The sequence below is a fragment of the Eubalaena glacialis genome, chromosome 5 (assembly GCF_028564815.1).
Source record: "Eubalaena glacialis isolate mEubGla1 chromosome 5, mEubGla1.1.hap2.+ XY, whole genome shotgun sequence".
Classification (NCBI taxonomy): Eukaryota; Metazoa; Chordata; class Mammalia; order Artiodactyla; family Balaenidae; genus Eubalaena; species Eubalaena glacialis.
Genome location: NC_083720.1, coordinates 95,181,384 through 95,325,562, shown reverse-complemented (window position 1 = coordinate 95,325,562; position 144,179 = coordinate 95,181,384). Strand labels below are relative to the sequence as shown.

The 144,179-nt window shown below is 42.7% G+C and overlaps 1 protein-coding gene across 2 annotated transcripts; it reads right to left on the bottom strand.

Moving 5' to 3' along the window:
- Positions 1 to 42,902: 42,902 nt before the first annotated feature.
- SHROOM3 (shroom family member 3) lies at positions 42,903 to 106,368 on the bottom strand. Of its 2 annotated transcripts, none has more exons than XM_061192383.1 (9): positions 106,238 to 106,368; positions 89,940 to 90,071; positions 80,125 to 83,281; positions 73,679 to 73,752; positions 69,088 to 69,936; positions 67,537 to 68,046; positions 64,852 to 65,002; positions 51,745 to 52,017; positions 42,903 to 47,693 (listed from the first exon to the last, which is right to left on the bottom strand). In XM_061192383.1, exons 2-9 carry the CDS (start codon positions 89,996 to 89,998, stop codon positions 47,325 to 47,327), a joined length of 5,442 nt encoding a protein of 1,813 aa, XP_061048366.1. In that variant the 5' UTR covers positions 89,999 to 90,071; positions 106,238 to 106,368; the 3' UTR covers positions 42,903 to 47,324. The 2 variants fall into 2 exon arrangements, with proteins under 2 accessions (XP_061048366.1, XP_061048367.1); XM_061192384.1 differs by having other exon boundaries at positions 67,537 to 68,043.
- Between the last annotated feature and the right edge of the window lie 37,811 nt (positions 106,369 to 144,179).

The following is a 144,179-nucleotide window of genomic DNA, read 5'->3' as shown; positions in this document are numbered from 1 at the left end:
AAGTGTGTAAACAACCCAAGTGTCCATTGATGGATGAGTGGATAAACAAAATGTGGTATATACATACATGAAATACTATGCAACCTTAAAAAGGGACGAAATTCTGATATTGATACATGCTACAACATGGCTGGATCTTGAAGGCATTATTCTTAGTGAAATAAGCCAAAAAGAAGAGGATAAATATTATATGATTCCAGTCATATGAGGTACATAGAGTAGTCAGATTCACAGAGACAGAGTGCAATGGCGGTTGCTAGGGGCTGGGGGAAGGGAGAATGGGGAGCTAGTATTTAACAGGCATGTAGGTTCAATTTGGGAAGATCGAAAAGTTCTGGAGATGGATGGTGGTGATGGTGGCACAGGTATATGAATGTATTAAGGTCACTGAACTGTACACTTAAAAAATGGCTGTAATTGCTTAGAGGCCACAGAGTAGCGGCACATGACCTGAGCAACTGTCTGCTCATCTGTCGGGTCACCGATACCTTTGTCTGTCTCCTCAGCTCCTTTTGCTTGGCTGGTCTGGAAGTATTCCTTTCTCTCGGGCCTCAGCGCTGGCCTGTGGGGACCGTTAGAGGGGCTGGGGGCAGCCTGGTAGAGTAGCTGCTTGCTGTTCGGTGCTGTAGGGACCCTGCAGCTGCGTGCAGGTTGCTGAGGTCTGGACGGGGGCAAACCGCAGGGAGTCCAGGGCCTGGTGGCTGAGGCTTGAAGCCTTTATGGCTGTCACTTAACAATCCACATAAGTGAAGATGGGCGCCTGTATCAGATGTGGGTGAGAAGAGATGGAGGGAAGTGTAGAGATTTGAGGAAGTCTGAGAGAGCTTAGTGGCTGATAGGGAGAACAGCATGAGGAGAAAGGGCGCTCAAGGAGGGCACCCAGGTTTCTGGTTTGAGTGACAGGGTGAATGGGAGCGCTGCTCCCAAGAGGTGGAATACAGGGGGACAAACGTGTTTGTTGGGGGAAATAATGATGTCTATTTCCTATTTTTGGACATCCTGAGTTTAAGGGGCTTGCAAGATATCCAGGTAGCCAGTTACCCTAAAGGAAATATCAGTTTTAATTTCATACAAAGAAGACTCAGAAGGATCCATTAGGAGAGCAAATTGAGATTAAAAAATATGTAAAGAAAAAAAGTAGTGTTCAGAAAACTTCCAAAGAGAATACAGGACCAGATGTGCATCTTATATAATTTTGGCATCTGCCAGTGCAAGTCTGATTTCTGATTTATGTTTATTTTCAGCAAGTAACCCACACTCAGTTTGCTTCTCTTGGTTCTCATTAGTGAAATCACTGATTGGGATCCAGAACCAGTTCTGTGGTCTTCCTGGTTGAAATCCAAGCCATGATTTCCAGGGCTTGAAAGGAAAGAATAAGACCCTTTAGTTTTTTGGTATTATAAAATGCAACCCCCTAATTTTATGTCATTGGGAATGGTTTCTTTGTTTCTAAGCTTGACTTGCCTTTGAAAGGATTTTCACTGGGGAGATATTTCTATTTAATATGCTTTGTTTTTAGATTATGTTTACCTCCCATTTTACATCTATTATCACTATGGCTGCAAACTTCAGACATTACTTCAGGGAACACTGATTGGCCTTGGCCTTTCCTGCCTGGCCCTGCTTTCTCTCAGCCCTCGGAGGCTTGAAGATACAACCCCATAAATCATCAAGCTCATACCTGAGGCCTTCCTCCATCTGCCTAAACTTGGGACAGTTTCTCTTCACATGTAAGCCTAGTTTTCCAGTGTGGAAAACACTGAAGACAGACTTAGGACATTTGGGTTTTGGACACTGTTCCACTGCTTGTCAGTTTGTGTGAAAACAAAAAACAAGAAATAATCTTGTTGTGTACTATGTTGCAATATACCAGGTACTTTTATGTTCATTATCGTATCATCACCTCCTGGGCCTCAATTTCTTCATCTGTGAAATGGGGATAAACATATCTACTCATCTTTCATACATCACAGCACTTGTAAAGATCATGACTGATAAGAGATACAGAGTCTGTGGGAAGCTACCAAATCTGATTTAAAAATATACACAATATTAAACTTACAGCTCATGTTTCTGAAACTCCTCAGCAGCTGCTCTCCTGGTTTTCTTTCCATCAAAAGTACCTGGCAGCTCCTTTTCCAATGCTCTTTTTACGTGAATAATATTAACTATAATAAAGCTACCATTTATCAAATTCCTACCAGGGTAGATAATAATTGCATTAAGAATCCCCATTTACTTCTCAGTCTTGAAAGCAGGTATAAATATGTCCATTTCACAGGTAAGGAAACAGAGGTTCAGCAAGGTGCAAATAGCCAACCCTATTTCACACAGTGAACACGTGGCAAAGACAGGCTTGTAAACCAGGTTTGATGTGACTCTGGACCTCTGCCCTTAACCATTACAATTTACTGACTCACTTAGGTCTCTCTTTTCAAAGCAACCTTTTCTTTCCTTCTTCCTCCTCTGCCTGCCTCTATCTCTTTCCTAAAATATCTTTACTTCCAGGCCTTGAAAATGCCTATTTTGGAAACTACAGGTAAATAAAAGAAATCTGGTTGGATGTTCTCCACAGGCTCAGGGCCAGAGGGACGTGAGGGGGTTAACTGGCCGAAGGAAAACACATTTGCTGTGTTTGCTGCACCCCATGGTCTTTACCCAGACAGGAGATGCTAGAGCCGTGCAACAGGTCTCCAGAAGAGGAGAGGATCCCCCTCTGCCTTTCAGCTGCCCAGTCCCTGGACTCTTCCCTTTTGGCAGTCATGCTTTCCACCCAAAATCTTGTATGGCTTGGGGGTTGGCCAGAGGAGGGAGGGTTTGGGGCCCAGCTGGAAAGGGGTATGGGGAGAGGAGGAAGATTAAGAAAAGAAAAGCAGCTGGAACTCATCTCCTGGGGACTGGCCAAGAAGGAGGCCCAGGCCCTGGGAAATCTGCTCGTCTGCTGTTATGCAGCCCCCAACCCCGCCAGCTTCCTCTGCAGTCTGTGTGACACCAGGACTTAGCCCCCTGGTGGCATCTCCCAACAGAAGGCGCTGCAGATGTCCCGGCAGACGTGGAGACCCCCACTGGTAGAGGAGACGTGCTTCCACGCTGCAAGGAGCCCCCTGCCAAAATGAAGAGATGTCCTTCCAAGTGTCAACGTTGCAAATCAGCAAATAAAAAAAATCTCTGGGTGTGCAGGACTCCAGCCAGCAGGGCAGTGTGGCCAGCAAATTTATGGATATTTAGTGATGGGAGGACAATAAAGGTACTCATCTTGATGGAGGGAGAATTCTAAAACTGCAGTATTTCTGCAAGACTCTGGTCTCCAGAGGAGCCCAGCAGAGGGTAGGAGCCCATACGCAAGGGAAGGAACCAGGAAATGAGTTTGATGGAATGAATGTGCGGTGAGTGAGAGAATCCTCTGTGGAGGATCTTAAAGTCATTCCAGGCTTGTTTAAATTTAGAGAAAATTAGGTCAGTCTGGAATCATCCTTGGTCTGTGCATGAGGTCAGGAGAAACTATTTTAGAAAGTAGATTATATCATGTCATTTCCCTGCTTAAAGCCACTGGGAGCTTCCATTAGAATAAAAGTAAATCCCAAACTTCCTGCTGTGGCCTGTAGACTTCATGATAGGTCTCTGCTGAACTTTCCCACTTCATTTCCCACCCAACAGGCTCCAACCCTCCTGGCCTTCTTAGGTTCTGAGAACTCCAAATTCAGGGCCTTTGCATCTGCTATTCCCTTTGCCTAGAAAAATGTTGTTCCTGGCCTCTGCTTATGATAGTACTTTTCAAACTACAGGTCATGACCTATTAGTGGGTGGTGAAATTAATTCAGTGGGTCATAACCAACTTAAAAAAATTTAAATATAGTAGAAAATGTATTCGATATATTAAATATAATAGAAAATATACCATATAATAAGGATAGGTATTGTTATATGAAATATGTATGTGGGTACATGTATTCTAGATTATGATATAAAATAAAATTCTTACTAATGAGTCTCAGTCCATAAACTTTGACAGTCCCTGGCTTAGGACTGGTGATGCATAACTCAGGCTTTTTATTTTGCTAACAGCAGGTACTTTGATTTACAAGAAGCTTTCTGATCTCTTTGTAGAGGCACTATTATGAAGGTTCAATAGAAATGAATTGAGCCTGGCTCAAAGATGAATAACCAACCTTCCCACCTTAAAAAGTTTTCATGTATACTTGGAAATTGGTTAGTGTCTTACCATCTCCATGTTGCATGCCTTTGTGGTATTAATGGGAGAATGGCTGCTTGTGGGATCCATGATTAAAAGTTCTACAGCAGACGTTGCTGTTTAGCCAACCCAACAACCTTTCCCAGACTCTTACTTGCTTAACATATTTTACTACAGAGCCTGGAAAAGCTAAGTATTCTACTCTCCAGACTCCCTTGCAGCTAAGGATGGCCATGTGACATAGATCTGGTCAATGAGATATAAATGAAAGTCTGCTCAAATATTGCTGGAAAGTTTTTTTGCTTTTCTAATAAGTGAAGCTCTAGTTGCCATTGCCTATACCTCTCCTTCCTGCTTTGAATGAAGATGTGATGCCTATAGCTGTTTTGGATCAGCAGCAGCCATATTTTGATGGTGAGGGTAAGTCCTAGAAAATCAGAGATACTGGCTCTGATAATTGGGAGTTCTGCAAGCTTTACTCATGTCACATTTGCTGATGTCCCAGTGGCTAAAGCCAAGTTCAGAGTCAATATGGCAGAGAACTACACAAGAGTGTGGATACCAGGAAACATGATTCATTGGAGCCCTTAATATAACAATCTACCATTCCCTTCCTCAAGACATTTTATTTCCATCTGTTGGAAAATTGTTATAGTATACTCATTTTATTAGAACAAGACACTTGACTGTCATCTGCTTAAAACAATTATTGTAGTAAATGTGCAAATTTGTGATGTCTAAAATGTGAATGGTACCCTTTTAGATGTGGCATCATGGTGCAGTGCACAACCTGCACAACCATACCTAATGGCCCTAATAAGTCTTATTAGCCCACTTTGTGTGTGAGGGTTAGGGTCAAGCTTTATGTGTCTTTGGTGCTTCAAACCTAATACCATTCCTGACATTTTATGAATACATGTCTTCTGTCACTTTCTCCAAATTCCATTTGCCTACCACAGAGCTGCCAGGGTTAACTTGTTAAGCAAAATAACAATAGCAACTAATATATTTTGAGCCCTTCTAATGTTCCAGGCACTGTGCTAAGTATCTCATTTAATACTCATAATAACTTCAGGAGACAAGCATCTTTATTAGTCCCATTTTATAGGTGAGAAGATTTAGACATATTATGTTACCTGCCACAAATCACACAGCTAGTACATGACAAAGTAAAACTGGAACTCAGTTCTATTTGCCTCCAAAGTACATGTTGGGCATCCTCTGAACAGTATTTCTCACAGTAAGCTCTCTGGACCACCTTCATCAAAATCATCTAAGGTACTTGTTAAAATGCAGAGTCCTGGGCCCCATGCCAGACTTACTAAAGCTTGAACTTTTTTTTAATTAAAAAATTTTATTGAAAGATAGTTGATTTACAATGCTGTGTTAGTTTCAGGTGTACAGCAAAGTGATTCAGTTAAACATATATATGTATATATACATATATAATATTCTTTTTTAGATTCTTTTCCATTATAGGTTATTACAAGATATTGAGTATAGTTCCCTGTGCTATACAGGAGGTGCTTGTTGGTTATCTATTTTATATATAGTAGTGTGTATATGTTAATCCCAAACTCCTAATTTATCCCTCCCCCCTTTCCCCTTTAGTAACCATAAGTTTGTTTTCTATGTCTGTGAGTCTATTTCTGTTTTGTAAATAAGTTAATTTGTACCAATTTTTGGATTCCACATATAAGCAACATCACACGATATTTGTCTTTCTCTGTCTGACTTACTTCACTTAGTATGATAATCTCTAGGTTCATCCATGTTGCTGCAAATAGCATTATTTCATTCTTTTTTTATGGCTGAGTAATATTCCATTGTATATATGTACCACATCTTCTTTATCCATTCATCTGTTGATGGATATTTAGGTTGCTTCCATGTCTTGGCTATTGTAAATAGTGCTGCTATGAACACTGGGGTGCATGTGTCTTTTCGAATTATAGTTTTCTCTGGATATATGCCCAGGAGTGGGATTGCTGGATCATATGGGAGCTCTAATTTTAGTTTCTTAAGGAAACTCCATACTGTTCTCCATAGTGGCTGTACCAATTTACATTCCAACCAACAGTGTAGGAGGGTTCCTTTTTCTCCACACCCTCTCTAGCATTTATTGTTTGTAGACTTTTTGATGGTGGCCATTCTGACTGGTATAAGGTGATACCTCATAGTAGTTTTGATTTGCGTTTCTCTAATATTTAGCGATGTTTAGCATCTTTACATGTGCCTGTTGGCCATCTGTATGTCTTCTTTGGAGAAATGGCTATTTAGATCTTCTGTCCAATTTTTGATTGGGTTGTTTGTTTTTTTGATATTGAGCTGTGTGAGCTGTTGGTATATTTTGAAACTTAATCCCTTTTTGGTGGTATCATTTGCAAATATTTTCTCCCATTCCACAGGTTGTCTTTTCATTTTGTTTATGGTTTCCTTTGCTATGCAAAAGCTTTTAAAGCTTGAACTTGTTTGCATGGTTTAATAGGTTCTTCATAATTTGGCCTTTGCCTTCCTATCTATTTTCATCTTGGCTTGGTCCTCTCCACTGCCCCCTAGTGCCCGCGCATGGATGCACACACTGCAGATACACACAGAAGTACTCAACATAGTTCAATATGCTGGTTTCTCACCTTGGAACTTGCACTTACACAATTCCTTCTTGGAATAACTTCACTTCCATTTCTTCCCACTTATGCAGTCTGCTGAAATTCCTTTTATCCTTTGAGGCTCAGTTTAAAAGGCAGCTTCTCTGAGAAACCTTTCCCATTGTCTCTTCCACCAAATGGATGATGCTTCTTCTGAGCTTTTCTTGGTATTTCACAGTTAGCTCTACACCACACTTATCAATAAGTCTGTTAATTTTTTTTTCTCACATCTTTATTATTATCACTTTTCTCACGTCTCACTTGCTGTGACCTCAGTGGGGCATTTAATAAGTTTTTATTTTTTCTTTTAGATATAATTGATATATAACACATTAGTTTCAGGTGTACAATATAATGATTTGATATTTGTATTCATTGTGAAAAGATCACCACAATAAGTCTAGTTAACATCTTCTCCACACAGTTACAAAAAAAAATTTTTTTTCTTGTGATAAGTACTTTTAAGATATACTCTGTTAGCAACTTTCAAATATGCAATACAGTATTATTAACTATAGTCATCATCCTGTACATTGCATCCCGTAACTTATTTTATAACCAAAAGTTTGTACCTTAGTAAGTCTTAATAAATGTTTTTCAGTAAAGTCAAATGCTTTAAAACAATAATGGTTCTAATGTAAAAATCATAACTTAGTAAGACACTAGGTCTTATATCTCAGATTATACTAAAAAAACCAAAAAAACCCAAAAAAACATACAGCCACAAAGACACAAAAAAAGACAGGAAATAGGATGGGGTAAAAAGTTGTTTTCTCAACTTATAAAGGGAAATTCAGAATAATTTATTCTAAATGCTAGTATTTAGAGTAAATATAGATTCAAGAATATTTACTTGTTTTTATTTTAATTATAGAAAATTGAAATATACACAAAACTAGAGACCAGCACACTGATTACCTATCACCCAGCTCCAACAATTACCAACATTCTGCTGTTCTTTCAGATGATGCCTATTCTAAAACACTTCTATTAATTCAAAAAGAGAGAGCTAAAAGCAATTAGGTTAATTTTAAAATACCCTTGTGTGTGATATTACAAAATCAGCCATGGTTTGAAAAGAATGACATTAACAGCTATCATCTAGTCATCAGTGGTGAACACCTAAACTCAGGAATCAACAGTTTCCCACTCTAAGCATCTGTTGGGGAGGAGTGAAGAGGGGGGGTCTCAGGCTGCCCTGGCCTGGGGGCTGGGCTGACAGCTGGGGGAATCAAACACTCTTTGCCTTTCTGCTCAAAATCATTAGTGGCTGGTTGAAAGCTAGATAAGAAGAGCGGTGATAATTGGGTTCGAAGTTTCTTTGAAGGGAAATGAATACCAAAGGTTTTGACGGGGTTTTGACAAATTCACAATGAGTCTTATGTTTAGACTCCAGATGATGTCTTTTGAAAATAGTCCAATTATATTGTTTTGTGAGTGTGTGTTAAGGATTCATTTGTTTAATGTAAACATTTAAAATATTCTACAATCTGTGGCTTTATTGGCATTTATCAAATTTTAAAAAAATATTCTGGGAGCCTCAACAAAAGGAAGAGGCCTGGGATGCTCTTGACCTCTGCAAGACTCTGGTGGTTAGAAGGATCCAGAAAACGTTGCTCTCTTCAGTGCTGCCCCAGGTTTTCTTCACAAGTGGCTCCTGTCTGAAGCTGATGGAAATAGTGCCAAAGTTAGAACTGGGTCCAAGAGTGGCAAAAAAGGAAAAAAGACCAAGAAACCATTGAGTAAGGAGGCACAAGACATTTGGTTGGAGAGACAGCAAGGAAAAAATAAGAGGAGAGATGGGGTGGACATTCTAAGACCAGACTTGTGAGGAAGAGGAGGCGTACCATGGTCTCCGGGTCCACGGCAGGAAATTTGGATTTTTCTTTAATCCAAATGTTTTTGCCTTTCTTAGAAAGGAGAAACCAGGGCACGAAAAAGCCACGGTCTTACTGAATTGTTTTTTAACTTTAAAGCAAATCCCAGGACGCCTGCCCTAGACGGATGCTGAGGGAGAGCCTGAATTCCCTTGTCTTAGGAGAAAAGGAACGCCCTGAGGCTTCCGTCTCCCCCTCCGCCCTTCAACCCCGGCAGGCAGCTCTGAACAGAGCCGTCTCAGATCCCTGCGAGCGCTGCCCAGCTTCACGGTCAGGGGAACAAGGAGAGGAATTCAGGGTTTCCTGGTAGGTGCGCTGAGCCGCGAGGGGAAGCAGCCCCTTGGCAAAGCGAGCTGTAAGAATTTCTGGTAGGTTGACCCTCCCTCCCTAGGAACGGGGGGAGGCTCTGGTGAGTTGGTGGTGTCCTGGAGATAGGCTGGCCTTTGTAAAAAGTGCAAGGTCAGCTGGATACTTGGAATACTGCTCCCACCGCCCTTTCCAGGTTCTCCTCCAGGAAGGGGGATGTACAATGGGAGGGCTCGCTCCACCAGGCAGGGAGGGCCTATTGACCTCGGCAGTGAAGGCTGTTGGGCGGAGAAAAAGAACGAGCGTCTGGGAGACCCGCCAATAGAGAAGGTCCCTGGGGCGGCTCGCTAATGAGCTCATCCATCCAGGTAGGTTAAATAACGGGCAACTGTGTCGCCCGAGAAGCAGTTCTCCCAGCTGAAGGTTAGAGAGCCAAACAACACGCAACCGTGATGGTTTCCTCTGCACGTGATTCACAGCGGAGGGTGTGCAGGGGAGGGCGGGAGGATAGACTAAAAGAGAGAGAATGCCTTTTTTGTTTTTTTTCCTTTCTTTTCCAGTAGCAAGTGTGGAGAGCAGGAGCAGTGGCAAATCAGAAATGCATTTCTCGGAAATCTAAAAATAAAGTGTCACATTTAATTCTTAATATTTCAAAACTATTTTTGACTTGCACCTAATTAATTTGATTGATTATAAACTGGGCAGGGCTCTTGGTAGTGAATGAACATATGTTCTTGGGGGTCTCCCCCCATCCCCCCAATATAGGGAGAAAACAGAATGCTAGGATTTGCAGGCTAACAAGTATATACAACAAGCTGCATCCTTTTTTATGTTTATGCATTAAGAGAAGCCACATGGATATGTGGACGAGGCATGGCATTCCAAGATTTTAATAAATACCAAACATGAAAAACTAAACTACTTGTTTGGGATGAATGATGTTCTTTGCCGACTGCCTGTTAAAGCATTTTGATTCCAGCTCAGGAAGGAGGGAAGGAAGGGAGGGAGAGAGAGAGGCAGGAAGGAAACCTCTTTAGGGGGCATGTTGTAATGCATTCCTGCTTTCCACGCCCACGGGCGGGCGTCTTTCTTCCTTAGAACTCTATTTTTATCTCTGTTCTCTTTATAGCTTCTTTCAACATTTTTCAGCTTACAGATGGGTGATGAGGCATGAAGAAGGTGAAGTATTCAGACTGGGTCCCAATATGAACCTGGTTTCAAGGAGAATTTCTTTAGCCCCGACTACCTCTGGCACAGGTTTAATTCGCACCCCCCCGCCCCAACCCCCGCAGGCTACTTCCTCGCCCATTCCTGGGCACTTGCAGGCACGGAGCCCATCTCAGGGTGGGCAAGGGGCAGAAGGACCACTTGCTTCTGGCCTCGTGGTCATCAAGGGCCTCACATATGGCCTTTTGGCATTATCTCCAGATGAGCTTACACATGCGGTCATTATATTAGTGCATGCAAGAGCATCGATTTATTAAAGGATCTTTCAAATACACCACAATTAACATTTTTGTAACTGTTCTGGCATGTTTTCATTTCAAAAAGATGTTCAACTGAAGTAACCGAGGCCTCTTTCACCCTCTGAGAAGACTTGAGTGCACTGTTACCAAACGCACACAAGCAGAGAGTAATCTTTCCTGCCTACAGGATCATCCTTGATGAAATGGAGGGTAAAAATTCTCCGCCTGATGTGGTCGCCCCACTTAGAAGCCAAGGGGAAGATGACAGAGTCTACATAGTAAGGGCACCCTTGGTCTCCAGGAAGATTTTTTTTTTTTTTTTTTTTTTTTTTTTTGCCAGTTTTCACAGCTTTCTCCGGAGCTGCCAGCGGAGTCTGTGGGTTCGGTGCGGAGGTGGCGCAGACGCAGAAAGTCGCAGCTTCTCCCGCCCTTAGCCCCACCCAGGCTGCATCCTCCCAGCGCGCAGCGCCCCTTCACGCCGGCGTGCCGTTTCCTCCCTATGCTCTCCTTCTCCAAGGAGAGCCGCACAACAGACTTTCCTTGTTAAAATCAAACGTGATTAACCACGGCTGTTTCCCCTTTGAGATAATGCCCACGCCCGGGGGGAGGTGCCCAACGTGGCTGGGGGAGTCACAGAGGGGGTTAGACGGAGACGGCGCTGGCGACCCTGACCACAGCCGCCGGGAGGAAATGCGGGCAAGTTAAAGAGGAAAACGAGGCTGGAGACCTTGATTAGCGGCTTTTCATCTTTCGGATGCCTGAGAGCAGGCCGAGGGGAGAGGGGAAGGGGTCAGGGCGGGAGCGGACGATTGGCTACTGACGGTGGTGGGGACGCCACCGGGAGACTGAAGCCTGCGGAGGGGAGGGGAGGGAGGGGCTGCCTCCTTTCCGTGTCAGTGCCGCCGCCCCAGCGTCCCTCCTGCGGTCACGGGGGGCAGTCCCGAGGGCCTGCGGGCGGCCCAGTGCTGGCACTGCTCTAGGGGCGGGGACGCAAAGGTAGGGAACGCGGGGTCTCGGTGCCCAGGGGCCCGCGGGCCTGGGAAGAGATGGGCTGTGGGAAGAGAATCGCACCAGGAGTGCTGGCTGCTAATGTAGACGTTCTAGACCTATTTACAGAGGGCAGTCAGAGCGCAGAGGAGTTTAAGTCAGTGTTGCTACAATTATTTAATGATGATGATGATGATTTTGGAAGGCTGTAAGCACCTGGAGGAGGGCAGGGGCCAACTGTGTCTGTTTTGCTCACTGCTCTATCACTCCCACCTAGAATAACTGCTGGGAAATATTAATAGAATGAGAGCGTTCATTGACTAAGTGCCTATGAGATATATAATGTACGTATGTATGATATATATGTAAAGTGTGTGTATATATACTTTACATATATGAAGTCGTCTGATCCTCAGCATAATCGTATGAGGTATTGACCCCATTTTACAAATAATCAAACTAAGGCATCGGGTAATGGAGTAGCTTGCACAAGGTCACGTAGTGAATCTGGGTTTGAACATAGGCTGTCTGGCTATAAAACCTATGTTTTAAGTCATAGTGCTGTAAATAGATGAGAAATATTTTGAAATGAGGCACTTTGAAATGAGGAATTGATTTACCGGAGAGAGTAGACCCCTCAGAGATTGGGGGGCATTTGATTCAGGACCCAGGAGAGTTTTTCTTAGGATGAAGGATCTTTGCTTTTATTTTCACATTTCTGCTCTTCAGGCAGTTGAGAGTAGGGCACCCTAAAAGTCTCCTTCATGTTTTGGATTCGCGGTTTAGCGGGAGTTGGGCCAGTTGCCTGCCTGCCTGAATTCTGGAGCAGGTGGCTTATGGTGCAGAGAGGCAGCGGGTGAATAAAAACGGGGAAACTAAGTTCTAGTATCTTTGTGCAGAACGATATTCTGGGTGAAATGAAGAGGTGAGGCCACATTCAGCTGGACAAGTGAGAACCGAGTGGAGTTTGTTTTTGCCCCCCTGAGTCGTCTACATTTCCCCGCTAGATCTTTCTAATCTCTTCCGTACCTAACTGCTTTCCTCCCCGCTGTCTAGATCTGTACTTGGAAACAGAACTGCAACTCATTCATACTAAGGTGCAAATAGCTAATAGCATTTAATCTTCAGCGAGCATTTAATGAGCCTACCCTGAAAGATAGGTAGATGGATAGATGGAATGGGTAGATTAGTGATAAAACAAGAATAGTAAAATGTTAGTAGGAGAATCCAGGTAGGGAGCATATGTGTCTTCACTGTAAAAATTCTTTATTTTTTGTTGTAACTTCAAAAACTTACAAGACCTTGACTACTATATGGGAAAGGGGAGGAGGGGATACTGGTAAGGAAAGAAATGACAGATCTTTGTCCCCAAAGAACTTTTAGTCATTAAAGGAGATAAAGCACATATACAAAAAACTGGGTTCTAACTCTTGGATAATATTTTGAGATCATAAGTCAGGTTTTTTCCCTTTCTCAATGTTCTTCCCCCCGCCCCCCCCCCCATTCCAAGGCAGGGCATGTGGCCTACTGGGGGAACTAGGAGGAGGCTGCAGCTCGTTTTGGCTTTTATGTCAAGAAGTCCAGACTCTTAGAAAAAGGAAATGCCCTAGAACAGACAGTCATCCTTAGAAGCAGAGAAAGAGTCTTACTTCCTAACCCCTCGGATTAGAAAGAGATTCTGGAAACAGAATGGTTCTGCTGGCTTGTGCTAAGAAGTAGTAAGTGCTCAGATTAGAAATTGCTGTGTCTGTTAGGAGAGAGTAACCACCCTCTTCTAGTTTCTTTATCCAATTAGGACATTTGACAGTGAAGGGGGCACTATTGATAATGACATTGGGGCAATAAGCATAAACCAGAACCGGCCCAAGTAAACTGGGATGTATCAACTGGGAACAGAGGCTGCCTCAGAAAAGAATTGAGTGTATAGGAAGGGTGGGAGGGAGGGAGACGCAAGAGGGAAGAGATATGGGGACGTATGTATATGTATAACTGATTCAATTTGTTATAAAGCAGAAACTAACATACCATTGTAAAGCAATTATACTCCAATAAAGATGTTTAAAAAAAATAATAATAAAAAGAAAAGAAGTGAGTGCCCTAAGCAGGGCAGGGAAGCATCAAGCCACTGGGTCTGAAGGGGCCTGGCAAATAGGAGTGATGCATGCAGTTCCAGTGGTCACTTGGGTGACAATTAATTGATGGTGTCCTCCCCTCCCTCTATGGCCTTTGCACTGCCTAAGCCTTCTGGAATCCTGGCACAGTTTAGGGTGATGCTGGGGGAAGGGAGTCGGCCTAGAAGTCATCAAGATAAAATGAGTATTACTCATCTATTCATTAAAAAGGGGAAGAAGAGGGAAGAAACAATTAACTAGATGGTAATACACTACAAGCCTTATAAAAGCAGTGATCATGTCTGTCTTGTTCAACACCTAGCAAAAACATTTCAAAGTAAACCTTAAAAACTATTTGCTGAATAAATGAATGAATGAGTGAATGAGGTAAGTCTGTGTCCTGGGAAGAATGGTAATGCTAATAACAGAAATACAGACAGGAAGTGAAATGGGTTTAGGAAGGAAGATAGTTTTGGTTTTGAAAAATCTTGCTTTGAGGTGGCAGCAGTATAATCCCAGCACCTAGGTGTAAATCAGCTGCCTATGTGTGGATGGAGCTTTAAGACAGAGGTCAGCGCTGGGTTTGGGAGCCAACTGCATGTTGGTAATGAGTGTCATGGAATGAATTCCATCACTTAGGAGAGAACAGAATAACACAGCTTTAGGGGTAGGGAGCATGCAGTAAACAAAGCCAAAGGAGGCAAAAAGGAACAGTCAAGCTATTTGAATTTCAGCAAGGGTCAAATTTAAGTTAAAGGAGTGACTCCCTAAGGATGGGAGTTAAACTTCATCCTTAGAGAGTCACTCCTTTAACTTAAAGGAAGGTGGGATGGAAGGGAATAGGCCACCTCAGTCAGCAAGTAAACATTAGCCACTGAGGCATGCTGTTAAATGTCTCCAATATCCATTTTTAATTTCTTTTTTAGTAATAGAGGACCTTTGCCCTCACTGAGTTTTTCCTCGCAACAATTTATTTCAAAAAATTTCAAACATACAACAAAAAGATTTTACAATGAAAACACATAGACCCACTACCTAGATTCTACCACTAACATTTTACTCTTGTTTTACTGCTAATCTATCCATGCCATCTATCTCTTACCCATCCGTCAGTCTATTTTAATTTTTGAATAATTCAAAGAAAAGGGCAGATATCCCCTAATTAAATTTTTTTTTTAAATTTTATATTGGAGTACAGTTGATTTACAATGTTGTGTTGGTTTCAGGTGTTCAGTAAAGTGATTTAATTATATCAATACATGTATCTATTCTTTTTATTTTATTTATTTTTTATACAGCAAGTTCTTATTAGTTATCCATTTTATACATATTAGTGTATATATGTCAATCCCAATCTCCCAATTCATCACACCACCACCCACCCCCCCGCCGCTTTCCCCACTTGGTGTCCATACGTTTGCTCTCTACATCTGTGTCTCAATTTCTGCCCTGCAAACTGGTTTATCTGTACCATTTTTCTAGGTTCCACATATATGCGTTAATATATGATATTTGTTTTTCTCTTTCTGACTTACTTCACTCTGTATGACAGTCTCTAGATTCATCCACTTCTCTACAAATGACCCAATTTTGTTCCTTTTTATGGCTGAGTAATATTCCATTGTATATATGAGCCATATCTTCTTTATCCATTCATCTGTTGGTGGACATTTAGGTTACTTCCATGTCTTGGCTATTGTAAATAGTGCTGCTGTGAACATTGGGGTGCATGTATCTTTTCAAATTATGGTTTTCTCCAGAAATATGCCCAAGAGTGGGATTGCTGGATCATATGGTAGCTCTATTTTTAGTTTCTTAAGGAACCTCCATACTGTTCTCCATAGTGGCTGTACCAATTTACATTCCCACCAACAGTGTAGGAGGGTTCCTTTTTCTCCAAACCCTCTCTAGTATTTATTGTTTGTAGACTTTTTGATGATGTCCATTCTGATTGATGTGAGGTGATACCTCATTGTAGATTTGATTTGCATTTCTCTCATAATGAGTGATGTTGAACATCTTTTCATGTGCTTTTTGGCCATCTGATGTCTTCTTTGGAGAAATGTCTATATAGATCTTCTGCCCAATTTTTGATTGGGTTGTTTGTTTTTTTGATACTGAGCTGCATGAGCTGCTTGTATATTTTGGAGATTAATCCCTATTCAGTCGCATTGTTTGTAGATATTTTCTCCCACTCTGTGGGTTGTCTTTTAGTTTTGTTTATGGTTTCCTTTGTGTGCAAAAGCTTTTAAGTTTAATTAGGTCCCATTTGTTTATTTTTTATTTTCATTACTCTAGGAGGTGGATCCAAAAAGATGTTGCTGCGATTTATGTCAAAGGGTGTTCTGTCTTTGTTTTCCTCTAAGAGTTTTATAGTATCCGGTCTTACATTTAGATCTTTAATCCATTTTGAGTTTATTTTTGTGTATGGTGTTAGGGAATGTTCTAATTTCATTCTTTTATTTACATGTGGCTGTTGAGTTTTCCCAGCATCACTCATTGAAGAGACTGTCTTTTCTCCATTGTATATTTTTGTCTCCTTTGTCGTAGATTAATTAACCATAGGTCCGTGGGGTTTTTTCTGGGCTTTCTAACCTGTTCCATTAATCTATAAGTCTTTGTGCCAGTACCATACTGTTTTGATGACTGTAGCTTTATAATATAGTCTGAAGTCAGGGCGCCTGATTCCTCCAGCTCTGTTTTTCTTTCTCAAGATTGCTTTGGCTATTTGGGGTCTTTTGTGTTTTCAGACATATTTTAAGATTTTTTGTTCTTAAAAAATCATCTAAGGTATAGATCTTATTTGCAAAGCAGAAAGAGACACAGACATAGAGAACAAACATATGGACACCAAGGGAGGAAAGAAGGGGGTGGGAGAAATTGGGAGATGGGGATTGACATATATATACTATTGATACTATGTATAAAGTAGATAACTAATGAGAACCTACTGTATAGCTCAGGGAACTCAGTGCTCTGTGGTGACCTAAATGGAAAGGAAATCCAAAAAAGAGGTGATATATGTATACAAATAGCTGATTCACTTTGCTGTACAGTAGAAACTAACACAACATTGTAAAGCAACTATACCCGAATAAAAATTAATTTTAGAAAAAGGTATACAAAAATAGATTTTTTGTTCTAGTTCTGTGAAAAATGACACTGGTAATTTGATAGGGGTTGCATTGAATCTGTAGATTGCCTTGGGTAGTATAGTCATTTTGACTATATTGATTCTTCCAGTCCAAGAGCATGGTATATCTTTCCATCTGCGTCATCTTTGAATTCTTTCATCAGCATCTTATAGATTTTGGAGTACAGTCTTTTGCCTCCTTAGGTAGGTTTATTCCTAGGTATTTTATTCTTTTTGGTGCAATGGTAAATGGGGTTGTTTTCTTAATTTCTCTTTCTGATCTTTCATTGTTAGTGTATAGAAATGCAAGAGATTTCTGTGTATTAATTTTGTATCCTGTAACTTTACTGAATTCATTGATGAGCTCTAGTAGTTTTCTGGTAGCATCTTTAAGATTTTCTATGTATAGTGTCAAGTCATCTGCAAACAAAGACAGTTTTACTTCTTCTTTTCCAATTTGAATTCCTTTTTTTTCTTTTCTTCTCTGATTGCCATGGCTAGGACTTCCAAAACTATGTTGAATAAAAGTGGCAAGAGTGGACATTCTTGTCTTGTTCCTGATCTTAGAGGAAATGCTTTCAGTTTTTCACTGTTGAATATGATGTTAGCTGTGGGTTTGTCATATATGGCCTTTATTATGTTGAGGTAGGTTCCCTCCATGCCCACTTTCTGGAGAGTTTTTATTATAAATGGGTGTTGAATTTTGTCAGAAGCTTTTTCTGCATCTCTGAGATGATCATATGGTTTTTAATCTTCAATTTGTTAATGTGGTGTATCACACTGATTGACTTGTGGCTATTGAAAAATCCTTGCATCGCTGGGATAAATCCCACTTGATCGTGGTGTATGATCCTTTTAATGTATTGTTGGATTCAATTGCTAGTATTTTGTTGAGGATTTTTGAGTCTAATGTTCATCAGTGATATTGACCTGTAATTTTCTTTTTTGTGTGTGTGGTATCTTTGTCTGGTTTTGGTATCAGGGTGATGGTAACCTCATAGAATGAGTTTGGGAGTGTTCTTCCTTTGCAATTTTTTGAAATAATTTAAGAAGGATGGGTGTTAACTCTTCTCTAAATGTTTGAAAGAATTTGCCTGTGAAGCCTTTTGGTCCTGGATTTTTGTTTGTTGGGAATTTTTTAATCACACTTTCAATTTCAGTACTTGTGATTGGTCTGGTCATATTTTCTTTTTCTTCCTGGTTTACTCTTGGGAGGTTGTACCATTCTAAGAATTTGTCCACTTCCTCTAGGTTGTCCATTTTATTGGCATATAGTTGTTTGTAGTAGTCTCTTATGATCCTTTGTATTTCTTGGTGTCAGTTGTAACTTCTTTTTCATTTCTAATTTTATTGATTTGAGCCCTCTCCCTTTTTTCTTGATGAGTCTGACTAAAGGATTATCAATTTTGCTTATCTTTTCAAAGAACCAGCTTTTAGATTCATTGATCTTTTCTATTATTTTCTTCGTTTCTATTTCATTTATTTCTGCTCTGATCTTTGTTTTCCTTCCTTCTACTAACTTTGGGTTCTGTTTGTTTTTCTTTCTCTAGTTGCTTTAGGTGTAAGATTAGGTTGTTTATTTGTGATTTTTCTTATTTCCTGAGGTAAGATTATATTGCTATAAACTTCCCTCTTAGAACTGCTTTTGCTGTGTCCCATAGGTTTTGGATCTTCCTGTTTTCATTTTCATTTGTCTGTAAGTATTTTTAAAAATTTATTTATTTAATTTATTTATTTTTGGCCGCTTTGGTTCTTCATTGCTGTGCACGGCTTTCTCTAGTTGCAGCGAGCGGGGGCTACTCTTCATTGCAGTGCACAGGCTTCTCATTGCGCTGGCTTCTCTTGTTGCGGAGCACGGGCACTAGGTGCGTGGGCTTCAGTATTTATGGCATGTGGGCTCAGTAGTTGTGGCTCGCGGGCTGTAGAACATAGGCTCAGTAGTTGTGGTGCATGGGCTTTGTTGCTCCATGGCATGTGGGATCTTCCCAGACCAGGGCTCGAACCCATGTCCCCTGCATTGGCAGACGGATTCTTAACCACTGTGCCACCAGGGAAGCCCTATCTATAGGTAGTTTTAAAATTTCCTCTTTGATTTCTTTAGTGATCCATTGGTTGGTTAGTAGCATATTGTTTAGCCTCCACGTGGTTGTGCTTTTTACATTTTTTTTCTTGTAGTTGATTTCTAATCTTATAGCATTGTGGTCGGAATAGATGATTGATATGATTTCAGTTTTCTTAAACTTACTGTGGCTTGCATTATGGCCCAGTATGTGATCTCTCCTGGAGAATGTTCCATGTGCACTTGAAAAGAATGTGTATTCTGCTGTTTTTGGATGGAATGCTTTATAAATATCAGTTAAGTTCATCTGGTCTAATGTGTCATTTAAGGCCTGTGTTTCCTTATTGATTTTCTGTCTGGATGTTCTGTCCAGTGATGTAAGTGGCGTGTTAAAGTCCCCCACTATTACTGTGTTACCATTGACTTCTCCTTTTATGGTTGTTAGCATTTGCATTATATATTGAGGTGCTCCTATATAGGGTGCTCCTGTATATTTACAATTGTTATATCTTCTTCTTGGATTGATGCCGTGATCCTTATGTAGTGTCCTTCTTTGTCTCTTGTAACAGTCTTTATTTTAGTCTATTTTGTCTGATATGAGCATTGCTACTCCAGCTTTCTTTTGATTTCCATTTGCATGGAATACCTTTTCCCATCCCCTCACTTTCAGTCTGTATGTGTCCCTAGGTCTGAAGTGGGTCTCTTATAGACAGCATACATACGGGTCTTATTTTTGTATCCATTCAGCCAGTCTATGTCTTTTGGTTGGAGCATTTAATCCATTTATATTTAAGGTAATTACCGATATGTACATTCTTATTGCCATTTTCTTAATTGTTTTGGATTTGTTTTTGTAAGTCATTTTTCCTCCCTTCCTCTTTTGTTCTCTTCTCTTGTGATTTGATGACTATCTTTAGTGTTGTGTTTGAATTCCTTTTTCTTTTTTGTATGTGTATCTATTATCGATTTTTGGTTTTGCGATTACCATGAGGTTTTTTTTGTTGTTGTTGTTAGTTTCTGCTTTATAACAAAGTGAATCAGTTACACATATACATATGTTCCCATAACTCTTCCCTCTTGCATCTCCCTCCCTCCCGCCCTCCCTATCCCACCCCTCTAGGTGGTCACAAAGCACAGAGCTGATCTCCCTGTGCTATGCGGTTGCTTCCCACTAGCTATCTATTTTACGTTTGGTAGTGTATATATGTCCATGCCACTCTCTCACTTTGTCACATCTTACCCTTCCCCCTCCCCATATCCTCAAGTCCATTCTCTAGTAGGTCTGTGTCTTTACTCCCGTCTTGCCCCTAGGTTCTTCATGACCTTTTTTTCCCCCTTAGATTCCATATATATGTGTTAGCATACTGTATTTGTTTTTCTCTTTCTGACTTACTTCACTCTGTATGACAGACTCTAACTCCATCCACCTCACTACAAATAACTCAATTTCGTTTCTTTTTATGGCTAAGTAATATTCCATTGTATATATGTGCCACATCTTCTTTATCCATTCATCCGATGATGGACACTTAGGTTGCTTCCATGTCCTGGCTATTGTAAATAGAGCTGCAATGAACATTTTGGTACATGACTCTTTTTGAATTATGGTTTTCTCAGGGTATATGCCCAGTAGTAGGATTGCTGGGTCGTATGGTAGTTCTACTTTTAGTTTTTTAAGGAACCTCCATACTGTTCTCCATAGTGGCTGTATCAATTTACATTCCCACCAACAGTGCAAGAGTGTTCCCTTTTCTCCACACCCTCTCCAGCATTTATTGTTTCTAGATTTTTTGATGATGGCCATTCTGACCAGTGTGAGATGATATTTCATTGTAGTTTTGATTTGCATTTCTCTAATGATTAATGATGTTGAGCATTCTTTCATGTGTCTGTTGGCAATCTGTATATCTTCTTTGGAGAAATGTCTATTTAGATCTTCTACCCATTTTTGGATTGGGTTGTTTGTTTTTTTGTTATTGAGCTGCATGAGCTGCTTGTAAATCTTGGAGATTAATCCTTTGTCAGTTGCTTCATTTGCAAATATTTTCTCCCATTCTGAGGGTTGTCTTTTGGTCTTGTTTATGGTTTCCTTTGCTGTGCAAAAGCTTTTAAGTTTCATTAGGTCCCATTTGTTTATTTTTGTTTTTATTTCCATTTCTGTAGGAGGTGGGTCAAAAAGGATCTTGCTGTGATTTATGTCATAGAGTGTTCTGCCTATGTTTTCCTCTAAGAGTTTGATAGTGTCTGGCCTTACATTTAGGTCTTTAATCCATTTTGAGTTTATTTTTGTGTATGGTGTTAGGGAGTGTTCTAATTTCATACTTTTACATGTAGCTGTCCAGTTTTCCCAGCACCACTTATTGAAGAGGCTGTCTTTTCTCCACTGTATATGCTTGCCTCCTTTATCAAAGATAAGGTGACCATATGTGTGTGGGTTTATCTCTGGGCTTTCTATCCTGTTCCATTGATCTATGTTTCTGTTTTTGTGCCAGTACCATACTGTCTTGATTACTGTAGCTTTGTAGTATAGTCTGAAGTCAGGGAGCCTGATTCCTCCAGCTCCATTTTTCATTCTCAAGATTGCTTTGGCTATTCGGGGTCTTTTGTGTTTCCATACAAATTGTGAAATTTTTTGTTCTAGTTCTGTGAAAAATGCCAGTGGTAGTTTGATAGGGATTGCATTGAATCTGTAGATTGCTTTGGGTAGTAGAGTCATTTTCACAATGTTGATTCTTCCAATCCAAGAACATGGTATATCTCTCCATCTATTTGTATCATCTTTAATTTCTTTCATCAGTGTCTTATAATTTTCTGCATACAGGTCTTTTGTCTCCTTAGGTAGGTTTATTCCTAGATATTTTATTCTTTTTGTTGCCATGGTAAATGGGATTGTTTTCTTAACTTCACTTTCAGATTTTTCATCATTAGTGTATAGGAATGCAAGAGATTTCTGTGCATTAATTTTGTATCCTGCTACTTTACCAAATTCATTGATTAGCTCTAGTAGTTTTCTGGTAGCATCTTTAGGATTCTCTATGTATAGTATCATGTCATCTGCAAACAGTGACAGCTTTACTTCTTCTTTTCCGATTTGGATTCCTTTTATTTCTTTTTCTTCTTTGATTGCTGTGGCTAAAACTTCCAAAACTATGTTGAATAATAGTGGTGAGAGTGGGCAACCTTGTTTTGTTCCTGATCTTAGTGGACATGGTTTCAGTTTTTCACCATTGAGGATGATGTTGGCTGTGGGTTTGTCAAGTATGGCCTTTATTATGTTGAGGAAAGGTCCCTCTATGCCTACTTTCTGCAGGGCTTTTATCATAAATGGGTGTTGAATTTTGTCAAAAGCTTTCTCTGCATCTATTGAGATGATCATATGGTTTTTCTCCTTCAATTTGTTAATATGGTGTATCACGTTGATTGATTTGTGTATATTGAAGAATCCTTGCATTCCTGGAATAAACCCCACTTCATCATGGTGTATGATCCTTTTAATGTGCTGTTGGATTCTGTGTGCTAGTATTTTGTTGAGGATTTTTGCATCTATGTTCATCAGTGATATTGCCTGTAGTTTTCTTTCTTTGTGACATCTTTGTCTGGTTTTGGTATCAGGATGATGGTGGCCTCGTAGAATGAGTTGGGGAGTGTTCCTCCCTCTGCAGTATTTTGGAAGAATTTGAGAAAGATAGGTGTTAGCTCTTCTCTAAATGTTTGATAGAATTCGCCTGTGAAGCCATCTGGTCTGGGGCTTTTGTGTGTTGGAAGATTTTTAATCACAGTTTCAATTTCAGTGCTTGTGATTTGTCTGTTCATATTTTCTATTTCTTCCTGGTTCAGTATCGGCAGGTTGTGCATTTCTAAGAATTTGTCCATTTCTTCCAGGTTGTCCATTTTATTGGCATAGAGTTGCTTGTAGTAATCTCTCATGATCGTTTGTATTTCTGCAGTGTCAGTGGTTACTTCTCCTTCTTCATTTCTAATTCTATTGATTTGAGTCTTCTCCCTTTTTTTCTTGATGAGTCTGGCTAATGGTTTATCAATTTTGTTTATCTTCTCAAAGAACCAGCTTTTAGTTTTATTGATCTTTGCTATTGTTTCCTTCATTTCTTTTTCATTTATTTCTGATCTGATCTTTATGATTTCTTTCCTTCTGCTAACTTTGGGGTTTTTTTGTTCTTCTTTCTGTAATTGCTTTAGGTGCAAGATTAGGTTGTTTATTTGAGATGTTTCCTGTTTCTTGAGGTAGGATTGTATTGCTATAAACTTCCCTCTTAGAACTGCTTTTGCTGTATCCCATAGGTTTTGGGTCATCGTGTCTCCATTGTCATTTGTTTCTAGGTATTTTTCGATTTCCCCTTTGATTTCTTCAGTGATCACTTCGTTATTAAGTAGTGTATTGTGTAGCCTCCATGTGTTTGTATTTTTTACAGATCTTTTCCTGTAATTGATATCTAGTCTCATAGCGTTGTGGTCGGAAAAGATACTTGGTACGATTTCAATTTTCTTAAATTTACCAAGGCTTGATTTGTGACCCAAGATATGATCTATCCTGGAGAATGTTCCATGAGCACTTGAGAAAAATGTGTATTCTGTTGTTTTTGGGTGGAATGTCCTATAAATATCAATTAAGTCCATCTTGTTTAATGTATCATTTAAAGCTTGTGTTTCCTTATTTATTTTCATTTTGGATGATCTGTCCATTGGTGAAAGTGGGGTGTTAATGTCCCCTACTATGATTGTGTTACTGTCAATTTCCCCTTTTATGGCTGTTAGTATTTGCCTTATGTATTGAGGTGCTCCTATGTTGGGTGCATAAATATTTACAATTGTTATACCTTCTTCTTGGATTGATCCCTTGATCATTATATAGTATCCTTCTTTGTCTCTTGTAATAGTCTTTATTTTAAAGTCTATTTTGTCTGATATGAGAATTGCTACTCCAGCTTTCTTTTGATTTCCATTTACATGGAATATCTTTTTCCATCCCCTCACTTTCAGTCTGTATGTGTCCCTAGGTCTGAAGTGGGTCTCTTGTAGACAGCATATGTACGTGTATGGTTTTTGTATCCATTCAGCCAGTCTGTGTCTTTTGGTGGGAGCATTTAGTCCATTTACATTTAAGGTCATTATCGATATGTATGTTCCTATTCCCATTTTCTTAAATGTTTTGGGTTTGTTATTGTAGGTGTTTTCCTTCTCTTGTGTTTCTTGCCTAGAGAAGTTCCTTTAGCATTTGTTGTAAAGCTGGTTTGGTGGTGCTGAACTTTCTCAGCTTTTGCTTGTCTGTAAAGGTTTTAATTTCTCCATCAAATCTGAATGATCCTTGGTGGGTAGAGTAATCTTGGTTGTAGGTTTTTCTCCTTCATCACTTTAAATATGTCCTGCCACTCCCTTCTGGCTTGCAGAGTTTCTGCTGAAAGATCAGCTGTTAACCTTATGGGGATTCCCTTGTGTGTTATTTGTTGTTTTTCCCTTGCTGCTTATAATATGTTTTCTTTATATTTAATTTTTGATAGTTTGATTAATATGTGTCTTGGCGTGTTTCTCCTTGGATTTATCCTGTATGGGACTCTGTGCTTCCAGGACTTGATTAACTATTTCCTTTCCCATATTAGGGAAGTTTTCAACTATAATCTCTTCAAATATTTTCTCAGTCCCTTTCTTTTTCTTTTCTTCTTCTGGGACCCGTATAATTCGAATGTTGGTGCGTTTAATGTTGTCCCAGAGGTCTCTGAGACTGTCCTCAGTTCTTTTCATTCTTTTTTCTTTATTCTGCTCTGCAGTAGTTATTTCCACTATTTTATCTTCCAGGTCACTTATCCGTTCTTCTGCCTCAGTTATTCTGCTATTGATCCCTTCTAGAGTATTTTTAATTTCATTTATTGTGTTGTTCATCATTGCTTGGTTCCTCTTTAGTTCTTCTACGTCCTTGTTAAATGTTTCTTGCACTTTGTCTATTCTAATTCCAAGATTTTGGATCATATTTACTATCATTATTCTGAATACTTTTTCAGGTAGACTGCCTGTTTCCTCTTCATTTGTTAGGTCTGGTGTGTTTTTACCTTGCTCCTTCATCTGCTGTGTGTTTTTCTGTCTTCTCATTTTGCTTATCTTACTGTGTTTGGGGTCTCCTTTTCACAGGCTGCAGGTTCGTAGTTCCTGTTGTTTTTGGTATCTGTCCCCAGTGGCTAAGGTTGGTTCAGTGGGTTGTGTAGGCTTCCTGGTGGAGGGGACTAGTGCCTGTGTTCTGGTGGATGAGGCTGGATCTTGTCTTTCTGGTGGGCTCGTCCACGTCTGGTGGTGTGTTTTGGGGTGTCTGTGGCCTTATTATGATTTTAGGCAGCCTCTCTGCTAATAGATGGGGCTGTGTTCCTGTCTTGCTAGTTGTTTGGCATAGGATGTCCAGCACTGTAGCTTGCTGGTCGTTGAGGGGAGCTGGGTCTTGGTGTTGAGATGGAGATCTCTGGGAGATTTTTGCCGTTTGGTATTATGTGGAGCTGTGAGGTCTCTTGTGGACCAGTGTCCTGAACTTGGCTCTCCCACCTCAGAGACACAGCCTTGATGCCTGGCTGGAGCACCAAGAGCCTTTCATCCACACGGCTCAGAATAAAAGGGAGAAAAAATAGAAAGAAAGAAAGAGGATAAAATAAAATAAAATAAAGTAAGATAAAATAAAATAAAGTTATTAAAATAAAAAATAAAAAATAATTATTAAGAAAAAAATATTTTTTAAGTAAAAACAAAAACAACAAAAAAACGAATGGACAGAACCCTAGGACAAATCGTGAAAACAAAGCTTTACAGACAAAATCTCACACAGAAGCATACATATACACACTCACAAAAAGAGGAAAAGGGGAAAAAATATTATATCTTGCTCCCAAAGTCCACCTCCTCAATTTGGGATGATTCGTTGTCTATTCAGGTATTCCACAGATGCAGGTACATCAAGTTGTTTGTGGAGCTTTAATCCGCTGCTTCTGAGGCTGCTGGGAGAAATTTCCCTTTCTCTTCTTTGTTCGCATAGCTCCCAGGGTTCAGCTTTGGATTTGGACCTGCCTCTGCGTGTAGGTCGCCTGAGGGCGTCTGTTCTTCGCTCAGACAGGACGGGGTTAAAGGAGCAGCTGATTCGGGGGCTCTGGCTCACTCAGGCCGGGGGGAGGGAGGGGTACGGAGGCGGGGCGAGCCTGCGGTGGCAGAGGCCGGCGTGATGTTGCAGCAGCCTGAGGAGCGCCGTGCGTTCTCCCGGGGAAGTTGTCCCTGGATCTCGGGACCCTGGCAGTGGCGGGCTGCACAGGCTCCGGGAGGGGAGGTGTGGATAGTGACCTGTGCTTGCACACAGGCTTCTTGGTGGCGGCAGCAGCAGCCTTAGCGTCTCATGCCCGTCTCTGGGGTCCGCGCTGATAGCCGCGGCTCGCGCCCGTCTCTGGAGTTCGTTTAGGCGGCGCTCTGAATCCCCTCTCCTCGCGCACCAGGAAAGACAGAGGCAAGAAAAAGTCTCTTGCCTGTTCGGCAGCTCCAGACCTTTTCCTGGACTCCCTCCCGGCTAGCTGTGGTGCACTAACCCCTTCAGGCTGTGTTCACGCCGCCAACCCCAGTCCTTTCCCTGTGATCCGACCTCCAAAGCCCGAGCCTCAGCTCCCAGCCCCCGCCCGCCCCGGCGGGTGAGCAGACAAGCCTCTCGGGCTGGTGAGGGCTGCTCGGCACCGATCCCCTGTGCAGGAGTCTCTCCGCTTTGCCCTCCGCAACCTGTGGCTGCGCTCTCCTCCGTGGCTCTGAAGCTTCCCCCCTCTGCCACCCGCAGTCTCCGCCCGCGAAGGGGCTTCCTAGTGTGTGGAAACCTTTCCTCCTTCACGGCTCTCTCCTGCTGGTGCAGGTCCCATCCCTATTCTTTTGTGTCTGTTTTTCTTTTTTCTTTTGCCCTACCCAGGTACGTGGGGAGTTTCTTGCCTTTTGGGAGGTCTGAGGTCTTCTGCCAGCGTTCAGTGGGTGTTCTGTAGGAGTTGTTCCACATGTAGATGTATTTCTGATGTATTTGTGGGGAGGAAGGTGATCTCCGCGTCTTACTCTTCCGCCATCTTCTCCTCTCTCCTACCATGAGGTTTTGATATAGCAGTCTATATATAAACAAGATTGTTCTAAGTTGCTGGTCTTTTAATTTCAAATGCATTTCCAATATCCTGCATTTGTATTCTCCTCTTCTCATGATTGCTGGTTTTGATATCATATTTGTGTGTGACTGACTTCCTACCTTTACTGTATGTTTGCCTTTACTGGTGAGCTTTTCAATTCGTAATTTTCTTGTTTCTAGTAGTGGCCTTTTCTTTTCTGCCTAGAGAAGTTCCTTTAGCATGTGTTGTAAAGCTGATTTGGTGGTGCTGAATTCTCTTAGCTTTTGCTTGTCTCTAAAGCTTTGATTTCTCTGTCAAATTTGAATGAGAGCCTTGTTAGGTAGAGTATTCTTGGTTGTAGGTTTTTCTCTTCTATCACTTTAAATATATTGTACCACTCCCTTCTGGCATGCAGAGTTTTTGCTGAAAAATCAGTTGATAACCTTATGGGTATTCCCTTGTATGTTATTTGTTGCTTTTCCTTTGTTGCTTTTAATATTTCTTGTTTTCTTTCATTTTTGTCAATTTGATTAATATGTGTCTTGGTGTGCTTCTCCTTGGGTTTATCCTGTATGGGACTCTGCACTTCCTGGACTTGGGTGACTCCTTTCCCGTGTTAGGGAAGTTTTCACCCTTTCTCTCTCTCTTCCCCTTCTGGGACCTCTGTAATGCGATTGTTGGAGCATTTAATGTTGTCCCAGAGTCTCTTAGACTGTCTTCGTTTCTTTTCATTCTTTTTTCTTAAAGTATGGTTTTTATTTAAATATTTTATGGTTTTTTTTGGCTGCGTCAGGTTTTAGTTGCGGCATGCAGGATCTTTCGTTGCATTGCCATGAGCTCTTCATTGCGGTGTGCATGCTTCTCTCTAGTTGTGGCACACGGGCTCCAGAGCACGCCGTCTCTCTAGTTGTGGTGCATGGACTCAGTAGTTGCAGCACATGGGCTTAGTTGCCCCATGGTACGTGGGATCTTAGTTCCCCCACCAGGGATCGAACCAACGTCCCCTGCATTGCAAGATGGATTCTTAACCACTGGACCACCAGGGAAGTCCCTTCATTCTTTTTTCTTTATTCTGTTCTGTGGCAGTGATTTCGACCATTCTGCCTTCCAGATCACTTACCCATTCTTCTGCCTCATTTATTCTGCTCTTGATTCCTTCTAGTGTATTTCTCATTTCAGTTATTGTGTTGTTCAACTCTGTTTGTTCTTTAAATCTTCTCGCTTTTTGTTAAACATTTCTTGTATCTTCTTGGTCTGTGCCTCCATTCCTTTTCCGAGATCTTGGATTGTCTTTACTATCATTACTCTGAATTCTTTTTTCAGGTAGATTACCTATCTCTACTTCACTTAGTTTTCTCTTGGGGTTTTATCTTGTTCCTTCATCTGGAACATATTCCTCTGCCATCTCATTTTGTCTAAATTTCTGTGTTTGTGATCTTTGTTCTGTAGGCTGCAGGATTGTAGTTCCTCTTGCTTCTGGTGTCTGCCCCCCTGGTGGGTGAAGCTGGCCTAAGAGGCTTGTGCAGGCTTCCTGGTGGGAGGGACTAGTGCCTGCGAACTGGTGGATGGAGCTGTGTCTTGTCCCTCTGGCGAGCAGGGACGTGTCAAGGGGTGTGTTTGGAGGCCACCATGGGCTCAGGCTGACTTTAGGCAGCCTGTCTGCTGATGGGTGGGACTCTGTTCCCGCCCTGCTGGTTGTTTGGCCTGAGGCGTCTCAGCACTGGAGCCTACAGGCTGTTGGGTGGGGCCAGACCTTGGTTTCAAAATGGCAGCCTCCAGGAGTGCTCACTCCAATGAGTACTCTCTGGTACCTCTGCCACCAGTGTCCTTGTCCCCACAGTGAGCCAAAGCCACCCCTGCCTCTCCAGAAGACTCCCCAAGACCAGCATGTAGGTCTGGCCCAGGCTTCTTTGAAGTCATTGCTTTTGCCCTGGGTCCCAGTGTGCACAAGACCTTGTGTGTGCCCTCCAAGAGTGGAGTTTCTGTTCCCCCCAGTCCTGTGGAGTTCCTGTTATCAAGCCATTCTGGCCTCCAAAGCCAAATGCTCTGGGGGCTCCTCCTTCTGATGCCAGACCCCCAGACTAGGGAGTGTAATGCTGGGCCCAGAACTCTCACTCCTGTAGGAGAACCTCTGAGATATAATTATTTTCCAGTTTGTGGGTTGCCAACCTGGCAGGTATGGGATTTGATTGTATCACAAATGCACCTGTTCTACTGACTTGTTGTGGCTTCTTCTTTGTCTTTGGATGTAAAATATCTTTTTTGGTAGGTTCCAGTCTTTTTTGTCAATGGTCATTCAGCAGTTAGTTGTGATTTTAGTGTTTTCGTGAGAGGAGGTGAGCTCAAGCCCTTCTACTCCGCCATCTTGTCTCCAACCCAGGAAATGTTAAAAAGCCAGTCCACTTCATTTTTGAGGCATTTCAAAAATTCTTTCTCTCCAGTACTTCAGCATGTATATCATAAATCAGAGACTGATATGTGTTTACAGTTTTCTTTCTTTTGATGAAAAATTTATACATAGCAAAATGCATAAATCTTAAATGTACATTTGCTAAATTTTAATGAACACATACGCCTGTGTATCTCAAACCCCTGTAAGGTATAGAACATTACTATCACCCCAGAAAGTTTCCGCATGCTCCTTCCCACCCAATCCCTGTCCTCAGTTGCCCCAGAAACAGTCACAGTTTTAATTTTTTCCACCATAGATTGTGATTTGCAGTATATACTATTTCGTGAAAGGCTTGTGTCACGCGGTGTAATATTTATGAGATCCTTCCTGTTGTTGCTTGTATCAGCAGTTCATGTCTCTGTATTACTGAGTAGAATTCCATTGTATGAATACACCAAATTGTTTGTGTGTTCTCTTTTTGGTGGATACCTGGGCTGTTTCCAGTTTGAGGGATTAATGAGTAAAGATGCTATGAACCTTCTTCTACAAGTCTTTTTGTGGACATATGTTTTCATTTCTCCTGGGTAAATATCTAATATTAGAATTGCTGAGTCATAAGGGTAGGTATATATTTAGTTTTAAAAGAAACTGCCAGGTATTTTTCCTAAAGTGATTGTACTATTTCCCACTCCCATCAACAGTGTATTTGAGTTCCGGTTGCTCCACATATCAACATTTGGAATTGTCAGTTTTTCTAAGTTTAGCCATTCTGATGGATGTGTAATGATAACTCATGGTGTTTTAAATTTGCATTCTCTGATGATTAGTGATGATGAGCACTTTTTCATATGATGATTGGCCATTTGTTTGTGTTCTTTTGTGAAGCATTTGTTCAAATCTTTTGCCCATTTTAAAAATTGGTTGTTTGTTTTCTTATGTTGTAAAAGTTCTTTATGTATTCTGAATATTCTTTTTTTAAACATTTTTAAAATAAATTTATTTAATTTATTTATTTATTGGCTACTTTGGGTCTTTGTTGCTGTGCGCGGGCTTTCTCTAGTTGTGGCGAGTGGAGGCTACTCTTTGTTGCGGTGTGTGGGCTTCTCATTGCGGTGGCTTCTGTTTGTTGCGGAGCACAGGCTCTAGGCACGTGGGCTGCAGTAGTTGTGGCATGCGGGCTCAGTAGTTTTGGCTCGCGGGCTCCAGAGCGCAGGCTCAGTAATTGTGGCACGTGGGCTTAGTTGCTCCATGACATGTGGGATCTTCCCGGACCAGGGCTCGAACCCATGTCCCCTACGTTGGCAGGCAGATTCTTAACCACTGCGCCACCAGGGAAGTCCCTGAATATTCTTAATATTATACATTTAGTCTTTTGTTAGATATACAATTTGTGAATATTTTCTTCCAATCTGCGGCTTCAATATTCATTATCTTCATGATTGTATGTAATGAGCAGAACTTTTAAATTTTGATGAAGTTAAATTTATGTTGGGACTTTCCTGGGGTCCAGTGGTTAAGGCTCTGCACTTCCACTGCAGAGGGCGTAGGTTCAATCCCTGGTCTGGAGCTAAGATCCCACATGCTGCATGGCCAAAAAAAACCACCAAAAGACAAAAAACAAACCCCACTATCTGCATTTAAAAAATTTTATGTTTATTGCTTTTTGTGACCAAAACTTTGCCTACCCCCAACTCAAAAATATTTTCTTAGGTTTCCTCTAAAAACTTATGATTTTAGCCTTTGCATTTAGAACAACTCATTTAAAATTAACTTTTGTGTATGGTGAAGAGGGGCTGGATTCATTTTTTTCCCATATGGACCTCTGGTTATAGCATTATTTGTTGAAAGGACTTTCCCCCTTATTTAATTGTTTTGGTGACTTTTTTCCCCCTCCAAATGACCATATAAGTGCCAGCCTATTTCTGGGCTCTATTTTGTTCTACAGATCTGTTTGTTGATCCTTAAGCCAGGACCACACTTTCTTGATTCATCTAGTTTTATAGCAAATCTTGGAGTTAAGTAATGGAAATACTTCAAATTTGTTATTTTCCAAAATGCTTTAGGTATCCTAGGTGGTTTGAATTTCCATATAAAATTTAGAGCAAGTTTGTCAATTAAAAAAATGTTTCCTGGGATTACGATTGTATTATATTGTATATATGATCAGTTTGGGGAGAGTTGACATCTTTCCGTTTATTTAAACTTCTTTAATTTCTCTCAGCAAAGTTTTATATTTATAAGTATAGAGGTCCTGCATGTCTTTGGCTAAATTTATTCCTAGTTTGTTTTTTTTTTACATAATTATAAATTAAATTTTCTAGTTCAATTTTCTTTTTTTCTTTGAGATATAATTGGCATGTAACATTGTGTAAATTTAAGGTGTACAACATGTTGATTTGATACATTTATAGACTGCATTATGATTGCTGTTGTAGCATTAGCTAACATCTCTATCATATCGCATAATTACCATATCTTTACTGTGGAGGAAACAATTAAGATCAACAAGTTTGATGTTTATAATACAGTATTGTTGTTTATAATCACTAGAGTGTGCATTAGATCTCCAGGACATTTATCCACTAGTTGTAGTTCGATTTTCAATTGTTTGCTGCTAGTTTATAAGAATACAATTGTTTTTGTATATTTACCATGTATCCTGAAACATTGTTAAATTCACTTATTAGTTCTAACAGTTGTTTGTCGATTGCTTGGGATTTTTTGTGTAAACAATTTTGTTAAATGCAAATAGAGATAATCTTATTTCTTTGCAAACTTTTGGCTTTTATTCTTTTTGCTTTGTGGCAAAGACTAGGACCTCCAGTACAGTCTAAAATAGAGGTGATTACACTGGATATCCTTGCCTCAATTCCAGTTTTAGGAGGGAACATACAATATTTTACCATTATGTATAATGTTAATTATAAGATGTTTGCATGAGTTGCATTTTTCAAGGAAATGTTCATTTCATCTATATCGAATATTTTGGCATAAAGTTGTTCATAATATTCTCTTATTATTATTTTAATATTTATAGGATCTGTAGACCTTTCTTGATATAGGTAATTTGTATTCTCACTTTTTTTTCCTGGATTGGATTACTGGGAGGTTACCAATTTTGTTGCCTTTTCCTTGGTTAGTTTTCTCAGTTGTTTGTCTGTTTTCTTTTTTTGTTGATTTCTACTTTTGCCTTTTTATTTCCTTCTCCTTACTTTTATTATACAGTTGCTCTTTCTTTAGCTTCTTAAAGTGGAAACTTAGGTATTTTAGACCATTCTTCTTTTCTAACATAAGCATTTAAAGCTACATTTCCCCTGTTCACTTCTTTCAATATGTCACACGATTTTTAAAATATATTTCATTATAATTTAGTTTAAAATATTTAAAATTTTTTCTTATGATTTCTTTTTTGACCCAGCTGTGATATAGAAGTATGTTGTTTAATTTACAAATACTTGGGGTTTTCATAACTATCTTATTAATTTCTAATTTAATTCCATTGTCAAAGAACATAATCTGTATGGTTTTAATCCTTCTAATTTTATTGAAACTTGCTTTGTGGCCATATATACATAGTCTGTCTTGGTGTATATACTACATGTAATTGAAAAGAATTGTATTCCTCTATTGTTAGGTGTGATGTTCTATAAATAGCAGTTAGGTCAAGGTGGTTGGTAGTACTTAAATTATCTATGTTCTTACTGAGTTTTTTGTCTAGTTTTTCTGTCAGTTGATGAGAGAGGGATGTTATGATGATGAATTTGTATTCTCTCATTAATTATGTCTGGTTTTGCTTTGTGCATTTTGATGTTCTAGTAGGTGCATATGTATTTATGATTATTATATCTTTCTGATGAATTGATACTTTTATTATTATGAAATGTCCCTCTTTATCTGTGGTAATACTTTTAATCTTGAAGTCTATTTTATCTGATATTAATATAGCCACTCTGGTTTTATGATTAGTCTTTACATGTTTTGTCTCTTTTCATCTATTACTTTCAAACTGTATATACTTAAATGTGTTTTGCAGAAAACATAAAGTTGGATCTTGATATTTATAATTTATTTGGACAATTTCTGCCTTTAAATTGTAGTGTTTAGGCCACTAAAATGTAATATAATTATTCCTAAATAACATACAGGACTACCATGTTATTTGTTTTCTCTTTGTCTCTTCTGTTTTTTGTTTCTTTGTTCTTTCTTTCCTGACTTCTTTTGGGTTGTTTGAATATTTTAAAAATTCCACTTTAACTTATGAACTGGCTATATAGTTATAGCTTTTTAAAAAATTGATAGTCTAGGGATTACAATTACAGATCCTGATGCTCAGTAATTTATTAAAATCCTTTATTTTTCCTGTCGTTCAAATTGGATCGTTTCTACTGATGTATTTTCAAGTTTAGTGACTCCATCATCTCTATTTTGCTTTTAAATTCTTTCAGTGTATTTTTAAATTTCAGGTACTGTGTATTTTAGTTTTATCATTTCCATTTGTTTCCTTTTTATAGTTTTTATTTATCTGATGAGATTTCCTATCTTTTTGTTCATTATGCACTTTCATTAATGAACATTTCCTTTATCTCACTGAGCATAGTTATCGTAGCTGGCATAACTTTTTTGTGTGTGCTGATTCCAACTTCTGGATCATTTCAGGACTGGTCTTTGCTGATTGTCTCTTCTCTCGAGATTGAGTCACAAATTCCTGCTTCTTCCTGTGTCAAGCAATTTTAGATTATAACTTGGATGATGTGAATATTATATCCTGAAAACTCTGCATTCTGTTATAGATTTCTCCAAAGAGTGCTGATATTTTTGTTTTGACAAGCAACTAATGTGGTTGGAATCATATTACTTATTTTTATTTACTTATTTTTGGCTGCTTTGGGTCTTTGTTGCTGCGCATGGGCTTTCTCTAGTTGTGGTGAGTGGGGGCTACTCTTCGTTGCGGTGTGCGGGCTTCTCATTGCGGTGGCTTCTCTTGTGGAGCACGGGCTCTAGGCGCACGGGCTTCAGTAGTTGCAGCACACGGGCTCAGTAGTTGTGGCACGTGGACCCCAGAGAGCGTGGGCTTCAGTAGTTGTGGCACGTGGGCTCAGTAGTTGTGGCTCACTGGCTCTAGAGCACAGGCTCAGTAGTTGTGGTGCACAGGCTTAGTTGCTCCACAGCATGTGGGGTCTTCCTGGACCAGGGCTCGAAACTGTGTCCCCTGCATTGGCAGGTGGATTCTTAACCACTGCACCACCAGGGACATCCTTATAATATAGTTGTATTAACTATAGTCACTGTGTACATTCCATCCCCAGGACTTATTTATTTTATAACTGCAAGTTTGTACCTTTTGACCACCTTCACACATTTTGCTCATCCCATTCATCCATCGATCTATTGATGGACCCTTAAGTTGTTTCCATGTCTTGAGTATTGTAAATAATGTTGCAGTGAACATGGGCTTGCTGATATTTAAGATTCTGATTTCTTTTCCTTCAGTTAAATACCCAGAAGTGGGATTGCTGGATCATATGGTGGTTCTATTTTTAATTTTTTGAGGAAACTTTATACTATTTTCCATAGTGGCTGTACCAATTTACATTCCCACCAACAGTACGTAAGTGTTTCCATTTCTCTACATTTTTGACAGCACCTGTTATTTCTTATCTTTTTGGTAATAGCCATTCTAACAGTTGTGAGGTGATAGCTCGTGGTTTTGATTTACATTTCTCTGATGATTAGTGATGTTGAACACCTTTTCATGTGTCTGTTAGGTATCACTATGTCTTTGTTGGAAAAATGTCTGTTTAGGTCCTCTGCCCATTTTTAAATTAGGTTGCTTATTTTTTTTGATGTTGAGTTGTATGAGTTCCTTGTATATTTTGGGTGTTAACCCCTTATCAGATAAGTGGTTTGCAAATATTCTTTCTCATTCTGTAGGTTGCCTTTTCATTTTGTTGATGTTTCCTTTGATGTACAGAAGATTTTTAGTTTGATGTAGTTCCACTTGTTTATTTCTGCTTTTTGGTGTCAAATCCAAAAAATCATTGTCGTGATCAATGTCAAGGAACTTACCTCTATGTTTTCTTCCAGGAGTTGTATGGTTTCAGGTCTTACCTTCAAGTCTTTAATCCCTTTTGAGTTGATTTTTCTGTGTGGTGTGAGATAGTGGTCCAGTTTCATTCTTTTTCATGTCATTGTCCAGTTTTCCCAGTACCATTTATTGAAGAGACAGTCTTTTCCCCATTGTATATTCTTGGCTTCTTTGTCATAAATTAATTCACCATATATGCATGGGTTGATTTCTTTTTTTTTTTTTTTTTTTTTATTTATTTTTGGCTGTGTTGGGTCTTCGTTGCTGCATGTGGGCTTCCCATTGCAGTGGCTTCTCTTGTTGCGGAGCATGGGCTCTAGGTGTGCGGGCTTCAGTAGTTGTGGTGCGTGGGCTCAATAGTTGTGGCACGCAGGCTCTAGAGTGCAGGCTCAGTAGTTGTGGCGCACGGGCTTAGTTGCTCTGTGGCATGTGGGATCTTCCCAGACCAGGGCTTGAACCCCTGTCCCCTACATTGGCAGGCAGATTCTTAACCACTGTGCCACCAGGGAAGCCCTCATGGGTTGATTTCTGAGCTCTCTTTTCTGTTCCACTGATCTATGTGTGTGTTTTTATGCCAGTAGCATATTGTCTTGATTACTATCTCTTTGTAATATAGTTTAAAATCAAGAAGTCTGATGCTTCCAGCTGTGTTCTTCTTTCTCAAAATTGCTTTAGCTATTTGGGGTCTTTGTGGTTCCATATAAATTTTAGGGTTGTTATTCTATTTCTGTGAAAAATGACATTGGAATTTTTTTTTTCATATACATGTATCTATTCTTTTAAAAATTCTTTTCCCAATTAGGTTGTTACAGAATATTGAGCAGAGTTCCCTGTGCTATACAGTAGGTCCTTGTTAGTTATCCATTTCAAATATAGCAGTGTGTACATGTCAATCCCAAACTCCCTAACTATCCCAACCCCCCACCCTTCCTCCCTGGTAACCATAAGTTCATTCTTTAAGTCTGTGAGTCTGTTTCTGTTTTGTAAATAAGTTCATTTGTATCACTTTTTTCAGATTCCGCATATAGGCGATATCATACGATACTCTTTGTCTGACTTACTTCACTCAGTATGACAATCTCTAGGTCCATCCATGTTGCTGCAAATGGCATTATTTCATTCTTTTTAATGGCTGAGTAATATTCCATTGTATATATGTACCACATCTTCTTTATCCATTCTTCTGTTGATGGGCATTTAGGTTGCTTCCATGTCTTGGCTATTGTAAACAGCGCTGCAATGAACATTGGGGTGCATGTATCCTTTCGGACCATGTTTTTCTCCAGGTATATGCCCAGGAGTGGGATTGCAGGATCATATGGTAGCTCTATTTTTAGTTTCTTAAGGAACCTCCATACTGTCCTCCATAGTGGCTGCACCAATTTACATTCTCAACAGTGTAGGAGGGTTCCCTTCTCTCCCTATCCTCTCCAGCATTTATTGTTTGTGGATTTTTTGATGATAGCCATTCTGACCGGTGTGAGGTGGTACCTCATTGTATTGATTTGCATTTCTCTAATAATTAGTGATGTTGAACATCTTTTCATGTGCCCCTTGGCCATCTGTATGTCTTCTTTGGAGAAGTGTCTATTTAGGTCTTCTGCCCATGTTTTGATTGGGTTGTTTTTTTGTTGTCAAGTTGTCTGAGCTCTTTGTATATTTTGGAAATTAAGCCCATGTCAGTCACATCATTTGCAAATATTTTCTCCCATTCCATAGGTGGTCTTTTTGTTTTGTTTATGGTTTCCTTTTCTGTGCAAAAGCTTGTAAGTTTGATTAGGTCTCATTTGTTTATTTTTGTTTTTATTTCTATTGTCTTGGGAGACTGACTTAAGAAAACATTGGTGCAGTTTATGTCAGAGAATGTTTTACCTATGATCTCTTCTAGGAGTTTTATGGTGTCTTGTCTTATATTTGTTTTTAAGCCATTTTCAGTTTCGTTTTTGTGCATGGTGTGAGGGTGTGTTCTAACTTCATTGATTTATATTCAGCTCTCCAACTTTCCCAGCACCACTTGCTGAAGAGACTGTCTTTTTCCCATTTTACATTCTTGTCTCCTTTGTTGAAGATTAATTGACCATAGGTGTGTGGGTTTATTTCTGGGCTCTCTATTCTGTTCCATTGATGTGTATGTCTGTTTCTGTGGCAATACCACACTGTTTTGATTACTGTAGCTTTGTAGTATTGTCTAAAGTCTGGGACAAAGTCCTGCTTTGTTTTTTTTCCTTAGGATAACTTTGGCAATTCCAGGTCTTTTATGGTTCCATATAAGTTTCAGGATTATTTGTTCTAGTTCTGTGAAAAAATGTCATGGGTAATTTGATAGGGATCATATTAAATCTGTAGATTGCTTTGGGTAGTATTGCCATTTTAACAATATTCTTCCGATGCAAGAGCGTGGGATATCTTTCCATTTCTTTGAATCATATTTAATTTCCTTTATTCATGTTTTATAGTTCTCAGCATATAAGTCTTTCACCTCCTTGGTCAGGTTTATTCCCATTTATTTATTTATTTATTTATTTGGTGTGATTTTAAAAGGTTTTTTTTTTTTTAACGTTCCCTTTCTGCTATTTCATTGTTAGCATTAAGAAATGCAACTGATTTCTGTATGTTAATTTTGTATCCTGCTACCTTGCCGAAATCATTTATCAGTTCTAGTAGTTTTTGTGTGGAGTTTTTAGGGTTTTCTATATATAGTATCATGTCATCCTTACCTATGTGATTTCTGTTTGATATTTTCTTGTATATCTCTCTCCTTTTACAAATTCTCACTTTGTTCACACATTGTTCTCTTGACCTTGGTGAGCATCTTTATGGCCATTATTTTAAAGTCTTTATCAAGTAAATCATTTATCTCCACCTCATGAAGGTCTTTTTCTGGAGTTTTATCTTTTGTTTAAAACATGTTCCTCCCTTTCTTAATTTTCCTCGACTGTGTTGGTTTCTGTGCGTTAGAAAAAACAGCCTCCCCTCCCAGTTTTAAAGGGTTGGCCTTGTATATCATTCAACCATGCCCTAGTTCTTGGTTGTCTCTCAAATGTTTGTGATTGTTCAAGCTGCTTTCTTTGTGCTTAGTAGCCACCAGCAGTTGACGGTGTGCCAAGCCCCGTCAGTGACCCAAAGGGAGGACCTCAGTCAGCACCTAGATGCAGGCTGACTGGAGCCAGACCCTCAGGCAGTAGCTTTTAAAGTATGCAGAAGTACTTCTTTCAGGGGAAGACTAGGAGACAGACATTTCTGTCTCTTCCCTCTGCACTGAGCCCTTGGGTAATAGCTGTTAAGAACTGTTTCTTGTTTGCTACCATCCTGTTGAACCCATGAACAGAAGCCCTGCTGGCCACCAGAGCCAAGCTATCATAGGATGTGTCCTCTGGGCAGCAGCCATGAAAGCCAGGATGCCAGGTGTGTGTACAAGATCCTTTTTATGGAGATACGGGCAACATGGGGCAGGGCAGAGGGAGAGCATGAAAGTGGTACCTACTGGCCTCCCTGGTCTCTGGAGAGGATTGCAGTAGCCCCCCACATATGTGGTATATTAGAAGCCTGACCCTCAGGCCACAGCTTTTAAGATCTGCAGATAGACCTCTTTCACAGAAAGACTGGGCTTTTCTGTCTGCTGCCTCTGCACGGTGCCCTGGTGAGGATAGCTACGGTGAGTCTGCGCAAGTCCCTTAAGAACTGTTTCTTGGTTCACTATAGCCTTATGAGTCTTAGGGACAGAAGCCCTGTTGGCTTTCAGAGGTAGATGTTTTGAGGGGCCATCTCTCAGGTGGAAGTCTTAAAAGTTGGGGCACCAGATGTGTAATCCAAACCCTTTACTCCTCAGGGAGAAGCTGGGAGTTACGAGTTCCTCCCCCAGTTGTTGTCAACTACACCCAGGGTGGGGTTTGGTGACATTGTGTTTCAGCCTCTCCAGCCTGTTTTTTTCTTGTTCAATGTATAGGAGTTGCTTGGCTAGTTTCTGGATTTTTTTTTCAGAGGGAATTGTTCTATGTGTAGCTGTAGATTCAGTGGGAGGAGGTAAGTTCAGGAGCCTCCTATGTTGCCATTTTGAACTGGACTCTGTTTTTTTAAAAATCTAGTTGTTACAGCAACTTGGGCTACACCCTAACCATGATAAAAAAAATCCCTGGGAGTTTCTATCATCATGGTCTCCAATAATTGTATGAAGGATAAAAACCAGTTACCTATTTAGTCAGTATCAAATATCTAATTTGCCCTAGTTTCTCACTTTTCCTCATCACTGTTTTTTAAACTGAGGTATAATTAACAATCAGTATTATGCACAGATCTTAAATGTTAAGTTGGATGAATTTTGGTGATTTCATACACCTGTGTAACCACAAATCAAAGCAAGATATAGAATATATCTGTCATCCTAGAAAGTTCTCTTTTGTTCAGTTTGAATCAATCAGCTCCCCTGCATCCCCAGGCAACCACTTTATCATTTCTACCATCACAGGTTAGTTTTGCCTGTTCTAGAACTTGATGTGAATGGAATCATACAATATATACTTTTTTTGTGTGTAATTTCTTTTGCTTAACAGTGTTTTTCATCCATGTGGTTACATGTATCAATAGTTTATTCTTTTTTAAAAAAATTCATTGATAGTATTCCATTGTACTAATGTACTGCAGTTTGGTTATCTGTTTACCTGTTGACGGAGATTTGAGTTGTTTTCAGTTTTTTTGACTATTGTGATTCAAGCTGCTATATACATCTTGTACAAGTCTTTTTTGTGGAGACATATTTTAATTTCTTTAGAGTACCTAAAAGTGGAAGTGCTAGATCATAGGGTAAATATATATATTTTGTTTTGTAAAGAACTACCAAACAGTTCTCTGAAGTGGGTTACTCGTTTAGCAGAATGCGTAGGAACTCCACTGGCCCCACATACTCACCAACACTTGAGTTTAGTCATTCTAGTGAGTGGGTAACCGAATCTCATTGTGGTTTAAATTTCTATTTCTCTGAGAATTTTAAGGTGTCCATCGCCTTTCTGTGTGCTTATCGGCCATTCATAGATCTTCCTTTGTGAAATGTCTCATTGATTATTTTGCCAAGCTTTTAAAATTGGGTTGTCTTTTTATTGCTGATTTGTATTCATGTATATGAATGGCATGTATATTTGTATTTGTGCATGATGGACAGAAGTCCTTTTGTTAGCCACTTCCCACTGATTCCTGATCAATTCGATCTGAAGAGCTGTGGTTCTACTTTTGTTAGCAGGCCTATGATACACCTTCTCAATTAGTCATGCCAATGCACATATTGAAGTACCCAGAGTAATGATGACCATGCACATTTCCTGCTGTACTTCCCGAAGATGCTTTTCTCTTATCTACCTGTGGAGGCACATTATTTAACCACAACTTGAAATTATTTCCTTAGTTACTTATTCCTAAGCACATTATTCCTTAGTTAGCTTTTAACTGACATTTGCAACAAGGCCTTATTACAATTTGTTCTTCAACCCTGTTATATCACCATCAAAATTTATTGTTCAAAACCAAGAAGTCTTCGGTAAGATTTGTAGAAAAGGTCAGGAAAAAATGGAGGAGGAAAAGGATTTGCATTCTCACTGTAAAGAATACATGTCTATTCAGGGTTTCAAACATGGATTAAAGTAATTATTCCTTGATTTGGGGGAAGTTTCCTCAGAGTATTAAATAATAATATCAAAACACATCTAGTGATGTGTTCTTAAACTGAGTTTATTATTAAACTCATTATTAAACTTTCTGAGTAAACTTGGAAAAATGTCTGTTTATATCCTAAGCTGCAATTCTTTCTGCCCACCTACCTGCACAGAACCCTAGCCCTGAAAGGGATGTCAGACTATCTTCCTGCCTTTTAACAAATCTGCTTCCAAATCGTTTCATACCAGGTAGATCTGTATTCTATTTTTTTTTTTCTTTTAATTGTCAGGAAGGAAGATTAGTGTTCTTAAGTTCTCAGTCCAGTGCCTATGAGTCCTCTTTGTTGGGTTGTTCCTTCTTATCCCCTCAATTCCTATTACTGAAAAATAAAGCCAATTCCTATACTCTGTTCTAATTAGAGAAGGGAAATAGCGCTCATTCACTCTTATACATATTTATACACATTGCAAAGTTTGCAAAGTCTTCCTTTACCTGTCTCTCTCTTTTTGAATGAGCTTGAGTGAGGTGAAAACATTTCCCTAAATTGGAAAAAAAAAAAAAAAAAGCGCATTCTTGACTTTACACTCAGCTCATCTTCCCTTCTAGCTCTTTACTTATTCCCATTATCCTTTCTAAGTCACCCCATTCCCCCCCCCCAAAAAAGAAAAAATATAACTGGAATTATTTGGGAAATGAAGGAACAGAAAGATGACAACCCTAGAGTGAGGTAGACAAAAACACACAGAGACAGAAAGGTATGCGTGTGGAGACACATCAAGAGACAGAGAGACTCACAGAGGTGTACAGAGGCAGAGCCAGACAGATCGACAGGTACAGAACTTACACATGCTCTTAAATAGGCCACATTCTAAATCTATTGCTTTAGGTAGTTTGAGGAATATGAGTGTGTGAAGCACATTTAAAGAAAACAAATGAGAAACTGCTTTCCTTTTGACACCTTCTCTTTCAAGAGATAGAAATTGTCCATTTGATATGTTTTTTTCTTTATTATCAGAGAAACAGTTCTTACAGAATCAACAACTACAAAATTCTATATGATACCAGAAGATAATGCTAGGGTAATGATCTAGAAGAATAAATCTGTGCCAGTTACCAATTTTTTGCCTCTTAGCTCCACATTCACCGTTCAGTATATGCTCTGTGACAGTGGACAGTCACTTTAATCTCCTTCACAGTGAGCGTGACGTTAAGCTTTCTCAGTAGAGGGTGCTGGAGGGCAGGAGGGAAGGAAAGGGCTACCCTGCTGTTTGGGCTGCTGCCTGGTGCAGAAGTGGCGTGGTGTGAGGATATCTGATGGAGTCCGGCCCCAACCATGGGTCACCTCAGTGACCTTGCAGCCTCGGCAGGGATAACCTTCTCCCAGCTCTGTGGACTTGAAACGACACACCTGGAAGGATTCCTGCTTGCATCCGTGCCCCAAAGGCATTCTGCCAATACCCTCTTCCCTCAGGCCCCTAGCAGATAACCTGACTCAGAGGGTTTTCACTGAGTGGCCAGCCCCTCTGCAGGCCTCCACTACCTGTGCACGTCTATGCTGTGGGTTGCCTCCTGCTTGCCCAGGGACTGCAGACCGGCTTCTGGCCTGGGCAAAGAACAAACTTCTCTGCTGTCAGTGGACTGAGTTCTCCAAGAAGCTCTGAACCCCAGCCTTTGTGAGGGGGGCCCTTTCCAAGTTTATCTTTTCTTGGGTACTCTTCCTTAGCTCAAGGGTATCATACAGAATTTCCTTATATTCTATAGATACTTGTTTATCAGAATACAATAATTTCTCCTACTAAACTTCCACTGTGTAAAGCAATAGCAATACTGATGTCTTAGCAAGAAATGCAGCTGCTTTTCCACTTACAGAAGATCTGAGAGGAATTTATAGAATGAAGCAGGACTAAGGGAACCAGTTTCTCCACAACTTTTTTCCTGCCTAATTTTGATTTTAGGCTTTTAAAATCGGGTGATGGCTCCTTTCATTTCTCAAAGGAAAGGGACACGTTTTTGTTTCATTACCTAGACTGTCAGATCCAAGCCAAGAGAAATTCTAACCCATAGGTAGCACGAGACTAGTGATGAAGCCACAGAAATCTGAGTACGGTCCCCACTGAAAAGGTCAGTCGTGATTTCAGGTGAGTACAGATATCATGGCAACACTTCAAATTACTGACGTTGTTTGATAAGCTGATTCCTTTGGGGGAGAAATAATTAGTGCACTCAGCCTGAATAAGTACTTAGTTTGTTTAAATTTAAAACAGATCTAGGAGAGAGTGAGCGGGGCGGGGGGGAACCCGTATCACAACCTTGGGGATGATTTAATCGTGGGGACAGTATTAAACTCATAATAATGTAGTTAATGAGAGTAAATGTGACAGGGCTTTGAATTTCTGGGATTATTATGATATACATTCATGCCAGTCTAATTGTGATCCTAACAATAAAAACTGTACAAACGACAGGGGTAAGAGGCTCTTGGAATTTAGAGTACATCAGAATAAACTGGGGAACTCGTTAAGATGCAGATTCCCAGCCTACTTGTTTGTGTCCCAGCAACTGGCCTTTTTATAGCAAGCACCCGTTACTCTGATGCAGATGCTACCTTGACTGTACTTTGAGAAACCATGATGGAGTTAGTGTCTGAATGAGCTCCCTTAAGAAAAGTAAGGTTTCATTTAGAAATAAGAATAAACTAGAACACTGTTCATGTGTCCCTGATACCAAAATGGCCTTTATCATTTTATTCCATGCTTCGTCCCAGAGAGTTCAGGCAGCAATGAATACCTTGTCCCCAATAATCTATTTCTGTGTAGAAAGGCCCCTTCACGTTCACCTGGCCACGTCTTGCTGGAGATGGAGACGTTATTTCTCGCTGAAGTTCTTCCTTTTCCTCCCAGCAGTAAGGTGACTAAAACTCATTTTGTTCTAAGAAAGGAAAAATAATTCCAACGTAACAGAATAAAGCCAATAATATCATAGAAAATTAAACTAAAGAGAAAAATTTGGAATCATATAAGAATAAAAAGCCAACATTTTTCAAGTTATCCAGAAAAAAAGCCCAATATCTTAATAAAAGATGCTTGAATAAAATACAAACTTCACGGTAGAACTCATGTTAGGAATGACTGTGATCTATCAAACTCAGAAGTGACTTTGGATCAGATATTAACAACGGAGTAATAGGAAAACTGGGATTTCCCAGGCTGGTTTCTGCTTTAATATCTTCTTTTTTTTTTTGCCATGCCCTGCAGCATGTGGGATCTTAGTTCCCAGACCAGGGATCGAACGCGTGCCTCCTACAGTGGAAGCACAGAGTCTTAACCACTGGACCTCCAGGGAAGTCCCTGGTTTCTGCTTTATATGCCCCAAAGAACCTCAGTTAAGCCCTCACTCCTCATTTCAACAGACTCTTGGGAGCTGACCCAAACTTGCTAATCTTCAAGTCTGAAAACCAGTTGATGGTTTTCATCATCATAAAATGATCCCCTGGAGCAAAGGAAAAAAACGTTTGGTTTTGACAGTGCCTCTGGGAGAAACTCAAGACACTTTGACTATGGACCCTCCCTGCATTCTTTGGGGTTTAGCAGCCACTATAAGAAGCAAAACAGCATGAGAAAAGGCTGAGTCAGACAACATGTAGCAACAAGCCCAGGAACTTCTCCAGGGGCACAGGAAGTTGGAAGCCTCCCAGGTATGTCGTAGGACATTGTCCTTTCTTGGAACTTTGAAGGTTTCTTGAGTATCAGCAGCAAGGCCATCCCACTCCCACCTGACTTCTCACAGGACATGGTATCTCTGAAAGGATCATATCCACGGGGACAATTATTGACTGAACAAACATTCCTGATGATGTAATGTGTGTGTCCTGAAATCCTGACCAACAACTTCTCATGGTTGCTGTGCCCATGATTTTGGCTGAGGATGCTATTTGGAGGGAAAAGGTGGCTTCTGCTGTGGATGATTTTGTTTTTAATAATTTTTTTTAATAGTAGGGAAAGAATGCAAAATAGGAAAGGGGTAAAGAATAGGCTTATTATCTAGTTAAAGTTAACAATGAAAATTAGGTTAGTGATTTCTTCTCAGAGCACAGAGGTCAAGTCCTGCTATAAATATCACATCTGCCTGAGAATTAGATTTCACAGTCGTACTTGGTACCTCACTCATCTCACATAACAGAACAACATTTCAATGGAGCAAAAGAAGGGATAACTATCCTCAGAGCATCATAGCTTTCAGGTGCTTGTGGTGCCTCAGAGTATCACCTGCTCTTCTCTGGGGGGTCACTTACTTTGACATGTATAAATTAGAAAAGTGATGAAAAAGACTGAATGTGTAAAACGTTCCCAGTCAAATCCTTAAGGATAATTTAGAAGAGTGTTGGGAATTGGGAGCCCAAGAATCCCCTGAGGAACTTCACTAAGAACTGCTGCAGACATTTGCTGGCTAGCTTCAACCTGCTCTGACCTCAGGGAACCACTCAGTATCAGCAAGACACACCGATTGGAGTTGATCTCAGGCTCCTGTGTTGGCCTGAGTCTGATGAAAAGTCAGCTGGAGGTACTGTTTTTCTTTACTTCAAAATGACCATGCAGTGTGGCTATTGAATGCTGTCCCTGGTTCTACTGATTCCCTGGGAGATGGAACCTCTAGATGTAAGAGATAAGCTTTTGAAAACATTCCTGGGAAACCAAGGTGCAGTCTTATAATGCAGTCTGACAGTGTAAAACCTCCAAAGAATGAAGCAATGGCTTTTGTTGATGGCTCACGAGAAATCTGTGGGTGGCCTATTGATTCTAAGTTCATCAAAATACATCTGTATCGGGGATCAAAACTACGTTTTTGACGTTCTTAGCCAGAAAATTTTCATTAATTAAAATGTACTAAGAAAAACGAGCATTTGATACCCTCCTAAGAATTTTACTCTCCCAGTTCTCTAGGACTGGCTGCTATAGTACTTGTAGCCCAAATCAGCACAGGTGGCCCCACCCCCCGCCGAGGATTCAACACATGTGAAAACAACAACAGAACTAAAGCACAGCCTGGGATGCACCACCTGCTTAAAGTATTGGGTTGTTGCCATCTCCGGCAGCTGACAACATAGCCTGGTCGCTGGCCCATCACCTCCTTCCATCTTCCAGTCTATATATTTTAATAAACTTACAGCTTGGGCTCTCGAGTACCCTCTCAGATGTTATTATTGAAGCAGAATAGTGCAAAATCAGTCTTCAGAGGTTAAGGAGGGAGTTTTCAGTGAAAATGTAGTTGATAAGTTTGACATTTTAGGAAAAGAAACTTTTTTGAAAAGCATTGTTAAAACAGCCTGCTAATATATCTCACCAAATAAGTTGTATTTAGCTCAAATCTCGTATAGGAGGACAGCATGAATTCAGTTTTGAATTGACTTGGGTTCCGGCCTCCTTGTCAACAGGTTGGAGAGTTGTCCTTGTTAGTAAAATTTAGCTTTCTCTCCGCCCCAGTGATAATGGTAGGAAGCACTGCAGAAGGACATGACCGCCATGCTGCATAAAGCCTTCTTCCTGGGAAGGTGTGTGCGCTCCTGAGTGTTGCAGGAGTACAGTGATGAAGACCAGCAGCAGGGGCAGCCGGGGCTCCCCCATACTCAGTTTAAAACAAGCATTGAAGGTCTACTCACTGTTGAGAGTTTAAGAAAAAAGTCTCCACACTCAATGTGACTGTCTTTGGAATTCTTCGTTTCATTAAGGTTCTCACAAAATACAAAGCTCAAACGTAACCGTCTACGTCCACCACAAAACAGAATCAAGTAAGTGGTTAGCACACAAACAATGATCTTTTTCATTTTTAAAAATATAAATAACAACGTTCAAGGTTTGACAGTTTTCTCCTGTGTGTGTTTCTCTTTAAGGCTTTATGTTGCAGACCCTTAAGTACGGGTACCTGTCGTCAGGATACACCGCCCACAAGCAGGGAAGGCCACCGTGGGTACATTCCTGAGGGTGACATGCACTTATCCATGCTGCCTCAGCCTGTAGAAAACTAAACGATCAGACACCCTCCGATCAGTTCGCACAGTTTCATTAATTTTCTTTCTACTACGAAGTAACAACAGAAAGGGGTAAGTAAGTTCCCAGCAGCATTCAAGCTCTCAGAAGATCAATCATGAAGGGTGAGAAGGAAAAGACAGGCTTTTTCCTGGATGGAATTTTTTCCTTTTATCCAGAAAAACCCCCCATAACCCATAGAGTTTAAAGGCTGGCTTGTACTGAAACATTTTTCAGATTACATAGTGTTGAGAGAAGGGGTGGTCTTTTCGTTGGGTCCTGAAGAAGAGGTTAAAGTGGAAAGGTTACTGTCGGAAAAATACCACTGACGGTCCACCCTCCCACAGCAGTCAGGTCGCCGGCGAGGCCTGGGGGCAGAGCCAGGGCCCCTGCCTTGGGCACGAAGTCCGAGGGAAGGCTCTCCAGCAGACACTTGACCTGCTCCTGGCCCAGCTTGATCTTGTCGTCCAGCTCGCGCTGCTCGATGAGGAGTGTCGACTTCATTTTCACAAAATGCTGGTAATCCTGGAGTTGCTCCTTGGAAAGGTAATGGGCCAGGATGTCCAGCACCACGCGCTGCCTCCGGTCCACGTTCTCCTTGAGCTCCCGGGCGTCCTCGTGCTGCGCAGCCAGGACCTTCCTCTTCTCGTTGAGAGAGCTCTGCCAGGGCGAAACAAGCAGATCAGCAAAGGGCCAGCGGAACGGGGAAGAGAACCGACCTGCCCGCAGAGAGACCTTTTTCAGGACGGTGCAGTGTCTAAGTTTCTATTCTGATTGTCGCTCTAAAGTAAGGAGACTCAGTTGTTTGAAAATCAGTTTATTACCCTTATGTTGCAGACATATGGTTCTCTAACTTATAGAGTCATGTGGCAGCTTTAATTTGAGAGATTATGTTAAAATTGGCTGGGGTAATGGCTTTACTTTAAGGCTTCGAGACTTAAAAGAACAATCAGGATTCCACTTATATGATGTCCTTAGAAGTCTACAGTCATAGAGACACGAAGTAGAATGGTGGTTGCTAGGCCCTGGGGGAGGGGAGAGAGGAGGGGGAGTTGTTGTTTCAGTGGGTATAGAGTTTCAGTTTCGCAAGATGAGAAAGTTCTGGAGATCCGTTGCACAACAATGTTAATATAGTTAATACTACTGAACTGTACAGCTAAAAATGGTTTCGATGGCAAATTTTATATGTTGTTTACCACAGTTAAAAAATTGAAGGGGAAAAAAGCCAGTCATCAAGGTACCCTGAGTGTTTACAAGTGTTTGCATTTTATAGTGGTTCTCAAAGTGGGCACCAGCAGCATCTCCCGGGAATTTGTTAGAAATGCAAAATTTCAGGCCCCGTTCCACCTACTGAATCAAAAGCTCTGGAGGTGTGGGGCTCAGGGGTCTGTGGTTGAAGGAGCCTTTCGGGCGATTCTTTGCAGTTAAAGTTTGAGAACCTCTGCCCCAATCTATAATCAACAATGGGAACATCATATTTACCATCTCCGAAAAAATCAGTTTCCATTTTTCAGGCCTCTGAATCTAACATGAGAGAAATTCTATTTGACAATGATGGCAATTTCATATTCTGAGAGTTTCTTATACAGACCCAACGGTAAGACAGCATATTATCTTTAGACTTTATAAAAGTCTTTAATGTGGCCTTTTACTCAACATGCTGACATATAATGTCATTAAAATTTTTAAAAAATTTTATATTTAACCAGACTCTTCAGGCTAAAGTGACTGAGAAACTTTAAAGTGGAAATTAATCAAGAAATAAGAATATTTAAATATATATCTCAACACAGATTAGCTTATGTAGGGTTATGAAAGGCTCATGGGTCTCTGCCCTAAACTCCCCTTGAACTGGCCTGTCAGATCTTACCTAATAACGCCTAGAGGAAAAGTGCAAAGTTAATAGGTTAATCTTACAAATATCTCCATTTTCATAGGCTTCCTTCCCCTAATCAGAAAAACACACCTAAAAAAGGAACCCTTAGGGACTGAAGTTGCAATGAAGACATGTTTCAAAATACTGGGAAATAAGTTAAAAAGTGAGAACCTCTTCTTCACCTTTAAAAAATTATGAAATATTTTAAACATCAGTATTGTATAGAGAATGGTATAATATCTGTGTACCCATCATTAACCGTACCAAATCTTAGCTTGAACATTTTTCATATTTGCTTCAGTTTAAAAACAAAATATTCAGTTGAAGCGTTATATATAGTTCTCCCGATCCCCATCTTCCCCCTCCTCCCCTCACTGGTAACTACAATCCTGAATCTGGCATTTATTGAACCATTTATTCTTCCTTTCCTTATTCCTATTTACACTTTTATTTAACAAAGACTAATAATTATAAAAACTAATACAGATGTATCTTGCAGGTGAGCAAGCACTTATCTGTACTTGCGAGTGTGTACGTGCATTTAAGTGTTGAGTTGTTCCAGAACTGAATTCAACTTCTCTTCCCGTAAGAATTGCTGCAGTATTGCTTATCTCAGATACCTGTGGCATCCACCCAAGCGACCTAACAAGGAAACTTGGAATTACCTTCTGTTCCATCCTTCCCCTCATCTAACACGCCCTGCTAATTCAAACTCATTCTCTAAGTCACTCCCTAGTCTCTATCTCCATGAGAATGGCCCAAATTAACAGCCTAAACCCATCTTGCTAGACCATTACAATAAACCTCCCAACTGTAACGTCATTCTCACCCCTCCCCAGGCTGATTATGTCATGAAATTAGTTCATGGCTCTCCAGGCCTACAGGCTAAAGTCTAAAGTACGACCCGTAGGTCTTTGTGATTATTTTCTGCACCGGATACTGTTTACCCCTTCAGATCCACTCTCCTCTGCCCTGCTCTATGTCCAGGGAAGCTGCACCCTGCTGGCTGCTGGTTTTGGCCAGTGGCAGTTACGGGCAGGAGACTGGAAGCTGGGAGGGAGAAGAAATTGAGGCCTTTATCCCTGGCTCCCTCCTTGCCAGGGGGTGGTGGCTACCACCTCTCACCCAGGTCTCAGTGCTGCCGGTCAGCTACAGCTAGAGTTCTGATAAGGGCCCCTTCCTCCTCCTGCTCCAGGTCCAGAGGTAGTGATGGCTTCCCCACTGATGCTAGCCCTGCGGGGACAGTGGCTTCATTATCCCTTGTTGGTCTCCCTTAAAAACAAGTAAATCAAGGAAGCACTCTGCTCTAGACATACCAACCACATGTAAATCAATTCTTAAACACGCCATGGTCTGTCTGGACTTCGTCCATGACATTCCTTCTAAATGGTAAAGCCCTTCCCCTCTTAGTCCACCTGGAATTAAGAAAGTCCCCTAGACTCCATTCAAGCGGCACTTGTGTGAAGTCCTCCCTGACCACACCATACCGCATGAGAGGTGCTCTCACGGCTCTGAGTTTATCGCTGTGCTGCAGCATACTAAATACAATCGCCGCTTCTATGCTGTTTACACTGGTTTTCCTCTCTAACTGCTGAGTTCCTTGAAGGCAGGCCTGTTTTTAGGCAGTGTTCAGCCCTAGCACGCGGGGCACCTGGCATTTGGCAGGTTCTTGTTAGCTGCTTGCTGGATGAAAGGAAGGTGGAAAGGACAACACTTTTGAGGCAAACACAGTCAGACAGTTTCTAGGTGGGGAAGCGAAGGCCCAGAACATTTACACGAGGAGGGCACTCGCCGGGAGAGGGGCTGCAGAAAGTTCCTGGATGCTGAGTCACATTCCTAAATGCTTACCGCCTAGACTTCTTTCAATCCTTTAAAAATCTATTTGACAAGAGACATCTTTCCTTTTAATGCAGTGCATTCGGAGAAATAATTGGGAAATCCCTGACAGCACTGAAAGAGAGCTGTAGATAGAAGGAGCCAGAAAGCAAAGGAACCTCTTGATGGCTGGAGCACTCATCACCTCGGCATATATACGAAAAATAGCTGCGTTTATCACCTGACCTCCCTTGGTAAGTTTGTTCCATGAGGGTGGGGATCTGACTGCTTTGTTCACAGAGTATCCTAAGTGCCTAGATCAGAAAGTGGCAGGTACCGGATACTCAGTAAATATTTGCTGTACAGATGAGCAGATGAAGAATGCTCTGTAGCTCTGGAATTAAGTTCAGGGAGGTGAATAGCACTTGGGGGCTGCAGCAGGGCTCCTCCTGTCCTGGCTCTGTTGCCTACTGGCCTGTTGTGAGGATTCTATGAGACTGCACCTACAGTGTGTAAGCCCACAGCGCCTGACCCGGAGGGAGGACTTAGATTCTATCTGGTATCACCACCGCTGTCACTACCAGTTATTCCAGTAAGGGGTGCCATGGACACAGTGGGTGCATCCTCACCAAGTGCCCGTGGCCCCTCGCCTGCAGATTTCTGGGAGCCCGAGCTCACGTTCCTGTGCCCTCTCCTCATCCCCAACAGTTTGGTCGTCCCTCTCCCTTTTTTTAATGTCCACCCCCATCATGCTTTTACCTTTCCTTTTTCTGGGATAAAAAGGAAGGAAAGAAACTCTGGCACCCACATTTTTAACTTTCCTAAGTATCCCTGAGGCTGAGGGGTCAGCATGACATCTTGGCGTGGGAGATCCTTCTCCTCTGTTCCCTGTACGTTGGAGTCTCTCCCTGCCCCAGAGAGATGGTAATCATCTCTAGAAAGGCTCCTGTCTAATCATACTTCTCTGGGTACATGGGCTCAGGCAGGAAAATTGTTGAGCGGAATTGCTAGGCGGCCTACCCTTTCCTCGTTACTGGCGTCTTCACCAAGGCCACTGAGGACGTTCTCCACGCGGGCCAGGCGCCCCGAGAGGGACAGCAGCAGGTTCACCACCTTGTCCAAGTCCCCGATGAACATCTTGTACTTGTCGATCTCATTGGGCTTGCAGAGCTCACTGATCCAGGCCTCTACCTCTTCCCCCAGGGCGTTATTGAGCTTGATGTCCATCAGCAGGCTCCCCTTGGCTTCCTGGAGGGTCTCAAGCTTGTGGGTGAGGCTTCCAATCAACTCCGCCTGGAACGAGAGAGGAGACACACAGCAAAACTTAGCCAGCTGAGTGGTCAGTGGGGGCAGGATCCACTTCTCCCAGCTGCCTCCTTCCTGTCTTGTCTTCGAGACTCAGCTGGAGGCCCCCCTCCACTCTGCACGGACTGCCCCCAACGTAAGGCCACAATCTTCCTTCCTTTCCCTGAATGTCTACAACTGCCTTCTCTGAACCTGTTCAGTCCTCACAGGCCAATGCGTGATTACACATTGCCTCGGAATGTTTTCCAGTTGTGTCGTGCTGTGTACAGCGCTCTCTTTCCAACTGGTTTGTTAACTACTCACTTTTAAAAGTCTTTTCAATATGTGTTCTCATTTGATCCTCACAACAATACCGTAGGCAGGCAGGGTAAATATTCTTGTTAAACAAGTGGAGTAGCCTACAGTCAAAGGAAGTAGGGAATTGTCTAAGATCACAGAGCTGAGTTGAGTATTAATCACAGATACCATTCGTGGAGGAATTACCATGAGCCAAACACTGCGAGAAAGTCCATGGATTATCTCACCTGGTCTTCCCAACTGTCTTGTAGTAGATACTACTTTAGCTGCATAGTGCGCTAGCTGAGGGAACTTCGACTTAGGGAGGTGAAGCGAGGCTAAGACACCTACACTGGCGGGTGGGGCTGCCGTGAACTCAAGGCAGCCTGACTTCGGGGCCACCCTTGTACAACCATTGTAAATATTCATGAGACCTTTATTCAGAATTCAGTCCCTTGTTCTGTCCTGCACCCACTGTCTCCAGTGAGCAGGGCTATGTAATCTGCCACCTTACTTACAAATTTCCATACTATGAAACAGGATTACACAAATACCCAGTATGCTTAACTGAAGGAATGAAGTAAAGGTCTTAATGGTTTCAACTTTGACTTCATTTATATGAAGTGTCTACTCTTACTTTGTTGCAAGAGAAGTTAGACTCCATGGCTCTTTAGTCATTTTTCTGTTCGCCTGAGGTAGCCATATGGAAAAAGAACATCTTCTTTTTTTGGTTAAAACCTACTTCTGTACCACTAACAAGGTTCCAGCTCAAAATTTATATGTATGTATATATATGTGTGTGTGTGTGTGTGTGTATGTATACATAAACCCAAGCTGTGTGAATTCAGTTGGAAGAAAACAAAGGATCACAATTTCTACATTAGAGTAAATCTTCATTTTAAAGGAAGAAAAAAAGGGAAAAAAATATTTTTGAATAACCAAATTGAAGGGTACTGACAACTTTGTGTACTGTTTCTTCAACATGAGCACCAGAGAATACAATAATCACAATGATAAGGAAAATATTTATTTCTCCACCATCTGCCCATCTTGGAGCTGGACTACCAGAGGTACTTCAACTAAGTAAGGTTCACAATGTCCTTGAAATGTTCAAGTTCTGGTTTTAATGGTGACATCTTACTGTCTTCTCAACTCGCCTAATCCCAGAGACTGAAGGGGGCTTAAAACATTCCCATCTGCTGCACCGACTTATTATGGGTTATAATCTTTGGCTTTCTACAAGCAGTTAAGACAAAGTGGATACAAAAGACAATTTTAGTAGTGGGAAAAAAACAATGTACAGTGTATATTATTCCTTAACTGAAGAGTCTGAGCTCAGAAAAATGCAGGTGGGAGAGAATATTGTTTAATTTTCCTTATACTCCCCTGGAAAACTCATCATTTTCTAAAAAACAATTCTGGCTGGCAGCTATGGTATTTGCCTGCAAGATAACCTGCTAGATACCTCCAGGAAAACGCCCAGCGGGGGTGACGATCTTGCACTGTGCTCTCTGTTCCTATGAAGAGAATGGCAGGGATACTGGAATGGAGAGAAGGAGGGAAAATAAATACTACCTGCTGTTACATCTCCCAATATCCCTGCTGGACAGGGTTCCACAAGTCAAATGTCACCATTCCTGTCTTTCAGATAGACGATGAGAGAGACTGACATCTACATGAAGTCAGCCCAGGAGTTTTTAAGCCTCGTAGCTTGCATTTCCTAGGCTTGCCACTCTGAATGTTACCGGAGGGTACTTTCTTATAGAAAACCAGGTTATGCCAAATCCAAGAGCTAGTTAACTAAGCAACAACATTCTTATCACTTCAACCTCAGGAAAAGGCCTTCTGCTTATTCCAACGTTTTGGGATCCATTTCAACCTCACATCTTGAGAAGTATACTTTCTACAAAAGGCTTTTAAAAAAACCAAAGAGTAGAAAGAAAAGAAGGGAACAGCTTCATGTTTTCCATTATTCCTATAAATATGACTTCTTTTGAAACTAATATTGTCTCATTTCTGGAAGGAACTCCATTCTAAAAATCCTCATTATGCCTCTCAGTAGCTGGCATTTTAAGGAATAGATGTGATAATTTTTAATTTGCAAATGAGCATAAACCAGTAAGGATAAGTCTGTCCTCACATGGGGTGAGTGGTGAAGAGAGGGGAGAACTCTTCCTCTGAGTTTCCACTGAACTCGGTACACTAATTTTCTCAGGCTCCTTCAATCTAAGTAGGGTTCATAATGTCCTTGACATGTCCAAGTCCTGGCTTTAGTTAAAGGTTATGGGTCAGCAGTGCTAGAAGGGCAGCCACCAAGTGAGCAGGGTTTGATGGGTAAGGACGGGTCAAAGAATTTGACACAGCTGAACAGCCATCAGGTTCAGAGTCTAGCCCATTCAGTCTTTCCTCTGCAGACCCTGTTTTTGGTTTTTTTTTGTTTTAATTTTATTGGAGTATAGTGGATTTACAGTGGTGTGTTAGTTTCAGGTATACAGCAAAGTATTTCAGTTATACATATATTCATTCTTTTTTAGATTCTTTTCTCATATAGTTTATCACAGAATATTGAGATTTCCCTGTGCTATACCAGTAGGTCCTTGTTGCTTATCTATTTTATATATAGTACTGTGTATATGTTAATCCCAAGTTCCTGATTTATCCCTCCCCCCCCCCTTTTCCCCTTTGGTCACCATAAGTTTGTTTTCAGTATCTGTCAGTTTGTTTCTGTTCTGTAAATAAGTTCATTTGTCTCATTTTTTAAAAATTAGATTCCACATATGAGTGATATCATATGATATTTGTCCTTCTCTGTCTGACTTACTTCACTTAGTATGATAATCTCTAGGTCCATCCATGTTGCTGCAAATGGCATTATTTCGTTCCAGTCTATGTCTTTTGGTTGGAACATCTAATCCATTTACATTTAAGGTAATTATCGACATGTATGTTCTTATTGCCATTTTGTTAATTGTTTTGGATTTGTTTTTGAAGATCTTTTTTCTTCCCTTCCTCTTTTGTTCTCTCCTCTTGTGATTTGATATCTATCTTTAGTGTTGTGTTTGGATTGCTTTTCTTTTCTGTGTGCGTATCTACTGTAGATTTTTGGTTTGTGGTTCCCATGAGGTTTTGATATAGCAGTTTATATATGTGCAAGATTGTTTTAAGTTGCTGGTCTTTTAATTTGAAATGCATTTCCGATATCCTGCATTTGTACTCTCCTCACGATTGCTGGTTTTGATATCATATTTGTGTGTGGATGATTTCCTACCCTGATGTTTGCCTTTACATACAGTGAGCTTTCCCATTCATAATTTTCTTGATTCTAGTTGTGGTCTTTTCTTTACTGCCTAGAGAAGTTCCTTTAGGATTTGTTGTAAAGCTGGTTTGGTGGTACCAAATTCTCTAAGAATTCTCTTAGCTTTTGCTTGTCTGTAAAGCTTTTGACTTCTCCATCAAATCTGAATGAGAGCCTTGCTGGGTCAAGTATTTTTGGTTGTAGGTTATTCCCTTTCGTCACTTTAAATACATCATGCCACTCCTTTCTGGCCTGCAGTTTCTGCTGAAAAATCAGCTGATAATGTTATGGGGAGTACCCTGTATGTTATTTGCTGCTTTTAATATTTTTTCCTTTGTCTTTAATTTTTGTCAGTTTGATTAATATGTGTCTCAGCATGTCCCTCTTTGCATTTATCTTGTATGGGACTCTCTGCTCTTCCTGGATTTGAGTGTTTCCTTTCTCATGTTAGGGAAGTTTTCAGCTATAATCTCTTCAAATATTTTCTTAGGCCCTTTCTCTCTTCTCCTCCTGGGACCCAAATAATGCAAATGTTGGTTTGTTTAATGTTGTCCCAGATGTCTCTGAGGCTGTCCTCATTTCTTTTCTTTTTTCTCTTCAGCCGCAGTGATTTCCACCATTCTGTTTTTCAGCACACTTATTCATTCTTCTGCCTCAATTATTCTGCTATTGATTCTATTTGGTGTATTCTTCATTCCAGTTATTGTATTGTTCATCTCTGTTTCTTTGTTCTTTAAATCTTCTAGCTCTTTGTTAAACATCTCTTGTATCGTCTTGATCTGTGCCTCCATTCTTTTTCTGAAATCTTGAATCATCTTTGATATCATTACTCTAAATTCTTTTTCAGGTAGGTTGCCTATCACCACTTTATTTAGTTGTTCTTGTGGGTTTTTATCTTGTTCCCTTGTCTGGAATATTTCTCTGCCATCTCATTTTGTCTAATTTTCTGTATTTGTGGTCTCCTTCCTGCTGGCTGCAGGATCATAACTCCTCTTGCTTCTGGTGTCTGCTCTCTAGTGGATGAGGTTGGTCCTGGGGCTTGTGCAGGCTTCCTGGTGGGAGGGACTGGTGCCTGCCCACTGGTGGGTGGAGCTGGGTCTTGTTCCCCTGGTGGTCAGGGCCATGTCAAGGGGTGTGTAGAGGTGGCTGTGAGCTCAGTACACCTTTAGGCAGCCTGTCTGCTGGTGGATGGGGCTGTGTTCCTATCCTGCTGCTTGTTTGGCCTGAGGCGTTCCAGCACTGGAGGCTGTAGACTGTAGACTGTTGGGTAGCACCAGGTCTTGATGCCAAAATGGCAACCTCCCAGAGAGCTCAGGCTGATCAATGTTCTCTGGGACCTCTGCCACCAGTGTCCTTGCTGCCCCCAGTGAGCCACAGCTGACCCCTGCCGCCCAGGAGACCCTCTAAGACTCGTAGGTAGGTCCAGCCCAGGCTCCTATGGAGTTACTGCTTTGTTTTGTGTCCCAGTGTACGTGAAACCTTATGTGCACCCTCCAAGTGTGGAGTCTCTGTTTCCCCCAGTCTTGTGGAGCTCCTGCACACGAGCCCTGCTGGCCTTCAAAGCCAAATGCTCTGGGGGTTCCTCCTCCCGAGGCCAGACCCTCAGGCTGGGGAGCCTGACGTGGGGCTCAGGACTCTCACTCTTATGGGAGAACCTCTGCAATATAATTATTTTCCAGTTTGTGGGTCCCCCACCTGGTGGGTATACGATTTGATTATGTCACGAAAGCGCCCCTCCTACCATCTTGTTGTGGCTTCTTCTTTGTCTTTGAATGTAAAATATCTTTTTTTGTAGGTTCCAGTCTTCTTCGTCGATGGCTGTTCAGCAGTTAGCTGTGATTTTGGTGTTTTCGTGAGAGGAGGTGAGCTCATCCTTCTACTCTGCCATCTTTTTCAGAAATGAGGAGCCGCTTTTAGTTTGGATGCTTACTGTCTCTTTCCTCAGCATGTGCTAGCCGTTATCCCCTTCATACGAGGTGTGCAGGTGCAGTGGTCCCTGTGCGCTCCCAGGACAGTGGGGTCAGCGCTTGGCGCCTGCTCTGTTTTGGTTTTCAAAGACATCAACAGTGGCAGAAGAACCAGAAGCCTGTCTGTACAGGAGCTGATGTGTACTCTGGGCTTCAGGGGACAAGGAAAGACAGAATAAGATGAAAATGTCTAGGGGTGATACAGGGAGGCTTCTGTGGGAAGAACCAATATACATTTTGCAGCATTCTGACTTCCGAAAGCTGTTGGCTGGGCTGTAAATGTCATACATCACAGCTCGGCATTATCTGCTTATACCAGTATCACTGAGCAGTCACACCAGTCACTCCTGGCTCAAAGGTTGTACATTTGGATGGTATTTGAATTTTTCAAATTGACCAAGCCCTTAAAATATGGAGATTTGGATTTTAAAATGTAGTTAAGAGGGATTTGAGTAACTGAAGGCAGCAAGGGAAAGTTCGCTGTATTAAATAGCCATTTCTGTGCCAGGCAGATCTCTTCAAAAAAAACAAACAAAAAAACTACCAACTTACACCCATAGAATTCAATGGGGAGGGAGAAGAGGTGTTTCAATTAAAAAAAAATAACTTATTAGTCTCTCAGGAGCTAATTAATTTGCAAAATCATTGATTGACATGTATCCACTTCTTATCCGGCAGAAAGTGTTAACTCACCCTGCCTGAGCTGCTACTTATAAGGGTTCTCTCTGTAAACATGGCTTAACAGATCCTCCCTCGCACCTCACCATCTGCATGCGGAAATCTTGCTGGGTCCTGTCCCACCTCCTCCCTGCTCCAGCACCAGCTCAAACACTGGACCAGGAGTCAGGAGACCCAGCTCTGACAGAAAACTCACAGTCAGGCCAGTCACCTGACCTTTTGCGTCTGTTTTCTCATCCACTGCAAGGGCATCCTAATGCCTGCCTATAACTAATAGTAATGTTTAGTTACAGAGCTCTCTGTCTGTGCCAGGCACTACTTAGGTGTTTTCCTATTCGGTTACTACTCACAACAACCTGATGAGACGGGTACCGTTATTATCCCCCTTTTACAGGTGAGGAAAGGGAAGTGGATAGAGGTTCTGTCACTTGCCCAAGCCCAGGCAGCTAGAAAACGGCAGCACCAGGCTTTAAATCCAGGTCCTCCGGCTGCAGGGTTCAGGCTTCTGATCGCTACGTTAAAACAGCTCAGAGGAATGTTGTGAGGCTCAGCTAAGATAAAGCTTGTGCAAGCACTCTGGAAAATATACAAGTATTATACACATTCCAGTTGTTATTGTGTCGCGCTGTCGTTACGATTAGGCAACACCTGGAAGAACACACCAGCCATTTGGGTAGATGCCCCTAGGGGAACACACCCAACTCCCGCCCCCCCCCACCCCCAACACTGCTTTGCCTTCTGCTTGGAGGACTTGTGCCGACAGGGTTGCCAATAACATCCTTACACACACAGCTGGCCTCGACGGATGGCCTGTCTTGATGTAAACAGAGTAATTCAGGACCCTCAGCCGCATGGCTGGGGTTTGGGGACAGAGTGGAGTTCAGGCTCCAGCTGGTAAAAACTGGGACTAGATAAAGACATTCAGCGTGAGGAGCCAGGCAGCAGCATGTGACTGTTTTCTTTAGCTGCATTTCGCCCCATAGAGAAGTCAGAGGCAGTTTCTGTCCCGAGAAAACCTGCATCCCACGCTGTGTGACCTGATCAAAGCAGAAAGGCTGCGGCGGCCTGATATTCTCTAGCACATTCTCTGTCAGGAGTGGTTCTCATTTCCTGTCGGGAAGGCTTGTGACCAGAAAGTTGTTCAGCCTCTTGGTTCTGGATGACAGGAATCTCTGACATACAAGAAACGTTATTAAATTTCTTTAAATTCAACAAAGCGTCCTCTGCCCTCCCCGGATGACCTCCTTGTTTTTCCTATGTCTGTTACCACAGTCACCTAGGCCAGGAGCTCGGGAGCCAGCCTTCCTCCTCCCTCTCGTCCATGCTTCGTGTCCAATCTGCTACCGGATTCTGTCCCTTTTGCTTCCTTTTAAAAAAAATTAAATCTATCTGTTTCTCACTGCTCCTACCGCACCTCCCTTAGGCCTGCCTCATCACTTCCTGGCCCAGGCGGCTGCAACTCCCTCCCAACTACCCGCTCTTCCTCCCGTCTCACTGCATGCACAGCTTCCCTAAATGTAAATCCACTGCATCTCCCTTCCCTCCCCGCTGATAAGCTGATAAACCCCGGGAGAGGGACTGACGGTGGCCAGATGGCGGGAGCCCACGCCAGCCTCTCTCCCCTCCTTCCTACAGCGAACACCCCTGGACCCTGAAGAGGGCTCTGCAAGGTTAGCTGCGGCAGTGCGCCGGGGAGGGGAGCCACGCCTGAAGTACGACCCAGAACAGGGGTGAGTTTCCTGCTTCTCCCCCTTTTATGTTCTGGTTCTGCCCTGGAAATAGCCTCAATGCTGAACTGCACAGAGGGTGTGGCAGCAAAAGTGCTGCTTTCTATGAGATGAAGCAGGTGGGGGAATCCTGTTTCTTCCTCTTCCTTCTCTCTTTTTTTTAACCCCCTCTCCCAGCCCTGCCCCCCGAAGTGACTCTCCTTGCAGAGTGCACGGTGCAGTGGTGGCACAGGCACTTAAAACCCCAAGAGAAAACCCTTCTTTCTGTCCTGAGGAACTGGGACAATGACCCCACGGACCGAAGACTGTGAGGCGAATCCCCACTATTTTTCTCTTATTGAGGATAGTCCCAGCCATGCAGAATGGCATGGCCGTGCAGGCTGCCGTGACACCACAAGAACTTGTTGTCCTATTTCTAGCCAGAGGCCCAGGTAAGGGGGCCGCTGGGAGCTGGGGGTGCGGGGGGGCGGTCAGGTGGGAATACTGGACAGGAGAGAGCAGGAAAAGGAGACCCCCTAATTCGGTGTCTGAACTTCCTTAGGTCCTGGCTTACCCTCAAGCTGCACGTGTGTGGGACAGACCCAAAGCAGCACGGTGAAGTCTTTGAGAACTGAACTGTGACAGAACAACTCACCCAAGTCCCAGGCTCAGCCCTGAAAGGTGCCTGTGTAGGACAGACACATATAAGACAGCAGAGGCTCTGAAAACTGAATTGACACTGGAACCAACAGCCAGAGGTGGGACAGAACTTGCAGCCTGAACCTAACTAGGCTGCCTGCTAAAACAAAACGAAAAATCAACATTCTTCAGAGGATTTTCACAGAACCCAGGACTTACACCATAACACTCAAAATGTTCAGGTACAATATTACCCAGCATGAAAAGAACCAGTAAAATGTGAGCAACTCTCAGGGGAAGACAACCAACAGGTGCTAACCCTGAGATAACCCGAACGGGACGATCAAAGCCTTTAAAATAGCTTTTGTAGCTATGCTCCATGGTAGAAGTAAACACTCTTGAAATGAATAGACAGACACTACAAAAAATGAACTGAATGGAAATTTTAGAACTGAAAACTATAATATTTATTTGAAAATTTAAAAAAAATCACTGGCAGAATAGAGGCAGGAAAGTCAGTGAAACTGAAGATAGATCAATAGAAATTATCCAATCTGAATGAACTGACAGAAAACATTAAAAACATGAACAGGACTTCCCTGGTGGCGCAGTGGTTAAGAATCCACCTGCCAATGCAGGGGACACGGGTTCCATCCCTTGTCCGGAAAGATCCCACATGCCACGGAGCAACTAAGCCTGTGCGCCACAACTACAGAGCCTGAGCTCTAGAGCTTGTGCGCCACAACTACTGAGCCCGCGCACCCCAGAGCCCACATGCCACAACTACTGAAGACTGCGCGCTCTAGGGCCTGCGTGCCGCAACTGCTGAAGCCCACGCACCTAGAGGCCGTGCTCCACAACAAGAGGAGCCACCGCAATGAGAAGCCCGCGCACTGCAACGAAGCGTAGCCCCCGCTCGACGCAACTAGAGAAAGCCCATGTGCAACAACAAAGACCCAAAGCAGCCAAAATAAATAAATAAATAATCAAAAATAAAAAAGCCTTAAAAAAAAAATGAACAAAGTTTCAGAGATTTGCAGGACAATATCAAAAGGTCTAACATTTGTGTCACTGGAGTCCCAAAAGAAGAGAAAGAGATTAGCACATAAAAAAATATTTGAAGACATACTGGCTAAAAACATCCTGAATTTAGTGAAAGACATAAGTTTACAGAATCAAGAAGCCTAGTAAACCCCAACAGGATAAATCAAAGAAAGTTAGGCCCATACATATCATAACCAAACTGCTGAAAATCAAAGGTAAAAAATTTGAAAGCAGCCAGAGAAAAGCAACACACCGCATATAGGAGGAACAAGTATTCAACGGCTGTGCGTTTCTCATCAGAAACCATGGAAGCAAGAAGAAATGGGACATTTTTAAAGTGCTAAAAGAAAAAGAATAGTCAACCCCCAGAATTCCATATCTAGTAAAAATTCTTTAGAAATGACAACAGAATATAGACATTCTTAGATGAAGGAAAACTAAAAGAATTTGTCACCAGCAGACAAATGCTTAAAAAAAGAAATACTAAAGGAAGTTTTTCAGGCTGAAAAGCAGACAGACCAGAGGAAAACTTGAAACTTTAAGAATGAAGCAAGAGCAACAGAAACAGGCAGCTGAGAACCATCTGGGTCACTAATGATCTCTTGGGGAAAGCCAGTTCTCAGGAATAACAGATTTTTTTTGCCTTTTGAAATATTCCACTAAGTCTCTAAGCCAAAGCCTTTTGGCCTTCAGAATAGAGAATCATGAGATCTGGTTAAGCAGATTTTTGCCTAATAGATATGGCAGGGTTTAGCCAAAGAATTGAAAGCCCTAAGTATTAAACTGTCTTTAGATTTTATGTATGTCAGAAGTTCAGACAGTGATTGATTGTTTTAAGTAATACTTACATTTACTTGGAATATTACAATTCATCATCTAGGATATATAAATAAAAAGTATATTAAAGTAGAACTGATTGGAAATGCTAGTTTCAAAATATTAATAAATCAGGATTCTAGTTTCCATTGACTCTTAGTGAGTTTCACGCGTAGAAATACATCTTAGGTTTACTAACTTTAAACATTAGGCAACAAATTATTACTTTGCAGAAGTTGGTGGAAGGCTACACTCTGCCTTAGAACCATCTTGACCAAGCATCATGTTTTAAAACCATCCTTAGGGGAAAAAAAAGCTTGTTATATATTGGGAAGAGAACTGCATTTTCAACTTCACGCTGAATATATTAATAGATGCCTTCAACAACATCAATTAAAGCCTGCCTATTTTCTCTGTTTCCAGATCAGATATGTAAATGCAAGTGACACACAAATTTTATTACACGTTCATAAACCTGTAGTTCATTAAAACAAAAAAATCTCATAGGGTTCTCCACTGCCACACGGTAAAATCCAAACTCTTTGGCATTTCAGACAAAGCCCCATGTGACCTCCATGACCTGCCCCCGTGGATCCTCCCAGCCTTGTCTCCTGCCATTCATGGCCTTTCTTTGTTATTCTCTAAATTTGGTAATTTCTAATTTAATCATGAGTCTTTATTTTATAATACATTCCCAAATATCAGACCTCCTGGAAGTATCTTTCTTCAATACATACGCGCTCTCCCTGTTTTTTCACACAACTACCTCTTCTCCCACGCTGTTCCCTTTGTCTTGAATGCCCCCTCCTTCTCTTCTTGTCCTGGCTCACTCTGATTACTTCAGCGTAAAATGTGACAATATTGGCGTCAGAGCAGTTTTGTGTAAAGAAGGTAATAAGGCACTAAGTAAAAAAAACCATATCCCACATCCGGGATTAAGAAATGCTTGACAAATGGTACCTACTGTCATTTCCTGTGAGGACTAATCCTCTTATTCCTTCGTGTTCTCAGGCTAAAAATACTTCTTGCCACATAATCCTCAGAGTGAGAGGGTGATAATAAAGTGAGGAAAAAGCAGTTAAAAAGTAAAATTAAGATGGGGAGGAAAAAGCAACAAGTAGTTTGCCACACTGCTACTGTAGAGCAGGGTATGTCTACATGCAAAAAACAAAACAACAAAAAAGTGTAAAATGTTCAGTTAAAGATGTCCTGGCAACTTGGTACTTACAATGGTGTTTATATAGCTCCCTCTTTGGGATAAATATAGACAGACTATAGCAATGTGGTTTTTCCCCCCAATCCCATTAAATGGGAGCCAGGAGGCGTGCTATGAAGTAGGCGTGTACGTGGGGAAATTGGGCTGGGAGAGCACGCATTAAGAACAGCAGCTGCATCGTATCAGCAGGTCAGCCATGCACTGTGAGCCCAGTGAGGCCCTGGGACTGTAGAAGGGAGAAGAATACCACTGACGGAGGTGCTTCTAAAATCCTTAAATCCTCCCGCCCCATTGCTCCCTGCTCCCACAGTCTCTATCCTGTGGTCTCATTCCAACACATAAACAAGAGAGCTTAGGACACATATTATAGAATAAACGAAACAGAATCACATAAGAAAGTTTCTCCTGGAATTGGCACCACTGAGAAGCCCTTACATTCCCGGCTCAGCATCAGGCAAGCTTTAACAGAGTCCCTTTTCAGCATGCAGGCCTGAGTTGTATGAAGAGCTGTGAGCACAGTGGCAGGCAGCCCATCTGGGGCTGTTGGGAAAGCAGCCGGGCAAGGACTTTCTCCCCTGTGGGCACAGCCAGGCTTGGATCTCCATGGCGTATGGGAAGACAGCAGCATCATGGTCATTCTTAAAATGCTTTACATTTAAAATTTTTGTAGGAGCAGCAAATGCTAACAACTAAATTCCAATACTGTGCTTTCAAGCTGTTTATTGAGGTATGGCAAAGAGAGTTGGAAAATATAAAGAGGAACATTTCCTTTTCTTGGAAGTGTCTTTTGACAATTGGTCTCTCTTAAAGTTTCTAGGTTTTCTAGTTTTCCTTTTGACCATGAAACATGAAATGAAAATTATGCAGACCACTGGCATTGGCTGGTCAGCTGCTGAGAACCGTGCTGGGGTCCCTGTGTTAGACCAGGAAGCAGCTATGTGACTTGTAGGAAATACCTTAATCCCTCTAACCTTCACTTTTGTCATTTGTAAAAACAAAAATAACAGGAGAGCTGTGAGGCAACTGCTCCAAGTGCCCTGCAAGTCGAGAATCTCGTGATGGTTTGGCGAGGTTGGTGATGTGACAGGCCTTTTCCCCTCCTGCTGAAAGGGGCCAACAACCCTGCTAGGACCTCGACTATCTTTCTGGGGGGAGCATAACAAAGGCCCCCATTTCTTTCCTTACCTTCTTTTCGTTGATGTCTGCCGGCTCCTCTTCCTCATTCACTTCCTCTGGCATAGCTTTGATTTTATTCAGAAGCTCGGCCTTGGGAGCAGACACGCTGTAGTAGACAGGACAGTTGACCAACATGCCCACTGCTTCCTTGTCTTCACTCCTGGTTCAGAAAGAACAAAAAGTACAGCCACAGGCAGCTTAATTTCACCATATGTTTGTCCATTCGGAAATGTGTAAAAAAATTATATTCAATATCTTCCCAGAAGTTAGGATGAACTAATAAGTATTTACTGGTGACTGCCTACTAACGTGTGGGGCTCTTGAAACCAGCATACTCGGGATGGAAAACCACCAAGGGCAATATTGGGAAGGGGAGTGGGAGTCAGGACTACGGACATTTAACCTCTCTGTATGTTTCTCCTTTTTTGATAAATAGAATGATACTGACTCCCTGTTTCACAGAAAGACAACAGGGAACCACGACTTAGTCACTGTGAAAGTATTTTCAAGGTGCTGCACAAATCTCAGGTTTTAGGTTAATTATTTCCTACTCCTCCATGTTACCCATAATGTTTCTGATGCCTACTATAATTGTTGCTTGGACACCTACCAATTTTCCTTTTCATGTAAGCCTGAGGCTCTATGTAAGCCTGGAATTTGGAGCTTGCTGGTCAACAGTGAACGAATACAAGATGTAAAATCTACTCACTGATTACACAGCAGGGGGATTTCAAGGCTGGAGAACAAACTGGAACTTGGGAACCTGATAACTATGTTCTTTGTTTTACTATAATCAAGCTGCCTTTCATACTCTATAGTAAAGCCCTACTCACTGAATAAATGACTCTATGGACGTAATTAGGTTCTCTAGGAGAGGTAATCTTGTGACATTGTTTAACATCTAGACCATCATTTTACTATGGAATAAAGAACCACCAAAAAGGTGTTTTTACTAGTTTCCCGATTGCTGGGGTTATTCCTCTAAACAATACAGTCATATTAATCCAGTTAATTGAAAAGATGGGGAGAAGGTCTTCTGATATAGTCCCCCCCAACATATATTCACTGCCTTACAAATGGGCTTCTTGGACATCTATCTGATTAAACCTCACAGTGGCTATTTGCGCAGTCTCATGTACAACAAGGACAATGCTCATTTTTACCAGAAGATGGCGATGCCATCCTTTTGCAATTCCTTAGGAAGCTCTCAGTGCTGCAAAAGCTACATGACCATTTCACTTCTAAACTTATGTTCTCATGGATAATGCCAGGAAATGCTTTTCTAAGCATGTACTTGTAAATTACTTTGGTCTTCCTATAGCGAGTGATTGGAGGATAACCACCCGTGGTGAACCGACTGTCACATCCACAGAAACTCAACTGTGGGTCCCTCGTGTACCCAGTGGATTGCCTTGCACATTGTAGGTGCTTAAGAAGTGTTTGCTAAACACATGACCCTGGATAAGTCACTTCTCCTCAATTAGTCTCTGTTTGCCACATCTGAAAAAGGAGGGGCTGGACAAGGTGACTGCTGAGGGCTTGTATCAGGAGAGCCTCCGATAACCTATCAGATAGCCCGTAAGTACCACACAGTTCTTTCCTTTCTCCCCTCCCCTGCAACTCAAAACGCAGTGTTCCTGTTAGTAATTTAGTTAGGATCAGTTGGAAATCTCTAACATGCAAGCCCAAATTTAGATGGAATGCTCTCTGCTTTTATTTAGTCTGGAAGCCACTAACTGGAGCTCCGGACTGTTGATCCATGTAGTTTTCATTGAAAATTTAAAAGAAAATAAAAACCATTCTAAATCTCTCCCATAGTCGTCCCTTAAGGAAATCAAACATGCAAGAAAATATTGCAATAACCCGGGAGAAGTCAGAAGGAGGAAAAATCCAGACTGTTCACATTCCTCGCACCGGCTGTGGGCAGGCGCCAGGACGCACGCTACGGGACGGGGAATGCGCCGCTCAGGGAGCTTCCGGTGCGAGGCCCACGGCTGAACAAGACCACGGGTGCACTGCTGTCCAGCCCCTTCCTGATGTTCAGGATGTGAGCAGACGCCCACCCTACCTCTTCAAAGGTGAATGTCAGCGGAGTAAGTCAATCTGTTTCTCTAGGCTGTCACGCTTTTTACAAGACCATGTTCACCTCGGCCGAGGGGAGGCCCCTGTGTGCTCACCACTTCCACCTGCCCCTCCCTCACCACTGACCCATGTGGGGCTCTGTAAGGGCAACTCTGGCAGAACGGGCAGCTGCATGTGTGCTGAGTTTTTAGGGGCGCTGTATAAGCGCTGAGAGCGCGCGGATGCCATCACTCACATGATCTATGACTTCAGTTGGGCACGGTTCTCATTCCTCTCTGCTTCAGTTTCCTCATTTGTAAAATGGAGATAAAATCGGTAGCTATCTCAGAAGGTTCTCGCGGAGATTAAATGAGATAATGTTTACATAAAGAATATAATGCTTGACGCAGAGAAAGTGAGCAATAGGTATAAACAGTAACTATTACTACTTGTTGCTGGGCAAACAACTCAAGGTAGGTCATAGCCATTCCCCTAAGGCTGAGATGGAATGCCAGTCTGGGGTCAGGATCTTTGGAAGCAGGAAAACCTCAGATAAGCAGTTCTAGACTCACCATCACCCCCATGGAAGGAGTTCAATTTTAAGTCTCTTTGGGGACATCACCAGGGACTTACCTCTTAGCTTCACATCCTGGGAAGCTGACAGTTCTCTGCGTGGCCTTCCTCTTTATGCTGTTTTCCTTCAGCAGATTAGCATCTCGTGGAAACAAACCTTCCATCAGGTCCATAGTTGTCTTCATTCTGGAGTCTGGATCCAAAATGTCTGCCAGAGATTTGTCTTGGTGGACAATTTCCTTGGCCAGAGCCTCTGTTCTCATGTCTTCTGAGGTCTTCTGAGGACCAGAACTGACATTCTTTTCTAAACTTTGAGTCCCACTGACTGGGTCGTGGCTGAGGCTTTGGGTCTGGATGGAAGGTGGCTGCCCTGGGCTTGGCTGCTTGCTAAGAGACCCGGCAGGCTGGGGCAGAGCACTGGTGGTGGAGGGTGGGTCGGTCTCGTTGGCCTCTGAACTCTTGATAGAAGTATGGGATCTGGAAGCCAGTATCTGACTATCAACCAAATGGGCTGCACCAGGGATGGGCCTTTCCTTGGCAATTGTCACCTTGGCAAGTTTGCTGGAGCTGCTAGGGATATTAAAAAAGAGTGGTAAGAGAAGAGTCAGCAGGAGGGTGAAGGAAGGCAGGGAGACGTTTGCACACGAGGGCTGTAGCTTCCCACACACATCAGGAGTTTCTGGGGTTGTTATTCCCCACAAACTGCAGGGTTCATAAGGGCCTTCAACTAAGTCCACTAGTTGGTCACAGGGAGGTTGTGTGACTTTTTAAGGGGGACAGATCTAGCAGGAATTCAGTTTTGGTGAATGTTGCTCTCGGATTCCAGAGCTTTATGAAAGTGAACAGAGGGTAGTGAAAGGGAACAGGTGGTGTTTAGAGGAAGTTATGACAAAGGTGCTATCAGACAATGTATTTTAGTGCTGTCCTAGGGAGTACATGTTGGGAAACGCCTCTTCCTCATTCTCCTGGCTTCCAAGCAGAGGTCTTCCCTAAACGTTAATGACCTTCAGCCTTACTCTTTATTCCTTCCTATGGACAGAGAGTGACTCTGCAAAGAGAAGCTGACCATAGCCCATTCCTAGTCCAGCCTCTTTAGAGAGTAAGGTTACCGCCAGGCTTGCTCTTGCGTGCTCACACGTGTGCTTGCTGTGTGTGTGTCTAGCACAGCCTGTGACTAGGCGGGCACCCCTGTTTAATTTGGGGCTCAGTATCAGGAGGCCCACTTATACTCAGATAGGAGCCATATTCTCCAGGATCAGCTCTCTCAGTAATAAAAGTGATTTTTTTTGTCTTCAGAATGCCTTTTTCTTTTGCCTTATTTCTTAACGGGTTCAGAACTCTGGGCAGGGAAGAGGGATGCTGTTTATTTGGACCCTTTGAACCTGCCACGTCCACAGAAATGCACCTCACCTCGGCGCCCAAGGGCCACTAAAATGACGACCACCAAGGTCAACAAATAGAACAGTTGTGCCAGTTTCGTGAGCTGGACTCCTGTTAGAAAACCTCCACAGGGCTCTCCAGTGGCCAGCAGAGGCGGCTCTGGGAAGCGTGGAGCGCGGAAATCTCTTACTGGGGAGGGAGACCTTAACCTTGGCGGAGGGCTGCTCTCACCTGGCGTGGGGCTCCCGGTAGCCCTCGCTGTCCCACTGCTCCGCGCACACAGCTTCAGGGGGAGGCGGAGGGAAGCGGTCCAGGTTCTGGGCCGGGGCTTCCCGGCTGGGCGGCGGCGGCGCTTCGCAGGTGGGGCCGGAAGTGGCGGTGGAGCGCAGGTCCCTCACGAACACCTCGTCGTCGTCGTTGTCTTCCCGAGGCGGCAGGGAGGCCAGCAGGGCAGACTCAGAGATCCGGAGGGAGATCCTGCCCAGAGTGCCCGGGGCCCCGAGGGGCGTGTCTGGGGCCCCGAGGGGCGTGTCTGGGGCCCCGAGGGGCGTGTCTGGGGCCCCGAGGGGCGTGTCTGGGTCGGAAGTGCTGCTGGGGCTGGGGAGGGCCTGCGGCTTCGGGCTCGAGCACCCAGGCGATGCGGCATCCTCCGGGAGGCTGTCCTCTCTGATCGCGTGGGCCCGCTTCACCCAGGGCGGGGAGCGCCGCGTCCCTGCTCCCTCCTCCTTCCTGCGCTCGGGGCTGGGAGGCTGGGCCGGCCGGTGGCCGCCACTTCTGGGGGTCCCGGCTGGGGTGCAGGGCTGGGCGGCGGCGGCCTGTGAGCAGTAGCTCGAGGGGCCAGGGGCAGGCAGGGCTGAGCTCGGCGGTGCAGCCCTGGTGTCCGGGAGATGCCCTTGCGCTCCTGAGGGCAGGGACCGGGGGCAAGGCGTTCTGCTGGCCTGCCTTGGAGGGTCCAGCGGTCCCGGACCCCTGCCGGGAATGGAGGCACCGCCACCTGCTTTGCAGCCCGAAACCCCGCAACGAGGGCTGGGATGGTGTTGGAGCAACGACATCTCTTCACGGCTGGAACAGCTGAATGGCCTGGAGCGGGATACAGACACATAGGTTAGCTCTGAAGAGAAGGGGCAAACGCTGAGCCCAAGGTGCCTTACATGGACGGGAAAAGTATTTGATGGGGAGAAGGAACCCCGGAGAAGCTGCACACTGTCTTCCCTTGGCTGCTCGTACAAAGAACCAAGTTTAAATGAGATGCCGGGTAGGCATAAACTCCTGCAGGAAAATGTCACAGGGCAAGCCTGGGGTCACAAGGCATTTCTTTTTATTAACCTTCTCTCATCACCCCGACCACCTCCCCCCATGCAAGGCAGCTTTTGAGGACAGGCTTCAGGATATAAAAGGCAGGAGCAGGTATGTTTCTTCTGCTCCTTTTAGGACTAGTTTGGGAACCAGCTCCTGACTCTGGGGAAAAGAATGCTGCCTCATTCTCCACAGGTGTGAGCCCCACGGGGGAGGTCTGTTTGGAAAGTATTTGCGTGGGCCGCAGAATCTGAAGGGTTTTTTTACAACTTTCTCTTAGTCTCCCAGTGTTTTCATTTCTTAAAATGGAAAGTAAGAAGGAAAGGGAGAGTCTCACCTAAGGAGCTAATAAGCAGTTACCTCTGGAGAAAGAGACTGACCATAACGAGCAAATAGGGCGCATGGTCGTTTAAACAGCTATCCTCTAGGCTCTAAGGAAAAACCCAACAATTTCCATTACATTTGTTAACGTGTTTGAAAGGAAAAAAAGAACAAAAACAAAGAAAACACGTCTGCAGCACTGCCTGCCTGCCTGCCATGCAAGAGTTAATGTGAGGATAAAAATATCTCCAGCAAAACAACCTTACTTTGTAAATCCCACATTTGTAGCTCCCTGACTAGTGTGCAAGTGAATCTGGAGAGCAGATGGCATTTTTCATTTTACAGACCCGTGTCCTGAGAGAGCTGTGGCTCAGTCCCAAGTCAGAGCCCCCGCACAGGCCTGCCACGAAATCATCTAAGTGCCAGGTGAGGGCAAAGCAGCATAAAGAAGGAAAAGACCACAAAGAGCCAAATTAGCTCTTCTCCTGCCATTATTTTTTCTTTACTATAAATGCAGACGGTTGAGTAAGAGGCCCATCTTCCGCTCAGATGCATACCCTCCCCTCCCATCACAGATCCTTTTCATCTAGCAGCAGTTTCTTTACCAGAAACCTGTCAATATTCAAGAGTGGCTATTCTGTCCTTCTTGGTGGGTTCCCAAATGGGTACACCAGAAACCCAGGGGCAGGAGATTCACTGGGGGTGCTCTTTACCCCCATGTCTTATTCATTTTGCTATCCCCAGATCCTGGCACAAAGTACCCTCTCAGTAAATGTCTGTTGAACAAACGACGTCTCTTCTGCCCAACTGCTGTTTAGACTGCAGGCCATGAACTATTTTTAAACTTAGCAGCCTCTAATAGGACATGGAGTAACTGGAATCTGATGTTTTAAGGACCAACTCAGGTACCTTCATTTTGCTTTTTAAAAAGGGGAGACATCACTAAAACACACAATAAAATAATATTTATCTTTTAAAGATGTAGCCCAAATAAACCTTGATATAATATTTTTAGTTTATGTTTAATCTTCTTAGTTTATAGGAACCATACTGTAAAAAACTGTATTTCTGAAGGTAATAGTTGAGTTAAATGCTTAGTTTGGTTGAGAATACTTCTTCCTGGTGATTGTTTTCCAAGAATAAAGGCTAGTATCATAAAGATTTTATTTCAGTCTCTTTTATAATAGAGTGTGAGAGACAAGCGTCTATTGACATGTATCCAGGAATCTTAATATTCAGGAATTAAGTGATTAGTCTCATTTTTTTCCTTCATAGCATTTTTTTAATGTGGTTAAAAAAAACCCCACATAACATAAAATTTACTACTTTAAATTTAAATTCATTTTAACTTTAAATTCATTTAAAAATGTTCAGTTCAGTAGTGTTAAGTACACCCATATTGTTGCAAAACAGATCTCCAGAACATTTTCATCTTGCAAAGCTGAAACTATAAACCTATTAAGCAACAACTCTTCTTTTGCCACTCCCCTGGCCCTTGTAACCACCATTCTACTTTTCTATAAATCCGACTACTTTAGATACCTCATACAAGGGGAATCGTAAAGTATTTATGACTGGCTTATTTCACTTAGCATAATGTCCTCGAGGTTCATCCAGGGTGTAGCATGTGACAGCATTTCCTTCCTTGTAAAGGCTGAATAATATTCCACTGTATGCATACACCACATTTTGTTTATCCACTCATCCATCTGTGGACATCTGGGTTGCTTCCACCTCTTTGCTATTGTGAATAGTGCTGCCTCGAACATGGGTATGAAAATCTCTCTTCAAGACACTGCTTTCAATTCTTTGGATTTATACTCAGAAGTGGGATTGCTGGGTCATATGATAGATTTTTAATTTCTTGAGGAACCTCCATACTGTTTCCGTAGCAGTTATACCATTTTGTAATCCCACCAACAGCGCACAGGGGTTCCAATTTCTCCACATCCTCACCAGCACTTGTTCTTTTATGTTTTTTCGATCGTAGCCATTCTAATGAGCGTGGTTTTGATTTGCATTTCTCTGATGATTAGTGATGTGCAGTATCTTTTCATGGGCTTGTTGGCCATGTGGAGAAATGTCTATTCAAGTCCTTTTTGGAATCCAGCAATTGGAGTTTTTGTGGTTGACTTTAGTTTCACCTTAGACTTCAGACCAGCTCTCTTTTGGCAGAGCTCTAGTTCACTGTTAGTCTTCCCTTGTCTCCAGCTTTGAATTAATGCAGCCAAACCAAAGTCCTCAGCCTCACCTTGACTGCTTCACTTTAGGCACAGATCCAGGAGCAAGACCAACTACAGAAGGCTGCTCTTGGCAGTGAAGGAGGTCACCTAATACCCACTTCCTGACCATGCTGGCAGTATTAGGTTGAGCTATCGAGAAGGTGAATGCCAGAAAAAGAGAGAAACAATGATTGAATGAAACATAGTAAAAATTAAGGAACTGGCTTGAAAAAACATGGGCGGTAGTAGGGAGGGTTTAAGTGTATTACCATTAGTAATAACAGATGACAGTAGATAGTCCTATAATGCTGCATTAAAACTACACACAGGCATGTGGTTCAGAGGAAACGCTCTTTGGAAATTTCTACTTCTTAAGCTCCAAGTGAATAGTTTAAAGATTCTAATTCTGAAAAATTGTCCATTATATTTTTTCTACCAAGGAGAAATGATTTTGATGGCAATTTTTAAAACATGAATTTCCTGCTATTTTCTATCTCTAAGTGCCTAAAATAATGATTTTAGAGCTTTATTTTTTACTTCAGGTGATTCCTGCAAGTTTGTCTTGTTCTGTGAAGGCTGTTCATGACGTTCATTCTTCCCCTACTGCTTTATTCAGCAGACCTGATCCTCTGGGACAGAGCCAGAAGAGATCAGCCACGTTTAAGAGAGGCCCCACGTGTGAGAGCCAGAGGATATACTTGAGAAGAGCATATCCATCAACTATTCTGATGCCAAACTTACTGGAAGTCGACCATTGCCTCAATAGCACACATTCAAAACCTGTTTTGAATAGTATCATTCTTAGAGAAAGTCATCTATAAATAAAAAATAAAGCTCCCCATGGCCTAGACAAACTGAAGAGGTGGCACATGACACTATGAAACACCATAATATCACACTTCGATTTCTGGTAGAGAGGAACAGAAGCATTTAACTCCAGCAGCATTCATAAGGTACAGGGCATCATAAATACAGATACATACCTGGATCCTGGGCCAGCCAAATAACATGGATCCTTCACAAGACCAAAGCCATTGTTTTCCCCCAAAAGCACATCCTTAAAACACAAGAGGCACAGCGTTATTACCAACAAAGAGGTATTTAAATTTACCAAGGGGGTGGAGGTATAAAGGAGAAGGAACATTTATTGGAGGTCCACTATTTATTATCAGGCATCATGGTGGCACTCTTACATACTAACCCATTTCATCCTCAAAGCCCAGGAAGTACTGTTAATCCCACTGCATTGATGAGGACACAGGCCCCAAGAGGTTAACTTTCCCAAGGTCACAAGTGGCAGAACCTCAGTCTACCTCACTGGGTGCCTCTCCTAACAAAGACATTTTCTAAACAAGAGAAGTCTGATAACAATCATCTCCAGACTTCAAACGACTCCTATACTTGAAATATAATGATGAAAATTAAATCAAAGGGCCAAGCTTTCAAAACAGCAATAGGGAAATATGGGAGATGACAGGAAAAGGAGAGTTTATTGAATTCAGCAAAATCTCAAGAATTAGATATGAATCTGGCTTGTAATCAGGTTGAAATACATTCTCTCTGGGAAAAACATCTCACCCACATGTAATGTCAGTAACTCTGGGGACACTTCAAGGGTAGTCATTATTTGTTTTTGTTTTAAATAAGGGTATATATTAGTTTCCTGAAAGGGTTGTAGGTCAGTTTTTGTTAGTGTAAAATCAGTTCATATATACAGGTCCCTGATCAAGACAATGATGTTGCTATTGATAAAACTCTCAATTATTTATGATAATAGGAGACAGGTAGAAAACAGGAAAATTAAATCCACATGTAATCCCTAAACTTAATTTCAACAATTTATTTCACCATTTATTCTGTCCAAAGGGCCGATTGCTTCTCATCACCCCACCCCACTCTCTCTCTCTTTTTCTTTTTTTCCCCCCAATCATTGGTAGAGGTACTAAGAAGCAATGAAAAGAGCCAAAGGTGGGTGGGAGAAGGTCCAAAGAAGAAACAACGCTGAGTATTATTAATAACTGCAGCTTCCTCCTACTTGGCATTTACTGTGTGCTGGACACTCAGCCAAGCTCCTTATAATCCTCAAGTGATGTGCCTGGAGCTGTGTTAGGCACCTGACATTTCTTCTGTAATTTAATCTATAACAATGGGGAGAGGGGAGGTAACTGCAGCTCAGAGAGGATAAGTATCTTACCCACAATTAAGTAAGCAGCTAGGATTCAAACCATGATTTCCTCAAAGCCTAAGGTCGATCTTTGGAATCTTAAGTTGAATGGTGGCTGAGCTGGATACAATCAGATGTCAATGCTTTGAGAAAAAGGAATTCCATGTGTCTCTGATTTGCTCAAATATCACTAGAGGGAATGGGAATTCCTACTCTCCGCAAAACCCTATGGTCACTTTATAACCAACAAGGACCTACTGTATATATAGCACAGGGAACTCTGCTCCATATTCTGTAATAACCTAAACGGGAAAAGAACTTGAAAAAGAACAGATACATGTATAACTGAATCACTTTGCTGTACACCTGAAATTAACACAACATTGTTAATCAACTATACTCCAATATAAAATAAAAAGTTAAAAAAAAAAGTCTTTCCCCACTCCACCCTCTCTGTTGACATGAATGTTCAGCTTCGCCAGTAATTAACTGGAAAAGCCTATCTAGGTCCCCTTAAAGCTCCTAACCTAGTAACATTCAAATATATATTTCTACTCTATTATTTCCTTTGAATTACAGTATGAGCTTGATATTTCTGTGGGTATATATAAAATAAAAGAACTCAGACCCAGTAATAGGCCATTGAGAGAACTCTCTACATCTCCTGTCAATGGAAATACCATTTGGACAGAAGGAAAATGCCTTCCCAACCTAGTAGAAAGCCCAAGGAGGATACATTCCTGTTGCATTTATTTGCTTAGATTGGGCACGTATGCACTTTCAAAGAAGACTTGATTTTCTCTAAACTGGTAAGAAGTATAAACTATTATGACAATTTAGGAAAAAGCAGTGGCAATGGGAGAAATACCAGGTATAGAGTTATGCCAACAGATACTTGTTAAGTGTCTGTTTTTGTTAATCGTCTCTAACTTCTTTTGACCGACTTAAAAGTACACCAGTTCTTATTCTTCATTAGGCACAGTACAGTTAGAACTATAAACCCAAATCCCATCCAATTCCGATTCGCACTCTTCCTTTGGATTCTGAATTAAATATCCTAATATCTCTATGACCAATGAAATATGAAGACAATATTCATCTACTTTGTAATATCAGCTTCAAGTATCTGCTAAAATGAATTAGAAATTCATTTAAAAAAATTTTAAATGTTATTTAAATGTATAACAGTAATTGATAAATGTTAAAATGAAATCAATTCACTGGCTGGAGTTTTCAGATATAAGATGTTTAACTCTCACCTCCCTCCAGTCGCCCGGTCTTTTTTGATACCGGGAGGCAGCGTGGTATAGTGACTTAAAACCTCTGGAGTCAGACAGTATGGGGTCAAAACCTTGCTCCCACTATGCTGGGCAAATTTCTCAGCCTTTCTGTGCCTCAGTTCCCTCATCTGTAATCTGGCGATAACAACAGTATCTCCTCCTTTGCATAGATGTAGGATTAATTTTAAGCTTATAAAACACAGTACAGTGACTGGCACATAGTAAACATTTGATTATTAGTAGCTATTTGTAACTTTACATTTTGTGGAAAGTTGATTCTGTTATTTATCCCCAAGCTTGTTGAGAGGTACTAAAAATGATATACAAGTTGCATCCTACAGAATCAAGACTACATCCAACATTGCGGGGTTCCATGCATTGAGCAATTTCCTCAGCCATCAAATGTTTGTCCCATCATCACATGGTGAATGTGCTACATATAAGAAATGAAGATCTCTGAAAATACAGTGACAACCAGAGAAGACTCTAACTCAGCATCCGGAAAAAAAAAATACCCCACCAGGAATCTTATTTCTCCAAAAGGTTTCTTTTAATAGCCTCTGCTATATTTTAGATCTATGCCAACGAACAGGTATAAATTTCCATCTCCAAGGCAGAAATGTTTGGATTTTTTCCTGCAGCTTTGCAGGGCCTACCTACTTTAAAACAGTTAAGTTTTCTAAAGTCTCACAGAAAGGAGGAAATAGCCAAGAATTTGATGTGCCCTTTAGCTCCATCACTAATATCCATTTGTTCTGCAATTACACCTTTAAAATTAAGAGGAATTAAAGGAGAGGGAATGGGAGGCTGCTTGTTCAGAGACGACCACAGCTGGCTAAGGAGAGGCCCAGGGCTGCTGAGTGTCTGAGCAGGTCTCAGGCTACAAAAGGTGGCAGCCTTCTACAGTCATCGTTTCAGGCCCAAGAATGATCAAGTTTTATAAACAGAGAAACTGATTTCCATGCTGACCTTGTTTTGGAAGCAAAAACTATCCTCACTAATGGACTTTTGAAAAGGAGCTGAATCCTTGCCCAAAGCTTGTAAAATCCTGCTCTATTAGCATCTGCCTGGCAGGAGCAAGCAGCATTTGTTCGGGATGCCTCGGACTGAGCCAGCACCAGAAACAGACTCCATATTTTGGGTTTAACTCAGCCAGATGATTTAGTCGCTACAGGGTCACTTAATTTCTCAGAGTCCTCTAAAGCTGGGATGAGAAAAATTGTTATTTAACACGTTCACCAAAGCTTAATGATAATGGTAAAAGTTCCTGGAATTTATTCAAATTAATAATAATATCTTAAAATATTAACCACAATAATTATGTGGAGACTAGTTTTATTTTGTTTTCCACTAGTTCTACAACTAAGGTAGATAATGGGTGTACGAAGAAGATGCGAGGGGCAGACCTTGCCATGGACCAGTCTCAGGGCAGGCACGGTGCAGCTGCTGAGCCAGGGAATGAAGGAGGAAGCCTAAGAACACAGTCTTGGTGCAGTTGCAATCTGGGGGATGATAACCTATTTTCAGAATTTGTAGGAGCAAAGCAGCGCAGATAAAGTATTTCACGTTGAAATATTTCCCCCCTCTGGCATCATATTCCCCACGTTAAATAATTTCTAAATATGGTACTCGCTTTATGAAAGAGAACATAAATAATGCTCTGTATTTAGCTGTCTTTCTAGAAAGTTTTTCAAATAATACCAGATAATTGGGATTTAACTGGGATCATTTCTCTATACTGCCTATATTTTAGCTCTACTTCCCAGTTTACCAGGCTTGAGAAATATTTGGAAGGGAAGGCAAAATAACATTCATAACCATCCAACAAATTCCCCAAGAGAGAATAATGACATCTATCAGAAGATGATTTAGTTTTCACCTAAACATTTCTATTTTCTTTAGAACATGGGGAGAGAAATGAAGAAAATGTTTGTTCTGCTATGCGGTGAGCTTCCGAAGCCCATCAAACTAGCTGAAATGGCATGTTACACATATGGATTTTAAAAGCGTCTTAGGGGTAGGATAAGGACTGGAAATTAGCTCTGTTCTTCACGCTAAGGGGTGAAAAACAGCTACTGGAAGCTTATGGAGGATTGCCTCTACAGATGATGTGTGTGTGTGTGTGTGTGGTGTGTGTGGGTTATACTGGGGAGAAAATATTTCTGAAGAGAAAATATCTGGGAGGGAGCAGTATTTTCTCACAATGCTGTGCGTATGTGTGTTGCAGAAGCAGTGAAGCAGACAGATGTCTCAGGCAGTAATGGCTAACTCTTCTTTGTCCGAAGCTGCTTCCTCCAACTCAATGCCTCCCACACACAACCTCCAACTCTTTGTCAACATCCTGCCCATCCTTTATAGCCTGGTTCAAAACCCTTCTCCTTCAAGAGATGCTCTCTTAGATCCTCTCAGAATTACTATCCCTCCCACAGCATCTTATTTATGACCACTCCCAAAGCATTCACTATTCGTGTTAGTTATTTATATATAAGTTCATAGTCCTTGCTCAATTGTGAACCCCAGAAAGGTATGACCCTTATTTTCCTTTACGTTTCCTTTAAACCTATAAGCAGTCCTTTTCGTAAAATATACGCTCTACAAATGCTTGCTGAATGATTACATTCTCTGCTGGGGAAAACAGAATCTGAGAAGGGACAATGGAGGGGTATTCTCCCCTGTGGTAACATATATGTGAATTCCTCGTATCTTCTTACCTGGGAAGGGACCCATGAGGCGGGACATCGACCTGCCGTGCACGTAGAGCTTGAGGATGGGCTAAGAATTAGGGGAATTAATAGACTCCTGGGAGTCAGAGTGCTTGGATTTTATTCCTAGCTCTGCCTAAAATTTCCAGTGGAAAGCTCCTCATGATCTTTGCATAGTTTGGAGACTTTATGAGAGAATCTGAAAGTCTGACATTCTCCTATCTCGCCACGATAGTACACAGAAAGAGACAGAGAGACATGGATTTGACATGGATAATATACTCTACCACATAGGATTATTTTGAGGATTAATGAGATAATAAACGTAAAAGCATACTTAGTTGAGGGCCTGGAGCTCAATAACCAACAATTATCAAAGTCAATAACTATACTTATTTTGTCAATGGAAAAGTCCAATAGAAACAAAGAAGGTATGAAGCTAACATCTTTAAAATACTGAGACACAGCCTCTAATGCATGAACTTAAAAAAAGAGAAAAGAAGCAAAACAAAAAAACAAAACACAAAAAAACCCCCAAAACAAAGAAAAAAGATAACCCCTAAATTTTCCTAATCTAATTCTTACACTGGGAAGTGGGTGACACTAAAATGAAGTTATTATATATATATGTATATACTATATAATACATACATACTATATATGTATGTGTGTATATATATTATATACACTTGTCTCCCAGTATCCCCAGGGAATTGGCTCCAGGACCCCCCAGGGACGGATACCAAAATCCACCTGATGCCCTATATTGATAAAATGGCATAGTATTTGCATATAACCTACACACATCCTCCTGTATACTTTAATAAATCATCTCTACTTACAATTTAAATACTATGTAAATAGTTGCTGGTGTGCTGGCAAATTCAAATTTTGCTTTTTGGAACTTTCTGGAATTTTCCCAATATTTTCCATTCCAGTGCAGAACCAGGAATACGAGGCCTACTGTGTGTGTGTGTGTACACATATACATCTATATCCATTGATACACACACATATATATGTATAGATATCTATATCGATATACGATACATGTATCTACATAAGATATCTACACAACTGTATCGATATCTATGTATTATACATCTGTATCTCTGTAATGACCTCATCAGACAGGGGCACTGAGAAAGACATCACCTTATGAAAACAAATGCTACTCTCTTGCGTGTAAAAGGAAAACGAAGGGGAGAGGAGGGGGTTAGAGAAGCCGCACTAAGGCTTCCAGGATGCAAGGCGCAGTGCTAGGACCCGCTGGCTGCACATACCTGGCGCTTGTCTGCGGTGGGAGATGACCGTGACCTCATGTGGACAGGGACGGCCTGGACGTCTGAGCGCTCCAGCAGGTCCTCGGCCGACATGGACTTCCCGGCCCTCCCGGCCGCGGACCCCCACGGGGAAGGCTCCCCAGGGGTCCTGTCCAGCCTCTGGGGGCCCTTTGGACCGCCGTTAGCTCCACCGAGCAGTTCTCTCGGGGCTTGGTCTCCGCGGCGCCGTTCCCCGAGGTGGCGGCCGCCGGCAAAGGAGCTGCTGCGATCTCGGGGGGCCCGTGGCGGCTCCCCGCCACCCCCTTCCGCGGTGGCCGGCTGGAGGGCGGCCTCCCTGCGGGGCGGCAGGCTGGGCTCACGCAGAGAGGAGAGACTGCAGGCCGCAGCGAGGCCGGGGCCCTCGGGCGCGGCCTGGAGGTAGGCGCTCTGCGCGCGCTCCCGCAGCGGGCCAGGCTCCTGGAGGCCGCAGCCGGCGGCAGCGGGCCGCTTGCCGGTCTTGCGCTGAATGTAGTCGGCCAGCGCGCTCTGCTGGAACTGCTTCAGCTCGGGCCCCGACAGGCTGAGGGTCGAGCAGGCCCTGCCGTCTCGCTCGAAGATGCGGCGCCGGTCAGCCACCGAGCTCTCCGCGAACTGCGGCCCCTTCCTTGGCGGGCCCGGGGGCGCCGGCTCGGCCTCCTCCGAGACCCCCACCTCGTGCATCTTCTCGGGCTCCGAGTACGAGCGCTTCTTCTGCTCGGGGGTCAGGTGCCGGCGCGGCCCCCTCCGGGCGGCGGGGGGCGCGGGCCGGGCTGGGTCGCCCTCGGCCGGGGTCACGCTGTGCCGCTCGCGCGGGGTGTGCGGGGAGGCGGAAGCCGGCGCCTCCGGGCTCCGCAGCCCCACGTGGGCCGAGGCGGGTCGCAGCCGCCAGGGCCTGGCAGCTGTGGGCGTCCCCGGCTCGAGGTCCCGGCGTCGAAAGGAGGTGGCGCCCAGGACGCGGGACTGCGCATCCTTGATGCTGTTCCGGTAGGCGCGGCTGAAGGGGGCATCCTGCACGGGCGACTCTGGCGTGCGGGGCCGGTCATCGGGCCACACGGCCTCCTTCTCGGCCTCGCTGAAGAGCTGGAAGGTGCTCTGGCTGCGGAGCAGGCGAGCGTCCCGCCTGGGGTGCTGACCACACGGCTGCCAGGAAACCTCTTCCGACTTCGGCTCCCCGTTTTTGCAGTGCAGTTCCCCATTGCCTAGGGGCTCAGTGGATTCGGAAAAACGGATATGGGCCTTTGTCTCCTCCAAGTCATTCCCCGAAGTATGAGAAGTTGGGAGTGCCCTGTTGGGCCTGTGGTTATAACCGTAACTAGAGCTGCCCGCACTCGGGGGCCTCTGGCTCCCTTGCTCTCGCTGCTCGATCTTGGAAACCTTCTCCAGCACCGAGCAGTGGGGCTTCCCATACTGAAAGCCCTGCAGAGCCGAGGCACTGCTGGAGCTGAGCCTCCTTCGGCCCAGACTGGATGTCTCCTGCGGGGGCGGGGAGGGCAGCTCTTCATACCTCGGGTCTGAACTGTGGAAGGAAGCCGAGGCACTGGTTCTCCCCTCAGGCCTGGGATAGGAAACTGACCTGTCCAGCTGGCTCCTGTGATCAGGAACAATAGTCCTTCCAGAGTCCTCTGCCTTGGTGCTGACTGCACAGGTGGATGTGCCTTCCAGGTAGATCTCCTGGGCTCCGCCTCCTAGATCCAGGCTGCTTTGCCTTCTTAGACTCTCAGGAATGTTCTGGAGGGAGGAGAAGGCAGATGTGGTCTTGCCAAAGTTGCTTGGCATGCTCTGGCCCAGGCTGCCTCTCTCGAGCCTCCGCCGGAGGTTGGCATTGTGGTCTTCATGGAAATCACCCTCCCAAGGCTCTGAGGGCAGGAAAGATCTCTTGTCTTCACCCACTTGCCAGGCCTGAGCCTGAGGGGATTGGAGTCCGTGGTAATTAGAATATTTGTTGCCCTGGGTGCTCTTTCTCTCACTGGGATGTGGGCTGTTGCCTTGGAGAGGTGTGAGAAGTCTCTTCAGGGAGGTCTCCTCCTCGTTTTCAGGCACTGAGGGGAAATGGACTTTGTAGGGGACACATTTGGCTGAAACTTCAGGTTTCCTCTCTCCTGGGTACACTGAGTCATGTTCTAGGGGCTGGCAGAAGGCAAAGCCAGGCCTGCTAGATCCATTTTGGTTCCCATTCTCATCAAGGGCGGCCGTCTTGTCGCAAGCTCCCTGCGGAGCTGGATACCCGCCCTCCTTGGCCAGCGCAGGGTAGAGGGTGCCGTTACCACTCACGGAAGGCCGGGGCACCTGGGCAAAGTGTGGCTCCAGGGAAGGTACCGGGTAGATGCCAGTCGGCAGCAGAGGTTGGCCAGGTTGGGCCTTCTGGGTGTAATTATGCTTGGGCTTCACTGGGGGGCTGTTTTCTGGACTCTTCTCCAGCACAGTATGCAGCTGTTCCTCTATGAAGGGAGATTTCAGGGTGCCTGCAGAGTTTGCCTGAGGCCGGCAGAACCGTTTCTGATCAAGGCTAGACCAGGAGCCAGGCCGCTCTCGCTGCCGAAAGGCCGCATAACTGTCACTCCGAGCCGGGGGCAGGGGCGCACCCACTTTAGGAGGCAAGTTGTCCGCGGTGGTCTCCAAGGAGCTGGGGCAGTGCTGGCTCCAGGAGGGGGGTGGCGCTTCCTTGCCCCGAGGAACACTATGCCATTTCTCATAGCCCTGACCATCTGCCAATGCTCGGGCCTCCTTACCTTGCAGAAGCAGGCCTGAAGAGTTCACCTCATACTCTGCTGAGACCCCCCTCCGGGGATCATAGACCGTCTTAACATAGCGAATGTCTGCCTGCCTCATCCCTTCTAGGAGGCCACCTCGAGCAGAAGTGGTGTCCACGGAGCCTGAACGCTCCCGGCCAGAGATGCCGGGGGGCGGATATTCGAGGATGCTGGAACTGGTGGAGAAGGAGCTGTAAGCCGAGTCTCTCTTGTTATGGAGGTGGCTGAGCTGGTCAATGCTGCTGGTAGACTTGGCCGGGGAGAGAAGGTGGCAGGGCGGGCATCCCCCGCTGGGCTCCAGGCTGTCCATGCTCCCCTGGGAGCTGCACTGGTCAGGGCTCCGCCTCAGATAAGCATGGTCATAGCCAGAGAGGTCACTGGTAGAGGAGCTGGAAGAAAGGGAGGCAAAGCAGTCAGCAGGGAGTCCGTATCATTCAGCAGGCTCACAGGCACGGGACCCAGCCTATAAACGTACTCTTGGGAAAGATGTTTGGTTTCTGGAAGGGTGGGGGGAAAGGGCCATATTTGGGCCTTGCTCAGCCTCCCTACGTGTCGTCACTAGGAGTAACTGCCCAACGCCGCAACCTATGTGCCGCTAATTAATCACCCAGGCTCGCCAAGGGAGAAGCGGGGAGCACGAGGAAGCCACGCGGCCTTCGGACACGGGCGGCACACTGATGTGATGTGCTCCATGCCAGAAGTGACATACATTCTGCACATGCCAAGCAATGAGAGAGGTGGGCGAGGAAAGAGGAGGAAGAGTGATGGAGACTGACATTTTATGTCTCTTGGGGCGTCTGTGGGGAGAAGGGGAAAGCTTACTAAGAGACCAGGCACGTGAATGGCTGAGGGAGACTCTGCACGTGTCCATGGTTTTAGTTAATATCTTTCCTTTTTATGGAATTGAAGGGCTACTCCCTGGCAATCTTCCTGGAATCTCAACTGTACAAGAGACAGTTTGTTTGTGGGGAGAAGGCCAAACACAAAACTGAAAGAGAGACATACTGAGATAATATTACAGAGTTAGGAAAAGCGGATGAGAGAGAAGGAGAGGCAGGCTGGATAAGAAGCCTTAATCATAGGAGGCTCTTGGGTGCTGGGAGCCAATCACCCACGGACAACTTCCCAGAGTCTGGGCAAAGCCTCATACACTGGAGAGTAAGACCTCCTTTACGAGCTCGTCCAGGTGATTTTCAGAGCCTGCCTGGGGGAGGGGGAGTGACACCCCAGAAAGTTGCCATAAGACAGAATTACTTATAATTAGCTTTAATTATAAAATCAAAATATACTTCACCCCAGTGTTGGGGGAGAGAGGACATGGACATAGGAAGGAGTAAGTAGCTCAAAAATCAAACAGCAGTCTCAATAGTTCAAACATTTGTGACTCACTATTCTCTAAAGAAGAGGAAAGAAGAACTAAGAGTTCTTGCCTGAGGTTTTCCATTTTTAAATGAATAGGCATTTAAACACTATTAAAATTCATGGAGCTATTATTATATTTCTAGATCTCATGTAAGTAAATATGGTGCCTTAATGGCCGAGTACGCGACAACGCTTTGTGGCTGGACTGTCTCCAGAGTATATGGGAAGAGAATAGAAGGAGTCACCTGCTGAGTCAAAACCGGTGCTGGAATTCAAGGAAAAGAAGACTACATTTTCAGCAACTCACCCTAAGAATAATTTTCTCTATCAAGGGAAGTAAACTTACTGAATGGAGCATCCTGCTTTGGGAGGGACAGGTATAAATTCAATGGAGAAAGGAAGGGAACAGCTCCCGAGCCAACCAGATTAGGGAAGTCAGTCCTGGCACCCAGTGGCATGGCATATGTCACTGCCAGTTTTTACTCCCACTCCCCTCTAAATGAAGAGGCTGTGTTGAAAATGCACATGACATGGCTCAGTTGAGGATAATCCCATATGACCCGCCTGTGCTTCCCTTTATCTCCTCTAACAGAAGATTCAGAGCTAATACTTTGAGGGCACATGGAAGCAGTAGACCCCACAAGGGCTGTTTTGCTCATCAATTCCATGCAGGTGGTAGACACTACTTAATCCTCCTCCCAACTGCTAAGAATTTTAGCAGTCTTTCACTAAAAGGCTACTTCAAATCTAATTTAGGAGCATGCAAAAAAAATCAAAGTGAATAAACTGATGGGTTAACTGTAACACTGTTGAGTGGGAGGAAATGCCACCACCAACATATCTCAAAATACAGATGGTATCTAGAAATATGAAATCACTGGTAAATCTCTAGCCAGGCAGAGCAAGGGTAGAGTGGGTTCCATCCTGTAGCCAAGGGAAACTTAACCCACCGTTCCTCAGATGGAATGCATCACATGAGGACCAGGAGTGCTCTTCCCTGCTACTCAGGGAGGGCTGTGTCCCCGCCCAATTCCCATTCCCAAGCTGACTGGGAACTAAGACCAAGTGACCTATGCCATGCCATGCCATGGAGTGCCCTGACATCACCCTCTAGGAACAAGTTCTTCTACCATGTTCTGGAAGCAGTTATTCTGACTAACCTTGCCATTCCTGCTTCCAAGATGGGGTACTCTTAATGATGGTTGAGAAGAACTTGGCATGAAGGTCTTCAAGCCCTGCAAGAGTTGCAGCCCACACAGAGACAGACTTACTCTTAAGATGAGTGCATCAAGTGTGTCAGAGTTCTTACTGTGGTCTGACAACTTCTCCTACCTCATTTTCCACTGCTTTCCTTCTTGCTCACCGCACTCCGGCATAATGGCCAACTTACAGCACCTCAAACCCATGAAATAGGACTTCCCTGGTGGCGCAGTGGTTAAGAATCCACCTGCCAATGCAGGGGACACGGGTTTGAGCCCTGGTCCGGGAAGATCCCACATGCCGCAGAGCAACTAAGCCCGTGCGCCACAACTACTGAGCCTGTGCTCTAGAGCCCGCGAGCCACAACTACTGAAGCCCGTGCGCCTAGAGCCCATGCTCTGCAACAAGAGAAGCCACGGCAATGAGAAGCCTGTGCACCGCAAGGAAGAGTAGCCCCCGCTCGCCGCAACTAGAGAAAGCCCGCGCGCAGCAACAAAGACCCAACTCAGCCATAAATAAATAAATAAATAAATAACCCACGAAATACATTCCCACGTCAGGGTCTCAGGGCCTTTGTACTCGCTGTTCCCACAAAAAAGGAATGCTCTTCACCTGGCGCAGTCCCTTCCCCTTATTCAAGTCTCTGCATCAGAGAAGACTTCCTGCTACTCACTAAAAAGTACCTCTTCTGTCCTTACTCCCTGTTACTCTGCTTTACTTTCTTCATGGCACTTCCCACTACTTGACATCACATCACCTCTGTTTGAAAGTATTAATATTTTCTAAATACTTAAACCACAGCAAAAAGCACAAGTGTATGCAAACATTTCCTAAAGTGTACTCCCAGAATATTAATTGCTTAGGTGACCAAATATGTTTGGAAAATACTGGGCTAGATGACTTAAATAATAGTAATTACTTTAAGACTCCTGAGTCCTTAATAAACTTGCTCATGTGATGTTCTTAAAGGAAAATATACTAAGCAGTGTTATCTAAACTTATGTGACCCTAGAAACTTTTCCCAAGGAGTATCTAATGGATTATTATTCCATGGAACACACCTGGGGAAACAATAAATACAGCAGGTTGGGGGCTTTTTATGTCTTGTTCAGTCTTGTACCCTCAATAATCAGAAATCATCTGAGACGTAGTGGGTATTCCACACATATTTGCTGAAAGAGTGAATCAATGAACACATACTGGTTCTTTAGTATTTTGATACTGTTATTTCAGCCTCTTAGGAGGGGACCAGACTACGCGACTTTTCAAGGTTTCTTCTAAAGTACATAGGACTTTAGAAGTCCTAATACTTTAGGACCATTGTGAGATTTCTGTATGACAGCAAAAAGGCAGTGACAAGGATCTGACAGAAACAGGCTGAAATACAATTTCAGTGGAATTCCAGATCCAAGCCAGCTTGCAGGCAGTGAAAATTACATGTCTCCAGCCTCTCTGAACTTCTCTCTCCCTCTCTCCTCACTCCTGCCCTTCCCCACCCCTAGAGCTCCCTCCTTCTCCTGCTTCTTAACGAGAAGCAGATCCACACATTTAGGACTGAGACTACGTAATATTCCTGGTTTCTGGAACTGTCAGAAGGCTGTCAGAGGGATGCCGACCACCAGACCACTAGATGCCACTGTGTTGCTCAGAAACGTGCCAGGAGAGCTTCTCCGTCTACAGCTGCCAAGGGCTGACCCTCGGAGCTGCAAGCCCGAGGCATGGAATGAACAGACCACAGGATGCTTTGGGCTGCAGTAGGAGCTGGGTAACCCGAGCTTCCCTTTCTCCCTCTCTCTTCCTCCACAGAGCTTTTGTGCTGACAGTCATTGTGTCAGCGGGAGGCTGTTCTGAAGCTTGAATTAGAGGGCAGACTGGTAGGTACAGTACAAGATCCACCTGCCTCTGGAGGTTGGGATGAGGAGGAAACAGCAGGTAGAGAAGTAGAACCTTCAGAATATTGCACTTCTGATGCCAGCGCCGTCATTCTCCTGAGGCCTCTTGGAGCTCACCATAGTTACTGGGGCAGTTATTCTAAGCACTGATCGCAGTCGTCTTATTTCTGCCTTTGGACAAGCTTGTATTTTAGGTCACAGTATGACTTCAGATTTAGGGCCTCCTAAGGCTAGCGGTTAGGAGGCTCCAAAGGGCCCCACTGTTTAGGGGTACCCTGTTAATACACTCCTGCATTTTATAAGTGTGTGCTGGTTTATGCCATTAACCTAGTCCAATACTAGGTTTCACTGTACCTCTGACAAGTCTTCAGCCTAATTATTATAATTAGTTTTCATAGTTACTGAGTGCTCACTATGTTTCAGGAACTACACTAAATGTTTTGCATGTGTTATTTTGCTTAATCCTCACCACGAGCCAATGAGATCTGTATTATGAATTTCATTTTACAGACAAGGAAACCAAGATCAAAAAGGTGAAGTGATTTGCTCAAGCTCACGCAGTAGGCAGTGAAGTTGAGATTTAAACCGAGGTCTCACTTAAAAGCCCAAGTAGCTCACCATCGTGCTGTCCTTCCTTCACACTGTTAGGCCCCTGCATCTAACCTTCTAAAGGCCTTCAACACCACTGTGCCCACAGAGCAAAGCACTGTGCCTGCCTGCATGGGGCGTGGGCCCTGCTAGCAGCTCTGTTCCCGGAGCACACATGGCTCAGATGGTGAGAAGAAATTCTTTCAGGGTTATTGGGAGGGACACGGGCAAGGGAGAGGAGTGTCTGTCACAAGGAGGGTAACCAGGAAAGTATCCTAACGTGCTGGGAGCCATGCCCACCAGTCAGAGCTCTAGGACTTGGCCCTTGATTTGACCAGACATGAGTGTTAGGGGTTCTGAGTCCTCGCCAAATGCGTCCCCACCGCCTGGTAGTTAAGTAATCCTTCCAGAAACACCCTCCACTCCCTGATACAGACAAGCACTTGCATCTCATTTGTATGTGGGACCCATATTACCTTGACTTTCCTACCTCCCTACCATAACCTATATCCAAGTACTTCCAAAAAAGTGGTAAGTGACAGAGCCTGCCTCCCTGGGATCGGAAGATGGATTCCAATTTGCATGGCTCCAAGTCTGTAGTAAACGTAGGGGCGTCCTGACTTAGTTCTTTAATATAAAGAACTAAGTGGGTGGTCAGGCTTGGCTCCCTTCTCCCCAGTCCCCTTCAATTGTGTAAGGTCTGATTACCATAATAAATCCCTTCTCCTCTAACACCCGTGATGGCTCTGCTTTTCCCTGACTGGACCTTGACTGATAGAGTGACTAGAAAAGCAGAGGAAGAATAACTAGTATAACTAGTGTAGAGGAAGTATAGGAGATCACATGCAATGGCTTCGAAACCTAGCTTGGATTTGAGTCTTGACTTGGGTACTGATCAGATGTTTGACCTTGGACAAAGCCATCTTTCCAGCTTCAATGTCCTGTCCTGCAAAATGGAGTTAAGAACACTGTATCTGATTCAAGGGTGTATATGAAGGACCACATGAGATGATGTATACACTGAGCAGTCCTCAGTGTGTTAACTGCTTCGATTGGAGCTAAGCTGGATAACTGGCTTTAACAGAAGGAGAAAAACCAACTGGGGAGTTCAAATACTGAAGAAAATCATTCAGATAAAAATCAGATAGAGAGGAATGGATAAAGAAGATGTGGTACATATATACAGTAGAATATTACTCAGCCATAAAAAGGAACGAAATTGGGTCATTTGTAGAGACGTGGATGGACTTAGAGACTGTCATACAGAGTGAAGTAAGTCAGAAAGAGAAAAACAAATACCGTATACTAATGCATATATGTGGAATCTAAAAAAATGGTATAGATGATCTTATTTGCAAAGCAGAAATAGACACAGACATAGAGAACAAACATACGCACACCAAGGAGGAAGGGGGGGTGGTGGGAGGAATTGGGAGATGGGGATTGACATACATACGTACTATGTATAAAATAGATAACTAATGAGAATCTACTGAATAGCACAGGGAACTCTACTCAATGCTCTGTGGTGACCTAAATGGGAAGGAAATCCAAAAAAGAGGGGATATGTATATACGTAGAGCTGATTCACTTTGCTGTACGGTAGAAACTAACACAACATTGTAAAGCAACTATACTCCAATAAAAAGTAATTAAAAAAAAACAGATACATATTTGAAGGAAGGACATTAAGCACTGAGGGAGGGAGTTGTCAGTTTTTCTAGTATAGTGCCATAACGTGTAATTGAGAAATGTCTGACTGAGAATCGATAGGCCCCATAAATATCTCAAATGACCAGTCAGTGTTCGAAATAATCCTGTCCTCCCTTCATGCCAGTCTAGCCCAGGATATGAAGATGACTCGTACACACGTTAGGGGTTTTAAGAGGATGAGGATAGTGGGTAGAGAGACTTAATACTCAAGGTAAGTATAAGAAAACAATCTTTTCTGGGAACAGGACATTTGAATGTAAGAAGCCCCTGGGTCTCAGCTGTGGCCACTTACCTGGAATGGTAGCTCTGGGGCCAAGGAGTGCCAATCGTGCCCTGAGATATCTGCATCATGCTGGCATCGGGTTGATTCTCCCCAAATTTGGTTGAATGCCAAGAATGAGGTCGGCCCGAAGGTTCACTGCGCCTGGGGAGACACAGGAGAGGGACCCCCAGCGTTAGGAGCAATCTCAGCTGATCTCTTCACCAATGAGGTTTACGGACTTGGAAGCAGAGACTGCCGTATCCTCAGAGACGGAAAACAATCAAGTAAATACTGGAAAATGGAGCTTACTGCTCACTTCTCTTAGTAACCATTGTTTTTTTTCTGCTTTATTAATATGTTTATTTTCCTTTTCATTTTGACATGATTTCAGTTACATAAAAATATTGCAAACTTAGTTTAAAGAATTTCTGAATAAACCCTAGTGCACTGTTGGTGAGAGTGCAAACTGGTAGAGCCACTATGGAAAACAGTATGGAGTTTCCTTAAAAAAATTAAAAATAGAACTACCAGTATGATCCAGCAATCCTACTTCTGGGCATATATCCAAAGAAACTGAAATCAGGATCTTAAAGATATATCTGCACTCCCATGTTCACTGCAGCATTACTCACAATAGCCAAGATATAGAAACAACCTAAGTGTCAGTGGATGAATGGATAAAGAAGATGCCATATATACATACAATGGAATATTATTCAGCCATGGGAAAGAAGGAAATCGTGCCATTTGCAACAACTTGGATGCATTATGCTAAGTGAAATAAGCCAGACAGAGAAAGACAAATACTGAATGATTTCACTTCTATGTAGCATCTAAAAAGGACAAACTCAGAAAAACAGAGTAGAGTGGTGGTTATCAGGGGTTGAGGGGGTGGAGGAAATGGGGAGATTTTAGTCAAAGGGTACAAACTTCAAGTTATAAAGATTAACAAGTTCCAGGGATCTAATGGACAGCATGGTGATTATAGCTAATTCCATATCATATACATACTTGAATGTTGCTAAAGGAACAGATTTTAAATGTTCTCACCAACTAAGACAGAAATGGTAACTATGTGACTGAATAGAGCTGGCATCTAATACAGTGGTGGTAATCATTTTGCAATTTATAAAGGTATCAAATCAAGATGTTCTACACCTTAAACTTGCAGTGTTATGTATCAATTATATCTCAATAAAGCTGGAAAAAAAATCCCACATAACCTTCACCTAGCTTTCCTACATGTTAACATTTTATGCTTTATTAATTTAAGGCACATGGAGTTGCCTTGGTCTTTCTTTGCACTACTTATCCATATATAAATACGGGAGCAATAATTCCTGCCCACCTCCCAAGGGACTTTCTGGGGATTTTTGAAGTTCTCTGTGATATCCTGATGCTGGATAAATGCTATTATTTTAATATCTTGGTAAGAACTACATAAAAACTACCAGCTACCTTGGTGTTAACACACTCTGATCTGCGGAGTATAAAACAACAAGATGCTCTCCAAAACAGTTTCTCATTTTGCAAGTCAATGACTTCACCTTTAAACGTCCTGCCCTTATAACACAAAGAACTGACAAAGCCAAGGGGGAAAAGTGGGTGTTCTTCAGACTGCAATACTGAAGGATGAATTTGGTAAGGAGGATTACACTACTATAGAAGGTCAGAGTCAAGAGAGAGTGGCTGAACTTTTTTTCCGGCAGAAAAGTGAGATAAGGTTTACCAACAACTTCAGGGATTTCTAGACTGAAATCTCAATGGAGAGAAGAGAGGAGGTGCCCTGAGGTATTGACAGGATGTAGCTACCTAGGCTTAATATCAGTTGGTACACCTCCTTCATGAAGGATCAGACACCTTGCTGAAAGTTCTGAATCAGACTCTGAAGTATAAAAGGGGGCTGTGCAGAGGACAATGGAGATACGCTGTTTCATCTAGGTTAAGTGAAAAAAAATTTCCCTTTGTGCTTTAAGGACAATAGCAAGGCTCCCTTTTAAATGTAAGCTATCCAGACCTTTCTTCAATTTCCTTCCCATTCATTCAAGGGCATCCATAGAGACTTTCTACATGGCAGCCACTATGCTGGCACTGGGGATCCAAAGAAGAACAAAGTATCACTAGACCCAAATAATTCACAGTACAGTAGAAGAGACAGCCAAGTAAACCGCTATAAGACACTGAGATGGGTTCCGTAATCGAGACCTGTTCAAGGTGCTCAGTGAACTCAGAAGAGGCAGTCACCGAAAACATGAAACCATGAAAGATTTCTCCAGACGGCAGGGGGCGGGAAACGGAAGGGAAGGACATCCAGGTAGAAGAAACAGCATGACAAATGCATGGAAATGCAGAAGAACACGGTACAAGCAACTTAAGTAGGTGGAGAGGAGATGACGAGTGAGAGAGGAAGGCAGCAGATGAAGGTGAAGAACTAGGAGGGTCCAGGTCTCACTGAAGGGTGTGAACAGTATCCTATGGGTTTGGAGGCCACCGAAGAACCTTAGCCAAGGAGGACCATGTTCAAATTTGAGTTTCAGGAAGATATTGCCAATAATGAGAATACATTTGAGAGAGACAAGATCGGAGGCTATCGTATTGGCCAGGGTAGGAGATAATAAAGAGCCGGCACTAAGGCAGGGGCAGTGACCTTAAAGGGATGACAGATCTAAGGACCACTGAGGAGGTGAAATTCCCCGCCTAGTGGGCACTTGGATGTGGTTGGTGTAGAAGAGAGTCAAGGAGGAAGGACGGTCTTCATAGAATGGTAAGAACTATGAGATGGAGGGGTGGGAGCGGAGGGAGGAAGGACGGAAACAGAGCGGGGAGGCTGATGGCTCACTTGGGGCGTGCAGTGTGAGGGACCTGTGGGACTGCAGTGGTGGGCAGGAAGCAGTGGGGCCCACAGGACTGGAGTCTGGGCTGCACATACACACTGAGGAGTCACAAAACACATGTCCTTTGAGAAAAGATAAGCTGCTTGGGGAGAGTGCATAGGAGACAGAGAGGAAGTACTTTAAGGATGGGCCTCTGAGAACTATCACAGTTTGGGGGTGGAACGGGGTTGGGGAGAGTCCAACAAGAGGCTTTCAGAGAAGTAGGAGGAAAACTAGGAGAGTATGGGAGTTTCACAGCATCCTAGCGGGGAGAACAAGGAGGAGGAACTGTCAATCATTCCAACTGCTACCGAGAGGTTAGTGTGATGTGGGTACATGCACGTCCACTGGATTTGATGACTGATGAGTCTTTGCAATGGAATGACAGGGGCAGAGGCCTGATTAGGATGGGGTAAGAGGTGAATGAGAGATAAAATGGAGACAGCAAGGGCAGATCATTCTTTCAAGACCTTGGCTCTAAAGGGGAGAAAGAAGGTGGTAGCTAGGAGGCTAGAGGGGGCCAGGGAGTGAAAAGGATTTGTTCTTGCTGTTTTGTGTTAAATAATGAGAAGTATGAGCAAATCTGTAGGACACAGGGAGTGCACACATGCACAGCCCAAGACACAGGACGAGGAGAGGCTGACGCTCCTTAAGACTCATGAGGAAGTAGGCAAGGATGGGATTCTAGAGCACACGTGGAGGGCACGACCTTATGTAGGAGTAAAGGCAGGCCCACTGAAGTAAATGAGAAGAAAGGAGGAGGTAAGATGTTGATGCTCGTATGAAAGGGAGTGGGTAGGAGGACAGCTGGAGGGACTTCACACCCACTGTCCTCTATCTTCATTAGGAAGCCCAAAGAGGGAAAAGTGAGGGGCTTGATGTGGTGGATGGGGCTCAAGGGGCATGACAGATGGGGACTGAAGAGTTGAAACTGATTAGGGATACTTAAAAGATTTAATAACTAAGATATGGTCTCTGCCCTTAAGGAGCTTACATTCTGGTGGGGAGACCAGATGAAGTATTCCTCTAATAAATAATAAATCATAAAGAAATAATTCTTACAGTAAAGATAAAGTAAGTGCCCAAGACTTGCAATGCCAAGACAGGACACCCAACTTGGGGAGCTGCTTCTCTGGAGTAGATTGCAGAGGTTAACTCTTTGTCCTGGGGTAGGGGGTAGATTTCATCCCAGGTGTAATATTGATACATTAAGAACAGGGTGCTTGTGAAACAAGCAAATCAGTAGGCTCTGAAAAACATACCCCTTTCTTTTGGATGCAGAACGTATGTTGGGAGGTTTCAGAGATAAATCTTTGTTTTATAAGATTCTTCCAATATGTACAATTAAGTGATGAAATGAGGAAAAAGAACAATGAAAAAGATGACCAAAATGTAGCCCACCGACTCTCAGACCTTGCTGGAGCAGGGTGGGTGTGTGTGTAAATCAGTGAAGCCTGAATAAAGAGCAGCTTGGCAACATTCAGCAAAATAATTTTAAAATAACATATCTGTCAAAAGATTGAAACACAACCTAAATACTCATCAGTAGCAGACCAGTTAAGTCAGTGTGGTACCTCCACACAATGGAATATGTATGTGGCCATTAAAAGAACTGAGTAGTTCTATACATATGGATATGGACATATCTCCAAAATATATGGTTAAAGGACAATTGTAAGATACAGAACTGTGCGTACAGTATACTGCTGTATGTGGGGGAAAACATACGTAATCACTTACGTTTAGTAATGTAAAGAGTATTTCTGGAAGAATACTTGAGAAACTAGAACCAATGACTGCCTCTGGGGAGGAAAACTTATTTTTCACTCTATTTCCTTTTCTAACTTTTGAATTATGTACTATGTACATGTGTTACCTATTAAAAAGCCAAGTATTTTAAAAATAGCCTCTCATTTTGAAAATATAATTCACTGTACCTGGAGATAACCAAAAAAGTCAAACAGCTGTTTATTGACTTTTTCAATGATGCAAATAATTTAATAAGCATTCCTAAAGAGCACAGCATGCTTTTACATCTTAGGATCACTCTGATCTTAAAGAAGATAAGGAAATATTTTCCTAAAGCATATTACATCATGAGCATATCAATAAGAGTCAGAAGACGATTTAGTTTTAAAATTGAGCCAACTAAGTTTTGTGTGTGCATGTAATTCAAACAAAGCCCTTTTGTTGCATTCCTAACCACAAACAAGGAAGCTTAATTGCGTAGGACGGGTAGGCTGATGAAACTGGAACTAGCAAGTGACATGATGTCCTTCTTAGATGATTTTGCCCTAACACACAGAGAGATTCAGGAATGAAAGCATATTTTGGAGAAATCTACAATAAAGCAGTTCACGTCTTTCGAGCAGTATTCACTGATCACCTACTATGTGCCTTCTACCCTGCTGAAGCACAACTGGAGCTCTGGGAGGTCACAGATGCCCTCAAGGAGTTTATAATCTTGTTGGGGAGCCTCAGATGCAAGAAAAAGTATTAAAGACCATCAGAGTATTACTCATTCACTCGAAAAATATCTGAGTGTCTACTGAGTGCCAAGCATCATTCCAGGCACTTGACACACAGTTTCTCACTTAACCTTTATACTGTATCTTTATGATACAGGACCATTAATGAGAAAATGAGGTAATCAAGAGAGACTAAACAACCCATCCACAGTCACAAGGGTTGTGAGGAGCAGAGCTGATATTTAAACTCAGGCATCTGTCCCCGGAGCCTGTGTTCTTAACTTCTGAGCAATGAGCAGTATAAAAGAGGTGAGCTGGGCCGAGTAGAGAGACAGACAATTAACAAGTAAGCAAATAAACAGGGAATTTTCATGTAGTTATAAGGGCTCTGAAGGAAATAGAACTGGGTAATGTGAGAGTGTGACTGAGGATCCTGCTTTGGATCAGGGACAGCCTCTTTGAGAGAGTAACATCCGAACCAGATCTAAATGATAAGAAGGAATCAACCTTGCAAAGAGCTGGGGGCAGAGAGTATTTAGCGCAGAAACAACACAGAAACACAAAGGCCTTGAGGCAGGAATAAATTTGCGGATTTCAAGAAGCAGAACAGACTGTAGCCAGAGCCTTGGGAATGAAGAGCAGATGGTAGGAAAGTCATGAGATCATACTGGGCCAAGCTAGCTCCTGAGGATTTTGGTTTAAGCACCAAAAAGCTCCCTTGCTGCCAGTGATCAAGAATGGGGTCTGAAGTTGGCCCAAAGGCCTGGCAGTAGAGTGGGACTTTGGATGACCTTGAAGCATTGGTATGCTTTGGATAAATGGAGAAGGTGACAACCACCACTTGGATGATAAGAAATTCTAAGAGTTGGAGTTAATTTTTTTGTTGATGCTGTTCTTTGATGAACTGTTATGACCGAGACTTTGCTTGGGCTCTTCTGGGTGCACTAACTTTATAAACCATGCTAGTTATCAACTGGACATGAGTTGAACATGTAAAAATACCAAATACACTCAATACCAGCACTACCAAAGAAAACATCATGTTTCTTAATCCACTTACTAACCCCCATCTGCCATCATTTGTTTAGTACACAATGCTATAATAGACAACAAAGTCCATCATAACAAGATTCTAGTCTTACCCACTCCCCCCAAAAAAGAAAGAAAAAACACTAATATCAATGTATTCTGTAAATTAGGTTTATCAGAATTAACATATCATGGATTTGGGTTGAGAGTCTTCATGATATAATTACTGAACACTTTGTGCTTAGCAGGGGATAAAACATGTTTCTTAAGGTTCTTTTGTGTATCACTGTTATTTTTTTCCCTATTTTTCCTCATCTTTTAAAAAGTTATGAAATACTTCAAACATACATAAATGCACTCAAGTGAATATAAAAAACACTAATGTGTACTCATTACCAAAATTTATCAAATCTTAATATTTTCCCCATATTTACTTCAGGTATTGTTTTGAATAGGTAATTAATTCACATAATTTAAAAAAAAAAGATCAAAGCCATTAAGAAGTCTTACTCTCCTTCCCAGCCCTCTCCACCCATTTCTCTTCCCCCTACAGCAAACCTCTGTGGTTAATTTCTTATGTACGTTTTCCAGTGCTTTGTTATGCAAGTATAGGCAAATATGAACATATCTCTTTTCACCCGCTTCACAAAAGGAAAGCTATGTGGTGTTCTACCCCTTGCTTTTTTGAACTTAACAACATCTACTGGAGATCATTCTATATCAGTACTTACAGAGCTTCCTCATAGCTTTTTTTTTCCCCCCCTTTTAGCTGCCTGGTATTCCATCGTGTGCATATAACATATTTCTTCAACCAGACCCTTTTTTGCTGACACTTTTTGATTTCCAGTCTTTTGTTATTACAAATAATTTCAATGAATAACCATGTCTACACACTGGTTTCTGTCTGTGTCCACATATCTGCAGAAATTCCTAGAAGTGGAACTGCTAGCTCAAACTAAAATGCACTTGCAATTTTGGTAGTTATTGCTAAGTTATTGCTAAGTTGCCCCTTTCATGCTTTAAAGGGGAAACAAACTTAACATGAATAATTAAATGTCATTGTGCAAGTGATTCTTAGGGGGGGATTATAATTACACCTTCTTTAGTATAGAAGAATAGATGATTCATATTTGAACAACAATGCCTTTCTAGGCATTTCCTGTTTATAGGAAAATTATGTGCCCCAAACACTGATGATAAAAATATACAGCCACTGAAAACTAAGACCAAGTTAAGACGCACTGGGCTGTACTCATAGCACTGTTTCATTCATAGATCCAGATGAAACTCTCTCTGGAATAAACAAAAAATCACCCTATGTTGAGATATGTTTTCTACATGTTCACAGAAGAGAGACAAGCTCTCAAGAACTTTTAGGGTTGAAAACACCCATTATCTTCCAAAATGTAAAAAAAGGTGTAATTGTCCCTTAGCACACAGTTGGCAAAGACATTGCTTTTGAGATATCCTTTGGCCCTTTTCAGCATCCCTAACCTCTAGTTTCTATGACTACTGGGCTCCTCAAGGCTATACTCTGACTTTTTGGATTCACAGAAAAATCTAACAAGCAAACATTTCCGAGGCTTTTATAATTGCCTAACATCTGTGTCTTTAAAAAGTGGTTCAGTGGGTAGAAAGGTATGCATTAAGTAATATAACCCCATGGCAACACACAGTCCCGTCTGGAAAGAGAAGTTCTTTCAAAGGTCACATCTTGATAATATGCCCTGGGGACTTTTGGCTTTGGCAACTGAATCACAAGTAAGAGTGAAGTCAGCTAACAGACAGACGACCTAAGACTCTAACATCTAAAATTTGCATAAAAGGTAAAAAAAACCCAAAAAACCTTTTCTTGTAAGATACTTTATCCCATTCCTCCACACCTACTCCAACATCATTTCACTGCTAGATTATCTCCTCCTCACCCTCCATTTTGAAACATTTTTTAAAGATTAAATTTGATTCATGACCACACAGAACTATTACCATAAAAAAGAGGGCACAGCCATGGGGGTGGGTGTTTTTCACTTAGCCACCAATGGGTGATGATGTTGAAATGTCTTTTTTCTCAATATGCCCCCCTTTCTTCCCTCTTCCCCTCAACTCTGACATCTACAGAGTAATCAGGATAGTCAGCTCTCCTCCCCACACTTCAACGTTTGCCTATATGTCATGGCAGAAATTGACACGAACACTATAACATCTTTGCTCTGTAACAGCATTCATGTTTGTTTTTCTTTGACTTTCAAATTCAATTACAATAGAATCACACAGCATACATAGACTAGCATAAGCGCTAATTATCCACAGTTTCTTCTTGTCAACTCTCAATTTGCGACTGGGCATTTTATTTGTTGGAGGAAGGAAGGAGGGACTGGTTTTTACTGATTTCTTGAGATATCGGATATTATGATTTAAAATTTTTCTCCTCTACTACTCTACTCTACTCTACTCTACTCTGTGTCATAGAATATGTTGCCAGGGCTGAAAGAGAAATCACTTTCATGCTGTTTGTTTTTATCTTCCACACAGAGACACACGCAGACATCCACAAATATATGCTCATGGACCTCAGAGAGGATGAGATAGTTACAGAGAACTAGAAACGCTGTGTGTGCCCCAGAATTGTTTGGAGGCTCTCCCAGAGGACCCCTGTTGGGCAAATGGGGAGCGGCTCAGCAGGACACGATGAAGGTGCTTAGGGCTCTTCCCCTGCACCCAGGGGGCTGCAGGGCTGAGGGCAGGAGGGGCAGGGTACCCACCACTACAGCTGGGCACCCTCCTCCTCTGTGGGTAATCCCACAGAAGATTGTCCCCTCTGAGGGTTTAAAGGATACCCTTTACACCACATACCAACCAAGATATTTCAAAATCAAGCTAATTAACTTTTATGCAATGCTAAGGTATAAGTTAAATTTCATTTGCCAAAACAGTAACGAAAAGTTTTTTTTTGTGAGGCCGAAGCCTTACCTTTTGGTAGTGCTTTTTTTCTAAACACCATCCCTTTCAACAAAAACAAATAAATGCTCCCCAAACTTCTAACACTAAAGACACTGAATTCTCTTTTGGAGTAAGTCATGCATTGTATCGTGTTTTTCTCTTCTCTATTTCACTTTCTCCTCATTTAGAGGAAGAGGCTGCAAATGAGAAGTTAAAGGCAACAACAACAACAGAAAAAAACAAAAGGACAGAAAGCATTAATTTTAGATGGGGACCTTAAACAATGGTCAAAAGAAGAATCCATATTTTAAAATCATACCAGAAAAGACCCAAATGAAAAGAATAGTGAAGGTTTTAAGGCAAAGTGGATGACAACTTTATGAACACTTGCTCCAGCCCCTCAGTTCCTACCTGCCGGCATTTCCATAATAAATTTCACAACAAGGAGGAGTTTAGCCACCACCACCATTCACACATAACCTGACACTGTTGGGGAGAAAATAATAAAACTCAGAAGAATGCTCTCTCTTATTCGCCTTCAAGTGAAAGGATGCCAAATAAAACTTGAAAAAGCAGCCCTGGATGCCTCTCTTTATATATGTGTTTTATAATCTAAGCAGTTCATATTTTCTTTTTTACCTTTTACATGGTATAATAACAAAATGAATGCCCGTAATAATAAAGTAAATATTCAAGTCACCTGGAGATCCAGAACATTACCACTACTGGTGCAGCCACCTGTTCTTTGCCATATCATATTTCCTTTTAAGTAAAAGCATCTAGGGATGCAAACATTGGCATTAAGCATAGCTCTGAACAAAAATTTCAAATCAAAGATTGTATAAGGATAAAAGCTGAATTCAAATTATTGTGAATAAGGGAAAAGATAATCAAGTATTTAAACCTTCAACTGTGATGGAGGTAAATACTGTACACCCAGCAATCTCAATACACACTTCTTTTCATGTAAACTCAAAGTTAAATGAGAAGACCACACCTTTTCTTTAATATTGAGACTACACTTGCAGGTTCCTTTTCTTTATACAAACGTTGGCAATGAGAATACAGAACTTGGCTACTAGTACATAGATAAGTAGCCATTCCTTGTGAGTAAAAGAAATTGTTTATTTGAAATTCCCTGGGGAAATGGGGAAGCAAAACCATGAAGTACACAACAAAAAGCAACTGCTAATCTGAATGAGATAAAAAGCCACTCTAAATACGTACATCACAAGAAATACGGTGACTGTATATATAGGAGAGAAAATGATTGAAAATTTCCACACAGAAATATTAATAGCACACTGAATTACCCGAGGTGCTCAAATAATGAGAATTTTCATGACAACTTAGAGAAATGGGCTTAAATTTAATATGTGGTTGGTTATTAATTTTTCTTTATAAATAGATATAGCACAACATCAGAAAGATACCTGTGAAAGGCTTATCAGTTGAGAATCCTGCAATGCAAGACTCATTCTAACATAACAGTGGGCTTACCTTGTGGCAAAGAGAATCATCCTAGATAACAACCCTCTGGCCAACTGCATGTCATATTCAGAAGTGGGATAAAAAGCCATTTCATCCTGTTAACTGCTCTTTCTCTTCCTCCCTGGGCTACAAAGGCTTCTCAACGATTCCCTGCAACTCCCATCAGACAGCCTGAACCGCCTGGAACTCACTAAGCTCCGTGCAAGTGGGAGGGACTCATTCCCAGCCACCTCTGTAGATTGCCCATTAAAATTCAATTCCTGCTCTCTAAGAGGGAAGAAGAGATAGTGACCCTTAGTAACTTTCCCTGAGAAGAACCAGCATCTGAGACAATAGCACACAGCTTGGGAATGCCAGAATTCTATTCTGTGGGCAGGAGGAGGAGGGAAGGAAGGAAAATCATCTGCTGATAAAATGCATCAAACTGCAATCAGGAAGTTTCCTTTTTCATTGATCTTCTCTGCTAAACCTGCACCCTCCTCCACGTGCAAAAATGCTGCTGTCTGCAAAAATGCGCGTTGATTGCTTTAAGCTTCCCACCCTTTGGAGGCTACTGAAAGAGGTCCTACACCAACATCCACGGAGGCTTCCTGAGACACACTGTCCTGAGCTCACTATGTCAGCAGGAAGGGGACAGAACTCACTGCCAATGGAAGTGCAAGTGCCAGCTGCTAACCTTGCTGCCCAAATAAGGATGAATGAAGAGTCAAAGCCTGAGCTTCTATGACCCATTCATCTCAATTTACTTTACAGAGCACATATCACCATGTATGGTAAGTGCTTACTGATTAGATGAGATGGTCATTATAATGATGGTGGTGACTGGTGGTGGAGGATGAGGAAGGGTCAGGAAGTTCATGGAGGAAAGCACTGGCTTGGAAAATCTTGAGTTTTAAGCTGGAACATTTTGTCTCTTGAACTAACTCATTGAACTACCCTAGCCTGAGGCTTGACAGATTTTAGGGAGAAGTTCTGCCGAGATAAGTTAGATCATAGGACTCCTATTGACAAGTCAGACAAGAGAGAACTCAGGGATCCAAGCAAAAAAGGAAAGGTGGGATTGGATGTGTGCGAATATTAAGCCCTGGACCACTAAGAGCTTCTTTCTCTCTTTACCTTGGTGGTTTGGCTGGTCTCTGTATATACCTGGAGTGAGGGCGGAGGGGAGTTTCTTCCTTTTGCTCTTTCCTTTTTCTTATAAATAAGTGAGAAAATCCTTTCTGGCTATTTTCTCCATGAAAAAGGAGCTACACATACCCATGACCCATTGGACTTGGAATTAGCTCATGAGGTGATCCCAGCCCTTTTCAATTTCAAAATCGGTGCAGGCTTCTGTGACCTGTCATGAATTAGATTTGCTCAGTGCCCACTACTAACCTTCCACCTGAACACCTGTGAGACTCCTAGGATGATAAGCACATCATGTCTGCTCTGTCTGAAGACATCAGCACCTCACCCCTTCCCATATTTCAAAACAGGACTTAGACCACAGCCAGCTTGAAAGAATTCTCAACGGCCAAAGCTGGAACAATTTGAGCAATAAAATATATAACAGTATTGGATTATAACCCACAAAATAAAATAATAGGAAGGAGTCCTTACTGATATAAATAGTAAGGATAAATAAATAAATGGAGGAAAGAGACAGCTCTTCATTACAGAAGACTTCCAATTAATAAATGTGGGGGCTTCCCTGGTGGCGCAGTGGTTAAGAATCCACTTGCCAACACAGGGGACATGGGTTCGAGCCCTGGCCTGGGAAGATCCCACATGCCGCGCAGCAACTAAGCCTGTGCGCCACAACTACTGAGCCTGCGCTCTAAAGTCCGCGAGCCACAACTACTGAAGCCCGTGAGCATAGAGCCCGTGCTTCACAACAAGAGAAGCCACCGCAATGAGAAGCCCGCGCACCGCAACGAAGAGTAGCCCCCGCTCACTGCAACTAGAGAGCCCGCGTGCAGCAACGAAGACCCAACGCAGCCAAAAATAAATTTAAAAAAATAAAAAATAAATAAAAATAAATGTGGAAGGAATGAAGGAAATACAGACTCACCTTTAGAACATTACAGTAATAATTGTCACAGACAATATCTGTTGATAGATGCTAAAATCAGTGGGAGAAAGTTTGAGGAAAAACAGAATATTTGTATAGCCTCAAAGCTATCTCTCCCCAAGATATGTATTCATTTACAAGGAGACAGACAATAACTTTACAGTGAGGAAACCTGGCAACTTCACCTTAACCAGGTAATCAAGGTTAACATCACCAGTAGTAAAACATATTGACACCATGTAACCCGGGAGAGGACACACTAAGAAGGACACATCACTTCGGTGGTATTCTTGCCAAAAATGCTCAACCTCAATCCAACCATGAGACAGTATCAGACAAACCGAAATAGAAGGCATTCAACAAAATAACTGGCCCATACTCTTCAAAAGTGTCAAGGTCATAAAAGACAAGGAAAGACTGAGGAAGTATCACAGATTAGAGGAGACTAAGGAAACATGACAATTAAATACAACGTAGGATCCTGGAATGGAAAAAGGACATTAGCGGGGGGGAAGAAAGGTGAAATCTGAATAAAGTCTATAAAGCCTTAGAGTCTGTAGTTGATAGTATTACACCAATGCTAATTTCTTAGTTTTAATATTTACACTATGGTTTTCAAAGATGTTAACATTAGAGAAAGGTGGGTGATGGGTGGATGGGAAATCTCTGTACTATTTTCACAGCTTTTCTGTGAGTCTAAAATTATTTCAAAATAAAAAGTAAAAAACAAAATGGGCAGGATTTGGGATCTGAATAAATTGGATGAGAACCACACCAATTTCCAAGTTCAGTCCAACATCAGTAAAACCTGGGTTGCAGAGACCTCAGAGGATAGGGAAGAGTTATGAGGTGGACTGTTGTAGGGGCTTATGATATACTTTTGGAGACAAGACACACACAAGTAAAATTCTTAGAGTATAAGTAGAGTAAAAATTCCAGCCAATAGGGTAGGAGCAGGCGTGATGTATGCAACATCCAGGTCATGACTTTTTCAAAAGGAAATTGCTTGCCTATCTGCTCCCTTACAGTCTCCCTTCATACAGACACAGCATCATGAGCCAGTCTTGACCACGCTGGTGAGGGCAACCCAGCTTGTTTTAAAGATAATCGCTTCATGGTTATAATGACAATCTCTGCATGGTTAGGATGCCAACAGGACATACATTGAGGTTCATTTGTTTCATCCAACTGTTAAGGATTGTTTTATGAAATATTTCAATTGTTTCAAGCTCAAACCCAGGTCTGTGTGATTCCACTCTTCACGCTCTTAGCCCCACCTAGTCTCAGCTCTTCCTGCCTTCTGGCGAATGGTCCCACAATTACCCCAGTGCCCCATGGCTGAAACTTAGCAGTCACACTCTTTAATCTCCCTTCTCCCTTCTCCCACCCTCACCTGCTCTTGATCTGTCTCCTAAATTCAAACCAAATCTGTCTCATCTCTTGTCCCATCACCACCTGCTAAGTTCAAGTCTCGATCATTGCCCACCCAGGCCAGGGCAGTAACTTCCTAACTACGACTTTCTGGCCTAAAGTACTTTGGCACTGATGCTACATTAACCTACACACCTCAGTGAAGTCTCGTTAAATAAAAGGCTCTGATCCTCTACATTTTGAAGATCCTAGGAGGCTGAAAGGAATAGCAGTAACCTTGGGGATTCTTCTTCTTCAGGCTGTCCCTGGAGCAACCTTTTGCCAGCTGCTTCTCTTAGAGATGGAGCCTTCTGCAAATCTCAGCCTGTCCTCAATTGGTATGTTCAAACCAACTGAACCAAAAAAGGTTCAAACTTTTTTGAACCAAAAAAGTTCAAACCAAAAAAGGATTCTTCTGAATCCTTTTTTCAAAGAAAACCTTACAAAGAATCTTAATGTAGACACCATATACAAGTGTTGTTGGATTATAGGAAATATAACAAATACTTTAAGGTATACTTGCATATCCATAAACATGGGTAATTGCATAAATCTAAGTTTATAATGTTTATTTATTTCTAATCCAAGCCCACGTGTCTACATGAAAGAGTCACGCCCCCCAAACTGAAATCAGGATAATTGACAACGATGATAACCAACATCTACTGAGCGCTTATGATGGGCTAGGTACCACTCTAAGTGTTTTATGTATATTAGCATTTTCAATCCTTTCAGCAACTCTTTGGGGTAGATTAGTTATTAAACTCATTTTATAGATTGGAAACAAAGTTTAAATAACTTACCTGCAGTTATCTATTAAGTGGCAGAATCAAGATTTGAATTCTAGGTAGGCTGATTCCACAGACCACCCCCCCCCCATCTTACTCACTATATTATACTGCCTTTCATGCTGGCACACAGATCTATGTGACAGTGATGAAAGGCATGATGAGAATGATAACCAGGACATCATTATACCACCACCTAATGTTTACTTCACCTGACATTTATTTCTTGTTCCCCACGAGCGGGCTCTGTGCTAAGTGCCGAATACCTTATCTCATTGAATTCCCACAGTTGTCCTAGGAAGTAGGTTCTGTTACGCTGATTGCTGAGGCAATAGAGTGGAGTGGCTGTGAGCTCAAACTGCCTGGATTTGAATCCACCGTCTCCTAACAAGATGCCTTTACACTAGTGCAAACCTCACAGCACTGGTGTGAGAATTTGATGAGGTAGGCAAAGCCCTAGCACACAGAAAGCAGAGATAAGTAGCTGCAAATTTTTATTAGACCAACTTTGTAATCTCAGGACATTCCTCAACTAGAGATAAGACGTGTTCAGTGAATATCAGTTCAAAGATGAATCAATCTTGTTGTACAATGTAACGCATTAGTCATTTCCAAAGTGTAAGATGTTGGTGTATCTCTTTTAGTGTTTTTAATTAGAGCTTTAAATACAGTTGTCAATGTATTTTTTTTTCTTTTTTTTCTTTTTTTTTTTAAATTAATTAATTGATTTATTTATTTTTGGCTGTGTTGGGTCTTCGTTTCCGTGCGAGGGCTTTCTCCAGTTGCGGCGAGCGGGGGCCACTCTTCATCGCGGTGCGCGGGCCTCTCACTATCGTGGTCTCTCTTGTTGCGGAGCACAGGCTCCAGACGCAGAGGCTCAGTAGTTGTGGCTCACGGGCCTAGTTGCTCTGCGGCATGTGGGATCTTCCCAGACCAGGGCTCGAACCCGTGTCCCCTGCATTGGCAGGCAGATTCTCAACCGCTGTGCCACCAGGGAAGCCCGTCAATGTATTTTAAAAAAGATATTTGCATCAAATGATTTGAGGGACCCCCAGATTACCTCCCAGGAACTTGATGCTTCTTCAGAACCTAGTTTGAAAACTGTCATTCGGGTGGTTATCCTTCTGAACCCCGAGCTTCCATCTGACCTCCTCGTTCAGCCCCTCCTCAGCTCTCTCACTCGTCTGTGTTCTTGACCAGCCTTGCCCCCAATTCCCTCTTCCAGCAGCCAAGTCCCTCTTCCGAACCGCTCAGCGCAGCCCTCCGTGCCTCTTACCTGTGCTTCAGCCGAAGTTTAACCCCTCCTGACCATGCTGCTTTCCTGTGCTGGGGGTCAGAGGTCAGGTGCTCTGGGCCGAAGGACTCAGAGGTGCCTGTATCTGCAGGGTCTGGGTCTGCACACGCATCTCTGGCAAAAATAGGAAAACAGGAAGTTGAGCATGATGGTGTTCGTGGGCAGGGGGCACGAATGAATCCGACCTGGAAAATGCATGAGAATTAACGCTGGGGTTAGAGGAGAGCAGCACAGCTGAGCGTAGAGGTCTAAGCCTGCACCCACCTAGGCGCTCTGCCCGAAGGAAGGCAAGTGCGCTACCGGGGGTCTTCATCCTCTCTTATCTGTGTTTCTGTGAAGCAATAACGTGCACTTCCCAATCTTAGAATACCAGATTTTTCCAGCCAAGGGGGAAAGAAATATATATTGACTGTTATGAAGATGAACCCTCCTATAACTCAGTAGCCATTGGTAAGTAAGTGAAAAACTGGCCTCACTGAAGCAAACTGTCCAAGAAGGTGGTTCCCTGAGACAAGTCCCCGCGGCCTCCTGTCTCGGTTTCGCTGGAAGGAGAGCGATCCTCCAGTACAGCAGCCCTCGCTCCGTTCAGTGGGTGGCAGCTCAGGAGCACATGCCAACCCTTGAGGCCGAGCTATTTCAGATTGTTTAGATTCCACTGTGCTGCAGGCAAGCCTTCTGTGTGTCCATTTAACGCCCCCCGGCCCAGTCCCTAACACCATTCCCATAGCTCTTTCCCTCCATACTCCCAGGCAGGCAGAGAAAAATGTTAAGCCCCGAGCGCCCAAGGCGTCCCACCATGGGAACACATGTATTTCTTCTCCGGAGGAGAGTCTTGGCTCCTGAATTTCCAAACACCCTGACTGCACCTTCAAGGCCTCCTCTAGATCAGACTGTCTGTCCCCTGCATCAGGTTCCGAGGAGGGTTTGCCACACTGGGTACCAGTGGTGTGTTTTCGTGTGTGTCTTTGAGAGCCAACTGGTAGCCCCTGCCCCACGTCCTGTAAGCAGGCATCTGGAGAAGGCGCAAATGCCTACTGTTTCTCCTCTGCATAGGCCTTGGCTGAGAAGGGGTGGGATTATGAATGGTGTTGATCTCTTTGTATTTCAGGACAGGGAGGGAGATGACCAGGCAGTCAGCAGGGAGTTTCTACTTCTAAGCTAAAGTTTTCATCTTTAGTTTTATCTAAGCATCATTACCTCCTTTGTGACATTACTTTTCTCACCAAATTTAAGATTCCTGGCTTTGAGTATATTCACTATTCCCCTAGACTTGAAGTCTGAAGACCTGGTTGAGGTTCTGTCACTCGTGAGCTGAATGACATTGGGAATGTACACACTGAGCCCCAGGCTCCTTATCGGGAATGTGAGAATAAGAGGCAGAGCACACAGTGTAGGAGCCTGGCCCTGGAGTCTGTGAGCCAGAGGCCTGGCCTTACCCTCTGACCAGCTCGGGTGACCTTGTCCTCTCTGTGCCTGTTCTCTCGTCTCTGAAATGGGTGCAAAGGACCAATGGCTTTCATAGGGTTGTTGAGAAACTTAAATAAACTAATTCAGATAAAGCACTTAGGATAGAGTCTGGTACATATTCGGCCCTCAGCAAATCAGCTCCTGTTATTATATGTATCCTGCAGAGTTGCTATAAAGTTTCTAGATAATGTCTATTAACTGTCTAGCATAGTGCCTACACATGGGGTAATGTGCTTAATTAACGAATCATTTTCATTACTGTCTTCAACAGTACCTTCATTTTAGAGCTCCTTTCAGCTAAGATGTCATGTAAAATAGACACAATTAAAAAGACCTAATTTATGCTGGAAATAGCAGCAGAAAGAGTTTTGTCCAGAGTTAGCATGTCAGAGTCTTTTGCAGAATTCATCATGCGGTCTCCAATTAGGATTTCTACAACCCTCAGCGGCACCAACCCCAATGGCCATCTGGCTTAAGCTGAGGTGGAAAGTATACTCAAAGGTATCTCATCATCACATGAACATAAAGATGACACAGACATACACAGCACATCCAAGACCACCCATTGGTAGAATCCATTCCGACAGCAAGCTTGCCTTTCCAGCTCTCCTCTAGACCCTGACGTTGTCTGCTGGGGAAAAACAATGAAGACCAGGCCTGAGCTTTCAAAAAAACATTGTGGCATTTAATAACTTCCTCATTTTTTTTTTTTTTTTTTTTGCCTAAACTACAATTGCTGGCTCTGTCCTTTCTGCACAATGGCTGAGCCCTTTTCTCTTTCCTTACCCCCTCCGCCCTCTCTGGGAGGCACCAAGGGACAGAAAGTCCAGGGTGAAAGCTGTTGGAGTGAAGGGCTGGCAGGAAGAGCAGGCAAATGGGAAGGAGATGGAAGCAAGAACATGAGACTGTCTTATCTTCTTAAGGATTTTCAGTGCATGATCCTTTTCAACCCTGGCAGAGACGAGCACCCCAGCGATGCCCTCCAGGGGACCAGCTGACATTAACAACTGGGTGCGAGGGTTCATAAAACCAGGGTTGGGGTTGATTGTTGCTGACAGCGGCCCCCAGGCTAAGTCACAGCACAGCCTCCCTGCTAATCTTCACCTCCCCCCACCCTGGATGGGCTGGCTCCTGAGTAGGCCGTCTGGATTCACACTACCAAGGAGGAAACAGGCTGGAAGGAATGCAGGAAGAATCACCAGCACCCAGAACACTGCTTTTCTGGAATAACCTCCTTCTGGAATAACCTGGACAACAAATACACATGTTTAAACTCACATGTTCTAATGAAAAGAAATTCCATAGTGAATCTTGTTGGCAAAACTAACGAGATGCTTTTGAAGGCTCTTTTTAATATTGTTTCTTGCTGTTCTCCAGTCTCAGTATCACAAACTATGAGTGAGGACACAGGAATCAGAGCTCACTTGAGAAGATTTAACGGGGGCTAAAAAAAAGATTGTGATCCACTCTCCCAGTATCATCTTTCTTCGCCAGATAGTTAAGAAACAAAAGATCCACGCCAACCACCTACGTATTTCTACTCTCTATGATGAGTACATTCATATTCCCAGCCCGCACTCTTCATAATTCATGAATATGTACGGACTGCTTTACTATTTGGTATTTTAATAGAGTCCTTAAGTGCTTTCTGAACTGAGTTTCAGCCAATATTGAAGAAAAAGTTCTGGATCGTCCTGTTTCTGTAGCTCTCTTGAGCACCATGAAAACTGGGGAGGGTCCGGGGAAGCTGGAGAGAAAGACATACAGAGCTGGGCCGGGCCCGATATCGTGGTCTCTCCAGATGCCTTGCGCTCCTGGTTTCTACTGCGTTTAGATGGGGATGGGCAGGGGGGCTCCTATCTCCTTAGCATGGACCGTTACAACCTTAGGAAGAGCTTGGTTCTCAGAATCAGCAGTTTCGTCCTTTTGGTTGTGTTTTATCCAGGAACAGCTTCCATGACAGCCGCATCCATTCCTGTCCCCACCAACCCAGCACCTACCCAGCAGCCGGCACTACCTTTAAAAAAAGTAAGTGGATTATGTCATCTCTAGTAATAAAACTTGTGTAGCTTCCCCATGCACTCTGGAGGAAATCCAAGTTCCTTAACTTGGCTGTGAGGTCTCCAGTGACCTGGCTCCTGCCCACCCTTTAACATCTCCCCTCTCCTTCGCCCTGTCCTCACTGGCCTGGCCTGGGCTCCTCAAGCCTGGCAAGCTCTCCACTTCACACATGAGGGTCCCTCCATCTGGAACAGTCTTCCTCCCGATTCTCCGCCTGGCTGGCTCCTCCTCAGCCTCCTGGTCCCAGGTGGGACATCACCTCCTCAGAGACGGCTTCCTCTACCTCAGAGAGTCTCTTCCCGGCACCTGGTCTTTCCCTTGGTTGCACTTGGAGCCGCATGTAAATGTTCATTTGCACACAGTATGTACCGGACAATAAGTGCAACAAGGTCAGGGCCCATGGCTGACTTTTCTTCAGTTTTGTGCTTTTAAACCACTACATACCCAGGGCCTGAGACAGTGGGTGGGTCATGGGAGGCACACAACACAGATTGATAGAATGAATCATAGTTGATTGTAAAGGGAATAATTGTGTAATGCATCCAAGGTGGAGCTCTGTGCCCTTCAACTCTTAAAGGCATTAAATTGTTTACAATACATGTTTTGGGGAAGGTAGGGATCTCTTTTCTTGTAGTCACTTTCTACATAAGGTTGTGAGTCGATTTCTTTGTGAAAGTAGAATTCGGCTCTAACTCTTGGTCCCTGTCATCAACAGCTGCTTTCGTGGAGTAGAGAGCAGTGTTGGGGGACCACTGGCCAAGCCCTTCGACAAACAGTTGGTGCAGTTCAGCGCAGTTCTGCCGCCTTATGTTTCGAAGGAGCCAGAATGCCTTTTGAGATTAAGCAGACAGAAGTGCATTTACACAGGGCTAAATTGTCCTCAGAGCCCTCTGGAGAAATTCCTTCGGATTTAGGCTGGGTGCTCGCGTGTATTCGTTTTCATAATTTGCTTCATGAAAAGTCGTGTTCGTGGTTTCCTAGGTTTCTATTTTCTCTCTGTGCCACTCTGTGTCCATCACGCAGGAAACTGGTCCCACCATCATCTCTGCATCCTGTTAGCAGGCCTCTTGTATCATCACCTCAGGCTCCCCAGCACTCTTCCCTTCAGTCTCTGGGAGGCGGAGAGGGCCTGGATTCTCGGCTTCTTCAGTGTGCAGAGGAAGATTTTAAGAACTGATGCCCTTAGGTTCAGAGTTGTGTTCTTAGCCTAACGTAGCTGTTCTTCATTTGCTGGTGACTGGGCATTTATCAAAGGTTTCACAGACATGCTCAATGAACTCCCCTTTCTTTAAAAGCCCTTTGTTCCTATTACTGGCCTTTTGGTACCTATGTATTTAGACTTAACCTTTCGGGTCACTGTCCCTTCATTACTCTCCTTTCTTGTTTTTTAAATCATTATTTACCATCTAGGAAGCTGTTCACACTGCACTCTCTCAGGCCTGTATCCTACGCAGTGCGTTCCATCACAGGCATGCCTTTTACTTGTCCTCAAAAACCTCTTCTTGGGCTTCCCTGCTGGCGCAGTGGTTGAGAATCCGCCTGCCAATGCAGGGGACACGGGTTCGAGCCCTGGTCTGGGAAGATCCCACATGCTGTGGAGCAACTAAGCCTGTGCGCTACAACTACTGAGCCTGTGCGTCTGGAGCCTGTGCTCCGCAACAAGAGAGGCCGCGATAGTGAGAGGCCCGCGCACCGCGATGAAGAGTGGCCCCCACTTGCCACAACTAGAGAAAGCCCTCGCACAGAAACGAAGACCCAACACAGCCAAAAATAAATAAATAAATAATTAATTAAAATAACTTAAAAAAAAAAACAAACCTCTTCTTCCTGCTCACCCACCTTGGTTTGGCAGCGTGGTTACTACAGGGGGGCCATACATAACCCTTCAGCCATGCACAGATGTGCTTTGTATGTCTCGGCCCTGTGTCTGTTTGTACCTCCTGCTCCCCTTGCTGATGCTTTTTCTCGCTTGATTTCCCCTGAAACCTCCCAAATGGATCAAGTGTACAATTTATACCATTGACATTCAGCATATTTCTGACTCTTTCTGAAACCACAAGCCTAACTGTCTCCAGATCTTAAGCCCGTGACCTCTATGCCAGCCTTGCACGGAGACTGGAAAAGGGTGGGTAGGGGAAAAAGCCAAATGATTAGCCAGATCTTTTAACCTACCTATTAAATATTTAATCTGCTCTGGATTTACTTTTGGCTTCAGTCCCTCCACCCACTGGGCCCTATGACATAGCTAGCCCAGGGCAAGCGCATAAGAAAACCAAGGGCCCTCATGCAAGGGCTTATATTAAACTGGTGATATCTTTACCACTGGAGCATCTGGCCCTAGCACTGAGTCTGATCTTAAATCAACTCTAGTGAGTAGCGGGCTGTAACTTGAATGAACAATGTAGATTCCGCAGCCAGATGCTTGGGTTCCTATTCTGGCTCTGTCGCCTAGTAGGTGTTTGACTTTGGGCAGGTCACTCAACCTCTTGTGTCTCAGTTTCCTCCTCTATAAAGTGAGGATAATCTTAACGCCTGCATCAAAGGATAGTTGTGAGGCTTGAATGAATTAATATGTGTAATGCAATTAGAACAGTGCCTGGCAGTGTTCACTTCTTACCAATAGAAAGGAAACTTACATTTCTTGGGCACAGAGTATGTACCGGATACTGTCCTTTAAAAAGTTATTCATTAATCTTATCATTTGAGACAGCAGTGATCCTCATTTTATAGATAAAGAAAGCAAAAAGAAAGAAAACAAGTAGAAAGAAGTCTGGCCAGAGACCATGCCACCCCTCACGAAATGCCTCTGAGGGTCCCGGGACTTTGCTTACTTTTTTCTTAGGCATCAGCCACATGCCAATCCACACTTGCCTGGCATTTCTGCCACATGACCCTTTTTCCATTCATACGAGACAAAAAGATACTAATGAAGACAAAAGACCAGCAAAAGTACCAAAATGTTACTACTGGGTGATAGGATTATGGGTGATATTTTTCTTCTCCTTCTCTATACCTTGCAAATTGTTTACAATTAACATTTATTATTTTAACTATCAGAAAAAGTAAAACTAGCCTTATTTTTTTTCCTTACTAGAATGGGTCTCAGTCTAATTTCTCCATATTTTTAAAGGAAAACCTTTGTCGGGAAATGGCAGTGGAGCTATCTACCCTGGGAGTAAATCTGGGCAGTGAAAAGACTTCATGCTGGTGGCAGGGTTTACTTTGGGATCCCTAATAACCATAGAAAAATACCTGGAGGAGGAAGCAAGATTTCTGGGAAACCAGTATCAGTAGAAGGTGATGAAATCGTCTTAAGAAAGTGAGGTCTCTGTCTTTCTTCCCTCCCACCCTCTCCTCTCCCTAGTGTCCAAGGAAACATAACAGTTCCGTACTTTAATATTATCCATTATAGCTTGAAAGTACCTTCCGTGCGTTAGTCCATTTGGCCCTCATAATAATGCTAAAGGGCAAGTACAGCAGGTATTATTTATCCCCACTTAACAGATGTAGAGACAGCCTCAGACAGGGATAGTTACTTGCTTGAGTTCAGGACTTGTAAGCTACATGAAGTCAGGGTCCCTAACTCTAACTTTCATGCTCTCTCTGTCATTTCATATTGCCTTTAGAGTCTACAATCCTAAAAATCCTCTGACACAGGTGACAAACAATACCAAAGCTTCTTTAAAGGGAAAGCTTCTTCAGAAGAAAGTCAAAAGTTACCGACGGCTACTGCTCAGATGGGTCCCCTCTCTGTCCCTAGCCCAAATGTCCCTAGATCTAGAGAAATGATGAGACCAGATTTTGGAGGGCTCCCCACCCTCACCCTTGCCACCCAGACTGCACCTTGACCCGGAACTTCCTCAGCCTGCTGATGTTGATACAGGACACGCTTCATGTCGAGACTCGGAGCACACTTCTACACCCAGCCCAATCATCCATTCACTCAATCAACAATCGCTAAGGGTCAACCACGGACCACACAATGGATTAGGCATTAGGCTTGCAATGGTGGCAAGCCTGTTTAGATAAGAAAATCTCCCAGTCCAAATTCCTAAGACCTCCCTCTCCCAGACCACACAGCACGGTGTAGTACCAGTTACGACCTCTAGGAGAGCATGTTGGAGAGGATCTACTAGAGATGAGAAGAGCAAGAAAGTGAACAAGAAGCAACATGGTGGGGGTCCCAGCAGCTTGGGCAGTGGCCAGGGAGCCCAGCTTTGTGAAGGCTCTCGGCGCACCTGGCACATGCCCACCCTGCCTCCACGATGCCCAAGAGGAAGGTCAGATCCACCCAGGGGGCAGCAAAGGAGGAGCTCAAGAGGAGACCAGCTCCTGAGAAAGTGGAAACAAGCTAAAAAAGGTGGTAGGAAAGGATAAATCTTCAGACCAAAAACTGTAAACAAAAGGGGAAAGGGGAGCAAAGGGAAAACAGGACAAAGTGGCTAAACAAGAGACTAAAGAAGATGGGCCTGCAGAAAACGGAGAAACTACAAACAAGGAGAGTCCAGCCTCCCGGATGAAGCAGCAGAGAAAGAAGCCGAGTCTGATTAATATCATACACGGTCTTATCAGTGATCCCTGTCTCCCTTCCTGTATACTCCAGAGGAATGTTTTTATCAACTATTTTGTAAATGCAAGTTTTTTAGTAGCTCTAGAAACATTTTTAAGAAGGAGGGAATCCCACCTCATCCCATTTTTAAAGAGGTGAAATCAGTTGCTGACTGTTTATTTTTCGGTACAGCCAGAAGATAGTGGGATGTTGAACATGGGAGGCTTTGATTATCTTGGGTGTCAACTTAACATTCCATGGACGGGGGTAATTTTTATATCCTATAATACAAAGCATACTAATTTGGAGTCAGTAGTGCATTTAGTATGTCTTGAACACTTGAAATTACTTCTCTTCCCATGTTGTTTTTGGTAGAATTGTTTCCTAAAGCAAACCACTCCTTGATCTTGGCTCTCCTTGTCAGAATTTTGTGCACTCTGTAATATCTTCGGTCATGGTCATCCAGTTTTCCTAGTAACTTTGTAAATGTGCTATGAACAACTGAAAATTTAAGTATGTGGTGTATATGGTATTAAATCATGAATTAGTACGACTTATGATATAACAGCATATCAAAATTTAAACATATTGGTACTTGATATCCTGTTAAGGAAAATTTGCCTCCGAATTTTAAGCTGAAAAGTCGCTGGAAATTCACTGGAATAACTGTTCAGAAGAGAACCACAACTACACAATTTTTTAGATTTTTGGTACGTACATTAAGAATTGTGTACAAATCGAAATGTCTGTGTACTCATCCTCAAAACAACCAGTAAAATCTCAATTATGAAAAGAAAAAATAAATCGACATAGTGGAAGTAACACAAGAAAATAGATGTGGTAATGCTTCCTCCCTTATTTCCATAAAACATTCGGAAAAAGGAGTTTGGATGGCTAAGTAGACACCAAAAATGGCCATATATGCATGTACTATTACAGAGGGAAATAGTACTGGAGCAGTAGCCGGGAGGCCTGCACTGGGTTGGTACAGATGTACTTTAGGGTTCCTTTTACCTTTAACAGTCTACAAACCAAGGGGGGAAAAGGGCATAAATGACAAATCCTGAGTGAGAAAACAATTTGTCGAGTATCTCCGTCCACAAGTAATGAGCACTTCCCACACGCAGATTCCAAGCTGGAATCTATGCAGAATAAAAGACAATTTCTGACTTCCAGCCTTGCTGGAGAGACACACAAAGGATCTGGAGCCAGATCAACTTGGGTTCCAATCTGAGCTCTGCCACTACTCTGTCTGAGCCTCACGGCGTCCTCTGTAAAAAGGGGACAGAGTATGATCTGCGTGGTGACACGGCTATGGGACTAGTAAGCCTGGCATGTGATAACCACTACAAGACAGGAGCTATCATCATTTGATCCAAATGACCTACATGAGAGAGATGAATGTGGGAAGTCACCCAAGGGGTGTGACAGGATGCTGGTATAACGATCGGCTCTTTAATTCCTTAGAAAGGGCAACAGCAAATGTTCAAAGCCTTTGGCGAGGGATATAAATATTTAACGCCACAGTGGAGGTTTTTTTCATATAGGAACAGGAAATATGGGGCATTACCTGGGCCCCTTAGGAACAGACTGGCACAGAGGACCCAGCAACCAGTGTGAAAGAAATGGTTCCTGGAACATCAAGGCTGACAGAATTGGCCTGAGGAATTCTTCTGGAGGCCTCCTCTCACCAGAGGTAGCCTCAGGCAGTGGGTAGGGATGGCACTCAGCGAAAGTGTCTGTTTTAAAAACATGATGAGCTTGGGCCCAGTTGTTTTTAGCCCCTGGAGTCCTCCCACCTCAGGCTCTGGGGAGAGAGACCCCTGCCCTCCTGCAGGCAGAAGTGGGTGGAAGGACTCTGGCTCTGGAAGGTCCCTGGGATGGCAATGCGGTCTGTGGGAGACAGGGTCTCTCTCCCATCTACTTGCAAATAAGTTGCTCCTGTCCTAGACCTGCCTGGAGAAGAGGGGGTAGACGTTAAAAATGTAAATGGACATGGTCATTCATTGGGAGAAAATAGGTCCCTGGCTAAATTTGGCAACAGCTGAGGAATCTTAGCAAAAATGAACTCACCCCCTTGTTTGTGAGGGAGGCCTAATCCTTACTTTGCCCAAGAGGATTACTGGGTCTTAGAAAGAAGCTCACATGCACTTTTTTTAAGCTCGTGCCAACTGCATTTGTGTCCACAATATCCAAGATTCTTTCTGCTTTTTAGGGTAGATAATAGACATTCCATGCTATTTAAATGCCTCCAAATCTCAAACCTAAATGTTTCCAACCTTTGCTATTATCCAAAGTGGGACTCTGTCTCCCAAGCTTTCCCCTGGCTGTTGCTTTATATTCTTTGGAAGCACATTTTAAATGGAAGGCAAGGTACCAAATTGCAGTCAATTTGTGGAAAAGTAATTGTTTGTGGTTTACAATACACCTTTTCAAGGTGTTTGTAACTATGGTTCCACTGGCTAAGTTTCTACTTATCTCCACCATTTTTCCTTTCCTTTGATTACTATAGGGTTAGTGTAATACAGTCCAGAGTTCTTTTTCTTTTCTTAAATCCTGTGTGTCCCCACTCAGCCCAATACTACCCTATCCTCTCCAGAGAATTCTGGACCCACTGACATACATAACACAAAAGTGGGACTGACATAAATCTGTCTTTAGCTTAGCATGGCACTCTCAAAACATCATTAAAAAATATTACCAATTGACACCTGTGTTGGACTTCACAATTTACAAAGTATTTTTACATAACATATTCAATCCTCATAATAATCCTATGGAGTGTTCTCCCTCTTTCACAGAAAACGAAACTGAGGCACAGGTAATTTAAATAAATTGCTCAAGATCACAAATAGAGTGGTAAAACACAGACTCAACACACTATAAGGCTCCAAAGCATGCCCTTAACCACGATCTACAACAGCCATATCACCTAGGGGCTCACATATCTGTAGATGGAACAAACTCTAGAAAACAGAGCTGCCTGATCCCAGGAAAAGCACAACAATTCTTCCAGTATTGGCTTCCTCAGGAGCGATGATCTGTGGTGGCTTCTATTGGTAGCCACTTCTCCTCACATTCACCACCAGGGCTGGTTAATTTCCACTTGTAGTTACAATTCCTGTTTCAGCTCTGGGGCCAATGGAACCCTAAATGAGAACGAATTTGGGCCTCAAACGGTATCTAAAGTGACAGCTTCAAGACAAACTCTGAGCTAGTCATGTTCTCCTCTTGAACCTCAGGTCCCCACATGATCCCCCAGTTTCCTGTGCCCGCCCGGTCCTCCAGGCTGGAGGAAAACCGGCCCTGGATACCAATTCCTTCCAGACCAGAGCCTGGTCTTGTGAATGCCAACTACGCATAAACAGATGGTACTGGGCACAAAAGCCGAAGCGAAAGCAGGTGGGAAAGTGAGTGGTCATCTTTATCTGATCGGGCAGAGCAGGTCCTACACCCTCCCCTGGGCACCAACACACAGGAGGCGGCAGCGGGCAGGAGCTTGGCAGGTCATGGGGCAGCCAGGCCAGGCCAGCCGAGGGCAGGAAATACCCTGTGAGTCGTGCATCACCCCTGGTCTCCCCTCCCACTAGAACGCCAGCATGCCAAGCCTGGGAAAGGTACAGAATCCACGACAAAGAGAAGGTACTGGGCTGTGACCCCATGTCATGAACCAGCGGCAGATGGGGGGCCTCCGCCCCAGCCAGACCTGGCTCAGTGGGGAGGCGGCCTCCTCTCACTGCGGAATTCCAGCTGCTAGTGGTGAAGAGGTAACCATGGGAACTGATACAAAGGGCTTAAAGTTGAGGGAAAGAGGCTGGAGGCGATGGTGAACAGGCAGAGTGGGCCTTCAAGTGACAGTCCTGCGATTCTCCTAACTTTAGCCGAGCACAGTTACTGTGGATCAGACTAGAGGCAGGCGGAGCTTGCACAGAGCCAAGCAGCCTCGAGGGGTCAGCGACAGCCAGAGAGCCAAGACCCCTGTAGGTTCTTCCTCCAGATTTCTTTTCTCCCCTTCAGAGAGCGGAGCCCCAGAAGTCTCGTCCGCCAGGAACTTTGCCCTGAGATAATGTGGCTCACTTGGGTGGACAAAACTGGTACATGGTGACATTCCTTCTAACACAAGCAGCACTTTGCAAAGGGGCTCCTCCTCATGCCCCCTGGCCTCAGCGGCACCCGCTCTGCTTGCTGGGGGACTTTCTGGCGTGTCTTAAACAGACCTGGGTGGTTGAGGAAATGGTCCTGAGATGCCGGCTGTCAAGCTACACTGCAGAGGAGAGGCATGAATGTTGAGAACATTAATACAGAGCATCTTGCACAAAAACCTGTACTCTGGTGGGGCGGAGTGGGGATTAAGTGAAAAGGCTCATATCTAAACAGGGAATTGTGTCTGTAGAGATATTTAACTACGTTTCCCCCTGAGGCATCCACATGTTATTTTAATTGGCCAATGTGACTTTGTATGTCTGCATTAAATCAGTAGGGTTCTCAATCTACCACTTGGGATTTCTTCTTATTTAAAGTTCTAACTCAGGGTTCTCCAGAATCTGGCAGTTGAGGAAAAGCCACGAAAATGGGGAACACAAAATATCCCGGGGCAACAGTTTACTGTTCCTCTTATTTTTTTGAAGTATAGTTGATTTACAATGCTGTGTTAATTTCAGGTGTATGGCAAAGTGATTCAGTTATGTGTATATATGTGTGTGTGTGTGTGTGTGTATATATATACATATATATGCATATATATTCTAAAGGTACACACTACTATACATAAAATAAATAAGCAACAAGGACCTACTGTTCCTCTTACTTTCAGGGCTCTGGAGCACACTTTTCACCCTGCCTTCCGGTGGAGACCAAGATAATATCACACCTATGTCAATCCCTACATGGGCTCCACAAAATCTAGGCCAAATCCACATTTTTTGTTCACAGACCAGAGAGGGCCACTCACAGGAAGACTGCTGAGGGGCTGGGGAAAGACCCTGACATGTTTATGAGCGCCTCTGCTGTAAGCCCCGCTCCACAAGGTTGAAAGTAGATCCATCGACCACTTAAGAACATACCAATTCTCCAGCACCAGCGTTCACCTGCATACAGCCCATAATGGTCGCCCTAGCACCACTTATTGGTGTAACTTTCTCCCTGCAGTAGTGAAATCTTAAAATAATTTTACCTAAAAGGGAAAAGTAACTGGCATCTATTATGTACCTCCTCAGTTGAAAGGCAAGATCTTGTGGGGTTCCAACCCTGGCACCTCCATGCCCTCAGCAAGCTATTTAATCTCTTCTGTGTTTGGGGGTTTCCTCACCTCTAAAGGGGGCAATAATAGTGCCTACCTCACAGGAATGCGAGGAAGATACAAGAAGAGTTTCAGACAGTGCTTGACTCTTAGCAAGTACTCGAGAGATATTAGATATTAATACCCACCAGGTGTCAGGCTAGTTATTTTTACATGTATTTTGTCATTTAATCCTTATAACAGCCTAATCTGATCTATATTAATACTTCTTTTATCACCATTTTGCAGATGAGGAAACTCAGGCTTAAAGAATTTAAGAACTTACCCTAAATCACTAGTAGGTAGTAGAGCTCAGATTCAAACCCAGGTGGTTCTGTTTCCACAGTCTAAGACCTTTCCACGACACTACACTGCCTTTATAGAAGACCATTTTGCTGTTATTTTTAGTAAGGATAAGAAGAAGAAATTCTGGTGTTTAAGAAAATAGTACCAATGGGGGAGAAAAAAAAACAGGATTTTAAACCTCCACCTTAAGCAAGAGGCTTTTTAAAAAAACCAACAAGGGCTTCCCTGGTGGCGCAGTGGTTGAGAATCTGCCTGCTAATGCAGGGGACACGGGTTCGAGCCCTGGTCTGGGAAGATCCCACATGCCGCGGAGCAACTGGGCCCATGAGCCACAATTACTGAGCCTGCGCGTCTGGAGCCTGTGCTCCGCAACAAGAGAGGCCGCGATAGTGAGAGGCCCACGCACCGCGATGAAGAGCGGCCCCCGCTTGCCACAACTAGAGAAAGCCCTCGCACAGAAACAAAGACCCAACACAGCCATAAATAAATAAATTAAAAAAAAAAAAGAGTACTCTTGTTAGCTATTTAAAACAAAAAAAACCCCAACAAAACTAGCCTAAGAGAGTCCTCTGCTCTGAAAAAAAGTCCAAGAGAAATGGACACACATTCACATTCACAATCAGGGCAGCTATGAACCCTTGAGTATAAAATGACTTATTATTTATCATTGAATTCCCAGCGGCTAATACGTTCTCCGTAAACGTTTGATAAATGTTTAGTGAATGAATTAAAACAACCTAAAAACAAAATGCCTCTGTTGGAGTTGGCAAAGTTTATATCATCTTTCCCAAACACTCTGTTGAACCTAAATAATTGAAGCTGAATAGATTAAGTAAACTAGTATTATATTTACCACTCTGTGCAAGGCATTTTACTGAAAATTCCAGTTATATAATGTGTGTCTTTAAAAACAACAAAAAAAGCACAATATACAGAGATCGTTTTTTCTTTTCCCCCTACATCTTTGGAAAGAGTTTATAATATGTAAACCTTTCACCTGGATTCTGTGAATGCTGTGAGCCTAATCTGGGAGTTCAGCTTCAACTGCTACCACTAAATCAGTCCTCAGAAAAAGAGGGGGTTTGTGGGACTTCCCTGGTGGCACAGTGGTTAAGAATCCACCTGCCAATTAAGAGGACACGGGTTCGATCCCTGGTCCAGGAAGATCCCACATGCGGGGGAGCGACTAAGCCCGTGCGCCGCAACTACTGAGCCTGCGCTCTAGAGCCCGCGCGCCACAACTACTGAAGCCCGTGTGCCTAGAGCCTGTGCTCCGCGACGAGAGCAGCCACCGCAATGAGAAGCCCGTGCACTGCAACGAAGAGTAGCCCCCGCTTGCCGCAACTAGAGAAAGCCCACGCGCAGCAACGAAGACCCAACGCAGCCAAAATAAATAAATAAATAAAGAGGGGTTTGCCTAGTGGGTATTTCCTCTCTTTGAGGTTTACCTCTGTTGGCAAAGCAAAGCCCCACTGGTATTTTGATCAGGTAGGCAAGAACTTTAAATTCCCTACAACCTCGAAAAAGGACCCATTAAAATGAAGACACATATAATGCTAAGGATATCGGTTAATATGTTACATAATCTTAAATAAATGAGATGGCTTTCGCAAAAAGTGCAAATAACTTTATCATTAACACCAAAACCACATATTTATCACAGTACATGGAATTATTAGCTGACATTTATTGAGTCCTTAACTAAGCTAAATACTTTCATTATCTAACTCAATCCTTACAACCACCCTATGAAGGAGATGTTTTATTCCTTTCCAACGTTTCCGGGTTCAGAGGCATTTAATAACTTGCCCAAGGTAACATAAACCTACAAGCAGAGATGGGATGTATACCCTTGTCTATCTCTAGGACTTAAGTTCTTCTTCTAATTGAGCTAATGCTTCGCACACAATAAAATACATATGTCTTAAGTGTTCAGTTCCATGGAGTTAGATACTGTGTAACCATCACGCAAATCAAGACACAGAACATTTCCATGGCTCCAGAAAGTCTCTTCTTACCTCTTTCTAGTCAAACTCTCTCCCACCCCCACAACCTACCCCAAGCAACCAATAACTTCTGCGGTCACAGATTAGTTTTGCCTATTCTAGTACTTCATAAATAGAACTGTTTGTGTATCCTTTTGTATCTGGCTCCTTTCGGTTTAACATAATGGTTGAGATTCGTCCTGGCTGTTGTATGTGTCACAGGTTCATCCCTTTTGATTGTCAAGTAGTATTCCATTAGTATGGCTGTACCACAGGTTATCCATTTTCTTGTTGATGGACATAGGGTTGTTCCCAGTTGTTGGCAATTATGAATAAGGTTGCTATGGCCACTCTGTCCAAGTCTCTTAGTGGACATTTGTTTTCATCAACTTGGGTAAACAGCTAGGCGTGGATATGTTGAGTCACAGGGTCGATGTATGTTTAACTTTACAACAAACACAAGTTCTTAACCCCTGTACTCTACTCCCTCCAAATGGCACTAGCTTATTAACCTGTTTGATTTCTCCTTTAATACGACAAGTTCCCTGAGGGCAGAGGACCCATCTCCAGTTGCTGGGCTACCTCCCACATTTGTTGAACAAATGAAGACCACTGTTCATACTCCTATTCCTTCTTGGGCGTTACCATAGCGTAAGAAAACATGCCTGGCATGCATGGAGAAATAGGACAAGCTGAAGGGTGTGAGGTGGAGTAAAAAACTGCCCAGCCAGGAGACTCTTGACTTCCCATTTTCTTTTTGACATGACCTTTCCTAGAAAGTGAACCCCTCCCAGCGATCCTGCAGGGAGGGCGAGGGGTGGCTGCTCCTGATCAAGTGACTACGGAAAGGGAGGAAGGTGTCACTGCAATTGAGGTCACACAGTGGTTAGAATTACAGGATACTTCTGTCAAACAGGAGGGCGGAGGAAGCAGCAACCCATGAAATCCTGACCTTCTGAAAATCACCAGCAAAACAGCAGCACAGCTGGAGCTCAGGGGTGCAGCCTCCAATAGAAGTTACAGGAATACTTGGTTTTGGTGAAAGTACTACATAGTTTCTCCATTGGAAATGGAAAGTCAAGAATAAATGTTGAGGAGAAAGCAAAATGTTGATGTAAAAATGTAACCAGATTTAACACAAAAGATGGGAGCCTGAAACAAAGGTTGGGTCCAAAGTGGAGAAAGCACGCGCGCGCACACACACACACACACACACACACACACACACACTCATTTACTTTAAGTTACGGAACTTACACTATCCTCAACCTAGAACTTCTTAGAAAGTAAATAAATCATTGTTGATTTTCTATCCATCAATAGAAAAGGATTGGCAAGTCCTGAAGATAATTTAAAATCTTTCTTACCGAAGGAGAATCTTTGTTTTACATAAATCAAAACAGGGCTTCACCACATCCTGGGCTCAGGTGTTTTTGAGGCAATCTTTATTTCCCTTTGGTCCCAGGTTATCGAGGACTGAAATTTGTTTAGAATTCCTCAATTTGGGGGTTCTGAGAGGTGACTTAGCCTTCCTTTATCCAAACAGTACTGCACTGAAGCCATCCTAGGCAGATGGATGTTTATCCTATTCTTAAAATCTCCAGGGAAGTAAATTCTCTACAACGTCCCTTGGTAACCTTCTCCAGGGTTTTATCAAGCGTATGGTGAGGAAGTTCTGATGCAGAAACCAATAAAAATATTAACTCTATGAGCCTAGCTACAAGCACTGGAAAGGGGTATGTGTCTGGGCACTTTGCCTTCATGGTCGAGATGTATTTACAAAACAGGCTATACAAACAGAAACCATTTGTCTGGAGCAGATGTGGGAAGCTGATTCAAGAGAAATTGCCACAATAAATTCTGTTTATTTGAACCATGAACCATGTGAATAAGTTATTGTTGGTTATAACATTTTCTAAAGTACAAATTTACTTCCTTGTCAATTCCTAATTTAAGCTCCTAAACCAGGTTTGTTAGCAATTTTAAAAAGTTCACAGCTGCAAAGTTTTCAAATGACTAGGCTTCCATGAAAAACTAGGCCTTAGCAAATAGAACGTAAATGTTATTGTTATAAACAGTTTACTTCCTTCTTAGTTCTGTATATTCCACCTTTTCTGCAGCAATCATGTAATACTTTTATAATGAAAAAAAAGATTTTAAAAGACAAAAGTTAACCATCAAAATTAATTAAAATGTAAACCACCTTCTGGTGAGATTATTTGAGGGAAGATTTAGCCCTACGTCTGACCAATGTGCTTTTAATTGGAAACGATAATTTAGTCTTTAAATATTAACTAGTTAGAAATAGGAGACGCATAGATCTTTAGAAGCCCCTGTGCTAAGATTTCCTGCTGCACTCTGATGTCTCACAGCAATCTCTCCATGGAGATTATATACATGTGGGCTCCCATTCCCTTCCTCTCAAAAGCCTCCATGCACAGAAGTGCACCACAATACTACGATTAAAATAAATAAATAAATAAATAACGCCGAAATACATCAGAGAGAAAGAGACGGTCACACCCCACCCTAACTCCCACCGGATGCTGAATGTATTGAAATTTTATAACCTCTCCCCCACTCTTCAGCAAAGCACTTTCAATCTCTCTGGAAACTCAGGGTAAAGCATGTGTCAGGTATAATTTCATTTTCATGATTTAAGTTTTGCTGCATGACAGTGGAACACAACTTTAAAAAGAAATCGCCTTAAGATCTGGAACAAGTGGAAGGGGGGAGGGGCAGGCATGCCCCTCAAAAGCACACTTGGGATCTTTCCTACGGAAACAAATCCAGTAACATTAAGAAAGGCAAGTCGTTCTAAACTCAGTAGGAGCCCTCGTGGGAAGCAATTTATCAAAATTAAAATATTTCACAGATCATTTCTTCTGAAAAGTTTTCGTGCTGTCAATAATCTGCAATTCTTTTCCCCTTGGAGTGGCACTTTCTGCCTTCCTAATAAAATTTTTAAAAAGAAAAAAAAAGGCCAAGGCCCACGAGTGTCAGGAGACCCTCGGAGCGCGCCACCTACCCCCCACCCCCCCCAATCAGGCCGGCAGCTGGCAGAGAAAGCCCGCCCGGGGACCCATCCTCACAGGCAGGATTTTCCAGAGTCGCCGCAGGGACCGAAATAGACACCCTTTAGAAAACAGACGGCCGGGCCCCCGCCCTCCCTCCCCCCCGGCCCAGGGGAATTGGACCCGAGCCCCGCACTCACCATCGCCGCTGGCCGGGCCGCCGCCGCCTCCCCCCGGGGCCGCGCGGGGCTCCGGGCCGACGCCAAGTTCAAACCTCGCCGCCGCTGCGAGGAGGCGGCGCGGGGCATCGTCTGCTGGGCTCGGCCGCGCTCAACAATGGGCGGCTCGGCCGCGCCCAGCGCGCTGCGCCCCGGCTACAGCGGCTGCGGTGCGACGGGCCCGGGGCGCGCGGCTGCTGGGAGATGAACCCGGGCGAACGGCCCGGAGGGTGCGGGGGGCACCCGACCACTAGGCCTCCCCGGCCGCGGGGGCCGCGCTGGAGGATCCGCGCTCGCTCGGCGCTCGCCACCAGGTAATCCCACAGGAAGCCTCCCGGATTGGCCCGGACGCTCAGGACGGGATTTGCATTTCAATGGCAGCGCTGGCTCCCTAAGGTTTGAAAACGGATTCTGGGCTGCGAGAGTCGGGCTCCGCTAGCCCCTCCGCAGTCAGCGTCCTCGGGTCCTCGTGGTATTCAGGGGACCGACGCACACACTCTCAGGCCCTGCTTTATCGGTTCACAGTCAGAAAGGTGTCTTAACTCCACCTCCCCGCCCATTTTGAAATGAAGAGGGAGCCAAAAGAAAAAGAGCCACTTCAAGAAGCCCGCGCTCGCTTTTCAGGGGCTATATAGTTAGTAATTGATCAAATGAAGCATGAATGAAGAAGCAAGGTAAAAAGTTCACATCTTTTTTTTTTTTTTTTTTAAAGCACCTCACATTACAAGGAAAATAACCATCTACGGAGAGTGTGTCCTTTTTCAGTATAAATCAACCAGAGAATTTCAGGTTGTTGCTGAACGCTAATGCTGTTGAAACCTCCCTTCCCAGTTCTTTTGTTTCCAGGAGCATCTTCTCTAGATGAGAGACAGGTGATTATTCAGTGGTTATGACTGTGATCTTTCAGGAAATTTTGGATTCAGCTTTGCAAACTTTGGGGTCTTGGGCAATATGTACATTTGCATTTGTTTTGCATTAGGATAAGATAGAGGTGCCCATTTAATATTCTTAAGGAAGCTATGGTGCTATTTTCAGCTTCATCTTTCTTCAAAGGCTCTTCCAGCCTCTTTCAAGGGAGGTAAGATTTTTTTTTTTTCCTAGAGAGTACCTTTCTTAATTGCTTTCACATGTCATCTCCAGAGATTAAAATAACAGTAAGGTTTGAGATTGGCTTTATTTCTTCTCACTCAAGCAGAATGCCTGTTAAAATTTCAGGTTCTATATTTAAGGCGATACACATATAGACACAGAAAAGAGAATGCCTAATTAGGTAGGAACTAGAAGCCTCAGTTCCCATAGAGTTAATATTATTTGCCTTTACTTGGCTGTGCTCTTTGTAATATCCCGGCAGAATGCAGAAGCCATTAGGGGCTACAGCAACAACTAAATAGGCCTCTTTACAGCTATCTTCATGGACAGGCTCCCCCTCCCCAAGGTATTATCTCCCTTAAAATTGTATTTTGTTTTCACTATGGTATCACAAGCATGTACAAATATATATATACCTGCCACACAGCCAGAGAGGTACCCACACACATTGTTGCTAGATGTAAGAAGCAGGGAGGCTACTGTTGCCGGTCCTGTGTCCTAATGTCCTGTAGGAATCTAGTTTTAGGTGGAAGCAGGTGATGGTCAGAACTTAATCTTTAAACAACGTGGTCAGTCCTTACAGCTTAGCAAGCATATTGCTGCTGCCACCATGTTGAGGAAGTAAGAAGTATCAGCTGAGGACACAGCCAGGAGCTCTGTAGGCAGAATAGATAAGACCTCCTCTCCTGCTGCTGCTTTATCTTGTTTTCTAAGTGCTGAGGGTCAGGTGAAATCTCATAAGGGTGGACCAGATCCCTCCACTCCTGCGTGAGACATCACTTTAAATTGGTGATTCAAAACACACTTTGGCCATAGAAAATAAACTTGTGGTTACCAAAGGGGGGGGGGGATAAATTAGGAGTTTGGGATTAGCAGATACAAACTACTGTATATAAAATAGATAAACAAGAAGGTCCTACAGTATAGCACAGGGAACTACATTCAATATGTTGTAACGTATAACCGATACAAAACAGAATCACTTTGTTGTACACCAAAAACTAACACAACATTGTAAATCAACTATACTTTAATTTAAAAAAATGTTTTAAAAGTACTTTGGATCCAACTTTTAGCTCCTGCACAGCCTGTATTATATCAGTGAAATCCATCACTACCATGGGAAGTCCCTGGGCTTCCACTGTACCGCAGATTCTGGAAAAATACTTTTAACTTGTATCTGTAATTTAGAGGCATCGTCAGATACTTGTAGATGAAAGGAAAACAAACTGTCTTGTGGGATCAAAGGTGAGACTGGAAATGAAAAAATCTCCACAGCAATACAAAATTTTACGAACTTCTCTCTGCATGAGCTAGGGGCAAGTTCCCTCACCTGGTGCCTCAGTTGTCCTGCAAAATGGTCCATCCCTTCCTTACAAACCATAAATGATAAATGACCATGAAATAGTTACACATATCAGGTGCATGTATGGATGAATGCCAAGATGGTTTCTGTCAAGTCACGCTACCCTTTAGTTCCTGCATCAAGACTACTCTCAGAAATGGTGCATCACACTAGAATCCAAAATGTTTAATTTTTCCAATAAAAACAGATCTATTGATCAAAAAATAAAGCTTTAAAAAATGCCAAAATCTTTTATGAGGTGGTAACAAATAGGAAAAGTACACAACCTGATCTTAGAGAAAGGGTGTGCATGGCCAGTCAGCAACCTGCTGTTTGCATACTTTGTCTTTTGTTTAAAGTCATGATTCATTTTTTAAACATCTTTATTGTGATATAATTTATATACCATAAGATTTACACGTGGAAAGAGGCACATTTTTGCCCTTCCCCTCCCCAAGTCTTCTCTGATGCTGGAGCAGGTGGTGGGAGGAAAAGACCAGAGACACGGGAACAAGTCCCTGGCACCGTGGGGACCACAGCGCTCACCTACACAGAGACATACTAGACAGGGGCGCGTGGAAGGTGCACCCAGGTGGTGATGGGAGAGGGGTCATGAGTCGAAAGGAGGGCTGAAGGGCTTCCCTGGTGGCTCAGTGGTTAAGAATCCGCCTGCCAATGCAGGGGACACGGGTTCGAGCCCTGGTCCGGGAAGATCCCACATGCCGCGGAGCAACTAAGCCCGTGCCCCACAACTGCTGAGCCTGCGCTCTAGAGCCCGTGCCCCACAACAAGAGAAGCCACCGCAATGAGAAGCCCGCGCGCCGCAACGAAGAGTAGCCCCGCTCGCCACAACTAGAGAAAGACCGCGCGCAGCAACGAAGACCCAACGTAGCCAAAAAAATAAAAAGGCTGGAGACAGGACTGGCCCCTTAGGCAGCCAGCACGGGCACTGTATGCATTCATCGGACAAATCATTTTCCCCCCATCTCACTTAAATATTTCAACCTACAAACCCAAATTTGAGTTAAATATGATAACTAAAAATATTTAAAATCATATTAGACTATTCTAATTGAGGACCTGGCATAATTCAGAATGATCTGATTCATACTGTATACACATTTAGAAGTTTGTTTTTCCACTACAATTGTCAGGTCTTATTACTAAGGAGAAACTGTGAGAATGAGTATCTTTTTCAAACAAAAAGCTTAAGAAATTTAGGATGACTTCCATATGCTCTAAATTCCAGTTTCAGCAGTTATTCTTTGAATTATTTAATTTCAATTAGTCTAACACATTTAATTAATTATACCTTTAAAGAAACTACATATAGAAATCATATACGTGATTCGGATTTTGAATTTTTTTTCACAAATTTAGCTTCTTTTCTATATTACGGTAGTAAGTTTTATAATATATGTTGTACTTTATTAAATTTCACTTAGAAATAGTCTACCATTACTTTTATACTTTAGAATATGAAACTAAATTTCACTTAGAAATACTCAACCATTACTTCTTATCAATCGTTTGGCCTTCTTTCTATTATTCCAAATAAATAACGTTTTAATGTGAAAAATATAACTATTTGAAACATAAGAGTCTTTGCTAAATAACAACAACAACAACAAGCTCTTGCCACAGCTATACAATAAATTCCCTGGTTCATCTGTGCTCTTCTTTTGGATGTTGACACCTTAGAAAAACAATGTCAACATCTTTTGAATATTGAAAATCAGTTCTAGGGACTATTTAATGGCCAATATAAACACAATCAAGAAAAAATACACTTGAAGGACTTCCCTGGTGGTTCAGCAGTTAAGACTCCACGCTCCCAATGCAGGGGGCCAGGGTTCAATCCCTGGTCAGGGAACTAGATCCCGTGCACCACAACTAAGAGACTCCATGCCGCAACTGAAGATCCTGCATGTCACAACTAAGACCTGGCACTGCCAAATAAATAAATAAATAGAGAGAATACACTTGAAACACAGATTATTTGCTTCAGAGAGAAAATATTAGGAAGAACATATGGTGTGCTTCCTTCTCAAGTGGGTATTTGGGTTTAGTGTGAACTTTTTATAACTTCTAATGTAGTATTCACTTTGATAAATATTTTGATTTTTTTGAACTGCTCACAGAAAAATGTGAAAAACAAATGAACAACCATCCTACTGAATAAAATGTTAAAATGGAAATTGAAAGTAAGGAAATGCATTTAAGACTGCTTCAAACCTGGGAAATGATTTATTTCATGAAGTGATGATTGTAACATGAAAGGGGAAAACCCTATAATTTCTTTCAGTTTCTCATAGTTACCCCTCTATCACAGACCTTTCTCGTAAATAGCCCACTGAGCCTGCAAGTCCTCTGTGCTGACACCTTCCTTTCTCTCCTTATTTAAGGCATCCTCTGCTGCTAGCAGCTGATTCATATTGACAAGGGCTCTTCTGTGTTTCCTGCTGTTCTTTTAGCCCCAGGACCAGGGTCCCAAGTAAAGGCCTTTATGCAACCTGGTTATTACCCATAAAGTTACTTAGAATCTTGCAAAGGTCAGAACCCAAGGAAAAGAGAGAGGAGGACTAGTTAGGCAAATGTTCAGTCACTATTTGCGTCTCTGCAAATGCATGTTAGTGCAGCACTCAACAGCAGCGTGCATGGCTTTGTGGGTCAGATTTGGGATCCAGCGTCAAAACTGTATAGGTCTAAACAGAGGCAAAAAGGAAGAACAGAACAACAACAGAACTAGCAGAATAAGACTTGGAGGGATAGCTTTCGACAGTGAAGGTAGTCAGCAAGTATTTGTCCTCATGGAAACATAGGAGACAAAGGCCATTTTCAGTGTTATGGGGTGACGGGGGTTACTGATTAAGTAACAGTGACTTAGGTCAGCAGGCTCAAGTCATCCAGGAGACAAGGATTGACAGCATTCTCTTTGGAAGGTCTTGGTTGAAAGACTAGAAGTGCATCCTGGAGATTGGGAGCAGCCTAAATACTCATATAGAAAATGGTTAAATTAATTGTGAAACATATCATGCAGCATTTAAAAGAGGTGGACCTATAGGTAAGGATGTGGAGAGAGGTCCAGATCATTAAGTGAAAACCTCGTCATAGAGTAGGAGTCAAAGAAACATCTATGTGGTGCACCTAGGTGGGAGACAGGCTCACGCTTTCAGCGATCCTCCCAATCCAGAGTGATCCAGGAGAGGCAGAATGTTTCTGGTAAAGCCAAGAGGGCATAGATGCTAGATGGGTCTGAGGAGGCTGCAGACACCACCATCCCAGCTTGGATGTGATCAGACATGTCAGATACCAGCATGGGGAGATGGTGACATGGAGACCAAAGGTGCAACTTTACTCGACTTCCCTGCAACACACGCATGGGTGCATGCACAGACACACACAGACGCAGACACACACACACCCTGGACTCTGCCGAAGCACCTTACAACTCAGCAGCAACCCCAGGAGCTGGAGGAGACTAATTGGCTGATATTGTTTCTGTCTCCTTGCTGAATGAGGTCTCAAAACGGAAATTATAGTCAGTCTTTTAAAAAATGAAACAGATATTTTCTCCCATAATTGTGTCTATGGCTCAATGACGCACTTAGAACAATGCCTGGCATAAAGTAAGTGCTTATTCAATGTTAGCTCTTATTAATTAGGCTGCTCTTATAATCACGATGAACTTTGTATAGAGGAGAATGATGATTATGTCAGAGAATTATGGTAAAATCTTCAGCTCGGGGTATTCATTTCAATTTTGGTCACCAAGCAAAATTTCAGGGGAGAAAATCCACTTTGTAAATTCACTTGTAAAAAGTACAGGTCAAGCACAATTCAAACAATGAAATCTCACTGGCTTAAAAGTGACTGTCGTCGTTTGTGCTGGCGAAAGGGTTTTCCCTTTTCAACCCCGAAGCTCTGAACGGGGATGATGTGAACCGCAAACAGCTGCCGCCTCCCATCAGCGGCAGCAACCTTCCGGAAGAAGGTGAAGTGTGCTTGGTATGTGAAGGGCATTTGACTCTGGGAAAAAGACATGTGATCTAGGTGACAATGAGGACTGACGGCCCAGAACCCTGAAAGGTAAAACTGCAGAAGTGACAGGTCCTTAAGAGCATCGGTTGAACTGGAGTGCATTCAAATACCGGTATGTCCTTTGTCACCGGGAAAGTGGAGAGGTGGCATGGGCAAGGGCGTTCAGGGCAGAGCCAGCCAGCATTCTCAGCCTAACCTGGGCCTGCGCAGAAGTGTGAACATTATTTTCCGTCAAGGGAACTGAGTGTCTGAACTGATGATGGCCAAGAAGCATAAGAACTGAGGACTGTAATCTTTTCTGGGACATAATCCAAAATGTTCTGATGGAAGCGATAAACTTTTTTTTTTTCTTTCCAGAAAAAATATGCCTAAGTGTCTGAAGATATAGATGAAGATAAATAAGGAGTGGGGGGAGGTGTGAGGAAGGGGAAGCATCACCAGTTTAGGGATGGAACTCAGTGCAATTTCTGTCATTGGTTTGCAGCTTGTGTTTTAAAAAGAACTGCTTCCTCGTCTGAGAGCCTGCACAGTGACCAGGTGGGGAGAAAGAGCCACTGAGATAGTGCAGGAGATGAGAGATAAAAAGGAAGAAAGACTGGGCAGAGTAGACTTGGGATGAAAACAGCTGCATGCCTAGGGGGCTGTAGGTGGAGGGTTTTAAGGCTGAGTTGAGGTATCTGAATCTGATCATACGTAATACATAAGGAGAAAGCAGAAATGGAAACAGAGACAGGTGATACTGTCATACACTGGCATACAAATTGAACAAATGGTTTACAGAAATCTGTCTTAATGTCTAAAAGCATCATGTTATTCCACTGCTTACCAACCTCTGACTTATTTATCGTAAAGAGCCGCTTCTCTGACCAAGAGAATTCATTAAAGAAACCAACAGTGATTTCTTCGTAACGATACAAAAATCAACAAAACCAAAATTACTTCTTTTTTTAATTGCTCAGTGATTTGGCATTTCTGGTCTTTCCATTATATCAGAATTTTAGGCCTTTCAAAAAGGACATCTCATGAATCTTATTCATAACAACAAGACATCTATTCTACTAACTAGATTTTCTTCCTAAGATTGTGTTATATGAATCTTGAATACACATAAATATTTTAAATATTTAAATGACATCAACATTGTCATACACTGCTTTAAGAACAACCCAAGGTGCTACAGAAGTGTAACTTCAAGAGATAAAAACAAGAAAAGTTGCTAAGGTAAAACCAATTGGAATTTTTGAAATGTAAATGACTTGCTTTGATGATTTACTGCTACTGAAATTTAGACAACATGGTATTTAATGTCTACATATTTTTCAAAAGGAGTTCAATCCTATTTGGTGCTTAAGGTTTAAAAAAAAATCACTTTATCCTCATTTGTAAACTTATTTTTGAAAATAAAATTTTCCACTAGCTAATTGGCAGCTTCATTGGTCTTGAAGTATTAGCATCTTTGGCTCTCAAAATAAAAACAGAGAAATTAAATATAGCTGTTGTTTACTTTTTTTGGCAGTTAACTATTGACTTAAGCCAATTCGTCTCCTCTTATTTTTTAAAAACTACAACAATATGCTTTAAGAAAAGATTCTAGCCTCCAAACACCATAATAGTTCATTTTCTAGGATCTTTTTCATTTGCCTCAAGGCACACAGTTTTATTTTATACTTTCACATGTAGATTCCAGCAAGAGGAAAATTTTTCTCTACTTTGCAGCTTATTTGCTTTTAAGCACAACTTTCTCCCAGTAGGTATTCATGAAACTGTTCTCCAAGCCGGATGTCAGCGTATTCCTATTCCGCAGGCATTAGTGCTCCTGCGTAGGAACCAGAAGATAAGATGGGAGAGAAAATTTATTTTTAAAGTTCTTGTAATCAGCACCTTTGGGAGGTGTCCAAAGTGTGGTTTTATTGGCCAAAGGCAATAAGATATCAGGGTCCTGGGAGGTTCTCGCAGGCTGCTGGCTGCCATCTCTCAGTGGTAGACCAGAAAGAGCTGAGCGTAGCCTATCAGTAATAGCAACAGTCACCATTTATTTTGTGCCCAGTATTAGCTTTACACATGCCTCAGGATTCACATAATTTATTTCTAATTTTTACAATAATACCTCAAGGTAGCTATTACTAGTCCTCTTTTATAGAAGAGAAAACGAAGCTCAGTTTTATGTAACTTGCCAAAGTCAACAGTGTAGAAGGGGCAGAATGAAGAATCAAAGCAGTTGCCTGACTCCAAAGCCCAGGCCTTGTTCTCACACCATCCTGCACGACCAAGAGAATGCAGGCTAAACCCCTTTAATCAGAGGATGAGGTTTTGCTGTCTCCTAGAGGATGAAGGAAAGTGGGCACATCTATTCTCTGTAGGCAAAGACTTTATTGCCATTCAGAGCACCAAGAAAAAGAAAGCTACTTAAAAATGCTTTTTGCCTGTATGTCTAATGGAGGATGAGCAAAGCCCCAGATCTCTCCAGAATGATCTTCTTTTTCCTGGGTAAATGGAAAGTTACTATATTTTTCCCTTAAAAATTGTTTTTCCCAAACGAAGGGCACTTAACTTTGCCTGATTCCATCCATATTTACTCGGCTGTCAATGAGTCCAATAATTACCATTTTGCAAGCACTCCTTGGTTTCCCTCTTTGGCACTTTACTCACATTTTCCGTTGTCTGGGTGGAGATTCCTTCCTCAACCCCAATCTCTACTAAGGAAATTCTAGCCAACCTCTCAGAACCTGCAAAACGTATTCCTTTCTCAATGAAACTTCTCTGATCCTTAACCAAAAGCAACTTCTCCCTCCACGGAATGTTCAAAAATACATCATTCAGTTATCTTCTATAGCCCTTATCACATTTTACCTTGAATAGAGATATTGGTGCCATTAAACAAAAATCTCCCCTCCTAGACTAGGTGTGTCAGGAAAGGGATTATGCCTCCTTCATCTCTGATGCCCAATGTGCACAGCACATGTTGATATTGGGTGAATTAATGTTTCCAGGCCATTATACCCATGCCTGTCATCTCATTTTTATGAGTCTAGGTTGTTTTTGTCCCTCTTTGTTTATGTAAGTCCTAGTCTTTTAAAACCTTTCCCCAACATGTCTAGCTGTCCCCCCAACTCCTGGAATTTATGAACTAAATTTTTGGTGCCTATATATGGCTTTGAAGCATTATTTGTTTTATTATGTGTATGCCCTATATCATATGTACTCCTGGGACTAATGTCTATCTATGCTATTATTGATATTAATAACGATTTTCATTTAATGAACACTATGTCTCAGGCGCTCTGCTGAGCACTTCATTTATCTTATCATATCCCTTATAGAACTTTCAAAAGGGTCCCCTGACTTTGTTCCTTAGCCTGTATCAGCCCTCAGCCTTCTCTACTGTAATATACTCCAGGGTTTTGACAACCAGACAGACAGCAAGACTCTAGAATGCAGCGACCACATCTTTCTTACTCATGTCTATTGCAGTGCATGGTAGAGAATAGATCCCCAATACATGTTCCATAGAGTTTTAGAACTACACTGACTTCACAAAACAAAGAGTGCTTTAAAACTTGTTTTTAGAAATACCAGTGGAAATTTCATATTACTAATTATCAAGTGAGAATCTTTTCCCTATCAGTGCTGGAACTACCAGATTAAGAATTCTGCTATTAAAAAAAAAAAAAAAAAATCCAACGTGAGATCCCAACTCTTCATGAAATGGATGAGTTTTAGGCAAAAGAATGAAAGCCTGTGCTAAGTGTCCTGACTTCAAGCTTCCCTCCTGCTCCCTGTCTGCACCCCACCTTGTTTATCTCTGGTCTATATTTGCATTTGTGTCTGAAGAGAGCATTGGTCTCCCCTTCATGAGCTGGAATGAAAAGATCTGATGGGAAAAAAAGTTCCCCCACAGGAAACTGTCTGAGCCAGAGATTTACATCCTGGTTTTCTTATTAACTAGCTGCCAGGCTTCAGAAAACTGGAGCCAACCCAAGTGGGGACCCTGGCAGCTGGTGTGAAGCGTGAGACCAGTTGCTAGAGAGTGGGGGAAAGGGGGAGGATGTAGGTTGGAGGGAAGAAATGGCTTCTGGAAATTTATGTATGCTCCTGGCAAGGAGGATGGTTCTACGTGATTAGAGGCCAACTCACCCTTGATCCCCACGTTAGGGGAGAGTCAGAGAGGCCAGTCTGCTGAGGGTTCAAGGATAGGATTTGTTTCCTCCTTCACCTATCTTAGAATGTGTAGGAGAGAGGAAAAGATGAGTAACCTAGAGAAATGTAAACAAGTAATCACTGTTCATGGAAAACAGGTATCTCTTATATTACATAAGAAACACTTAAAAGTTTTGACTTCCTGACATGTGAGGTAATGAGGACATCATACAGAATCAGAAGACTCCATCATTTTAATTCCAGTTTAAAAACAACACTAAAGGGGGAAAATGGAGAGTTGTCGTTTCATGGGTATAGAGTCCCCGTTTTGTAAGATGAAGACATTCTAAAGATCTGTTGCACAACAATGTGACTATACTTAACACAATGAACTGTATACTTTATAATGATTAAGATAGTAAATATGATGTCATGTGTTTTTTTTTTTTACCACAATTAAAACTTTGAAAACTTAAAAAAAAAATTAAAGAACAAAAAAGAAAAAGAAAATAACCGAATATATTCCAAAGTGAAAAATACATTACTGCTCCTTGGGCTGCCCTCTCCCCCTTTTTTTCTCTTAGCAAGCTGCTTTGTAGTTATACATAAATATTCTTTCTCTTTATGTGGACAAAAGGGGAAAAAAGAGAAATATATAAGCATTTGCAGAAGCAGAGAGGAAAACTGTGGATCTTCCTCTTTCTTTGGAGGAATATATCTTTTTGAACCACTGGCCAATAGGATACTTTAAAAATTACATGTGTATAATGGGTAATGGCAAAGAAGCTTTTTAAGTCCAAAGAACAGACAACATTAAGCCCTTACTACTCAATTCCAAATCAAAAGTCTGATACTCATAGAGCTAACAACTAAGGACACTCAAGCCAACAGGCAAAATAAGGAACCCAACTCAATTTCCTTCCAAATTCTTCTTCCTATCCCCCAACCCCATCCTGTTTTTTCCTTTCTTATCCAGTTGGGAGGCTAAGCTGTTTATATTGACTGATTTAATTTAGGGAAGGGACTGTTTTTGAATCTGGCCTGGCTTGTAGTTTTTCTTTTGGAGATGGGTGTTTGTTGATCAAAGTCACAAAAAACAATGTTGTTTTAATTTATGCTTCCTTTAGTTCTGCAAATTTGGGGAGGAGGGGTTTTTTTTATAAGAGGTAATGAGGCAGAATCCTCTAATGGCAAGGATACTTTTCTCACCAAATTAAAACCCATGTATGCTTTAAAAAAAATAATGGGTTTAAATAAAAGTAGCTTTTCTTCAGAGAGTAAATAAATTTTAAAGTAGGAAACTTCCCACACAGTTTGGGCTTACTGGTCCTATCAATACAGGCTGGGGAAGGGAGTAAACAGGATATTTCCTTTTTTGTCCCTAACTTGAAGTGACAGAATAATTTACAGTAAGAAGAGTCTGATCAAAACATTTAAGATGTATGCCTGCTAAAGCAATAACCTTAAATGCCAGAAGCAGGGATAGAATTTTTTCTGTTTTATTTCTCTCTGAAAATATATTACCTTAGTTTATTTTAGCTAAATGAGCTCAGAACTTTATACAAATACCACTTCATTAATATTAGTCCCATGTATACAATGAGACCAAAAAATTTTGCTATGTTTTATTTTTTTAAGAGGGACAAATCAAACTGATGAGGATGATTATAATTTTTGTGACTTTCTGTTTGAATAAAAAAAAAAGGACAAATCCTCTTGACATTCTCATGGTATCCTTAATGGAAATAGTATATAAAGCTTATGTTTCCCAGATCAGAACTCTGAAAAACACTCTTTCCCTTAAGTGTGGAGGCCATAGCATCACACAAACAAGAAAAGTCAACACCAGCTAAACCTGTCTCTCCCTGATGTTCCTTTCTGGATGTTCATGCATCTAAAATGCATGTTTTATTGAGCAACTAGTATACCATGGGCACTGTGTGATGGAATCTGTGGCAGGCTGGAGGACCACAGGAAGGCATCCTAAACTGGAACTGAGGGATTATGACAGGATTCTAAACTGAGTTCTAGCGAATGAACGGGAGTTAGCTGGGCAAAGAGAATGGAGGGAAGAGAGCCCAGCAAGACCAAGGAATGGAAAGAAATCAGTTTGGCTGGAGTAGAGCACAAAAAAGGAAGTGGCAAAGGAGGCTGGACACAAAGGCCTGGGCAGGAGTTTGAAGTTTATCCAAGCAGTAATGGGAAGGCATTGGAAGTTTTTAAGTAGAGGGATGAGATCAGATTTGTATTTCAGAAGGATTGCTTTGCCTGCAGTGGCAACCAATGCCTGCAGTGGCAACCAATTGTGGCATCCAGTGGGAGGGGAGCAAGGCCAGTGACCAGTTAGGACATGGCCACAGGAGTATAGCCTGAAGGTGATAGTCCTTCCACCCCAGAATGTAAGCTCCACGAGGGCAGGGCTTTTTGCTTGGTTTACCTACTATACCTCAAGCACCTAAAACAGAGTGTGGCACATAATAAGTGCTCAAATATTTGTTGAACAAACAAATAAATAGGCTGAAGTAGGATAATGCAGAGAGGATTCAAGAGAGGGGTCAATAGGGAGAACAACTAGGGAAGCAGAATGAATAGGCCTTACTAATCTTTTGTGAAACCTTTAAAATCTCTTTCCTGATATAAAGTCATGCTTCTTTGCATCTTTTCCATAGTAAATCTATTTGATTCAATATAAAATATTTAAGTTATTTCCCAAATAAAATGCTAACTTTTTTAAAGTGTGTAAATCAGTGATTTTTAGTAAATTCACAGAGTTGTGAATTTACTAAAACCATTGCCATAATCCAGTTTTAGGACATTTTCATCACCTCAAATAGTTCCCTTATGCCTAATCCCTGCTCTCACGCCCAGCCTCAGGCAACTTGTGATCTGCTGTTTGTCTCTATAGATTTGCCTTTTCTAGATATTTCAAATAAATGGACTCATACAATATGTAATCTTTTATGCCTGGCTTCTTTCACTTAACATAATGTTTTTGAGGTTCTGCTATGAACTACGTCTTTGAGTGGACAGACAGAGGCCCTGTTAATTTGGATTACGTGTAGGAGGTGAGAAAAATGAAGGACTCAAGGAAGACGCCCAGACTTCAGGCTTGGGCAACTGGATGGATAATGACACAATTCACTGAAATGGGGAAGAACAGATGAGGAGCAGCTCTAACGGGAAAGATGACCTCAGTTTTGGGCAAATGCCTGAGAGAGAGAAGTGGGTATGCCTAGTAGGCAGGCAGACACATGGGTCTGGAAGGTTAGCTTCCTCAAAATGTCTATCAAAGGCCCTTTTTTTTTGAGCAGTCTGTTTCATGTTTAAGACTTCTCAGGCATAATAAAAGCAATTCTCTGTAACTTTGGCTCTTCTCTATATAAATCTGACCAAAGAAGAAATTCAGAAAACATCACATCAAATACTCACTTTGCATAATAATTATAATAATATCTTCTATTTGTTCAGCATTTTTTTAAAATTGTGGTAAAATACACATAAAATTTACTATCTTAACCATTTTTAAGTGTATAGTTTGGTGGCATTAAGTACATTCACAGTATTGTGCTGCCATCACCACCATCCATCTCCAGAACTCTGTCATCTTTCCAAACTGAAACTCTGTACCCATTAAACACTAACTCCTCAACCCCCTGCCTCGCAGCCCCCGGCAACCACCATCCTACTCTCTGTCTCTATATGAATTTGACGACTCTAGGTACCTCATATAAGTGGAATCATACAGTATTTGTTCTTCTGTGCCTGGCTTACTTCACTTAGCATAATGTCAAGGTTCATCCATGTTGCAGCACACGACAGGATTTCTTTCCTTTTAAAGGCTGAACCATATTCTGTTACATTTTGCTTATCTATTCATCTGCCAAGGGACACTTGCTTGAGTTGCTTCTACCTTTGGTTACTGTAAATAATACCCCTATGAATGTGGGTGTAACACATATCTTTTCCAGTCCTTGCTTGCTCAGCATTTACTTTCAAGAAATTTCAAGATATAAGAGTTGGAAGATCTTTGCTAGACTTTAACTCAGGCAAGCTGTAATACATCATCACTTGAATAACAGGTGCTCACATGATCAGTTTAAGATCATAATTACAAATATCCACCTGCATTGAGTGAGGCCACCAGAACTTTCTCCAGCTTTAAGAGACACTGGGTATCACTGGACTTTTCTTAAACTCTAGACCTACAGTGCAGCAAATTGCTTTTTTCCCCTTTTTTATGATTTTGGTGATACCACTTTGAATCAACCAAAACTTGAGATCCAAGTCCCTTATAAAATTCTTTCTTTTCCCACTCATCCATGAGGTCCTGAAAGTGACCCCGTTCTCTTTGTTTTTGTGATAAAAGCGTTCAGTGGGAGCTTCGTAATGCACTTAAAGGTTTCTGTGGTTCGTCAGGTCAGGCAGGTCTGCCCCGCTACAGTCAAATTTACCAAGACAGCACTTATCAGGGAATGAAGTTATGACATGGGGTCAGGATGTCATACCTGATGGCAGAGAGAAAGATTAGACACACACCAGCCAACGGCAGGGAGGGCTTTTGAAGGAAGGGGTAAACATTGTCCTAGCTCCATTAACTCGTATCTGACTCTCAAAAACACCACTGCTCTCCAACACAGGCAGAGCACGCAGCTCACAGAAAATACCAGAACAGGGCAATATTTGCATTCTAGCAGGCTCATGAGAGACTGCTGAGAATTGCCAGGAATTAAGTTAATAAAATCAGCAATCTTAAATAGCCATAAACATCAGAAAACACCATTTTAATTGTAAGAGATGTGGCAGGAAGATGCCAAATCCATAGAACGGTCCAGCACTCCAGGGAAGGCCCTGAATCTCGGCACTGCTGGAAAAGGAAAGCCACATGGGTCTGGGCCTTGGGAATATGCTCCTCTAAATGGCTGTTTCTTCTGTGGGACTCCAAGCTCTACTACGCCCAGGGTGCAGAGGGAAAGCCACAGCTTCCTGGAACACCTTCCCTGATGCCCCACCCTCAACTGGTATGGAAGGTGGAACAAGAAATTAAACATGATATCAATGGCAGGGAGATAAGGGATTAAAAAACAAAACAAAACCAAACCCCTGGATCCCAGCCAGGCCACATGCATGAGTTAAGTGCCTCATAGGCAGAGCTGCACCACTTGCAGACTTGAGGGGTCCCACTAATCTGAGGCCCAAGGGGAGAGGCTCATTTTTACTCAAGGCCTTAAGAGGTCCTGTTATATAGGCAGTAAACTTATCCCACCTATTTCTGGATGGCATGGGCAGCTGTGGAATCCCAGGTGAGAACTGCAGAAGCCTAGGCCCCTCTTTAGAGAGGCAGATCCTTCCCCTTAAGTCAGTAATTCTCACTCTAGGCTGCACCTGCAAACCACTTGGGAGACTTTTAAAGCCAGAGGCCCAGGACCAACCCCAAAGCAATGAGTCAGACTTTTGGGGGACGATCCCATTGTTAGTTTTAAAAGCTCCACAGATGTTTCTCATGTGCAGCTAAAGAATCACAGCTGTCAGTCAACTCGGGATTCTAGCTGCATAAACTCAAGAAGAATTATCAATTAACAACTTACTGCATACATTTCATAAGGTGACACAGAGGTTCCTCCAAAGAAATACAACTTAGGAAGCTCTATTAGTTAGCTAGGGCTACCATAACAAAATACCTGGCTTAAACAACAGAAATGAATTTTCTCACAGTTCTGGAGGCTGGAAGTTCAAGATCAAGATGTCAACAGGTTTGTTTCCTCCTGAGGCCTCTCTCCTTAGCTTGCAGATGGCTGTCTTTTCATTGTGTCCTCACGTTGTCTTTCCTCTGTGTGTATCCCTAGTGCCTCCTTGTGTGTCCAAATTTCTTCTTATAAGGACAGGAGTCAGATTGGATTGGGGCCCACCCTAAGGGTCTTGTTTTAACTTAAGCATTTATTTAAAGGCCCTATCTCCAAATACAGTCACATTCTGAGATATTGGGGCTTAGGGCTTCAACATATGAATCTGGGGGGTCTGGGGGGTGGGTCACAATTCAGTCCATAAGTTTTTTAGATGACAAGGTGGCTTTCCTAAATAAAGTCTTTGACTTCACAAATACCAACTGCCTCATTTACATAAAGTTGGAATTTCCTGATGACTAAGCAAGCCCATTAGAAAAAGAGTACTTTTTGAAATTATGTGAATGCTGAGCATCCCACATGGTAACTGACTAAGGGCCTACAGAGAAAATGCTCTTTTAAATGGCCAGAATTAACGCCAGGAAGTAGCTCACCTATTTCGAAAATCTGGCTCATTATCTTCAACTGCTCGGAAACAAGTGCTAGACATATTTGGTATGTATAGCCCAGATAAGAAGTTGTTTGAACAGTCAGACAAGGTGCCTCAAAATGGCAGCTTGGGTGAGACAGGTGTCATGACTCAGATTCCTATAGAAACCAAGAAGGTAAATGGATGAAGTGAACCACGGGGATTGAGGTGCCTGGAGTGTGCATGCCCTGTCTCAAGGGCCTTGTAGAAAGTGGATCCACTGTTCCTCGAGCTGCCAATTTCTAAGGAAAACGCTGGACATCTGGGTTTTCATGTGAAAATTTCCAGTTTTTAAATGTCGGAAATTATTTCAAATTAAAAAAACCCCACCATTCTGTGGGCCAAATAAAACATAGCTTCAGGAGAGACTGGGCTGGTTTGCTGCCAGTCATTGCCTCTGGCATAAAGCCACAGGGTGACCCAGGTTCTATTCTTGACTTGGCAAGTTGTGTGACTTTGCCACCAGCTTGTCTGGAATTCATCTTGAAAAATATGCGGGCTTTATGAGAGATTCATGAAAGTCAGGTACACAATTCTTTTATTCTCTACTGGAGGAAATGCAGAGTCCCCAAGTTCAATGAGATTTCAAGCACAGACTCAAGGACTAAGACCCTAGCATCTAAAGAGGAGCAGGTCAATTCCACTGGCTCCTTCCCTCCCTCAGCTAGTTTCAAGCTGACAGAAAACAACTTTTCTTGGATGGAGTTAGCTAGCTTAAAAATTTTTATTTGGAACTAATGAAAACACTGTAATCTATGCATTGTTTTCAATAAATATTTTCTAGATTGCCAGAGATTTATATGGTGACTTAAATCAACAAATCCCAAAGTCCCCTTGCAGGATCAGATACCTCTCGAGAAGCAAGAAGGCACTGGAAGGTAGTCAACCCAGGAATCTAGGGACATGGCTCTGAGCTCACCTCTGAGTAACCAACTCTGTGAATCAATTTCTCTGATCTTCAGTTGGCCTATAAAGTTCTTGGGCCTTTTCATCCCTAAGTTCAATTATTCTAGTTACCAAAATTAAGATATTAGTTCTTAATTCTGCAACCAGTTATAAGGGGCACCAGGAAATGACAAAAATCAACTTGGTCAAATCACTTTAACCTGTGGCCAAGTGTTCCGGTCTTAATATTGTCAGCTAGTGAATTTGATCACGTTGGATGGGTGTCAAACTCAATGTTGGGGAAGCACTTAGATGTTTTCAAATGCAGGGAGTTTTATAAATGCATAGAACACAAGTGGTAAGGGATAATTATTGAAACCACAGTAAGTATGATTCTTTAGGAGGAAAATATTTTTGAAATCTCAAGCTTTGAAAGCAACTGGATAATGAAAAATGATGCTGGTTTTAAAGTTTCACCATACACTGCTGTGGTAGGCAGAATTCTAAAGATGGCCCCAAGATTTCTGTCCCCTAGTTACTCAATCAAACATTAATTTAGGTACAACTGGGAAGGAAGCCTGCAGATGCAATTACAGTTCCAAGTCAAATGACCTTAAGATACAGAGATTATCCAGGTAAGTCTGACCCAACCAGGTGAGTCTTTCTAAAAGCAGTAAGGAAGACAGAGAGATTTCAACCATGGGCATGGGGGTGGGTGTGGGGATGGTGAGGAATCAATGTGTTTTGCAGGCTTGAAGATAGAGGGGGCTATGTGAGAAGAAGATTCAGGCTGCCTGCCTCTAGGATCAGAGAGCTGCTCTAAGTGACAGCCAGTAAGGAAACCACAGGAAGTGAATTGAACCAACAATCTGAGCACTTTTGAAAGTGAATTCTTCCCAAGAGCCTCCAGAGAAGAACCCAGCCTAGTTGATACTTCATTTCATCCTTGTGACCTTAAGCATAGAACTCAACTGAGTCACGTAGGCCTCCTGACCTGGAGAACTATGAGCTAATACATTTGTGCTGCTGTAAGATGCTATGTTTGCAATAATTTATTACACAGCAGTAGAAAACTGACACAGCTGCCAGCAACAAATGTTGAGTAGGTTGTGAAGCAACTGGAACTGGATTGTAAGGTGGTACAACCACTCTGGAAAATGGTATGGAAGTTTCTCATTAGGCAAACATACATCTACCCTATGATCCAGCATCTTACTCCTAGGTATTCACCCATGAGAAT

Bases quoted from the DNA above. Each gene is read 5' to 3' on its own strand.
- SHROOM3 (XM_061192383.1), bottom strand. From the start codon at position 89,998: ATGATGCAGATATCTCAGGGCACGATTGGCACTCCTTGGCCCCAGAGC. The intron at 68,047-69,087 runs GTGAGAGCAGCC...TAATATCCCTAG, and splicing joins TACCGGGAGCCCCACGCCAG to CAGCTCCAGCAAACTTGCCA. The intron at 52,018-64,851 runs GTAAGGAAAGAA...CTCTCGTTCCAG, and splicing joins CAGACATCAACGAAAAGAAG to GCGGAGTTGATTGGAAGCCT.